This window comes from Rhododendron vialii, chromosome 3a (assembly GCF_030253575.1).
Source record: "Rhododendron vialii isolate Sample 1 chromosome 3a, ASM3025357v1".
NCBI lineage: Eukaryota > Viridiplantae > Streptophyta > Magnoliopsida > Ericales > Ericaceae > Rhododendron > Rhododendron vialii.
Window position 1 is genome coordinate 27124929 of NC_080559.1, and position 141684 is coordinate 27266612.

The following is a 141684-nucleotide window of genomic DNA, read 5'->3' on the forward strand; positions in this document are numbered from 1 at the left end:
TTGAACGCCACCGGAAATCCAAATCACAAAAAATCCAATTGATTCCTTTCGAAAACTCCTCGACATATTTTCTCCGCCCAAATACACCGCTGGCAACAGGGTGGCGATACCGTATTTGCATGCAACTCGACGAGCGAAGAGGATGAGGGATAAAATAGATATAACGGGAGATCATACTCGTCGGCCAAGAGGGTGGTCATACTCGTCGGCCAAGAGGGTGGGGAATAGATCGGAGGACTGAATGAGAAAAATATTGTTTTGAAGCAAGAAAGACGAGTAACAGGAGGAAATGTTAAAGAGAGGAGGGGACGAAAGTACAGTAGTCAGTAGTATGTCCGTTTGACTTAATTGATGGGTAAACTCGTCATGTCCATCAAACGTTCGTGGCACTAGTAAATTTTGTCGTGGCATTATCAGTTACCCATACGGAATAGCCTCCATGGAAGAAATCGTTTTTGTTTGGATTCGCAACTTGCAAGTTGCATCCTCTGTATGGAGTACTTTTTTCCCGAAGGACTTCCAACCTACTCCTACCAAAAAAAGAGTCAAATTAAAAGAGATGACGGACAAAATATAGGTAAATGATTTTCTCTCTTTTTTTTTTTATTATTATTATTAATTGCCCTCCTTGTTTTGTCATCTTTTGATGTGCATTTACATTTTTACCCTTCCAAGTGTAAGAAAATCCAATCATGAAAGGCTAATCATGTAAATTTACATCTAAAAAACAAAAAAAATAACGTGGTTATGGAAAAAAAGGTAAATGATTTTTGCACTCTCATTTTTTTTTTTGATAATTGCTCTCGTTGTTTTTGTCATCTTTTGATGTGCATTTACATTTTTACCCTTTTAAGTGTAAGAAAATTCATTCATGAAAGGGTAATCACGTAAATTTACATCTAATAAACAAAAAAAAAAAACGTGATTATGAAAAAAAAGGAGTGTGAAAATCATTTCACAAAATATATTCTAGCATAATTATCACCTTTAGTCAAGATTGCCACAAGTGCTAAAGTGCTCAGAGGATCTTACGTCTTGGACAACAAAATCGGAGGTTTTGAGGAGAGTTTGTAAAATTCACTCAAAGGGTTGGTCAAGTGTAAGCATAAGGCTTAGTTTTACGAATGATCCTCAAAGTATTAGCGAATTGTTAATTTGGTCTCCAATATATCAATGGCGTCTACTGCATTGATAATCACTCAATAATGTAGATTCTTGGTGTTTGTCCTTTAGTATGTTACTTTTATATAAATAAATTATCATTTTTATGCGATATTGCACGTAAGGTAGTTTTACAAGTGTTTCGGGTAAAACCACAAGAATAAGGCATGTTTTGACACCAATCATAACCCTCGAGGGTGTCCAAGTACCCGAGGCCATGTGAAACACTACCACCGAGGCTCAAGAGCAAAGAAATGAAGCATCGGAGGGTGTCCGGGGCCGTTGGATGCCAAGACGATGAATAAGCTGAAGATTGAGTTTAAGCATCTCGGTATCGATACAACCATTTTGGTCCGATACCATAAACTTAACTTTTGTCTATAGAACAGCGTGTCGATACAACAAAATGGTTGTATCGATACAAGAGCTTTACATTCAGAACCAGTTTTTAGCTTAGCTGCTCGGTATTGATACATCATTTCCTCTGTATCGATACCAAGTGCCTTCGTCTAGTTTTTTAGTTTGTTTTTGGGATATTTGTGAAAAGAAAGGTTGAGAGTATAAATAGCCTTCTGTCTCCCCTTAATCTTATCTTATCTTATCTTTTTGCTTTAGTCTTTCTTCTTGCTTAAGTTTCCTCCATTGTTGCTTCAAGCTTTCTTAGTGTAATTCCTTCAAGAACACCTTTAGTTAAATTCTCGTTTGTTGTTTTCTCCTTTATTAAAGTTATTTGTACAAATTATATTTTACTTAATATTAATCTATTTCCGTTTTTATCGCTTAAATCTTATGTCTCGTAACTCTCGTTTTATCCTTATGCTTAGTTCTTTAGCTATGAGTGAGTAGTCTTTTAGACTTGGTCAAGAGGTGATTCCTTCATCGAGACTTGGTTGGTTTAATGGTTTTTCTTGCCTTAAAGCTTATAATCAGTTTGTAAAATGGATTAAACCTCTTATTTTCATTCAAAGCATGTAGTTGCTAACTTTTTGATCGTGCGTCGACAAGTTTAACTTGGTACGCACGATGCTTGGAACCCTGGCACTTCAAGTGTTTGATAAAATGACTAAATAAGTTTTGGTCCATTTTCGGACTCCATCTTTATATGTTATTTTCATTGTTAAACCTTCCGAGTGAGAGCACACTGTTGTGACTCTCGCTTGAGTTATCAAAGAGAACCATTAGCTGGCTAAGTCACAGGTGAGTTGATCCCCGACTCTCACTTGAGTTATCAAAGAGAACCATTAGCTGGCTAAATTGCGGGTGGGTTGATCCCCGAGACCTTGCCGCTCGTTAATCTAGTTAAAAACTCTTTTCTAGTCTTTTACTTTGAGAGGAACTTCCACCTTTCAAAGCAAAACCAAAAATTGATCGCCTAAACGCTGAAAATCCTTACAAACCTACAATCTGAACAAACTACATTTGAATCTCTCTATGGGTACGATCCCAAACTTTCCGGTTATTATGCTAACAACGACCTAACCCTACGCTTGAGGTTTCTACTTTTTCAATGGATAGGTTCGTGGCTAAGCATGCATCGCCAACGATTACAATGCACGTTTAAATGGTCCTTTAGACTAACTCCATCTGTGTTCAACGTTAAGTGCATAGGGTATTTTTGAAACTTTGTCTTTAAAATTCGGATAATTTTTAACAATGGTCCCCAAAATATTCGTGAGATGTCAAAATTGGTCCCAAAAAAATTGGTATTGGTGGCCGAGATTGGGTTAAAGTTTTGATTTGGATCCCAGGGGTTTTGCAGATGGAGAAGATAAGAGGTGTTTGGTAGTTTGTTTGATAAAAGACGCGATTTGTAGCATTGTGCTCGTTAGATGCACTGGACAATACAAAAAAAAAAGGGATTTTATTTGTTTTCCATGCATCGAACAAGTACAAATGCTAGTATCAGAAACGTATGCGTATGTCTCTGTCTTGGTGTTTTTTGGGAAATTAATGGTGGAAGGTTGGTAGCATGTTAAACGTGGAACAAACTGAAGGCTCATCCAACTTTTGTCTTTTTCATCGTATCTAGACACAATTGGACCGCTCTATTCACCGTCACAGATTCACAAATTATAGGTCCTACAGTGATATATTTATGAGGTTTGAATCCAAAACCACTTTTTGGGTTACAACTTAGAAAGGTAATGCCAGTGCCAAAAATACATGCCTTTCTTCGGTTTTGGGCTAGAATGATCAAAGTGAACTGTCATCAAGAAGTTCGAATAGCCCATAATATTGTGTCTGAAAAGCCCATGAAACTTTGTGTCTTAAAGCCTTTGACACCACTAAACTTGGGCTGGCTGAAGGGATAATGGATTTTGGATAAATTACAAATGGGTTTAGAAAATCAAGACTTAATTTCCATTAAGAATAAGCTCATTTTTTATTTACCTCCAAGTGCAAGCTCGTGATAAAGATTACCTTTTTACCTTTACTAAATACAACCATTCCCTCTCACCTTCACCCCAAACTACCACCACCTCCGTCCGGCGACCACAAATTCGCAGTTCTTTTTCCGGCGATCACAAAATTAATGATTATTAGTGTGTACAAAAATAGTCAAGCACCTCCTTTGTAAGAATTCGAACTCAAAACCGCTTATTTACAAGCAAGAGTTGTGAAATTATGAACCAAACACTCGTTCAAGTCAAGTGGTAATAGCTGAAGTCGATAGAATTTGACCGAATTCTTATTCGCAAAATAATAATTTTTCTTTGTTAATTTTAACTGCCAAACAGATTTTCGTGCTTTAATAAGGCGAAAAGTCTGTCTATATAAACTTTTTTTCCCACAGATCATGCACATATTGTAATACTAGCGAATGCCCATGCCTGAAGGCACGGTTCGAAATCGATATTCAATTCATATCAAATTTTGAAGGCTAAGGCCCCATTCACAAAATTCTAACTACACAAAAAACAAAAAACAATAGCTCAAGTATATCCACCAGTTAACTTGAATCAGCACATAAACAAACTACTAAACTAATAGTTGTAGCACCCACACCCGAAGGAACTCATTGCCAGCCATTTAAATTTACAGCCAATTCAACCACAATACAAACTACAATTCATAACTGGCAAAACCCAACTGTAAATCATATTGAACGGCTTGAGCAATCAGCAAATGCAAATCATTATGTGCTCGCATATGCAATATCTCAACTTCAGTCCAACAATTTCAACTCTACGAAAAATAATGACCCTGCCATATTCTTCAGTATTTAAGCTCAATAATAAGACAGGAAATAATAATCAGCAAATCTCAATTGTTAATTGATGAAAACTAACTTAATCAGCTAATGGTTGCAGAGGCATTAGCTGTTCGAATGGGGGTCCAACTGGGACAAAATCTGGGTCTGAGGAATGTGCTTATAGAAGGTGACTCACAGCCGGTTATCAATATGATTAACGGTCTAGTAGTGGTGAACCAACAAGTGAAGATTATTATTGACGATATCAAGGTGTTGAGTAGTTGTTTTGCGTCTTGTATTTTCTCTTATAGCCATCGGTCCTCTAACTCAGTTGCGCATTTGTTGGCTAGTAAGGGTTTAATTGGGTTGGGGTATAGTCATTGGACTGAGTCCCCACCCGTTTGGCTTCTTGATCCCTTGTCAAGGGATGAAGTGTCCTCTTGATGTATTGGTTTTGAAGTTATAATATCATTAGTTATCGTTTTGACAAAAAAAAAAAAAGAAAGAGTAGGAAACCTTTGTTTTGGAGATGAAATACCAACAAAATAGACAACTCCAAATTAAAGTTTCAAAACAAAGAAAGTAGAAATCATCATTCATGGAATAAGAAACCATTGGTTTACATCTATAATACAAATCAAACACGACAACTCCCAATTAAAGTTTTAGAAAATCTAGAGACCAATGTCCAATTAACAGAGCACACCCAAAAAAGTAAGAAGAAAGTTAATGATTAAAATTATGTTTCAATATTTTTTACTCAATCTGCACAACTTAAAGTATTGTTTCACAACAAAATGGACAGAAGCAAAGTAAATTTATATAAAGTAAAATAAGCAAAGCACAGGTACTACTTGTTGGAAATTCATAAATCACGCAACACACGTACTAAAAATCCAATAAAGTTAAAAATCCAATGCTTTAACAACGATGTTTTCACGATGATCTCATTGGTTCTTTGCCAGTCCTTGACATTCCTGCATAAAGAATATCGAGAATTATAAGATTTATAACAATTTATAAACCAGTTTATCTAGAATCTAGGTATGACAATGGAAAGAGAAGGACAACTTATTAGTACCTTTGGAAATGTGCAAACATTCTTCTGACCAATCAACTTTTAACACGAAGGTTACCACAGAGGCACAATGTTAATGGTACATAGGTTGTGGAGCAGGAATAATAAACACATATGCGCATCCATAAAATTGAGAAAGATACTCTTTGAGTATCTGCATTTCATTTTCCTGACACAATATCTATATTATAAAGTAATGCTATATTTTATAGACAGAACATTACATTAATTTTTTATCTCGTCTGTACCTTTAACATTAACTTCTTCAAATCAGATGGTACACATCGCAAGATAAATTCCGCATTCGCGTCCTTCACCAAGAGCTTCATTGAGCCAGTGGAGTCTTTCACAACCATCTTTACATTATACCTAAAACATATTACAAATATATTGTAGATATAAGTTGACTTCAAAAAAAGCCCATAAAATGCATGACTGAGTTGAAATACTGTTATTTAAATAAAAAAAATCTGGCTGCTGTTTCCACATCTTCTTCTCTGCATTGACTACGAAGATGGGTTACTACGTTAGTAAAAAAAAAAAGATTGACATAACTGTGTTCCTCCTTCTAAGTTAAAAATTTATGATCAAAATTTTTTAAAAGTACATTGATAAAAGGAATATGGATGCCTTTAACTTGCGCGCACCAATTTGCTAGTATTTCAATATGAGGTCTATATGAACCTTAAAAACATAAATGCAAAATGAAGAATCGAAAATGCAAAAAAGCCAAGGCCTTATTATTCCTAAATAACTATCATGATTTAAAAAATAAGCTAGTTTATTTTTCCTTAAAAACAGTTTGTTATTTAAAAAAAAATTCAAATATTTGTCTTTTATTTCTACGTGTGAAGATGCCCCATAAAGAATAGATTCGAACCCACCCTATCTTTGAACAAAAAATATGGATGGTAGGGGGATCAAAAAAATTGTTAGACAGGAAATTTAAATGGAGGAAAATTTGAACCAAAAGAAAATGCGTAACATAGAAGGACCCCAAATCTATTTACTGAATTCTAAAATGGGAGATAGAGAGAACATCGTGGTTGGGTGTAAACCAAAAGAAAATAATTTCTATATTAAATTAAAACAATGGAGTCACTCACCTCAATTTTTGCAGTCTTGGAAGCAGAGTTCAGTGATTTTCGGTGGTATGGTTGTATTGTGTAACAACCCGAAAATTTTATTAATAATAATATCATTTAATTAATGTTATTAATAATGAAATTAATTCTTTTCCTTAATAAAATTAATTATTTCCTTAATAGGATATATATATACAAACATAATTATCTTTTTTTAATTTTTTTTAATTGCATGCATGCATAATTACGAAATTCCTTTCATCTCTCCCTCTCCTACTCAGTCTCTACTTTCTCCCTAACCCTTATTTTCGTCCATCTCAAGCCCTAGAGTTATAATCCTTTTTAAACTCAATTTTATCAACTTTTATAAAAATTCTCCTATATATATACCTCATTAATCCGACCCTAGGTTTTACCACAAAATTCTCTACACCCCACCAGTTCAGAAAAGAGAGAAAAATCGAAGAGAACGAAGCCCCAATCTATGGAGTTTTAGAGAGAGAAAGAAAGAGAGAGGAAAGTGGGTTTGCATTCCAAAGCCAATCGAAACCCAATTCGACCATTCCAATCTGTTCCTACCACTCCTAGCATCGCCAAACGTCGGTCAATTCGAGCCCAAGGTCCCCCGATCGCTAAAACCGAAATTGTCTTCTCCAAAGTTTCAAAATTCGTTTTAAAATCAATTCGGCCCGAACCAAGGTATTATAATCCCTTCCAAACACTTCTCTAAGTATATTAAGTGTTTTTAAGCCTAACCCTATGCCCTAAATGGACCCATGCATCGAAACCGTAGCAAAAAAACCAAAAAAATGAAATCTGGACCGTACCTTGCGGCCGCAACCTGCGGACCGCAAGAACCAGTCGCGAGTTTGCGGCTGGGCTTCCCACCGGAAGGTCAACCCAGTCAGACCTTGCGGTTTGACCTGTTTTGGTTCGAATCAACTTTTCGACATTCCGAACACTGTTTTTGACCCCCGAACTATTTTTCCTAGACTTTTCACACCTCAAAGATCATACCTTGTTAATATCATAATTTATTTATTTATTTAGATATTTATTAATTATTTATTTGTTATCTTTCAAGGTTTTATAAACGAAAAATATTTGCAACCTTCCAAAAAAATATTTTTAACACCCAAACTATTTTTCCTATATTCCTCACACCTCAAAGATGATAATTTGTTAAATTAATATTTTTTTATTTAATTTACTATTTATTGTTATTTCTATAGTGTTTCCAATCAAAAATTCTTTACGACCTTATAAACCTTATTATAAATGCCCGAATAATTTTATTTAGACTCTCTAGATTCTGAAGATGAAATTTTGTTAACCGCAACACATTTTAAATTATAAATTATTTATTATCTATTTACTTCACTTTTGGTCACTTTATTTAACGTCTTTATTTAAATTAATCCCGTGACCCTCCGAACCCAACTTTCGACACTCAACTGGTTGCATAAGATCTTTAGGACTCTTATTAAGGTCATGATAAATATTCTTAATATTTTTTATCTAATTAATGTATTTAATTAGTTTTTAATTAATCTATTATCTTAGAATTAATTAATAAGAGCCCATAAAATTTTTCTTTTAATTTCTTTTAAAATTCTTACTTTATTATTGATATTGTGACCATATAAGATTAAGGGCAACGGCCCGTCCATAATAAGTTGCGTGATTACATTGTTTATTAATTGTTTTAATTATTATTTATTTGTTGTATATTGCATCACTGCTTAATTGAATGCTAGATTGGACCCTAGAGACATGGGTTGGTATGCGAATAGAGTTCACTTAGACGATGCTAGGTAATGGATGAATTGGAAAGTTTTGCTTTCTTTAGAATGCCTGCAGGCGGGATTTTGAGATGTGATAAGTTGGATGTGATGGTTTGAAACTGGCAAAGTAAGTCCAGTGTTGATTGATGAATGATAATTGGCAAAGTAAGCCCAATGATGAATGATGTATTGATACTGGCAAAGTAAGCCCCAGTGATGATTGTGAAGTGGTATATAAGATAAGCGAACCCTAGTTATGATTCGGGCATGATAAGCTTTCTTTTGTTGTAATGAGAGGGATACACGCTAGGTACATAACTGAAGTGCAATCCGCGATAACAAAAGAAAGTGAGCTTATGGGACAGGGCATAGCTAGCGATTGGGGAGGAAAGATCCCGCGGAGGAGATTTTAGATTTCACGTCAAGTTAATGGATAGTAATAAATTGGTTTATATGGAACAAACTCTGTCTTACTTTTTCGCACTACTATTATCCTGCTGCTTGCTAACTGTAAAGTAAGAGGGGTAGTTGGGTTGGATTATACTACGGGGTGAACTCGTTCACTCAGGTATGGATTGCCTGGCTTCCGTGCTAGATTTTGCAGATAATCAAGAAGAGACACCAAATCCCGAAAGTGAACAGTTTATGCGGAAGAGAACCCAAAGGTGGGAGCTGAGCCAGAATATGCTTGGGATCCGTATCAAACTTAGAAGATGGCTCTGTTATTTTGTTAGTTTATTACCACAAAGACTATTTTCAGTATTTCTACGATAATTTGTAATAGACGAAACTTTAGGGTGAATTATCCAGTTTGGATTTTGAATTTTAATTCAATAAATTTTTAGAAATCAATATTTAAAACCTCCGATTTTATTTTCAAAAATCGGGGCGTTACATATTGTAACTGAGGTTGAGAGAGGAATTATGGGGGAGGAGAGTGGGAATTGAATAAAGAGAACCGGAAAGAAAACGTGTAGGGAGAAAGAGAGAGAAACGATTAAGGAGAGAGAGAGAGAGAAATTTTCCTTACACAATTTGTATTTCCATTATAGCACCGACCCAATCAATGGCAATTTCGGAAATCAAGTTCGATGAATGACATAATTGAATAATCAAGATTTGATAATACTTGAATTGCAATCCTGGTTTCGATTGTAATCAACAGCAATTTCATTTCGATTGTAATAAACTGCTTTTTATTACAGTCAAGTCTTTGTAGTCCATAACTGAATAATGTCCATCCAATCATGACCAAAAATTCAGTAATTTCATAAATCATTACCAAAAATATTTTCGTAAATCAGTCATTACAATCAATTTGGTAAATGTGGGAACATTAATTCCCGAAATCAAAGGGAACCATCCAGAGAGAGAGAATTAGGCACGGGCGTGACAAAAAAAGACCCAATGTTGTAAGGAAAAAAAAAACTAATCTCTCACACTCACATTTTTTCTTCCAATTTTCGGCAAAAGAAGCCCAATATGAGTAAAAATTGTTCAAGAAAAAAATCGAAGTTGCAAGAGAACTGAAAAAAATCATTTAAGAATCTCCCAATTTTCGGCAAAAGAAACCCAATATGAGTAAAAATTGTTCAAGAAAAAAAATCGAACTTGTATGAGAACTGAAAAAAATCCTTCGATGTTTGAATCCATTGCAATGTTCAAGAAATTGAACTTACCTCACTATCAGTAATGGTCGTTCGTGGAAAATGTATGCTTGTGACAAACAGACCGTAAAAAACGTGGGCCTTCTAAATAGAAGGTATAATCAAAATTGAAAGCTTTGAAGTAGCAATGATTCCAAATTTTCGGCTGAGAAGGTACAGTATTATAGAAAGTATAAGATAGTATGAAGAATAAAATCTAATAATAAACAAACATTTGATCTTTTTACTGATTTAAAAAAAAAAAGTTTGAAAATCACCCTAATTTTCGGCTAGCTGATTGGACTGATTTCTAAATATACCATTCAATCCTCCTGTGATTTCGGGTATACTTTCCTAATATACCATTCCAAATACACACAATCTATATACCATTCCACATATTTGATAAATGTGGTAACATTAATTCCCAAAATCACAGTGAACCAATCTTAGCCGAAATTATGGCCTTTTCGTAGTAATTTTTTTTTTCCAAATTAATCCCTCGGTTTTCTACACTGTAATCTCAGCCGTTGAAAAAATGTTTACCGATCCTAGGGTCCAAAATATAGGAGACAATTTAGGGGATTCAAAAACCACCCTATCATATTATATAGATGGAGGCCACTACAGTTCCCAAAAGAACGATCTAAGTCAATTCTTTAAATTTATAATATTTTTTTGAGAGCTTCCTTGACAAATCAGCTCAATACAATGACTGTTAGTGCTCGATCCAATCTTCCAACTTTCATTCAAATTTTAGGGGTCAAAATCTTTATCAAAACTTAGAAAATTAGATCAAGCACTTATACTTATAATGTGTTTGGATTTGGATTTGAAATTTTTTTTGAAAAATAGTAAGGATAATAAGTGAAAAGAGGTAGAGAAAGAGAATGTTGAAAGTAGAGAGAATCTAAAAGATATTTTTTAAAAAATATTTTTTGAAAAGCAAAGACATAATCCATTTGAGGTGAATTTTAGCTCAAAAAATATTTTAAATTTAATGAACAACTCAAATTATTTATATAAGATATGTAATTGATCCCACGTTGCAACTGTGTACGGTCTGTGCAGAGACTGTGCACAGAAAATCTGTTTTGTGAATAGCACTGCTGTAATAAAGCGAGGAAATGCAAGATCATTCCCAATCGAACGGTACGTATTCAACTAAAATAGGGTTAGACAATCCAACGGCTTCAAACTGCTTCACCTTCAGACCATAAAACTCAAACCCTAAACCCTTTCTCTTCCTCTTTCGCTCCTTGCTACCGCAATTCACAGCAGACATCCTTTGTAGCAGGAGCCTCCCTCTCTCTCCTCTCTCCTTCACATCCTTTCTCTCTCCACACACACACACATACCAACATAGTCATGCCTTCTCTCGCTCTCTCCGAACCTGTATCCTCCCAGTCCCCCAAAGTCAAGAAGAAGAAGATGAAGGCCGACGCGAACGTCGAAACCCTAGAACTCGACTCCTCGACCGTTAAGAAGGCCAAGAAGGAGAAGAAAGCGAAGAAGTCGAAGGCCTCCGATTCCGATTCGGAAGAATTCAACTTGAACAGCAAGAAGAAAGATAAGAAGCGGAAGGCGGCCGATATCGACGAGGAGGAGGAGGAGGAGAGGAGCGAAGCAAGCTCGGAATTGATCGAGCCGGTGAATTCGAGTAAGAAGAAGAAGGTGAAGCTGGTGGAGGCTGTCGATGACGTGGAGGAGGGGGAGGAAATGGAGAATCCGAATTCGGTGTCGAAGTTTAGGATTTCGGCGCCGCTGCGGGAGATGTTGAAGTCGAAGGGGATTGAAGCGTTGTTCCCTATACAAGCCATGACTTTTGATATCGTCCTGGACGGGTCGGACATCGTGGGCCGGGCACGCACCGGTCAGGTACGTATTGCACGTGTTGATAATTAGCTTTAATAGGGCTTGAATTGTCATCATGTTGTAGGTTTCAAGATTAGGGTCGTTTTACTTGTCAAGATTTTGATATGAAACACTTTGATGGGCAAATCTAAAATTTAAGCATAAATGTGAGTAGATGGTTCGTTAATGGCATAGTTGTAAATTTGAGAAGAAGGAATGACCTTGTAAGATTTGTGTACAAATTTGATTCAAGCCGTATAAGATTGAGTCAAGGACTTGGGTTGGTTTTAAAGATTTGCATTAATGGTGTAGTTGTAAATTTGAGAGGAAGGAAATGACCTTGTAAGATTTGTGTAAAAATTTGAGTGAAGCCGTATAAGATTGAGTCAAGGACTGGGGTCGGTTTTAGGGGTTTTACCCAGGTTTTGATTCTGAGTCAGAATAAAAAATTGGGCACGGGCTAGAGATGCTCTTATACATATGCCACTGAGGAATTTGCAACTTATTATTGGGGTACTGTTTTGAAGAGGTTGGTATTGAGATGAATTTATCTCTTTGCTTTATTCGTTTGAGCTTAGTTAGTTAGTTTGTGTCAGCTATGTAAGGTTCTGGGGGCATTTCAAACTTCGTTTAGGAAATGCTTATTTGGGAATCGAAATATACCATCGTTTCTGGGTTGGAAGTAGACCTTGCTTGTATGCACTTGATATTTGGACTAGATACTTGCACGAGCTAGTAGTGTCTTGGCTTGGCATGAGATAGCTTCATGCCTTCATCTATAGTCAAAAAAAACTCTATACGATATAAGATTTGGTTTGTCCTTGAAGAATCTGGCATGTTAACCGGTTTAGGCTTCACAATGACGATGTCGGACCCCTAACAATGATGTCTGCTAACTAGTCAAAACCTTAGCGTTAGTAATTGATAAGTCCCATGGTACAGTCATGGATGCTTTCTGATGTTGATCTAATTGGGTTTTCGGTTGCTTGATGTACCAACTATGATGCACGGACACGGACACGCCATGTGTATATTTATTTATTAACTTATTTATATAAATAAATAAATGATTTTAGTTTGACATCCAGATTTTTTTAAAATTACAGTTAGACCCCTAATTTTAGTTAAAAAATTACAGTTTGACCCTCAATTTTTTTAAAATTACAGTTTGGCCCCCAATTTTTTTTTAAAATTACAGTTTGGCCCTTTTTGTGTCCCCATCAGTGTCCCCCCGTGTCCTCAGCCATGTCCCCGTAGAAAATTTAAATTAAATTATGGGACACACCATGTGGCGTGTGTTAGACTTGTCCCACATCGCTCATCTAAGTCACCCAAGCTTGGTTAATAAATTCTAAAGGCTACTCCACTTATAGCCAATTGGTTTTAGGTTGGAACCCTCCAAGAAATCTAACATGGTATCAGAGCTAGGTCTTGGGTGGCCTCACCTCTCGTGGGAAAGTCTCTGTCATCTTTGTCGACCGAGTCAGTCAATCAGCTCCTGGTTTGTCACCTCCACGTGTGCATCCGGGCTGCACGTGAGGGGGAGTGTTAGACTTGTCTCACATCGCTCATCTAAGCCACCCAAGCTTGGTTAATAAATTCTAGAGGCTACTCCACCTATAGCCAATTGGTTTTAGGTTGGAACCCTCCAAGAAATCTAACAGCGTGTCCCATACGTGTCCCCGTGTCCCGACACTGTGATGCTTCGACCTCTAGAGGTGTCGGTGCTTCATAGTGTACCAAAGATGATGCTTTTATCAATCTTGTTCCTAGTGACTGTAAAACATAGTGAATGTAATCTTTGCTCTTGAGGCACTTAACAATCAGTCAATCATTGTGTGCCAATGCAAGGCTTTAGTTAAGTAGAGCTTGAGGCATTTAACAATCTTTTTCGTACCTATGCGAACACAGGCTTCAGTGTTGGTCCGAAGTTGACTTCCAAACTGATAGTAACGACTTTGTTTGGTTCTCCCCTCAGAAATAATCTCTCCAAAACTTGACTGTTTCGCCATTTGTGTTTTTTCGTCTTTTGTGATTTTTTGTCAAATTTTTTACTTGTTTATACTTTTTGGATGTGCATAACATACCTCTATTCAAAAAGTTAATGAGTTTGTCAAAATGTTAAAAAAATTATTAAAGACGGAAAAATACGCAAATCTATAGAACTTTTTTATCTCAAAAATACATCTCAAAATTGCAAACCAAACACATTGAACGCTTTTGGATTGAGGATGCTTTTGGTCAGTCCTGTTTTTTTGTACTGTAGACTGAATGGAAATGTGGTCTTGCACTGTCAATATTTATTAACTTATTCGTGACATGATCAGATGTTCTGTGGTAGAAGTATGTCTTGGGAGCTTCTGTTGTAGGTTATTGAGAAGACCAAAGGCTAGTCTTAGCTATCTATGATATACAAGGCGTAAAAAAATTAAGAATTTCTCATGGGGTTATATGGTAGTTTGATATGATTTGTGCTTAAGTTATGTCTGGTCTATTCGAGACGGTTTGTCCCCTTAGCTGGGAATAAGGATCTTGGTGAAGCTTGCCGCATGGCTTATAGGTGCTGTAGACATAACTAGTGTCAGTCTCTCTCTCTCTCTCTCTCTCTCTCTCTCTCTTTTCCTGTTTGTTTGGTATGGAGTGGTTGAGCGTTGAGGTCTAGTGCAGGCCTCTGTGAGGTCTTGTAGTCCTGTAGTGTTTATTTGTTTTTTGTTTTTTTTCCTGGTTTGCTGGACTGCCAGGGTCTGCACTTGCTTTTGTCATTGTCTTGTTCTGATTTGTGGTAATTACCTTACCAAAAAGGGGCTAGTCTTACTTATTGGAAAAAAGGACAGAAGCTCGTGCAGTATTTTACTGGTGTTTATTCTAATAATGCTCTTTACCAAATTTTAGCTCTATCGACATCAACTTTATTCATTGTATTTGAATTTGCCGTTGAAGGAACTCGCCTTGCTTGAAGAAGTTTATTTGTTTAACTTTCATTTGCTTCACAGTTCTGTGCGTTGGTTGCCAGTTTCATTTCTTGTTGACTGAATTTTGACTCCTATGTTGCACCGTACAGGGTAAAACACTAGCCTTTGTGTTGCCATTATTGGAATCTTTAACAAATGGGCCTACAAAAGCAGCAAGAAAAACTGGATATGGGAAGGCACCAAGTGTTCTTGTGCTTTTACCTACAAGGGAATTGGCCAAACAGGTATTAGACAACAACCCTAGTGTTATATACCCTCTCTCTCTCTCTCTCTCTCTCTCTCTCTCTCTCTCCCCCCAGTTTCCTGTTTAATTTATTGTTTTCATTTGTTTTTATACAGGTGTCTGCGGACTTTGAAGTTTATGGTGGGGCCTTGGGATTGACCTCATGCTGTTTATATGGCGGAGCTCCTTACCAAAGTCAACAGATTAAACTGAAAAGAGGGGTTGATATAGTTGTGGGGACACCTGGCCGAATTAAGGTACCCTCTTTGGATGGTTAATTATATGCCTTGGTTGTGTTATGTTTGCCTCAAACCAAACCAAACCAATCCGAGCCTTATGTTTGCCACAGGAATTTAAAAATTTGTTGCCTGTGATGATACTATTTTTCTTGAATTGGTTGGTATGACCATCAGCTTCCATGAAAATATTGTTGTAGGATCACATAGAGAGGGGAAATATTGATCTGAGCTCACTGAAGTTCCGTGTGCTCGATGAAGCTGATGAAATGCTAAGGATGGGTTTTGTTGAAGATGTTGAGCTTATTCTAGGTATGTAGTTCATCGTACACAAGTTCCTTGTGTTGATAATAGGTTGATAGTGTGGTATATGTCTTGAAGCCACCATAGGTTCCACTAATGGAGTATTTATAACAGCTCACTTGTCGAATTTTGTAGGTAAGGTGGAGGACGTGAGCAAAGTTCAGACACTTCTATTCAGTGCCACTTTACCAACCTGGGTTAAGAATGTTCGTTTCTTTCTTAATATTTCTCAATTTCTTGTGGGTATTCAGATTTCAAAGTTGTGCTAAATGTGCTGTTCTCTCTCCCTGTCCAATTATTTCTGAAAACTGTTCCTTTCCTTTTCCCTCTTTCCATCCTCTTATCTGACTGAAAGCTGTGTTTCCAGATTGCTGCTAGGTTTCTCAAACCCAATAAAAAAACTGTTGATCTTGTTGGTAATGAAAAGATGAAGGCTAGTACCAATGTGAGGCATATAACTATTCCCTGCTCAAGTTCTGCCAGATCTCAACTTATTCCTGATATTATTCGCTGCTATAGCAGGTGGGTTACATATGGTGCCCAGTGATTTTCTGTTTATGATATTTAGGTGTTCCCTCTAAGTTGTGATTAATCGTCTTGATCTATTGCTCTCTGGTGTGGTTGATTCAGTGGTGGGCGTACTATCATTTTCACTGAGACGAAGGATTGTGCTTCTGAACTTGCTGACATTTTGCCTGGAGCACGTCCTTTACATGGGGACATACAACAAGCTCAGAGGGAGGTATGTCAAGCAATTCACTTTAATTTAGGGTTTTTTCCCCCTCCTGGCCCATTTAGGGTTTTTTGGCACTTGGCCTAGTATTATGCACTTTGCAATCGTTTGAGCTTTTCGTTGGAATGCCCTGATAGTTTTTAGAATATGCCTACTTCTGTGATGAGTCCGGCCAGGGTGTGCACGCGTTGGTCCAGGTTGGGTTTGGGCCTGACCCGTGAACCGACCGAGCTGTATGGGTTTAGAGAAAATCTAATCGATGCTGATTGATGAGCCTTTCGAAACCTCCTGTTGTGGGTCTCGGTTCACTTGGTTGGAGACGGTTGGTTTTGGCGGGTTAGCCTCCAGAGAGAGAGAGAGTACTGGTTCGAGCTATGCAGTTCCTAGATTCCTCCACCCGCAATCCGACCACCCTAGCTGATCTCAGCTAAGCTATTGAGGGATTCGCCTGTTGGGCTACAGTTTGAATACCTGCACTTTAGGCTGTGAGTGTGGTCTTCTGTCACTCCTAGGTTAGATGTGTTGACTAAACCCGGTCTTCTAGGTGCTTTCTTTCATTATATAAACTCACTGCACTGCTTTCTTCTTAGGTTGTCCTTGTAACAGTTTTCCCACCTTGAGTGTAATGTTTTGAGCTAGGGTTTAGCATAATCAAAATCATAATTACTTCTGTGGGTGGAGATTTTCAAGGATACATGGATACTGATTTAGCAGAAGTTTCATTTATGATGAGATTGAAGTTCTTTATAGTGCTTGGGGTATATATTAATGTGAAACTGGATCAACGTAGTTGGTTTCTGTCGACACTAGTATCTCGACCCGTTCTATTTTAGCTATTGTCCTTGTTCTGTTCTAAAATTGTGATCTGATGGTCCCAGGTTACTCTTTCTGGCTTCAGATCAGGAAAGTTCATGACATTAGTGGCAACAAATGTGGCAGCAAGGGGGTTGGACATCAACGATGTTCAGTTAATCATCCAGGTTTGTTTACAAGTTAATAGAGATACAGGCCTGGTTTCAATATATGTGTCTTCTTAAGATACTGATAATAGCTATATCTTTAGTGCGAGCCTCCACGTGATGTAGAAGCATATATTCATCGATCTGGACGGACGGGTAGAGCTGGTAAAATTACTAAATCTTGGCTCTTTTTTATGGTTATTAGCAATTTTAATATAATTATGGTGTTCACTTGTTTAGAATGGTTTGTCTTCTCTGAATTACTTAAGAGCTATTCTTTTCCAGGAAATACTGGGGTTGCAGTGATGCTTTATGACCCAAGACGTTCAAATTTTGCCAAGATAGAAAGAGAATCTGGGGTTAAGTTTGAGCACATATCTGCTCCTCAGCCAGCTGATATTGCCAAGGCTGCTGGATCAGAAGCAGCAGAAACAATCACCCAAGTAACCGATGGGTAAGTTAACATAATAACAATGCAGCTGTGTAGTTCTATTTCGGTTGGGAATACTATTTTCTGTTGCCCCATGTATTGATTATGTGCCCTACAAACTGTAGTGTCATTCCCATCTTCAAATCTGCTGCTGAGGAGCTAATAAATGCTTCTGGTCTATCACCGGTAGAACTGCTTGCAAAAGCACTTGCCTGGACTGCTGTGAGTTATTCTGGTTATTATTTTTCTGTTTTTAAATGTTGTTACGATTATATACTGGAATTTTTTTGGGGTTGATCGGGCTTAAACGTCAATGGTGTAGGGTTATACAGAGATCAAGAGTAGATCACTTCTTACTTCCATGGAGAACCATGTCACTGTACATCTTGAGGCTGGAAGACCCATATACACACCATCGTTAGTCCTTTATCAACTCAATATCTTTATTACGCATATTGTGTTTCTGCTTTTTTGGTTTATATATATAATCTAAGATGAGAAAGAACAAACAACTATGCTTTTTTTTTTTTTGGAACATAGAACAAACAACTATGCTGGCCTTGACTTTTGTTATGGTACCCACTCTAGGGTGTCTGATATGGATATTTTGTACAATGCATTTCATGGACGGTACAGGTTTCCTCAGGCACGCCTAATAATTCTTCTCCTAATGTCGTGACATTTCAGGTTTGCTTATGCTGTCTTGAGGAGGTTTTTACCTGAGGAGAAAGTGGAGCTGGTGAAGGGTTTCTCTCTAACAGCTGATGGAAAGGGGGCGGTATTCGATGTGCCTACTGAAGAGTTGGACACATTTCTTGCTGGTAAGTTTTGTTTGATTATGAAACTATTTCAAATGGGATTAAACTTCATACAAATCTTTTTGGCAGCAAAAGCGGAGCAGTTTAGCATCTATTTCGAAAACATTTGGTTCCATATGGACATATGCAACTACTATGTAATTGAGAAACATTTTTGTCCCAGAAATATTTTCCAATTATTTCTCCACTGTTTTTTCTGCTCTACTATGTTCTGAAAATATTATATTATTTTTTCAATGTGTTTTCTCCAATTTTTTTTGCTTGCGTGGTTAGATGTCTAAAACCAGGGGTTTTAATGTACTTTTCATGGATTCGTGTGACTCCATGTCTATTTGCTTCTTGTTTTTTGTCTGTGTTGTGTTCTGCAAACAGGCCAGGAAAAGGCAGGTGGTGTGAGTTTAGAGGTGGTGAAAGAGTTGCCTCAATTGCAAGAGAAAGAAGCAAGAGTGGGAAGATTTAGCAATAGTGGGCGTGGCGGCGGGGGTGGGAGGTTTTCAGGAGGAAGAGGAGGTGGTTTCTCTGATCGAAGAAGCGGTGGGTTTTCCAGAGGCTCCGGTGGCGGGAGGGGTCGCAGCAACAACAAATGGTGAGCAGCTTAGATTTTCACAAAACATTCAGCTAACTGATGCAGCATTTGGTCACCTGTTGCAGCGAAGAGTTTTTGTGATATCAAATAAAATGGAGATGTGATTCCTAAGCCAATTTGTCCTACAATTGAAAAGCTGAATACTGGAATGTAGCCCATTTGTGTTTATCCTTTTTTTTTTTAATTTTTTGGCGGGGTTTTTCCTTTGCCCCTCCAACTAAAGTTTTGCAAATGAGGAAACCACCATAGAGGAGAATGTACTCTTATTTATTAGGTAAATGTATTGCGTTCGAATTTATCAAGGGACTATATGGTTTTATATGTTGTTTTCTTGGATAAACAGTTACCACTTCATTGTAGCCTCTCTCCTTGCAAGACGTTTAATGCAAAATTGGCCCTGCCTTGTAGAATTTCTTCCAATTTTATTACTAGTATGTAAACTGCAAACACACACTTTAGACTCATGCTCACATCTTTTGATGGGTTTCACACATACTGCAGGTATAGTGTATGTGGGCCTCGATGGAAATGTGAGTGAGGTTGTATAAATATTTGTGCAAGTATTTATGGTGGTAGAATGATTGGAATTTCTCCTTACAAAATGTTTACTTCTCTTTTTACCACTCTCCCTGGTTTATCCCTTAATGCATTTATCACATTATTTCCAAAGCTTATGCTCTGTATGGAAGTTGTGAAAAAGAAGGGATAAAAGAGAAAATAATTAAAGAGGAAAATATGGGAGATTTGTAAGAGAAAATTACTAATTGCAATATTTTGTTTCGCTTTTCCTATTTTTTTTTTCCTTCTCAAACCAAACAAGAAAATGATTTTTATCCTGAACTTTCCCTTCCTTCCCTCGTTTTACAGCCAGAGTGCCAGCATTAGGTTCAACATCAGCAATTTTTGTATTCTAAAGAAAATTTTCCCAAAAATTCAATATTTTATTGTTTCATTTTTAAGGTCATTTGGTCCTGTTTTACTTTCTCAAATAAGTATTTAAAAAATAAAAATCTATTTTCAAGTTTAAAAATAATGAATTTATGAAAATACTTTTTAAATTTTTTAATCTTTTTTTTTAGAATTTGATAGATCTTACCAAGCAAGGTTCATATTGTATATTTTTTTGATTTTAGTAAATTTATATTATTTTTAAACTTAAAAATTACAAATAAATTTAAGGGGATAAGCTGGATCACACCTTTAATCCACGATTAGGCCTGTTCCCAGTTCCACCGCTCTCTCCACTTCTCTCCTCGGCCAAATTCCAGACCCACCTCCACCAAACCAGATTCAACCAACGCCGCCGTCGTTGGCCGTCCGCCGCCTATTCCACGATTGATTATCTATCTCTCATAGATTCACCAAACTCTGATTCATTAGTGTGATAAATTTCACCCCCGTCATGAGCTGGTTCAGGCGCTCCAAATTCGCCATCAATTCAATCCGAACCTTTTCCTCAAGAACTCTACCCAAAACCCCAATACCCATTTTCAAAACCCTAGCTTCTTCTCATTTCGTCCCGAAACAGCAGATACCTATTTACAATCCCTTCCTCGTAACCTCCAAACGACATTTCTCCTCCTACTACATCGATCGAAACCAGGTCCAGCATTTCCGCCCGCGCGGGCCCCGCCGCTGGTTCCAAAACCCTAGAACCGTCCTAATCGTGGTCCTGGTATCCTCGGGGGCGTTCGTCACCGTCTACTTCGGTAACCTCGAAACGGTGCCGTACACGAAGCGAAAGCACTTCATTCTCTTATCCAAAACCCTAGAGAGACAGCTGGGAGAGTCCCAGTTCCAGCAGATGAAGGCGTCTTTTAAGGGAAAAATCCTGCCCGCTATCCACCCGGACAGCGTTCGGGTCCGGCTGATCGCGAAGGACGTGATCGAGGCGTTGAAGAGGGGGTTGAGGCAGGAGGAGGTATGGAGCGATTTAGGGTACGCGGCGGTGGAGAGCGGCGGAGAAACCCTAAGTGGGAAGGAGGAGACTATAATGGCGTTGAGTGAGAGTGATGGTGATGAGGTGGGGAAGTGGGGCAGGGAGGATGAGGTTCTTGATGATAAGTGGGTTGAGGAGAGCAGGAAGAGGGGGAAGGAGAGCGGGTCCCGCTCAGCCGTTTCGCATTTGGAAGGGTTGAATTGGGAGGTTTTGGTGGTGAACGAGCCCGTCGTGAACGCGTTTTGTTTGCCCGGTGGGAAGATTGTTGTGTTCACCGGGTTGTTGGAGCATTTCAGAACTGATCCTGAGATTGCTACCATTATTGGGCATGAGGTATATTTGTATGAACAACTAGTAGGTTTGCAAATGAGCCAAGCCGAGCTTTATGGTGTTTAAGCTCGGTTCGTTTAGTAAACGAGCAAAAAACTCGAGCTTGGCTTGTTCGTAAACAAGCCGAGCCAAGTTAATTTACTTAATGAGCCTCTGAGCCTCTTTAAACAGGCTAAGCTTTTAAGTGTTTAGCTCGGCTCGTTTACTAAACGAGCCTAAAACTCGAGTTTGAGCTCGGCTTGATTACTAAATGAGTTGAGCTGAGCCGAGCCTTAACGAGCAAAGCTGCAAGTTGCTCGCGAGCAGCTCGGTTCGTTTGTAGCCCTATGAACAAGGGTTTGCATAGTTAGAAAATCTCATAAGTACCCTCAATGAAACGGGTAAAACCCGACATTAAAAATCACTTCTTTATGCAAAGATCACTTCCAGAGGTACTAATATTAGGCATTTATTATTTTTTGTGCTAATGTGGTCCAACTCTGTTTTGCTGTTTGTTTGATTTTATAGGTTGGGCATGCAGTGGCGCGGCATTCGGCTGAGGGGATAACGAAAAATCTGTGGTTTGCGATATTGCAGTTGATTCTTTATCAGTTTGTTATGCCCGATCTTGTCAACACAATGTCGACGCTTTTCCTAAGACTTCCTTTTTCGCGAAGGTGAATTTTCCTTTTTCTGAGTTTTACTTGGATCATTCTTGTTTGAGCATGCAGTTCCCTTCTTTGCATAGAAGATTAATTATTCTCCATTAATGTAGAAATCTTTGCTGCATTAAGAACAGACACTGATTAGGCCATCTCCAATAGCTTTCTTAAGGTGAGGGAGGGAGGGAGCTTGTAGATACATAGGCACGTATGCATCTTTGTATAAAAAAATTGTACACTTAAACACGTGTTAGTTGTTACCAACAGTACAGGTGAACTCTCTATTCACCAAATTAACCTACTTTTTTGTCATAAACACACAAAAGTGGGTCCTAGTGTTTGCATTTTTTGTCCTATAACACACAAAATTAACTACACTATCTGAGAGTGGTGGTTTTAGGGCAAAGCATATGTGTTGCACCGCAAGTAGCTCCATTGTGTTCTTCATCATTCAACAACTTTGTGCTATCTTTTGTTAATTCTTTCAACGAGTGTTTTTACACTCATCTTACAAGTTATAGGTTTCTGCGCTATTACTAACAGATAGTCAGATACTAGCTGAGGTTCTTTAACTGTTTGTTCAGAGAAAACATATGTTGCTAAATTTTGTTAAGTAGTTGCTCTTGCTGTTGTATCCTTGGAGTTGAGATTCAAAGACTGAAACTTGACTATAAAGTTGAGAGTCAAGCAAAGACTGGATTTTGGAACTTGATTCCAATCAGTGTTCTAAAACAAGGAATTAATCGGCGATTAATCGGCAGAGCCTATCCGATTAGGTCCGACTAACGATTAATCACCGATTTCTAATTAATATGCGCTGATTAATTGCCGATTAATCCGATTAATCGCTCGAAGGTGGCTGACCACCCGACTAGCGCCGAGCGACTTTTAGAACATTGATTCCAATAGAACTACTTTCTATTTTATCGCTTGAGATCCTAACATCTCTATACAGAGCACTTAAAGAACCTAAAGATCGCAGGCAGTTAACCGCCAATGGTAACTGCTTATGTGATAGTAATGTATTTATGAAACATGTGGCAGATTGTAAGTTTGGTGTTAAGGTGATATGTTGACCCTTGTAAAATGTCAGAGTACAAAATGGTTGGCAGTTTGTCAAGGCACGAACAGGATTTTCCTACTTATGTGAAGCCACACTATCAGTACACAATTACTAGGGATTGAAGGCTCAAGTACGGACCCTAATATTGCCTTTAGCAACTTCTCTTCATCAGTGCTCCAACGTAGTAAATGACAACAGAGACATTGTGTGTCCTAGGAAATACGGGTATACATCTCGTGTTAACAGCTGCTTAGTTCTGGGATACTCATAGTTGTCCTTTTGTTGGTCTTCGAATTATCATTCCCATCCGACAAATTGAGTAGCACGAGAATATTTTTGTTGTGCAAAGGAGAAGCAAATGGCAGTAAGGACACAACATTCAGGGATACTAGGTCGCTAGAGTGGTAACTGTAAAGTGACATATTTAGGAACCTCAGTCATGGATTTTCCATGGCTACCTTTGTTGTTTGCATATGTAAATTGCAATGGCTTGGGTTGTCCGACCAATTAGAAACCCTTGTTTTTTGCGCTCTCCCTCCATGAATCCTTGAAGTGACAAAGAAAGGTTGTTCAATGTTCCTTGAGATTATCTTTAAGAGTTCCTAAACTATTTGTTTCCTTCAAAAGATTTGGATTCAGGTTGAAGCACCCATAGTAAAATAGAGATTTACAAATGTTTGATGAACTTTATGTGTACTCGCAAGTACCAGGGTGAAGTATTGCTCTCCAGTTCAGTGACATGGGAACTTGACGAATCTGCTTTTCTGTATATGAATTATAGTTGTTAAAAACCTACATGATACGTATCCTACGATTTCGTCGATTTGTATCGTCTCCTTCGGATAATGATACCTATCCCACTTTGTATTCTTTTTGGATAGAAATCCTATGATACGACCGCATATCCTACGATTTATACGCGTATCCTAATTCGTTAGGTATCCTACGATTACTTATTGCGAAAAAGTCCGACCTTATTTCAAGAAGCGGAACCCCAAATGCATTAATCTAAGTCGTTTGATCTAATTATGACATTTTTCAAACCATTTGATAGAAATTCAACATCGATGTATGGCTTGTATAGAATAAATAACCATACTTTGATTGTGTTTTGCCTAACTTTTCTTTCCCTAGCAAAGGGAACACCTTAATGTAATAGGCCCCAATTGAGAGATTTGAAATTTTGTATCCTAAAAACTTTTTTTTTTAAATGTAAACATAGTTTGTTGATGTTATTAGGTGTGCCTACTTTTTAATTGTATTAATTATGATTAACGTTGTTGAAGCATAAACTAAATTTAGTATTTTAACACAAGAAAGTTAAGTTCAAACAAGTCCAATTGACTAAGCTCCAATTTACAAAACCCAAAGATCTATATTATTGAAGAAGATATAAATATCTAATTTTTAGAAACTCTAAAATATCTAGCTCTAGAAGCTCTAGAATATCCTTGTGAAATATCTAGAGTTTTTTTTTGTGAGAATTAGTCACATGTGTAATTCTAGAATTACCTCAAAGCTTATCTTCTATGAAAATGTCTTTGAACTAGAATCTTCCATGGAGTAGTATAAATAGGGATGGGTTCTAGCCATTTTGTACCAAGCCAAAAAAAAGTTTGAGTTCAAGTGTAATAGAAATACTCTCATTCCTCACTCTTGTCTTTACTATTCTCCCTTTTCCAAAAATCTTGTCCAACTAAACAATAGAAACTCCCACTCTTCCAACAAACGTATCTCAGGATATGCGATCGTATCTCGATATGATCTATACAATTGAAAAAACAATACTCGATATGTATCTCGATTTGAAAACACTGTTATGAACATTGTCGTCCAGATTTAGCATTGGTTTGCAAGCCCTCTACTTGTTGAGCCAAGTGATTGTATACTGATGTCCAAGTGCTTACTTACTTACCTTGTCAACCTTTTTCTGATAGGCACATTTCTTTGAAAAAGCTCGAACCATTACAAATCTAAAGAGGCATCCCAAACAAATTGCCTCTACAAAAAACAAATCCCATTGCTTGGGTACAAGAAGAAACTAACAAGAACTACAGGCTATCCACAGTATAACCACTATTTACATTAAAAAAACACTATCAGAAAGCCTCCAACTCTCTCCTAAAGCCACACAGTTGAAGACTTGACTCTTCATCTTGAACACAAAAAATCTCTGATAGAGTTTACAATGTCAAGGGAAACAATGTCTACCTGTTTAGATAGACCTTAAAACACCCTAACATTCCTTCCTATCCAAATGCCATAGATAGTAGTAGCTAGCATGCTATGCAGAACCAAACTCCTAAAATCCTTAAGACTTCACATGCTGGACAAACCAATCCACAATATTAGGAAGACAACAAACTAATCCACAATATTAGGAATACCTGATACAGAAGTTCTCGCTGCCAGATTATAGAGTAAGAACACGGGAAGAAGAGGTGGCGGTGGGTCTCTCTATCAATATTGCACTTTTCATCCACCTGCATTCCCCATCTAACCAATCTGTCTTTAGTATTCAGCTTATTTTGAATTGCCCACCATAACACAAATGCCCAACGTGGAACTACTTGTTTTGACCAAACCACTAATGCCAACCTTGTCAACTTTGTTCATTATGTTTGGCTAGGATGGAAATTGAGGCAGATTACATTGGGCTACTGTTGGTTGCTTCAGCTGGGTATGACCCTCGAGTGGCGCCCAAAGTTTATGAGAAGTTGGCCAAGGTCACAGGGGAATCAGCATTGAGAGATTACCTTTCTACTCATCCTTCTGGAAAGAAGAGATCTCAACTACTAGCTCAAGCCAAAGTTATGGAAGAAGCTATGACAATTTATCGGGAAGTGCAATCAGGACGAGGAGTTGAAGGTTTTCTTTAAGGCTGCACGCAATAGATGCCAACATGAATGTGCTGTCAATCTGAAAGGTTTCTACTAATTGTCTTAGATCAAATCCACCATTTTTCAGTGTTGTTTTCATTTAATACCTAATATTATGCAGTGGATGCCAACATGCATGCGTTGTCTGTCTATAAGGTTTCTTCTAATTGTTGTAGATTATTTTTTTTTGAAAGGCAATTGTTGTAGATTATACCACCACTTTTTGGTGGTGTCAACATTTTATACCAAATATCTACTGCGAATTGTGGTTCTTTTTTTACAAGTCTTTACTTTGGTTTCAACTGGAGTATCATGATTCATGGTGACCTTGGGACTTATTTGTTGGCAACCCCCCCTTTTTTTTGTTTGGCGATCTATTCGTGTAGAAGCTTCATCCCAATGCTGTTTCTGTTTTTGTGTGTAAGGGTTTGGCCTTAACGGCGTATTGTGTGTTTGTTGGAAAATTTGGGAAAGCAAATTGTCATTTAATTTTGTTCCACAGGCACAACTTGCTTAATAGAAGAATGCAAAATGTGAGAGCTCAAACAAATGGGCAAGGCCAAGGTCAAAACCCTCAACAGCAGAATTTTAAGGTAAAGCCCATGTCTTCCACAAACTCTCTATAGCATCACCTGACTTACAAAGCAGTAGCTCAAATATTTCTGTGAATTGTTTCATGTTGTTCATGCTTTGGCATCCTGCTCTCTCTCTCTCCCCCTCTCCACTTATCCGTTATGCTCTCCCTCTCCTCTCATCAGTATGAGCAATGGATGTACGCTAGCGTCACTGGTGACGCCATAGCTAAGCTAGTGGGGTCGGCCGACCCCATGGCAAAAAATTAATATGCTACTACTAGTATGATATAGAAATCGGTTGGCCAGTATATGAACCCATTAACAATTGATATGATCCCACTCTAGCGACAAATTCAGGGTATACGCGCATCTCGATTAATTCATGGAAATTCAATCCCATCGTCCACTAAGACGGGGTCCAATTAAAGCCAAAACAATACCCTCCCTGTATGATCAAACTCATAAGAGTTGATAGTGCTTGTGAAGTTTCGAATATGAGGCCTAACGTTTCAAAGCTAAGCCCGATTAAAGCCAGGACAATGCCCGGAGGATCTAACCCATTGATATCACATGAGAGGTTTCAAACATGAGGCTTTAGGAATGGACAATACACTGTTTTTTTTTTTTTTCAAAAAATAAGCAAGAAAATTGCATCGCCTTAGAATTGTTTGAGATAATTTAAAGTGCGATGTTTTGAAACTTTAAAGATTGAATTGGCCAATAATTAACAATGTTAGGAATTGGTTGAATGTGAGTCAAACTTGAGAAAATTTCCGACCCCATGAACTAATATTCCTGGAGTTGCCACTGGCTAGCGTATTGTGATGAATTGCTAGTGTGCATAGCGCCACATGTATCATATTGGATCTTCAACAAGGGACAACGGTCACATTCTTAAGAGCATCTTCAATGTTAAGCCATTAAAGCAAGTCAAAACCATAGTTTTGTAATTACCAAAAAACCCCCATCATTTGGTGTAAGTTAGGAAAACAATAATAACATTCAATGATCGTTCATTTTCCAAGTAAAAAACGACAGAAGAAATGCAGTTATCATATTTATGTGTTGTTACTTTTTCATTTGAGTTCCTACGAAATGATTCAAGTGATTTTAGAGTTGTGTTGAATTAAGGTAAAGGAAAATTCTAAAATCAGCCCAGTGGGCTGACAATAGTGAGAGTGTGAATGTGTATTAAAGGGTATAAAAAATACACAGAAATACGTGTTTTCCTTGTCTTATAGTGTGTTTATCGTCAGTCCATTGGGCTGACAATAGCAAGACCGTAAGGTAAAAAAACAATTTTCGTTCTATTAAGCACTTTTAACTTTGACAAAATTACTATAACGAGCTATTCAAAAAACCAAAAAAAAAAGTTCGGGAAAAATGACTAAAATGGAAATGCTCGACGAGGTTCTTTTGCACTCTTTAAAGAACGCACCAAACAACCAGGACAGGGCAGTTGGTCTAGTGATTGCGTAGCAGAATTGTTGTGAGGTTGCAGGCTCAAATTAAATAAAGAAGAGTGTGACAGCCATTGCGTTGCGGATGAGATTAGGGCTAGGCACCTTAGCTTTGAATGCCACTACTAATTAATGTCCTGATGCTTTATATGTGGAGTGGAACCACTACGATGAGAGAGAGAGAGAGAGAGAGAGAGAGAGAGAGAGAGAGAGAGAGAGAGAGAGAGAGAGAGAGAGAGAGAGAGAGAGCACCATTACTGCTACGGGGCCACTGACCAGTATCCACATCCTAGGAATTAAGAGGATGTGTACCAAACCCTAATTGATCTTGGGTTGGGTAGCATATAGCCCAGCAGCACCCAACTTTGGAGATAGGCAGCTCCGGACGTAGGACTTCCAAAGAAGGTTTCGACAAAATTGACTAAGCTTTCCCTAGCTAACAATAACAAAGCTTTGATTTGTAACAGTGTTGAAAAAGTACTCCTAAAAAAAAGAAGAGGAGACAACTTTGTTTGAATAATTTGGTGTTATTTGACACAATCATAAATGCAGATCATTGAATTAAAATTAATTGTTGATGAACATTGGTTGGCTTCGGTGATGTGATAAATTTGACAAAGTCAAAATTAATAATACTAAAAATGACTCCCATAAATCCATGGATTAATTTGTCATTTCATTGTTTGGTAGCAATTTTAGCTCGTTGTTTGATGTAAATTTCTTTAAAAAAATCTACCACACTATAACGAGTGAACTTGCTTTTAAGACTTTGCAGCTTTTAATAATGGCCACTTCATGATAAGGGGCACTTTTTTTTTTTTTTTTGGTAATGAAGAGTGGTCCTTGGGCAAGTTTGTGCGCATTACAAGACTTAATCTCTTCAGCTCCTACTAGCCTTTGCGAGCCCAAAGGGTTTTTACGCATGTGGTGGCCCCAAGAGTTTTTTCGCAATGCAAAAGAGTCGAACCTAAAACCTCAAGATGTTAAATCCTTCGGTTCTGGCTGATCAACCAATTGTACTACCTTTTGGGGTTAAAGGGGCACGTTCTTCTTGCAGCGTAAGAATTTTGAATTTATAGAGAAAGGTAGAAAAGGCAAATAAAGCACAAGCTAGTACAGGTATCTTTTGCGGATCAAAAAAAAAAGTACAGGTATCTTTTTAAACCTTTTGTTGAAATAATGGGAAAATATTATTTTATCTCATCAATTTCCCTCTTCTTCGCTTGGCATGGCTCACCCCATTTCCAGAGCTGAGACCCGAGTTCGAGTCTCACCAATGATGGAAGTGGAACTCATGCCACCTGTGTACCTAAATGGTGCTGTGGTGATAGCCTGTCCTCACGGATAGTAGCTATAGCTCGAAACGGACATTCCACAACAGGTAGGGAGCCCTTATGGTCACGCCCAATGGGAGCTGCTACGCTGGTCGTCCTCTCCCACCCTTTATTATTATAAAAAAAAAAACCCTCAAGAAACCTTAAATTCAATTCCTCTTTCATTGCCATTTGACTTGACAAAACCAAGATCCAAGCGTTGCACTGCAAATTCCATGTAGATTGCTTTAGTGGTCGGGTCAAGGCAACTCAATACAAGAAGTTATTAAACCATGCAAATACCATCTGTAGTGCCATGCAAAGTGGTAGCAGTAGATAGTTATCTTAAATTCAGTGAGGGACACCTCACACCAGAGGGTGGGCACCCTTTAATCAATTTGGTTGGTTGTTGTTAGCTAGGGTAGGGAGAGATTGTAAACTGATTTTGGGTGGGCACCTTACAGAGACGTTTCCAAATATTAGGCTTCACAGTCAATAAATCAACTGCTGCTGTTTGGGTTTTGCAATTGCAACAGTGGGAGGGAGAGTTTGTAAAGTGTGAAACTCAAGGCCATACTTGTGAAGGTCCTCCTCCACTACTACTGTCTGTCTATCAATAAAAAGGGTCTCCACTGCGAAAGTAGTATTAATCAGACAGACGGTGCTCAGATTTTTTAGTACATGCATCTTCGTGAAGACCAATGGTGCCAATTTTTTTTATTTATTTAAGGGAGGGCAAGAGGGTAATTTCACCTACCAACTCACCTAGACAATTGCTGACTAGGGAGGGGTAGAATGAATGGTGCCAATTTAGGACAGTTGTATTGGGTCTCAACTAGGCTAGTGATGCCAATGGTACCAATTTAGGACCCCACAAATTGCCGATGAGATTAGTTCTCCAAAAATAGTTGAGGTATGCGCGTAAGCTGACCGAGATATTTTAGTTATTTTTTTGACAAATTAGATCATCCTAATTATATTAATACGAAAATAAAGTACACCTGAAACAACCAAACAAAATACCACAAACATCTGAGTTATAAGTAAAAAAAAAAAAAGTACTACCAGTTACAGCAAGCACTGCCTCTGCAGAAATGAAAACCCATCTCCTCACCGCCACCGGATCCCCTGTTGGACTCACATCCGGACAAGCGCCTGTCCGAGTCTCTCTCGGTCGTTGATTTTACAAATCAACGGTTGAGATGAGCCGAGCACCTTTTGCTCCAAAACGATGTTGTTTTTGAGCAAAACGTGTTCGGTTCATTTCAGCCGTTAATTTACGAAATCAACGGTCAAAAAGAGTGAAACAAGCGGGTCAGACATGGGGAGTCGGATAGGGGATCTAGACTCCCTCATCACCGATATTTTCTACACTAGAGGGACCCAATCAACAGTGGTGTACTGTACCCCACCTAATCTCATTTACTCTTATTAGAGCAGGAGATGCCCCCAATATCAAAAAATCGAAAGTTCAACTCAATAAAGAAACCTACGTGTGATTTTTTTTTTCCTTTCTTTCCCCATAACTCAAGTATTTAGGCCAGTATACACGTACTTCAATTAATTTTGGGACTCAATCTCACCGTCTATTTGCCAGTTGCGAACTTGCGATGAGCCCAATTAAAGACGAAGCTCCGTATGGACTATGGAGAGCAAAGATTCATGTAATCTAGTACCATGTCAAACGTTAATCCTATAATTCATTTTCCCATCTCAAAATATGAACTATGGAGAGCAACCTTTAAAAATCAAAATACTTTTAAGGAGTATATAGACTGAGGTTTATAATTTTTAAGGTAACAAATTACTACATGTTTGGTTTTAAAATGTGGAGTGATTTTCGCACTCAAATTATTAACTTTGGGAGTGCAAAAATAAATATCAATTTAATTTTCGCACTTCCCTTAGAAGTGAGGTTAATAATTTGTGGAGTACGAAAATCACTCCCAGTCCAAATTTGACAAGTAGATACTGGTACCAAAGACAAATTGAAACAGTGTCTCAAAAGGACCATAGCAACAATAACTTCTCGCCACCAGCCACCTCCCCTAACTCAGAATAACTGACATTGAAGAAACAACCACCACATTTATTACCTCCTGCACCGGAAAGACAGAGGTGAAGGCCCCCCAACCCCTTTCATTGATTGTATTTCAATAGGCCAACTCTCATTTTCCTGCTTCCTCATCTTTCTTCACTCCCTTTCTTCCCCAATCCAATGTCTGGAACTCCACTCCAATGGCTGCTTCTCTTCCTATCAACCCTTCTCACCATCAATCTTGCTCTCTGTTTACCCCAAAACCCATCACCCAGGAAGACTTACATTGTCCAAATGGACAAATCTCTGATGCCAGAAACCTTCACCGAGCATTTCCAGTGGTATTCCTCAATGATCAAATCAGTAGTCACTGAGCCAGAAAAACAAGATGCCAAAGATGATGAGAAGATCATCTATACTTACCAGACTGCTTTTCATGGCCTGGCTGCACAGCTCAGTGAAGAAGAAGCAGAGAGGCTGGAGAAACTTGATGGTGTGATGGCCATATTTCCCGAGACCAAGTACGAGCTGCACACCACGAGGAGTCCCCTTTTCCTTGGGCTAGAACCACAAAAAAGCACAAATATCTGGTCAGATAGCACCGCCGATCACGACGTGATAGTCGGAGTGCTCGACACCGGGATATGGCCGGAAAGCCAAAGCTTCAACGACAGTGGGATGACACCAGTTCCAGCTCACTGGAAAGGAGCTTGTGAAACAGGACGAGCCTTCACCAAGAGCAACTGCAACAAAAAAGTCGTGGGCGCTAGAGTCTTCTACCGGGGGTACGAGGCTTCCACCGGCAAAATCAACGAGAAAGACGAGTACAAATCGCCGCGCGATCAAGACGGCCACGGTACCCACACGGCGGCGACCGTGGCCGGATCCCCTGTTCGCGGCGCAAATCTCTTGGGGTACGCTTACGGGACGGCCAGAGGGATGGCCCCGGGTGCTAGGATCGCCGCTTACAAAGTCTGCTGGACGGGTGGCTGTTTCAGCTCCGATATTCTCTCCGCTGTGGATCGAGCGGTGGCAGACGGGGTAAACGTCTTGTCCATCTCTCTTGGCGGCGGAGTGTCGCCGTATTATCGTGATAGCTTGTCCATAGCCTCCTTTGGGGCAATGGAGAGGGGGGTTTTCATTTCGTGTTCGGCGGGAAATGGGGGGCCTGATCCTATCAGTTTAACAAATGTATCGCCGTGGATTACCACGGTTGGAGCTAGCACAATGGATAGGGAGTTTCCATCTAGTGTTAAGCTTGGGACTGGGAAAATTATATCAGGAGTTTCCCTATATAAAGGGAGGAGAAACCTGTCGAAAGAAAAGCTGTACCCACTGGTTTACACTGGAAGCAATTCGAGCAGTCCCGATCCTAGTTCCTTGTGTTTAGAAGGAACTCTAGATCATAGGAAAGTAGCTGGAAAAATCGTTATCTGCGATCGAGGTATTAATCCTAGAGTTCAGAAGGGACAGGTGGTGAAAGACGCAGGTGGGATAGGTATGATACTGTCAAACACGGCAGCAAACGGAGAGGAGCTGGTGGCGGACGCCCACCTCCTTCCGGCTGTGGGGGTGGGAGAAAGGGCGGGGAAAATGATCAAGCAGTACGCGTTGACAAATCCGAAGGCGACTGCAACCCTCGCATTCATGGGGACTAAATTGGGGATACGCCCGTCTCCAGTGGTGGCGGCGTTTTCATCCAGAGGGCCTAATTTCTTGACGCTGGAGATTCTGAAGCCGGACATGGTGGCCCCCGGGGTGAACATTCTCGCGGCCTGGACCGGCGAAGTGGGCCCGTCAAGTTTGCAGACGGATCACCGTCGAGTTAAGTTCAATATACTGTCCGGAACGTCCATGTCGTGCCCGCACGTGAGCGGTGTCGCTGCATTGCTCAAGGCCAGGCATCCGGAATGGAGTCCGGCAGCCATCAAATCAGCGCTCATGACTACTGCTTATGTCCATGATAATATGTACAAGTCTCTGGTAGATGCAGCAACAGGTGCACCTTCCAACCCGTATGACCACGGTGCGGGTCACATACATCCGGCAAAAGCACTTGATCCAGGTTTGGTTTATGACAATGGGGCACAGGAATATTTTGAATTCTTGTGCACGCAAGCCTTAACCTCAGGCCAGCTGGATGTTTTTGCCAAGTTCTCCAACAGAAAGTGCCGGAAAACGCTTGCAAATCCGGGGGATTTGAACTACCCAGCTCTTTCAGCTGTGTTCCCGGAAACCCGTAATGTCACGGCTGTGACCCTTCATAGAACTGTCACTAATGTTGGGCCACCTGTTTCCACTTACCATGTGATAGTTTCGCAGTTTAAAGGAGTTTTCATCAAGGTTGAGCCAGCAGTGCTGAAGTTCAACAGCAAAGACCAGAAACTATCCTATAAGGTCACATTCACTACAAAGTCTCGACAAACTACGCCGGAGTTTGGAAGTCTGATTTGGAAAGATGCGTTGTACAGGGTGAGAAGCCCGATAGCGATTACATGGCTGTAACCGATATGATTTATGTTGCACTGTGTTAGAACATGAATCTGGATGGGTGCTACAATAACAAAGAAACCTTCAAAAAGCCCCAAGGCTAGTAGTTTTTGATTGCATGATCGAAATGCTCTCCTTCGTTTGTTTCTTGTACTCGTATTGCTAGTTTTTCTTGTACTCTGTATTACTAGTTTTCGGAGAAAATAAAACTACAAAGAACTGCTTTTCATTTTCTGTTGAATTCAGTCTCAATTCACACAAGGTTGTTTCACCACACACACACATCATATTGTTACTCCAGGGCAACTATGACACCCTACAGAGGACTCTAACCTCAATTCCATAACAAGAAGGTTACCACATTTGTGCAAACGAGAAGGTTCAATAATTCCAAACATCACCTCCAGTGGCCTCATGGAGATGTAATCTTCCTATGATGCTGGCTAAAGGAATCAAGGACAAAAAGCTAAGGATCCTACCACATATAGCATATATAGCTGGTGGAGTGGTAAGTGTTCCATGAGCCTTCTAATGTGTGTAATACCCAATGCCAGGATATTCCTATGATGGAACATTGTAACTTACAACATCTTATCTACATCAACATCCTTGCAATGGCTCATCCATCCCTTCCATTATATGAAAGATGTAGACAGAAATGCAAGTCTCTCAACTCTCTAAGTTTGGGAAAATTTCAAAATACCCCTAACCTTTACTCTAAATTTCAATTAGACTCCGAACCTTTAAAAAAAATCAATTTTACTCCCAACTTATCTTCTGTTAATCAAAACGTCCCCTTCCGTCCAAATGACTAATGGATTTCGTTAAAGGCTCTGTTAAATAGCGTCCCGATCGAATTTTGATGATCTGAGTCGCTCAATGTGATCAGAACGTGATTTTAAGGGTATCCAATAAGAAATTAGCAAAAAAAATAACAGGGAAGGGCTTGATTTGAGCAGTTTCTTATTGAACTGTTCAATAAAAAACTATTCAGATGAAGTCCTTATCGGTCATTTTTTTTGGTGATTTCTCGCAAGTACTTTTAAAATCATGTTCTGATCACATTGCACGGTTCGAATCAGCGAAATTCAATCGAAAAAAAAAAGATGCGGACGAAAGTAAAATCCGAACTTCCTCACTTGAACAAAATCCGAAAAAATGATTCCCAGTAATGCTACATACATACCCGGAAAAAAGACTCTAGAGATTGAGAGTGATAGGCTGACATCACCCAGCTGCGTGGGACCCGTCTACTATAAAACTTTGTTTCCTTTCTTCTCTGGGCGCTCCCACATTAATTTCCTCTCTCTCTCTTCTCTTTTTTATTCCCTTTTTTTTTTATCCACCTTTTTTATTTCCTTTATTATAGTAAAAATATCTCTTCTCTTCTCTTTTTGCTATCCTCTCCCTCTCTCTCGGAAGCATAACTTCAAACAATAAGTCTACACACCAGGAAATCAGCCCATGCCCTAACCCTGGATAGCCCAAAACGACGTCGTTTTGGGCGTCCTTAAATAAATAAAAAATAAAAAAAACCAAATTGCTGAAATTTTGAATCGGCCTTTCTACCATCGCGCGAAAACAGAACATGGAGATATCAGAGGAGGAGGAGGAGCAGCCCGACCACCAACCTCACCTCCACCACTTTCGTCCACCAGCCTCACCACCACCACCGGTGGCCACCAGTGTAACCTCCACTCCGACGATCATGAGCACCACCGGCGATCGACTCGTTGCGAAAACCGACACACCCGCGACATCAAATCCACCGCCAAGGTCTTTCTTTCTCCCTCTCTCATATTTATATATCTGTTGGTCCTAAATTCGATTTGGGTTCTGACTTCAGTGTTGGTGGGGGCAAATGACGGAAGTAAAGGGTGGTTAACTCCTATCATGAATTGATAACTTATTGCTTATGAGGGGTGGGGGTTTTATCCCTCTAAATAATGCAAAATGTCAGGGTAAATCTGTATTAGGGTTCTAAATTTTGCCCCAGTTTACGGATTTGGTCCTTGTTCATTAATTACTTGAAGTCTTGAACATTTGAGTTCTCAACCTAGGATGCTTTTTAGCAACGTATATGGGATGAAGGATAGCTTAAGAGGACAAATAAATTATGTTCATTCTATACTCTTTACCTAGTGGAAGGCCAATAACATGTTATCAGGGGAAAAAAAGGACTTGTGAACTGAAGACAAAAAAGAGAAAGCACAGCTTTCGTTGTTGGCCTTTTTATAGAGATCTCCTCTCTTTTTCATTCTTACTGAGCTAACTAGCACGGTAAAGTGTCAAGAAGTAAGTGGAACTGTTTGGAATTTGTCTTGGAAACGGTTTCTTGATTGACATTTGGAGCTACACTAACATGAATTGATTGTTCATATGCATATACCCACTGGATTGATATTGTGGTTTGCCAAGATAAGCTCATGTCATAATTTTGGGATAGTGGCTTTTACACTTGATATTTGGCATGCAATGATATTGCAGTTTGCCGAGATAAGCTCATGTCATAATATTTTTATTCTTGAACATGCAGGTTTCTGTTGCCATCACCAATATCTTTGATGTTGCCAGAGTTCGTTCCGTGAAAAGAGTCCACACTAAAGTTCGAATCAAGTACGATAACTCGTCATCGACAATTGAAGCACGTCGACATGACAACATGTGCAATCTCTTTAATGAGGTTGCCGATTTGACGGAAGATAGTCAAGAGAAATATGATAAGGTGATGACACGGTTATTTGAGCTAAAAAGAGAGTTGATTGAATCTTCGATTGTTTGTGAAAGTAATATGACTTCTGGTACTCCTAATAATTCCTTTTCAATAGGAGATGAAATTCTACCCTCTAAAGAGAGCATGAACATACTTGACCCGGTACAACTTCGTCGAAAAGGGAGACCGCCAACCAAAAGGAAAGAAGGCTTTGTCGAAAAAGTTGTTAAGAAGAAAAAAGAAACACAAAAGAAGACATTGTCGAAGGAAAAACCCAAGGTATAAGTTCATGTAAAATTTGAAATTATTTGTATTGCTAATTTCATGTTTTCTATTGAACTTTTTATACTTATGTTCCATGTAAACTATTTTTTAGGAGTTTGAGACACAAGAGAGGTTGGAACACAATAATTGTCAATTTCAGGAGGTTGGGATACAAGAGAGTGTGATCAATATTAATGTAATATTTTCTTTTTTTTTTTGTATAATTAATTTGTTTTTGCTCTACTTGTTTATTTTTTTATGTTATGTTTCATGTTAAATTATTGGTGATGTTGTTGGGCAGAGTTACCCAAGCTACATGGGGCAGTTAATGTGGCCAAATATGATGTCTCATAATACGCGGCCAAATATGGCACAAGGCGGCGTCCTCCCCTTAGTTGCAGGAACCTTCAACTATGCCCACGTTTCTTCGACGGAAACGTGTTTTCACGTTCCCGGCGAAGGAAACTCCAAGAAACCCGTCCCAATAACGACGGAAACTCGTTCCTTACCTATATGGAAACTTACACCCAAAAAACGGTTGAGAGACTTATGATTCAAGTTGCAATTGGTACCTTTAAAGTTGTTTTGATCTTGTTGGTAAGCACATCTGATATTAACCTTCTAGATTCATATTAATGCCCGTAACTTTTACGCCTACTTAATATGCACAAGAGCTCTATTGTGTAATCATGTGCTACAATAAAAATGTTGAAATATAAATAGTAACTTATAATTTTAATAGTAATATTTTATGTGGTAGAATAATAATTTTATATTGACATTTAACAATATAAAATTTCAAAATATATGTATAATTTTAATAATTTTTCCTAACCGCTCTCAATGGCGCTCCCACACTTCTGTGATCATCCGCTCTCCCGTCCCCGGCCCCGCCCCCGCTCCGGCTCCCGCTCCCGTCCTCGCTCCCGCTTCGTGTAACTAAGGTCCTTCCATTTTCTTCAAGTTTATGCCCAACCGGAACAAGTTTTAACCAATTTATATACAAGTTTCCAAGTTCACAAAGCACCATGCCAAGTTTTACCAGTACTCAAGTTTGGGGAAGAGGACAATCAAGTTTTTGGGGAGATCAACGTCAACGTTGGGAAGGAGCACAATCAAGTTTTATGGAAAGTCAAGAGCAAGGGTGGGGAGGAGCATAATAAAGTATTTCAAAAATGTTGAATGCGAATGATAACAGCGAATAGTAGAAGACTTGCTTATTGATATAGGGAGTTTCTTGTATTCTGTTAGAAACTAATTTATGGTAATTCTCTCATTCATGTTTTGTGGTGAAGTGAAAATTATGTGGTGTTTCTATCATTTTGTTTAATGAAAAAGGTGTCACATTCAATGTTGGTAACAGTTGTGTATGCATTTCAGTTTTGAGTTTCAATGTTGGTAACAATTACTTCAAAAGTAGGTGTTGGAAATTGAGTTTCAGTTTGGAGTTTCTGGACTGGTGGAGTTTGAGTTTCTAGAATGTCCTTGTGTCGTGTCCGTTTTCGTGTCGGACACGGTTCGTGTCCTAGTTTTTGAAAAATAATGTGAAACATTGGTGACAAGTGAAATTTGATCCTAATAATAATGGAGAGTAGTTCACTTGGTTGTTCTATGGAAATAATGAATATGTATTGTTATTTTCATTGGTCAGGACATTGATGAATCTGTAATAGTATTAGAGCATCCACAATGTAATAAGCAAATTGGTATGGATAAGCAAACTTAACAACAATGTTAAAAAAATACCTCACATTGTAATAAGCAAAGTTACAAGTCTTTTAGCAAATAACCAAATTCCACCCATCCCATAACCAAACTTAACAACTTTTACCAATAACCAAAACTTAATAACCAAACCCAATAACCAAATTCAAAACTAAAAAATTAAAAAACACCTCACATTAGAATTGTCTCATCAAGACGAATAATTTGGTGTGGTCGGGTGTATGATTGGAACTTGTTTGCAATTGGACATAGGTGCATTGCATATTGTGGGGTTTTTTTTTTATAGGGATACAAAAATAACCAATGTGGAGGTCAAGTTTGTTAAGTTTGATTATGAACTAAATGGATAATCAAATGCTGACGTGACACATTTTGATTATCGATTTTGATTATTCCCATTGCGGATGCTCTTAGCATTACGACTGCTTTGTTGAACCTGTGAATGTTGTAAGGTTGCAATGTGTTGGATTATATTGGATGAATGCAATTTATATTAGTCAAACGTATTGTATTGTATCCGTATCGTATCCATATCCGTATCGTATCTTGAAAGATGTTTTGTGTCGTATCCATATTGAGTTTCATTTTTAGTTTCTGGAGTGCTAGAAATTGAGTTTATGGAATATCCTTGTTTCGTGTCCGTTTTCGTATCGGACACGTGTCAGACGCTGCTCCTTTTTCTCCTCGTCATCAAAAAGTTAGGATTTCAAACTTAAGTATTTTTGTTACCTCTTGGCCTTCTTTTTCAACAACATACACACCAATGCAGGTGTCTAAATGTAATTAGCATATGCAGGAAAGTATAGGTCAAAGCAGTTTGGCTTGCTGTTACATTTTCAGCATAAGTTGCTCATTACCGTAGCTACAAAATATTTCATGCTGATCTTGTAGTTTCTATGAGGCTAAGTTGTTTGCCAAGTTCATGATAATGCCTAGAGCTGGCAAAAGGGGACACGACGTAGTTTCTAGTAAAATTTGGGCAGCACCTCCCCTATTTTTATCCTAACCCGACGTCTTGCGTCTCGTTTAGTACAACAACAACATGTTACGCACAAGCCCACACTGGGCATTTATCATCCTAATGACCATTCACAAAGCCAAAGTCATAAAATCATCAAGCACATTCAAGTTTAAAGTTTTGAAACAACAAAGAAAACCAAACATTGTCTTCAGAAAACCACGAAAGCAACAAAAAATAAATAGAGCAAACTCTGGCATTCACTAGAATGATGAGCGTAATACATAGTCTTCCAGATACAAAAACCATTATATGGGCATTACATTTATCCTCTCCCTTAAGCTGCGAGCAAAAAATAAAAATAAAAATAAAAATAACTACTATCACCACCCTCACTATCATCGTCCTCATGCTCCCGGCTTCCTCCTCCTCCTCACTACCCGTCTCCTCTTCGTCCTCATCCTCGTCATCGTCGGCATCGACACTGGAAGATGTTTGAAGCATCATTAGGATGTTCACAGTAATAGCTACAACATGAATGGGTTGTGGCATGATACGGGTCTTCTTGTTGTCCCTCGCCGCGTTTTTCAGCCAATTCCAGCACCTGTTAAAACACACATCAATTAGGCCATCTTCTTTGTAAACCACCTTGCTCAAATTCTGAAATAAGTTGATCAGCTTGCAAAATTAAACCTTGGGTAAATCTAATTTCCGCACACATTTAAATGAGCAGTCATCTCAATAAGACCCTTGTCAAGAAAGCGAATCAGGTGGATGCACACAGACTCGACGTTGAAATGTCTGCCATGCTGAAAGAACAATTGGTTAATGTCTTTAGTCTAATGAAGGTATGTATCACATGGCTTATTTGGTTTTTCAATTGAAGAGGTTACTGGGATAGCTACAAGGAATTCAACTTGTTTCTCTTCTTTTCCTTGGGATTAGCCAGGATTTTTATTCCAATATGAACCAGAACTGGATGTTTTTTTTGAGTTTCTCATATGGTGGTTCTCCATTTGGGTTGATAAGCCTACTCCAGGGAATGCTCTTATGTATTCTATAGCTGCAGTCTATACAATCCAATGTGCAACTATTTTTTCTACCAAATGAGAGACTATATATTCATTTGAAGCATTGTCTACAGAGGAGAATCAGATAGGCATTTCAAGTAAGTCTACCACACTTCTAATAGTCATTTAATTGCCTATTAACCTATAAAATAAAAAGCAAAGGGGTTAAATTTCACGCCCCTTGAACATCTTTCTTAATATTTAATCACTTGATCTTGCAGTTTATACAAAGGTAAATAAAAATACACAAACTCTCTGTAAATTCCCTTGGTCCTTGAAAAATCCCAAGAAAGTAGAAAACTTCAGTATATGATCGAAACTACATTATGAAATCATGTACAATTCTTATATTAGCAATACACACTGTGGTTCAATTTGGATTCAAAATCCTAACTTTCAATTGAAATCTCATCTTTCAATTCCAAGCAAAAACGAAATAAGGAAAAGCAAAGATACAAAAAACCCTAACTTTCAATTGAGAGAGAAACGAACAAAATAACGAACAGAGATAGACCTTGGCGGTGTGTGGTCGCGTTGGAAGTCGTGAAGGCAAAAATTGCCACTGGTGGCGGCGGTGGAGGGAAGGTCGCCGGTGGTGGTCGCCGTGATGGTGTTGGTCTGGTCGTCGTCCTCCTCTCCTCCTCTCTCTCCCTTTTTCTCTCTCATCGTGCGCGTAGAACCAGATGAAGTATTTTGATCTTTTTTTTTTTTTTAGGGACGCCCAAAACGACGTCGTTTTGGGCTATCCAGGGTTGGGGCATGGGCTGGTTTCTTGGTGTGTAGACTTATTGATCAAAAGCATGAGAAGGAAACGACTCGCCCCGTTCTACTGAAGCCATCCACCTCTTTATTCCTCTTCTAAAGCTAGATCAGAGAGAAAATTACTTAAGAGTGCTGCATCAATCTCGTGGGCTACCTCGTTGCTTTACAGAATTTGTAATTTTGCTACAGTTCCTTGTTATAAGGCCATCCACAGTGGTATAATCAAAAATGGATAGCCAAAAGTTGACACATCAGCTTTTGATTATCCATTTAAGAGGTTGCTAAGCTTAACAATGTTGAGGTCCACAATGGTCACTTTTAGTTCATAACCAAAATAAGGGATCCACTACAATATATATATATATATATATATATATATATATATATATATATATATATATATATATATATTTCTCTCTCTCTCTCTCTCTCTCTCTCTCTCTCTCTCTCTTTCTCTCTCCTTATGTTTTCCACTATTGATCACTTCCCTCCATTACATTTGGTGACTTTCATCCCTCATATTATGAATTTGAAAAAAAAATCATGTACTCAAAAAAAAAAAAAAAATCAGATGTGCTCTTAAATTTGGAAAAGAATGCAAGATTCTTCATGTACTCAACCAGAGGGAGAGGAACGAAAAAAGAATAAAATAAAAACGGAAAAAAAAAAGTGAAATATCTTAATCCAGCGACAATGAGTTGAATTGTAGATGATCGAAAGATACGAGCTTTACTTTTGGAGGGAAAGAAAGAGAAACAGTTTGTGGGTAAAGAGAATGAGATATAGAGTAGGCGAAGAGGAAAATACCATTTGAAACATGCGTGTAAACAATTTTGGAGCCAATTAACTTATATGGTGTTTGATCCACAAATTTTGATTATTGAAAAAGGTTGCTAGTTTTGGTTATCCAAAGCCCAAAATTTGATTATTTCTAAGAATGTTGCTAAGTTTGATTATACTATTATGAGCCATTTTTTACACCAACATTGTTAACTTTAAAAATAATTTGCTTTTGATTATACCACTGTGGATGGCCTAAGAGCAAGTTTATCAGTAGTTTGGTAAAATTACTGGTAAACAGTGTATTTTTTCCATTTTACCTACTCATATATCTTTCAACGTTACATCAATACTATCTATTTAACCTATTCTCTATTAAAATATTATTACTTTTATTTTCCTTTTTTTCTTTTTTAGGAGAGAGTGAGAGTGAGAGAGAGAGAGAAAGTAAAAAAGAAATGGGAAGCCTGTGAACAGGGCTTCGGTAGATTTACCTCACCATTTCAACAAAGCCAATTTACCTCATCTTTTACCTCTTCTGCTGCTGCTTTCTTTTATGGGTTTTCCTTCTGTAAAATAGCAAAAAAGCCAATTTATCTCATCTGATATACTTGCTCCAAGAGGAAAGGAACTATTCACAAGCTACTTAATATTTTATTATTTTATTTGTGAACTTCTCCCCTTTTGTTTCTTTATTTATTGAGAGATGCTATAACCACACCTAAAATCACACACCTAAATGCACACTTTCACAAAACACAAGGGTCCCACACACACTGCGTGTGTTTTGTGAAAGTGTGTGTATTGGGTGTGGTTTTAGAATTTTTGTTCTTTATTTTGTATTGGGTTGATTGAACGGGTGTGAACATCTTATTTTTCTGATCATATTATTGTAAAGGGTCATAATTAATTTTTCTCTCTAGGAATAATTAGGTTTTCTACGGGTCCCAGACTCCCAAATAAAAAGCAAATACTTAATTTTGAGAATTCTAGAGATAAAAATTAATTATGACCTTTTAGAATAATATGATCAGAAAAATAAATTTTTTGCACCGATTCAAACAGATTGAAAATTAGAGTACTTAATTTTTATAATAGACCGCTATAGAGTATTACATTTCAGAAAAAATAAAAAATAACATCAATATTATTTTGGAAGAAAAAAGAAATAATATATTAATCGACTACAAGTTAGAATAGAGAGTCTGATGCAGTATGCGTTTTAAAAGTGACTAGCTAAAGTAATAAAGTGGTATTTTAAGGTGTAATTTGGTCTGAAATTTAAAGAGAATGATGCGGATGCTCTAATGTTTTTAGAAAAAGTGCAAATTTTATTCTTATTCAATTTTTTTTTTGCATTTTATTAGTTTTGTGCCAAGCTTTTGTGAATTATTGACGAGACAAATTGAAAAAGTAAAATATTTTGAAAAATAACTACTTTTAAATAAAAAAAAGTTAAAAGTAAAAAAAAGTTGACAGTGGTTATTTTCTAAAATATTTGGGTTACTTGACGAGACAAAGCAAAATAATCCACAAGAATTTGACACAAAATTAATAAATACAAAAAAAAATTCAATAAAGACAAAACGTGTTTTTTTCTAAAAGTAAAATATACTAGTGTTAGTGGAACGGGTCAATAAAAACCATGTCTGTTCCTCCCGCCACTGCCAATGACGTCTGCCTCCGTTTGCTTCTTATCGCCGACCACAAGTTCAAACCAATCCCGCAAGACCTCCTCGCTTCTTTGTCCAACCAAACATCAAACAACGAACGGATCTCTATCTTATAAGATTGTGGAATCTCTATCCAAATGTGATCTTCTCCCACTCGACAACAAATCTCTCTCCGTTTACCATCTCCAATCTCAGAAGAGCGTCGTTTGAGTGATTTTTGACGGTTAACTCATATGTACATTTTTGTCGTAGAGAAAATTTGGAGATTTTAGATTTAGGGCTTTTTCAGTTTATGGGTTATCATTTGGATTTTTTTTTTTGTTGTGAAATTTGAATTGTAGTTGGAAATTATGTATTCAATTGAATTTGTTTTGCGCTACTGTTTCAAATAGACGGTGGAATGTGAATTTTTTTTTATTGAGGTGTACGGTTGAGGGAAAATGCACAACAATAATGCTAGGGACACTCTACTCAACCACTCGCTCTCACATATGTGTGGAACCCACATCTAATTAAATATGTGAGCCTCACAATTATGTGAGAGGGAGTGGTGAAATTTGTTGAATTACACAAATTGTAATAGAAAATAGCCACACACACAAAAAAACCAGTTTATTTTGTTCTAAGACTTGATCTCATATGTAACAGACAAGAGGAAAGAGGATTTTTTTTCCCTTTTTTTTTTTTCAATCGGTAGGGAGAGAAAAGAGGATGAAAGCGAAAATTTGGACTGAAGTATATTCGAGTTGCAGGGCTACTGTTGTGGACGTGTGTAATTTGGTGTAGTTTTCTATAGGGCTGTTAGCCGAGACCGGAAAATGGATCGAAACCGAAAAAATCGGACCGGACCGAATTTTTTAAACCGGTTGAATAATTTTGATCCGGTTTATGTGTTTTAAAAATCGGTCGAAACCGGACCGGTTATATATATGTGTATATTATATATATATATATATATATATATATATATATATATACACACACACACATAGGGGAGGGGTTGAATTATGGGTTTTTAGTTGATATTTTGTGGTGTATATTGGTCTAATAAATATATTTATTATATAAAATCAATCATATATATATATATATACATATGTGTGTATATATATAAAACTATATATAAAAAACTGTTTTTATGGTTTAATTATGTTTTTATGGATTTTTTTTTATGAATTGGGCTTAAAATTGATCCTTTTGTTGGGCCAAAAAAAAAAGGGGTTGAATTATGGATTTTTGGTTGATATTTTGTGGGTTGAATTGTGAATTTTTTGATGTGTTGGGCAAAAAATATGGCCCATGAATGAAAACCGGATAAACCGGTTGAGCGGGTAGAAACCGGACCGATTTATCTCAACCGGTTCCAGTTTCTAAAAATCTCAAACCGGATAACTGATTTCGACCGAAAAATACACCTAAACCGGTTGAAATAGGACCGGTATCACCCCTAGTTTTTTAGGAAGCTGTAGCCTGTAGTTGTCCACTTTTTCCCCCCATGCCACGCATTTTCATGATGCGTTACTTGCATGCGTGGATTTTGTTGCCACGCAAGCTTCATAAATTGACATCACGCATTTTGGTAATGCACGATGGACTATTTTTACAAAATTTCAAAACATGAACATTTCTCCAATTTGTTTCCAACATTTGGACAGATCGGCGAAAAACTCGATTGAACAATGGCTTCAATTCGTTGTATACATAGAGCGAGATGTTTTTAATGGGATTAGTAATGAAGTAATCATGCAGAACTTTCAAACGATAAAAACTCGTTGGGATCGGTTGTAAGAATATTTAACAACGAATATTTAGACTTATGTGATTATGTTTAGAAGCTTTTGGAATATGAGTATTATTCTACAACTTTTGTGCCTTGTAGAAAATATTTAAACTTTTGTGCTTAGTATTTTTTCACTTCCATCTTATGGTGATAATTCCTGGCTCCGCCACTGGTACAAGAAGCCCCTGCTTTTTTATTGCTAATTGGCATAACGTCTGCCATGGCAAACTAGCTTCCATGGCATAATCTTGGATAACTTTCGCAAGGAAAGGATTTATAAGTCCATTTTGTTAAGCATATATGGTTACAGAAAATCTACAGCCAACCAAAACTTACACACAAGTGGTTTCAATGTGGTAATCTATACTATGTATTTGACGACCTTTTGTGAATCCAATATTTTTTTTTCAGAATGAAGGCATTCATCAAATTTTATGAGTCCCCCACTCAGTTATTTCAGTGATTCCTCAAATTTTGCAAACATATGTGGGCATTCCAGCATCAAAGCTGCACAAAGAATGTAACGATTCACATTGAATTGCCCTGCTAGGTAATTGTGACGACCCGAATTTTTACATTGCCTCAAAATAAATACATCTCCAATAATTACAAGTCATCAAGACAAATATATATGGTGGGCCTAAAAACCTCCAAAATGATATAGATTTCTAAACAATCTCTAAAATTGAATCTTTTAATACTCCAACTCAGGTCCCCGGCCACTAACTTGCTTTGCACCTGTAAAATATTAAACGCCTGGGTACTATATGCAATACGAGGACAATAAACATGGCTAGCGTTAAGAATATGCTCAATAAACAACGATAGCAAATCTAGTAGGATCATTATGAACGTTTTCATTTGTAGCCTCCTACCCGGCTTATCTCGGTAACATGCCAAACACCACCCAGGTCAAAATCTGTATAGCCACTTGGGGCCCATAAACATTCTGAACTTCTCGTAGGATAGTCAATCATACATCTTTCATAACTTTGTGACCTGGTGGGCTTGCATATGTACCAATCTGTTCTATAGCTTTCAGTCAAATACTTTCCATGTCACGATACAAGAAGTGACAATAACTGAATCAAAAAACTTAGACATCAAAATGAGTACAAATATGAGAGAATCAAAGAATACTCTTTGCAAAGAGATTTAGCTATGAATGTATTACACACTATCCGGTACCTTAAATCACGTTCGCGGTCGTAAAAGCATGAATCCCACTTGGCTGCTTCCCCTACTCGACTTCTCTGTCTCTATAATAAGACCACAACTACAATTGTATTCTTCTTCTTTATACAAAACTTGATGACTGAATTCTAGGGTGGACACACGTCCATTAATTAAGCTATTTTATCTTCCATCTAACATGTACACACAGTACTTATCCCTCAAGAATTCCATGCATACAGTCACGTCCGCTTCCTTTTTTCCCCTTAAACTTTGTCTTCACCTCACTTAAAATATCATGTTAAAAGAAATTTGATTCTACCGAAATACAGATTAGGTTTTTAGGGGTGTTACTGTAATAAGTGGGAATAGTTGACAGCCTAAAATAAGAACTAAGACTGCTTAATAGATCGAGCCAGGACATAGTACAAAGTCGACTTACTCTTGGTAAGATTACTCCAGTATGAGGGATATTATAGTCAAGACTTCACACAACTTTCCGCAGCTAAACCATTAAGAAAAACATCTGCAGTAAAGAAAATATAATCAACAATCAAATATACAGTTCAGATTACTCACATTCTGTATCAGATGCTGAGCATCCAAAAGGCTCTTGGTTTTGTAAAGAACAAAGTGATACGGTACACCAAATAATCAGGAGGGCAAGAATCCCAATTAACATGGCCCATTCAATAAGAACATCGTCTACTTTATGAGTTTCCAAATATAGTCCGTATTGATAGATAAAATGCAGGGCCGGCCCAATCCTAAGGCCCAAGAGGCCTAGGCATTGGGCACCACAATGTTCAATTTGTGGGACGCTCCAATTTTTTTAGTATTTGGATTTGACTAGGGCTCTTTTTTAGCCCAATATCATAAAAAAATGCCCATCCAACATGCAAATAAAGGCCCAATATGCAAATAAAGGCCCAAAAACTCAGATGACCCAAAAATTCGGTGGCATTTTTGTAAATTAGAGAACTAATTGGTCCATTTTCGAAAAAAAAGTAAACCAAAGCTCTGGCACGTTTTTTCCATTACTCTCTCTCTCTCTCTCTCTCTCTCATCTGGAAACTAACCACCGACATATCATATCACAATTACCCCGACCTATTGTTCTTTCAATTCTTAATTTTAGCTACGGCTTAATTTTGACTTTAAATTTTCAATGCATAGCTAGTGCTCAATGATTTTTATTTCCCTCATAAACTCCTAGCTAGAATATATTTTCCAATTTTCTCCCCTCTCTCTCACCCCTCATCGATCCTCTTCTTCATCTTATCCGTTTGTTCAACTCTCTATATTCTCCTTCACTAATTACTACTTCCTCCGTCTCTAAATAAATGTCCGCCGCACAAACCTAGACCTTTAAAAATATGTTTTTTTTTTGTTAAAAGATTTAAATTTTTTCACAACATAAAAGAACTCATTGATATCTATTGATTTGTGAAAAAAGAGAGTCTTTTTATGAAAAAAATGCATCTTTTTAAAGGTCTAAATTTGCTGAGACTCAATGTAGTACTATTTTCATTAATTTTCTCAACAAGTTTTCTTGGTGGTCACACAGACTGTTAGGTTGTGTTTTCGTAGAAATGGATTCAAGTAAAGGAATTTGTCATGAGGAACTTTTGCTTCTAGAAATGCAAGACGAGTAATATTCAAGTGATACTCATGCATTGTTGAGATGATATGTATTTGCTTATTTGAAGACTTTGTATTTTGTGTTCGTAAGTAATAATTAGTAGAACTTTATATTGGTTTGACTTTCTCGTATTTTGATCGTTGCTGTAAAAATTGTTAAGTATTAGGGGCATAATTTTTTTAATTTGGTCTTGGGCACTCAAAACCCTTGGGGTGGCCCTGATAAAGTGATACTTTCAGAAAGAAGCATTGAGCAAGAACAAAATTAGAACGCGGCTTACTGAGTAGTACAACTCAACATTCCGAAATGCGTAGTTTGAATTCCTTCAGCTCCTTTCTCTTACGACCAAATTCATTTATGAGCCAAGAATGATTTCTACGAGCCAATCAGGCATGCAACCAGTTGTAGCTAGTTTAAGTCCTTGACAGATGAGTTCATTGACCCATGGAACCATAGCAGTAGCGCATGGACCTCTTTTGATTGTCACAACAGCCTAAGAAGAAAAAAAGAAGAAGCTATAGTTATAAGAAAAATGGAAAAAAACGAAGACGTGAAACCATAAATAAACCTAGCTATACGAAAGATGACCATAGGCTGCAGCTAAACATATTCGAAAACCATCATAAAAAGGAATGTATATATATATAGGCGCGCGAGACTAGTATACATAAACTGTGCCTCAAATAGATTAAGCATGTGTGAGAGCTAGTATGTGCAGAGTTAGACTTGCTAAGATACACCTACAAGTATAAACCAGGTAATTGAAAGTTTCAGTTCGAATAGATCCCTAATCAATCAAACATACAATCCCAAGATCAAGCATAGAGGCAGAGTTGTACAGGAGCTATGATATATATATATATATATATATATATATATATATATATATATATATATTTACTATAGAGATCTCCAAAAATCTAGTAAAACATTAAAGTTATTTTACTTTGTCATGTTGTTACTTTTAATATATCTCAAAGACGGAAAATAAACACACATGGGCATTGCAATTGTCGACCAGAATAGTATATATACTAACTTAATGTACTACAAAAGCTGCACAATGTATTGAGTACGTTTTTAAAATTAAAAGATTTCTCTTAAATAAGCCCCCCTTGCGCCAAAAGGGCGGTGCGACTGCCTGATCAGTCGCTGATAAAAGGTTGAATTAGAGAAAGAAGGCAGCCATGCCCCAGGAAGCATAGTTATACGTCGAAGCTGCATATCCTTGGTTGGGGTCGTCAATTCGATCGAGGAGAGAATTCCTTAAAGAGGGGAAGTCCTCTGCTCTTTTTCTTTCTGACTCCGTCACTGATTAAGCACGAAAAGCAGTTAAAACAAGCAATTGTTCCACCATGCACAATTTCTCACCTTCTTCACTGCATGCTCAAAAATTTCGTAGCCGTCTAAACATAACCGTGAATTGCGAAATCATCCAAAATAAACACTATAATAGTAACTCTCATGACTGATAAACGCAAAGTACGATGAGAATTGATATTAGGGCAGATCCGTGCATGCCAATAACCTCATAAACTTAACGACAAGAATTGGAGGATTTTACACACTATCGTAAACCCACGTCTGCATTTTTCGTAGAATCTACAGCGAATTGCCAAAGCGTTTGATACATACTCACACCAGTAGGTACGGGGGATTGAATCCGTCTCCGATGTTTTGAAAACAGGGATTCAAGCTGCTGGCATGCATCATGCGAAGAACACCGAGAGCTTCACCGCTGATAAGATTCTACCTCTCAATGGGAATAAAATTCCCTCCCGCCGTAAAGTTTGTCCTGAAACCAGTGTAATTTTTTAGTTTAATAATCATGTACTCACCGAAATATTTTTCTTATAATATAGATCTTGTTAGATAGATTTCCGTGAAATTTTTTTGAACGATGTAAAAAAAATTAAAAAATTATTTTAGTGAATATATTATTTTTAAGTTTGAAAATTATATGTAATTTTGTTGGAATATAATCAACCTCAAGGGACGAGGAGTAACACCCAACTAATCCACAATAATCGTACTTTTAGAATGAACTAATTAATCAGTATAGTTATACGTCCACACCACTTCAAACTCAATCAACAGTTAGTATTTAGTATTTACTCCTACTAATCAACAGTAATGATACTTTTAGAACGAACTAATCAGTAGCTGTTGGTACAGTTGTTATGGCTAAACTCATATAGTAGCTTTTTTTATCAAGATGATGAGTCATTGACCTTGTTCACAATCATTTTGGCATTTTGGATTTGGATTTAGAATTGTAGGTAATGATTGTTGAGAGAAATAGAGTAATGATTGGAGAGAGATATAGAGAAAAACGAAAGTAATGATTGGAAGTAGGAGTAATGAGTATAAAGAGAAATAGAATAATGATTATAAATCCAAAACCCTTAAACGAACAGGGTCTGAGGGTTTGGGTACTCGGCTACTCGGCATGCAAGCATTACAAAAAATCACGATCACATTCGTAGGCCATCTTTCACTCGGAGGAGCATTTGTCTGTTCAAATCCATACAAATCTCTGTTCTTAATCGTCATAAGTTCATAACACAGTTACACAAATCGCTGGGAGGAAAGTTGCGTTGGTTGCAGTCCCTTGCGTAACTTTGTTTACGATCTTTTAGCAAATTTGAAGTTACTCTTACCTTTTTCAAAAAAAAAAAAAAAAGAGTTACTCTTACCGTAAAAGATGTCTGGTATATAAGAATGCTTTAAGAGTCCGGATCTTCTCATATAGTATATATTGATCAGAATCCTCATGCCATGGAAAGGTAACTAGTAGTATTTTGAAAGCGTGATGGAGGTACTACCAAAGATTCCAGGTCTTTGTCCGTGATTTGCTTGTTAAACGAAGCCATCGACTAAACAAACAGGATAAGCATCTGTAAACAATTACAGTATTTTGTCTGGAAAATTGTACTACAAATCCGAATCAGGACAAAGAGCATTGCCGGGTCATATTTAAATGCACCAACTAGCTAGAAAAGTCAAACTTATAAAAAAAAAATGACTCCAACAATTATAGATTATACAAAAAGAAAAAGACTTTCAACGATTAGATTATAAAAAATGACTCCAGCAATTAGATTATACAAAAAGCAAAAAGACTTCAACAATTTGATCAGATGAGTCTTCGGCCGGCCTTGTCAATGTTTCCTCACCGAACACGTACCATGCAAATGCTAGCTTGACCGTTACGATTCGTTAGTTTAAATTAAAAGTAATGTATTATGAGAGAATGATCTATCTCGTAAAATTAAAATAAGAATCTTAACGAAACGGAACCATTTTTCAAATTAACGGATCCTTTAAGGGGGTCCGGTGGCACAGGCCACCCCCTGTCCTAACTTGCCATTGCCAAACACCTCCGAGTCCTAAACTCCCAAACAAAAACCGCAGCTTTGTTTTGCGACCCCACCAACTATTTTTCAACTATTGTTGATGAATGATTAACCTATAAAAACAAGAAGTTTTGGGGAACACATATACTTTTACGTATTAAATACTCTTTTCATCTTTAAAAGATTGTTCGGTCTGCAAAACGAGAACTTAAATAAATGCATTTTGGTTAAAAAAATTCAATATTTTCCTACAAGATACTACTCTATATATCAATGGATTCTTTTAATTTTTTGATTTTTTTTTTGAATTTGTTCTAATTAAAATGTATCTTTGAAAGTTTTCAGCTAGACAGATCGGATATTCTTTTGGGGACGAAGTAATTATATTGATCTTTAATTGGGTGCCACCTCCAGGTTGAAGTTCTGGATTCGCCATCAGTTGCAAAATACACCCAAATAAGATCTTAGTGATTTGATCCGGAACAGATGTGCGGGCTCGTATTTATAATCTCTTCTGACATGCACACAACCATTAACTCCGAGCGGTTTATCAAGTGGGCATGAGAATAGCTAATAAGTGTTTGTCTTCCGTGAAGTCACATGTTTGAATCTCATGAAGACCAAACATTCCAAATCTAAGGGGCCACTGGAGCGTTTGTCTGGTCGTTAATTTTACGATCCCGAAATTAGTCGAGGTACATGCCCGTAAACATGCTCGTAAACTGACCCAGCATCTCCTTATAAAAAAAACACACACACATAACCATAGGTACAGCAAATTTCAATAGATAGTAGCTTTGCTGTCTTATTGCCAATTATTTGTCAAATCAGATCTCATACAGGAAGAAAATCGTGAATGATTATGTTGATCAGTTTTTACAGATTCATATGCCAAAAAAGTCAACCTAGCCAATAGGCAAAAGGGCCAAACACTACTCGTGTCGAAAATTTTCTGATGGGAAAGTGGTCCAAAAAGTGAATATATATAGATGTACGTGTTCATTTAGAGCTACCGTCTCTATCGACTATTTTATGATCTCTTTCCAGGGGTGATTTTTTTTTTTTTTTACTACTTTAAACTTTCACAAACCTTTTAAAGTACATCTTTACACGTTGCATAAGTTCAATGTAGAACTCATTCCCTATATTAATAGCCAATCTTTAAAAGTTAACCGAGTCTCAATTTTCTTATTTTTTGGTAACCGAAGAACAACCTTGCAGCCAAGCTACTAATGGACCCGACTGCGCAATCCAAACCTCGAGAGAGACTAGAACAACAACTCACCGCCATGGCCCCCCACTTAAATTATAATTTGTCTCCAGGGGGAATCGAACTCTGTTATGTTGCAAGCGCAGATTTAACTCTTACCATGTTGACAACCCATGGGTAGGTCAATTTTTTTACTTTGTGTCATATAACACGTATATATACGTACACGTATATAGACGTACACGTCTTTAAAGAGTCTAATACAAATGCTCTTTAGTATGTCGCAAAGAATGCAAAAGATGATTTTTACATTGTATTCGTGAGACAATTAAGCTGCTTCCAAATTTCTTCTGTCGGTGTGATCAAATTTAATACTGAGAAACCAACTATTTGCAAAAATAGGTTGAGAATTGAATAACAAAATGGTGTACCTAGCCAATTGACTCAAGTTGGTTGCAAAATAATTAAAGAGAGCCAAAAAGGAGAAAAAGAAAGTAGTCACTACATGTACAAAAAACATACTATTTGGCAACATGTAAAAATGTCACCAAAATAGCATTTTTGACGCACAAGCTTTTGCTGTCATATATTGCTACTTTTTAACTACGTCGTTTGATGAGACAATTAGAAATAGAATGCAAATTAATGAATACCATTTTTCAGTATCGAAATTATATATGGTACATGTTTTCAACATTATCGCAGAAATAGACATCATTCAAACATCTACAAACACAAAAGGTAAACAATAAAAAGAGTATCGACTAGAGATATGTGGCCCTACAACTGTTAAGCATTCCGGCAATCGAAAAAGAAAAATGATAGACAGTGTCAAAGCTGGTGGTCATGACAAGGTTGCACAATACCCCCAATGGAAGAAAGCGTAAATAAGAAAGTGTCATTATATTGAAGACAACTGTGGCGACCCGCATACTTACCGGATCCCTCAGTGCATGCCGTGCTTTATATCGATTCATCTTTGTCTCGTGTTCCTAATCCTTGTTTTGCGGGTTTTGCTGATTGTGTCTTCAGCCTTGTGGGGATGCTTGTGTTTCTTTTGGCTTTTGTGAGGGTGTTATGTTCGGCTTTGTTTGTTTGTTTGTTTAGTTTTGTTGGATCTGTGTTTTGATTGTCGGGTTATTTTAGCTAGCTAGGTTTTATGTGTATAGTCTTGTTTGTATGGACAAGTATGGACGCTCTCAAACGAGAGAAATAAAAAGAGTATCATCCATAACACGAGGAGTTGCATACGTACGTAAAAGTCAAGTTACAAAACCAGATCAATGTGCGATTACGTATCGAGTTCCCTGTATTTAATTATTTAACGAAGCCTGCCTACCGCATGCCTAAGGATTTTCTGCACATTAATTCAAGTAGCCACCATCACTTTCAAGCCGTTAATCACCAACATTTTCCGAAGGAATAGGATACAAAGGAAGACTTTCAGGAGATTACATAATCATATTCGTTTTTTTCTTTTTTATATATCCGTCATCAATCGTGAACTTATCTGGATAGAAATTAATCTCAAGGTTCCACACAAAAAATCAAATTCGGCCCTCTCTCTCCAACAAATGAAAAAGGTTCCCTAGGTGAGAATTTCACCACAAAAATCTCTTCTCTTTTTCTTTGCCAGAGTTTTTATAAGAGTAGGAGTCAAATGTGACCAAAAAAATAATGCAGCAGAAGATTAGGGAATATTAAATACTTATTCATAGATTGAGAAGATCTTTAAATAAGCGTTGCGGGAGAATCCATATTTTGTTCCTGTGGCTGTAGATCGAGTAAATTTCAATAAAAATAAAAGCATCGCCCTCATGCGTACTCACCACGTGTCGTACCCAGCGCATTTTCTCTAGGTGCCGGATACGGGAGAAAAAACACTAGCCTCACGCGTCGAGCACCCCCACCACCCTCCCTGCAGAGTTTAGTGGTCCTAGATTTCTGCCAGGGGGCCCTTGAGGCCTTCGCTTCTCGCTGACATATGGCCGCAAACGGATCGAGAGCAGCTCGAGTATTGAGTTCGTTTAGTAAATGAGTTGATTTTAATATTCGAAAATTTGCTCGTTTCGAAAAAGTAGGTTTGATGCATTCACAGAGACTTTTTACGTAAATAAATCGAGCTCGGCTCATTTACGACAAAACGAGGTTCAAATTTTTGACTTATCTAATAAATGAGGCGAACTCAAACTCGCCTTGTAGCTCTAGTAGATCCTAGTATATGAGTCGAGAGTGACCCATGTGCCCTACATGAGATCTGACGGCTGTAAGAGCGTCTGTGACGGGTAACGACAAGAATCCGATCAACGTAGCATCGTTTCCCTGACAACCGTAAGTACGTGTCAAGGTGGGACCGCACACGTAAGCTTCGCGGCGCTGCTTTCCGTCTGAGGTTGCCACGATTGTACCAACGCCCAGTTCCAAGAGAGAGAAAGTAGAGAGAGTGAGAGAGAGAGAGAGGGACAGGGAGTCTATTCGCCGAGAGAATTACAGAAAGCTACATGGTGGGCCACCCGTCCCCACAAAAAGCACTGACAACGCAATCGTGGTCTTTCTCAATTGGTCCACGTGTGCGATGGAGACATGGCCTTCTCTTCATTCGGAGAAAAATAATTCAGATTTCATTCGACACGTGTCGACGTTCATGTACCCAGCGCCCCGGTATATCGCGATACGGTAAATTGACCAAGGGTAGAATTAGAAAGCAAGCAGAAGACGTTTTGCGGAAAAGGAAGCGTCAAAATAAACACGTGGCGGGCACACAGCCTGTTTTGGTCGGTAAAGGGCAATTGGGGCAATTCGGGCATTCTAACTTCAACCCCCAGAGTTGGCTACCGGAGCTGCTTCCACGAGAAATAGAGAAATTTCACCACGTTGCTTTTTCTTCTCTCTCTGTGCGCGTGTATATAAGTCGACATAGATACTTCTCTCTCTCTCAAATCTTGTTTGAAAGAGATGGTAGCGGCCGGAAACGGTGCTACGACGGGCAGTTCGCTTGTTTCAGGTCGATGCGACTGCCAATGACCGCTGTGCACTCTAGACAAGGACAAAGCAGAACGATGCAAGAGGAAGATGATGACTCGCCGGCGAAATGCCGAGAGCGCCGCCGCCGGAGGATCGAGCGGAGGCGCTTGGGCCCCCCCACCGCGGCCGGTCCTTCTTCGTCGGCGTCTCCCGCCATTGGAGAGAATCCAGCCGATGTTTCAGACGGGAAGAGAATTCGTACGGAGGGAGCCGCAGATCTGACGTCGTCGTCGTCCGGTGATGAGGTGGAGGCGTTTCCCGGTTCACCGTCGGTGGGCGGGATGGCGACTCGGGTACCCGGTCCGGCCACTGATGTAACGCCGGTTTACGGGATGATGTCTGTCGCGGGAAGGTCACGTGATATGGAGGACGCGATACATGTACAGACGAACCTTTGCCGGCCGGAGTTTAACCGGCGGCTTCCCGTGCATTACTTTGGCGTTTACGACGGACATGGGGGAACTCACGTAAAGAGCTCACCCCCAAATCCTTTTTCGATAACGAAAACCTAGATCTAAAATGACGATGTAACCCACATTTAACAACTGAAACATGCAATCAAGCAGGGGCATTGCTGTCATAAACCGGAATAAAATTCTAATACGTCTGATTGATGTGTACAGGTGGCCGCCCTGTGTAAGGACAGGATGCACCTGCTAATGGAGGAGGAACTGATGCGCGTGGGACAGGCTGGCGCCGGCAGCAGCTCGAGGCGGGAGCCGGCGGCGGAGGGGTTGTACAGGGCGGCGATGAGGAGGTGCTTCGAGAGGATGGACCAGGTGGCGCTGAGCACGTGCGCGTGCGGGAGCATCGGGTACCTGTGCGGGTGCCACCCGATGGAGGTGGCGCTGTCGGGGTCCACCGCCGTCGTGGCCCTCGTGACGGCTAACCACATTGTCGTGGCCAACTGCGGCGACTCACGCGCCATCCTCTGCCGCGGCGGCAGGGCCGTCCCTCTGTCGGAGGATCACAAGGTAATGGGTAAAATTCTCCGATTTACTGCATGTATACTCGCGGGGTGCGACGGACACGTGTCCTGAGTTTAGCATCTTTTGAGGTAACAGCTCACCATTTAATTATTACAGTGGTCAAAAAATTTCGAGGGGTTGGTGGGTACAAGGAGGGGTCCCAGACTAGTAACCGATGGTTCTATTCTGGAGCGGCGCTAGTATAGAGACACGTGTACATTTTGAACGTTTTGGATCGAGTTCACTGATTCAACCTTCAACTCGGTCAAACTCACTTCTGACAATTGCATGAGGATTTCATCATGGGGTCCCACGTGTTTGCCACGTGGGCCAGTTTTTATTTTTCATCGTCTGCATGTAAAAATGTTTTGTCATCTCTTTGTCTAATCTAATGAAAAGGAGGAGAGAAATAGGTGAGAAATGGTGGGAAAATCTCAGATCCACGATTCCTACGAATTTCACGTACCAGTTTTCCTTGTAATTCCACGCCATACATAATTTCTGTGATAGGATTTCATAATAGGGTAGGGAATTAGATTTATGTTTCTCGCGCTAAAAATGATATTTGCTGGGACTTTAACAATCATTGGAGTTGTTGGATGGAAACCATTCAAGCCATTCATACAAACTAGAAAAAAGAGAGTTAAAAGAAAAGAGTGTGTATAATGATCGCGACTGTGGTTGCAGCCCGATAGACCAGATGAATTTGCAAGAATCCTAGCTTGTGGGGGGAGGGTGATCTATGTGAATGGAGCCCGAGTCGAAGGAATCCTTGCTATGTCCAGAGCTTTAGGTAACATCTCTGGACTTCAGTTTAGTGAAATCATGCTAATGTAGAACTTAATTGAATGATTCACAAGTCATCAGCATTGTCTTATGCAAGTCATGTGTTTTAATTGTTCTACTGAAAATTTGCTCAAGTAGCCGTCCACAATATAGATTTGGTAAAAATATTTGATCGACTTTCTAAATTTGTATTTGCATTAATTTTCACATTTTAGGTTATGATGCTCCTCCTTTATTTTTCCACAATGTAAGTTGTTACCATAAAATTTGTTGTAATACTGCTAGGTGTCCTTTGAATCCTATACGCATTTTAACCTATAAGCATTTTAAGTTATATATAAAATGGATCCCTTCCCTTGCCTCAACATTGAGTAGAATTGAGTTGTACGTAGATCCGTTGTGACTTGTGAGTTTCCAAGCATGCATGCAGAGGAATGTGTCCGCTTTTTGAGATGTTGAAATGACCATATTATTTGTGTCTTAGCTTTTGAAAACATGAACAGTCTGCATGGAAATTTTAATGACTGTTCGTATACCAGTAACAGTTTGTCATTATGCGTGGCATTTTTATCTAGATTCTAGATTTGTTGGCTAATGTAACGGTTATGAAAAATTTAGTCATTTTGTCGTATAGGTACTTTTTCCAAATTGGATATCTTACTTTTGTCGTTTGTTAGATTTTGTTACTTTAGACGGTTATGTATGTTTGCATTAGTTACCCAGATACTTAATTTTGCCAAATCAGATATCTTACTTTTGTCAATAGTAAGATGTATCCTTAACGGTCAAGACAAAATGCACTTTATATGGAGGGTCTGTAACAGCATGATTAATTATTTTGGCCTTTTCACGTGGTTGTCGTGATATGTATGTGGGGGGCTAAATCAACCGAGACCTTCTTGAACCTTTCTTCCCGCTATTGAAACGTAGGGGGATAACGTGGAGATCTTCGTACCTGCAAACCGGGGGGGATGTTCCTCTGGGAAGAAGCTCCGACGAACAAGTCAGTAAGTGGAGGAGGGAGAAGAAGTTTAGTAAGAATGTATACTAGGAGAGAGGAGAGTGCAATAGTGAATTTTTTTAGACCCTTGCCCTAGAACGGACACTCTTGTATTTATAGGCAAGGCTTTGAGTGTTGGGCAAGTCGGCGGTGCTCCTTACACGCCTCGTGAAGCTCGGTTGACGTCACATGTCAGAGTCATTTAATGAACGCCGCTTCCCAGGGTTTGCAGAGCCACAATAGTCAATGTCTCAGGAATGTCACATCAGACAGAGATGTCACTTCGGCTATCAGAGAAGACACCTTGCCTATCAACGGAAGCTTCCTGAACATTCCACAACTACCACAGCTGTACATCATCCTCGAGAGGACACGTCGACGAATGGTTATCGGTCCGCTGAACTTAAGAAACGTCCGCCAAACAGAGAAAGTTGCGCAGGGCGAATATACTTCACCGGGCGACAGAAAGACTTACCGAGCTACGCGTGAACACGCCGTTAGGATAAGAAGCTAAAGCTCGGCCAGCTGCCTGAGACTCGTCTGACGTTCGGTAGACCTGTGATGAATACTGTCGGGACATGACCCGACTTACAGACGAACTGAGACAACTGAACAGTGGGTTCCCCTTGTGACCCCTTTGAACTCTTCGAACTTCTGGACATTTCGGCCCACTGCAATGTATTAAGATGGTCCATGGATACAAGATTGTCGACCGTTGGGATTTATTCTTGTAGACGGTTATGTAAGTTTTCATGCGTCAGTTTGTCAGATACATTATTTGGCCACATTAAATATCTTACGTTTACCAATTGTAGAGATATATCCTTAACTGTCATGACAACATACACTTGATTTAGGGTCATTAACAACATCAGTGATTAAGTAGGCCTTTTCACATGGTTGTCGTGATATACGTTAAAATGGTCTACTAATACAAGATTGCCAGCAGCCATAAGCCGTTGAGCAGTAATTTAACTTCTACTTGTTGCAATTTATTCCTGTCCCACCTTAGTCAAATTGGATACCGACATCCTGAATAGTTTTATCCTCTCCACGACAGGACATGAGAATTGGTTTTCTTGTTTTTGAAGCTTTTTATGTACTTTTTAAAAGTGAAACTCAAGCATGCTTTTGAAGAACAAGCGAGAGTAATGGCATTTTGTTGTATCATGTTGTTTATTAGTGATGTCATTCATTCCTTTTAGAAGTTCGTTGAACCTTCTTATTTTCCTTCCTTTTTTTGCTTGCGTGTGCCCTTCCTTTTGTAATACTATTAGATGTGATTTGAATCTTACACACATTTTTAACCAATATGCATTTTAAGTTATATAAAATGGATCCCTTCCCTTACCTTAACATTGAGCAGAGTTGAGTTGTACATAGATCTGTTATGACTTGTGAGTTTCCAAGCATGCATGCAGAGCTATAAAGCACCGACACCTCTAGAGGTCAAAGTGTCGCAGTATCCGGATACGGGGACACGCGTGGGACACGTGTCCGACACGCCACGTGGCGTGTCTAATAATTTAATTTAAAGTTTTGAGGGGGATACGGTTAAGGACATGACTGGGGATACAGGGGGACATGACGGGGTCAAACGGAAATTTTTTTTAAAAATTTAAGGGTCTATTGTAATTTCAAACTGTAATTTTTTTTTTTACAAATTTTTGGAGGTCAAACTATTACTATTAGTTAAATAAATAAATATACACGTGGCGTATCCCTTTTTTTTTTAGAATTTCCATGTCTGTGTCTGTGTCCGTACATCATACATGCAGAGGAATGTGTCTGCATTTTGAGATGTTGAAATGACCATTTTATTTGTTTCTTAGCTTTTGAGAACATGAACAGTATGCATGGAAATATTAATGACCGTTCATATACCAGTAATAGTTCATCATGATTGTGCATGACATTTTTATCTAGATTCTAGATTTGTCGGCTGATGTAACGGTTATGAAAAATTTAGTCATTTTGTCGTATAGGTACTTTTTCCAAATTGCAAATCTTACTTTTGTTGTTTGTTAGGATTTGTTACTTTAGACGGTTATGTATGTTTGCATTAGTTACCCAGATACTTAATTTTTCCAAATCAGATATCTTACTTTTGTCGATATTGAGATGCATCCTTAACGGTCAAGACAAAATACACTTTATATAGGGTCATTAACAGCATGATTGATTATTTTGGCCTTTTCATGTTGTTGTCGTGATATGTATTAAGATGGTCGATGGATACAAGATTGCTGACTGTTGGGATTTATTCCATTAGACGGTTATGTAAGTTTGCATTAGTTTGTCAGATACATTATTTTGCCACATTAAATATCTTACGTTTGCCGATTGTAGAGATATATCCGTAATGGTCAAGACAACATACACTTGATTTAGGGTCATTAACAACATCATTGATTCGCGGATCAAAAAAAAAAAAAAAAAACATCATTGATTCAGTAGGCCTTTTCACATGATTGTCGTGATATACATTAAGATGGTCTACTAATACAAGATTGCCAGCAGCCATAAGCCGTTGATCAGTAATTTAACTTCTACGTGTTGCCATTTATTCCTTTCCCACCTTAGTCAAACTGGATACTGATATGCCGAATAGTTTCATCCTCTCCACGATAGGACATGAGAACTGGTTTTCTTGTTTCTGAAGCTTTTTATGTACTTTCTAAAAGTGAAACTCAAACATGCTTTTTAAGAACAACCGAGAGTTTGTTGAAGCTTCTTATTTTCCTTCCTTTTCTTGCTTGGTTGTGTGTGCCCTTATCTGCAAGCATGGAGAGAAACCAATAAATAATTGTTGTGAAATCGGCTTTGGTTAGATGTCGTCACGTGACTTTAAGGATTCCTAGTGAATGTCGAAACTGAGACCAAATTCCATGTTATGGTACTGTTGCACCAGGTTCTTAGTACCAAATCAATGGATGATGTTGGATGGATTGGTGGTTTTGTTTTAAGGAAAAAGAGTCAGGCCGTTATTTTTGCCCCAATTCCTTAGTTTGCAATTTAAGTCCAAGTGTCTTTGTAATAGAGTATGCCATACACTCATAGTTATGCTTTGTTAAGAAGTTGGTTGTCCTATGGTCCAATCTCAGGAACAGTGAAGTTAAGCTTTTTAGACCTGAGCTTCAAAAATTCACAGATTCAGTTCGGTGTTTGAGTGCGAAGATATAGTTCCGCTCATGCTATTTAGGCATACATAAGAGATTGACTGTTTTTATTGTGGACAGTTATGTAAGTTTGCACCAGTTTTTCAGATAACTAAGTTTTCCAAATAGGATATCTTACTTTTGTTGATAGTAGGGAGTCGTTCCTTTGCGATCAAGAAAAAATAGACTTGGTTGATGATCATTCAAAGGGGAAAGAGATTAATTAAGCAGGCCTTTTGAATGTCAAACAAATGCAAAATGGCCTCCAGCCATAAGCCGATGAGTGGTCATTTATCCTTCTACTTGTTGCATTGATGTTTTTTTCCGCCAAGAGCCTAACTAGCGTGCTGACATACTCTGTCAGGATAAAAGCATTTCACCCCCTTTTCGTAGCTTTTTATGTACTACTTTCTAGAAGTGAAACTGGCATGCATTTGGTTGTTGCATAATTAATTGGCGAACGACCGCATTTTTTCTTTTTATCATTTCATTGAACTTTTTTTCCCCATCCTTCAAAGCATGATCATTGTTTAAACCAAATTCCATGTTATTTTGGGCTGTTTGCACCAGATTTTTTCCAACAGTTAATCTAATTGAAGGAACAAGCTGGTTGAGTTTTGGTTTTGCTTTCAATGTCGTTTAGCTTTTAGCTTATTGGGTTGTTTTGTTCCTTATATGGTAATTCTGTGTGTGACCAAGCAGGGTTAGGCAAATTCTTTTTCATTCTAGGATTAGGAAGTCTATGGTTTGTAAGCTACATACCCTCCTATGTGCCACAAAAAGAAAAGATATGATATTATGTGATGCACATGCTATCAGTACCTCTTATTCTTTCTTAATTTGTTTTTCAAACAGGAGACAACTATCTGAAACCGTTCGTGATATCGGAACCGGACATTACCTTCACAAAACGTCACCCGCAAGATGAGTGTTTGATTCTGGCGAGTGATGGACTGTGGGACGTCCTATCAAACGACTTGGCTTGTGAGATAGCCAGCGAGTGTCTTCGGGAAGGGAGTCCTCCCACTGCGCCTCGGATGCAAGAAGATGAAGGGGCTGCAGTGGCATTGTTCCCGTCTCGTAGCGCGTCGGCAGCCACGCTGCTCACGCGCCTCGCTCTGGGCCGGAGAAGCTCCGACAACATCAGCGTCATAGTCGTTGATCTGAAGAGGCGCTGATCGCGTAAGTATTACTAGGTTATAAATAAAACTTACTAAGAACTTTTCTGTTGATATGAGATAGGGCCTTTACAGGGTTGCATGGTGGAGAAACTGACCATGCACCTCTGAAACTGAATTGGGAGTTTGGTATAGTTTTATCTTCATTTTGGTTTTGCAAAAGTTGCATCCTTTGACATAAGAGATGTGATGTTATATATAGAACATAAGTTTCATGTATAGTAAAACTTGCTTTATTATGGAGTGCTGTTTTTATATTTTATCAGCATATATCAGTTAGTTTACTACATGATTCCTGTACTGGCTGACCATGGGGTTGTGTGGTTTTGGCCATGGATTAATGTTATGTTTGGAGTCGGGCTACTGCCATTAGCCGAACTCCAAAAGCTACACCATATAATGAGTGCATTTTTGCATGAAAAGACTCCTCTTAAGTCAGTCACGCTTGGGCTAAAATTCTGGCTCCGTCACAAGCTAATGGAGACTTTTGAGGTGAGAAGGAAAGGGTTTTTATGAGGTTGATTTTTTTCTTCCCATTTCTCTTTGCTTTTGTTCTTTATTAGAAAATCCCTGCCTAAATTCAAATCCAATTAGAAGTTAAGAAAAAAGCAGCAGCCAGGAAGCTAGGTTTGTGAAAGTCCTCACTCTAGTGGGTTGTTGTGGCCTTTTAGGCTGCTTTTGGAGGTCTTGAGTTATTAAATTGATCTTCGAAATTTGGGTTAATTTATGATCATGATCGGTTGATGATCATCAAGCCGTTAGGTTTCTGAAGCATCAAGCATGGTTAGTATTAATTATGGTATATAAGATTGTCCGGTCTACCAAACGAAAGGATGTATTTCTGTAAAAAAAAAAAAAAAATTTATTTTAAACCATATCTAGTAACTTGTGAATGAAAACTGAACATTTTTTTTTTCAATAAAAATGCACTTTGTATAAATTTTCAGGTTGTTGGCTTGATAATCTTAGGTTGTAGTATTAACAATATGTTGTTGCTATCCTTTATTGCCATCATTTTGCATCTCTTTTTACTCATTATAAAGAACATGGCGAAATTAGGTTTTCAAGCACAGACTAAGATCAATTTTGGTTGCAGATGTTAGACTTTATCTCGCATCGCTCATCTAAATCACCCAAGCTTGGTTAATATGTTCAAAAACTTCCTCAAATTATGTTTTTGTATATAGTCCTTGAGAGTGTAGATACTTACTGATATATATATATATATATATATATATATATATATATCGGAACGGTTCAATGGACACCCTAAAAAAACACCCAAAAAAACACCCATAATCTCATTCTCATAGTTCCCGATCAAATTTTTATGATCCGAACCGTTCAATGTGTGCAGAATGTAATTTTAAGGGTGCCCGCGAGAAATTAGCAAAAAAAATGACCGGGAAAGGTTTGATTTAAGCAGTTTTTATTTGAACCGTTCAATAAAAAACCGTTCGAAACTGTTCGGATCAAGCCCTTCCCAGTCATTTTTTTTGCTGATTTCTTGCGGGTACCCTTAAAATCACGTTCTGATCACATTGAGCGGCTCGGATCATCAAAATTTGATCGGGAGCTATGGGGTGTTTTTTTAGGTGTCCCCGGAACCACCCCATATATATATATATATATATATAGTCAAGTTGAGATCATTGTCGAGAAATCCATACCAACAAGTTGAGATTATAGTAACCAATTCAAATCCCCTTGATGATTTGGAAATAAGACATTTTTTTTTGAACCATGGTCGGTCAAAGCTACACATGACATCCTGAGAGGGCCTTAATTTGGACCTTCCTTCACACAACTCGATCGTCGATTGGTTCGACAGAGTTGCATGAAGGAAAATCCACCATTAATTCTTGAGGGTATTCCTTTTAATTTACTTTGATGAGCATTATAAAATTTGTTTTGATTTTTGATAATCCACCATCTACTATAAGTACTATGAAAGGTATGTACAAACAGTTGTGACAAATGTTGTTGACATATTCCCTATTTTGAGTCATTCTGGTAAATGTTATTCTTTGCGTCTACTATTAATGCTTTAAAATTATTTTGGAATGCCGCAACAAATAGTTCTAAAATATTTATAATTAAGTCTGGTAAATGACTAAAACTGACCCAAACAAAATAAGATTATTAATTTAAAAGTAGATAATAAAGGCCAGTGTTGACAACTCAATAATTTTTTTTAAGGACATTAATTTTAAGTTCTCTTCAAATTACGAAATATCCATTGTGGACTAGGAATATGGGACTGATAGATAGTGTTAGAGCATGTACCAGTTATTTGAAGTAGTCAAAAGGTTTTTTTTTTTTAAATTTAACTTGTCGCTCTTTGAAAAGACAACACCACCATCTATTTTTGTATACTCCATTAAAATATGTATTGTTGTCTTAATTTCCTTTAAAATTTCTCCTTTTTTTTATTACTTTTCTCACTTTTAAGTTTTTTTTTAAAGAAATGTAGATAGAAAAAGTACTAAAAAGAGTAATGGCTTTTGAATAGTAACTACATAATCCTATTCTGATTTTTTTTTTCTTTCTTTTTTTTTCTTTTTTTTAAGGAATGACAAGAAACTCATACAATATAAGTTAAAAAGGTTAGTAAGTTAGTAAACGCCAAGTCTTAGACTCGAGACTTTTGGTAAACTTGGAATAAGCCACCCAACCTAGTGGACCAGCTTGCAAGTTACTGTACATATTTTGAGTAAATATAAGTAAAACCATTTTACATGACCTCTGTTCATGCAGCTTCATGTCTGTAGTCTACAATACTACAACAAGAATTCAGCTGCTGTGCTCTTATGGGCAAGGCCAAGACTTCAGCCCATTCTAGCAGTCCAGGTGAGCAAAAGTGCTCTTATGGGCAAGGCCAAGACTTAGGCCCATTCTAGCAGTCCAGGCCATTATTTGGATTGACCCATTATTTTCATAGGCCGGCCCGTAACTTAGGCTCTGACCCAAATTAGTCCCCGCACAATTATTGCTACCCGATTCAGGATCGGGCCCAAATTAGTCTCCGAGCATGTTATTTACCCGGTATAGTCCCGGCCCATTATCTCAGACAAAAATACCCCTCGGGTTACATATACAATTCGCATAGTTAACATATATGTTTCTCATATATCATTCACATAGTTGACAAATATAATTCACATAGTTCACATGGGCAGAAAAATCATAATGCAATGTAACAATGCCTATCCAGGTTCAACACAACAACAATGTTTAGGGGTTGGATCAAACTGAAGACCGGCCTCTAGTTTATATTTCCTCCGTCTCAATTTTTTAGTCTTTTTGGGAATCCGATCTACTTTAACAATGCCTATCTAGGTTCAACACAACAACAATGTTTAGGGTTTAGATCAAACTGAAGACCGGCCTCTAGTTTATATTTCCTCCCTCTCAATGTTTTAGTCTTTTTGGGAATCCGATCTACTTTTCAATTAATTATATAATGTAATTTGTATATTATTTTAGGTGATTTTGAAACTTTGTTTAATAGTACTAATCAAGAACTTTCAAACAAAATTCATATTTATCCATAAAAAATATTACAAATTGAAAAATATAACCAATTTATTATGCGATTAGGATGGGACCAATTGAAAAATATAACCAATTTATTATGCGGTTAGGATGGGACGAGGAACTGAACGATGGGAACGAAGGGAATCAAATACTACGAGAACAAACGGTCGGTTCTGGAAACAAAAGTTAGTTAACATTAAAATCCGGATTATACCGGAACAGTTGGGATTCGGAACAAGCTCCGACTGTTTTCTCAACGATTAATTGAAAACAGAGAAGCAAAATGAAACAGGAGAACGAGTCGGACTCGGCCGTCCGTTGAGCTGACTTTTTTACGAATGACGTCGACTCTCATCGCGGTCGGAGAAGACGCCGCCGCCGACTGCGACGGCCTGTGGTCTCCCGCGAAGGAGAAGGCCGCCAGCAGGGGAGTCTACGGCGGCCGCTCGTCGCTCCTCTACCGCCGCTTCGGGCTGCTCGTCGGTGGCGCGAGGACCAGGCTTCTTTTCTCTCTTTGCGCTGTTAGCTTCCTGGTTATGTTCTCCTCTAGAATCGGTCCTTTCATGGGTTGGAACCCTGACTACCCTTCTTCGGTCTCTTCTCCTTCCAGGTAGGCCGCGGGTTCCTCCAGTTATATATCTATGTCTGAAAATTCTTTAAAGAATAACATATTATATGGATTCTGAATAAATTGATTTTTCCATGGACTTAAGATTATGCTGTAAAGTTTTTTGTTGTTGTTGTTGTTGTTGTTGAGAAATTGGCCAAACTAACAAACACACGACACGCAAAGAACAGCCAAGAAACGAAACCAAGAATGCAAGACACAGGGATTTTACGTGATATTTTTAACTGTGTAGTTGAGTATAGTCATGGCTCAAAAAGAAGAGTACGAGTTACATCGTTTGTGTATAACAAGTATTTATAACCTAGGGTTTACTTCATCAATTACATCGTCAAGGTCGACCCCGCGTACAAATTTGAAAACCTTGAATTTTTTGAGTCAAGTCGATTCAGATTATTGCTTATTTGTTTGTCGCGCAACAAAACTAACGGAAATTAAAGCCGTGGATGAAAGTTCGCAAATTAAACCGAATTGGGATTCACAAACCCAACAATTTTACGCGTACCATCCTTCTTGATTGTAGAGATTCTGGTTTTCTTCATTGGTCATAGAAAATTCAGTTTCGGTTTTAAATTATGCATCTGCATTGTATTATCGATTCATTGATGAGATGTTGAGCTATCTGTAGACTGTAGCACAAGTTGAGGAGTAAATTGGGTTGTAGATAATATTCTATGTTGGGCTTTCGATTACATGCATGTTATGCCATATCTTCGTAAGCGTCATAAAAGCTTTTGTGAGATAAAATCTACAGAAAAGCCCATGTTCTCTGGTTAATTCATGTAGTAGTTTTGCGATTGTGATAATACATTCGGTAAACTACCTAATCGTACTCTAAATTCTTCTTCATTTTTAAGTTTATCTGCATCTGTTATCCAGTTTGCATTCCATCATCTTCCTGTGAAAAATCTAACAGAATCCTCAGCCTATATTTCTCTTATTTCACTTATTAGAAATAATTTTCACGTTTTGCTAACTTATTTTTATATGTTTGTGGTATCGGTTGTCATCTTATGTAACACAATTATCTGGATTCTCGGTCACATTGCTGCTCATTACATAGACTAATTTTCATCTGTATATTATAGCTCTTTCTATTTCACAAATTATTATTTTTTACTTTGGAATTTCTTTATCGTATCTACATTCTAATTATCTATATTTGACGCTCGCGAGGAATGTTGTGGTCATGACCTTGATGGTGTGCATGTGCTCGAATAGGATCATTCTAGGCTTTATCTGTGTCTTTTGTGTTGTGGCTTGGTATTGTCTTCATACACAGATCCCCTGTTTGTAAGTTTATCTGGATTTTTGATCACTTCAGCCTTAGACAAATGCATTTCTTATTTATCTCCATTTTGTTATCTTCATTTCTGAACCAGGAGAAAATTTGTGTGGAATGAGTTCTCCTGCTCCCAAATTGTTTTCGCCAGTACCCTGTAACAATTTTTGCCCAGACTAGAACTTTTTAGCTGTTGCTCACTCCATTGCTTCTTTTTTTTCTTTCTATTTTTTGCTTAGATTCATGTATATGCATTTCTTATGTAGACAGGTTATGTTATTGTTGTTGTATTATTAAAATGTGCTTTTGATTTAGTTTCATAGCATTATGAATTACCTTGATTCTGATATTTTTTCAGAGGTGGCTACACAGTGCTTATCAACACGTGGAAACAGAATTCTGTTCTTAAGCAATCTGTTGCTCACTATGCATCCTGCAGTGGGACTGATGCCATACATGTCGTGTGGAGTGAAAGTGATCCGCCATCGGATAGTCTAAAAGCTTTTCTGAATATAATTGTGTCGGTAAAGTCACAGACAGCTCACAAACCCAACTTCAAGTTTGTCCTGAATGAGGAAGAAAATTTGAACGATAGATTTAAGCCAATTAAGGATCTCAGAACAGATGCAATTTTCTCAGTGGATGATGATGTAATCGTACCATGCGATACCCTAGATTTTGCCTTCACGGTATGGCAAAGCGCTCCACAGACAATGGTGGGATTCATTCCTCGCATGCATTGGCTTGCTCAGGAGGTTAGTGGTTTATTTCATAACGAGATTCTCTTCCAGATTTATTTTGGGTAATCACATCAGCTGATGAGGCTGACTGGTTAGTTCTGGCATGCGGTTGCTTTAGGTCCACGCAGGAATGGGCTAAACAACAAGCTCTTTCCGAAACCAGCTTTCTGTTGGTTTTCATGAGATTGGATCCCTCTGAACCACTTACTGAGATTCAAAACAGCCTCTTCAAGTGGCACCCGTTTCATGTTATTGCCGAGATAAACAGCCTAGGAGATCCTCTTGAACCATTTCATTATGTATGCTTTTAATTTTTTTTCCGCTAATGGGATGACCAATGAGCAGTATCTGACTTGAATTGTATTGAATGTGCATATTTATGTCAAGCTTTAAGGAAATTTCTAGAATATGCAATCCGATGGGCACTAGTTTTTATCAGAACTGTTGTTTTGCCTAAACGAGTCCTCTCCAAAGATTTTTGGCTCTTAGCTGAGTGTGAGATGCCCGAGCAACCTTTGTGCACTTGAGTTCTTCTTCAGTTTCAATCGGTACCTGAACTACACATGACTTTCAACGAACAATCAGCTCTTTCCTTCTATTTCTTCTTTTCGTTTTCGGTCGACAGAAACAATCACCTCTTTGCACTTGTAATTTGCATGGAAAACAAACTGTGATGCGGCACTACCTGAAGGCTCTAAATATTGTGCTACTCAAACCTATTTCACGCCTTTGTTCTACAGTAATTGATTTACCGTTCCTGCTTCGTTTTACCTTTTTATTTGTGCATTTAAAACTAGGTGTCTACCCAAGCCCACTTTTTATTGTCTCATAAGATAGAAATCATTTGATTGTCTTCGAGGACTACCTCAGTACCTCACGTTGGCATTATTTTCCTATTACAAGGAAAAACAATAGAAATGCAGAAGCTATTGAACGTGATATCGTAGTGTCAGTCTGACTTCATCTTTTTGGGTACGGCAGCTGCCGCTATTACATCTGTTGGTTTACTCCAGCTATCATATCAGCCAACAACCCTCCTGCTAGCATAGAATATAAATGCATATTGACCCTTATGTTTAGAAACTCCTAGGCGGATGTTATTTAGGAAAGGAAAAAACGTGACTTAAGAATTTCACCTTTCCATTTTATAGCAAGTTCATTATCTGATAATCACCACCTATCTCTTAGCATCTGTATATGTGACCCTGGAATTCTAATAGAACTTGGCTGAATTTCCCGGGATATGAAGTCTGGGATGCAAGCTCTTAGTGTGTTTCCTACAATGAAAAGTTAATCTCCGTCTTCAATGATTTTGTTTGAACTTGTTTTTCTATTTTAAATCAGAAAAGTAGCATGGCATACTATAAATATGGAGGATGGTGGTCAGTTTGGTGGACGGGCAGTTACAGTATGGTTCTCACAAAAGCAGCATTCTTTCACCGAACGTACTTGGACTTGTACACTCACGAAATGCCCTCGTCGATCCATGATTACATAATCAGAGAGAGGTATCCGTTGATTAACTACCTTCGGGTTATATGAGATTGAATGTATGGTCGGTATAAGAACTAATGCATCCACTTTTTGGCAGAAACTGTGAAGACATTACTATGTCTCTGCTTGTTGCAAATATCACTGATGCCCCTCCAATCTGGGTCAAAGGTATGGCCTCACCTCTTTCAATGGAACAGTATTTGAAGATGGCAATCAAAATTCCCCTTTTTATTTCAGCTATTTTCCCTCTTTTCTGTTACAAAATTTGCCTAACCTACTCTCAGTATCAGTTAATTGTCGGGTTCCTGTCACGATTTATATCAAAATCAATCTGATGCATTTTAGCAATTTCCCTGCAGGGGTAGGCTTTTGTAATATAAAGATTGGTATTGGTAATGATTTTGCAGGGAAGATACATGATATTGGATCATCAGGCATAAGCAGTTTAAAAGGGCACAGCAACACAAGAAACAAATGCCTGAATGATCTCATCTCCCTCTACGGGATGATGCCGCTTGTATCAACAAACGCAAAAGCAGTTGATGCGAGGCACGGATGGTTCTGGTGATGAAGCTGATTTTATTCGTTCAGTACCGGTACTCCTCTCTCGGTATCCACGGAATCAGAGTTTGTATATTGTTTTGCCTTCTCATACATCCATGCTCTATATTTAGATCTCAAACACCTGATTTTGCTTTTAGTTGACCTGTTGTGTTATATGAGTTGAGTAAATTTACTTCGTTGTTTCATTTGTGTATATATCGAAATTCAAAATACAACTAAATGAAAACGACCAAAAAAAAAAAATCATTGTCTTGGAAAATTCATTGATTTTCTTTACTCCAATCTGAAGCAATTTTTCCCCCTGCATCGTCACAACCATAGTGCTATCATTAACCCCAACTCCAAGGGATTTGCCTAAGTGAGAATGAGAAAACAAGTTAGTGTTTGATTTTTACGGAGTCGCTTGTTCGAATTTTACAAAGGCCAAACATTCAAAATCTTGATGTCACTGAAAGATTTGCCTGATCGTTAACTTCAGCGTCCTGAAATTAATCGAGGTGTATACAAGCTAGTTATCGGTTATCCAAAATTTCAAAAAACTAAACATATTGGCTAAATAGAAAAACGACGTTTATTGTGCTTTCACAGTTTCACATGTGGCCCGTTGGCTTTGAATGCGCCAAAAATTGGTTGGTCGGCCGGACCCCCGTGGCCTAACCTCCTATAAATATGTTAGGTGCAGCTGCAAGAGATTATTTATTTCCAGATAAATTTATTGAATAGGTTGAACCTTAAGCCACTTTTGGGGTTAACCAAAAACTTAAGTGATAGGAACGTTTTATCTCTTAGCCCCCGGAAAAGATTATCCAAGCAGAAGTGGTGGATCAGCTGATTGGACATTATAGTCACATGATTAAGTCACTCTTCGTGATTATTACAAAGAAGAAGTTGATGCACAAATACATGTATCTATCAACGCTCGGTTAAAATATTATCTTTTTTGTATGAATATATCTTGTCGAAATCTAAAGGGGTCCACAAGAGGGACATAGCTCCTGTAAAATTTTCCCCCAGTCCGGTTCAGTTTTGAGCGTTTGTGCCCTTTCTAGATTAACAATAATGATTGAAATTATTCATGTTGTAGAGCTTATTGAGTCTATCATTTATGTAAAAAAAATTGGATTGATCGAACATCAATAAGTATATGAGCATAAGCAGCAATATTGTACTGTACAAGGCAAGAGCAGGTTGTTACAATGGTATCAGAGCCTGCACTAACCAAAAATGTGGGAGAAATCTCGACCCCACACACGAGGATGTGTGTTCCTAAGCGGGAAAGATTGTGACGCCCCATAGCAAGGTTGGGGCTTGGCTCGGGTAGAGAGTCCCAGTAGATGTCTAGATGAGCGGTGGTTACGAGCCCTACATAGCTTGGTGAATGCAAAGTTCGTACAATGATAGAAAAGGGCAATTTCAGTTTCAGATGATTTTTTGTCTTCCCATTTCCCTTGTATATCTATCAATGTTCGATTAAACTAGTTTGTCACATGTACTTGATAAGCTCTAAAAAATTATTAGAAGAGCCCACAAAAGCCTATACCTGAACAAAAAAAATTCAAAACCTAACGGGGCGGGACGGAACCATAGAAAAACTTGGGAGGAGCTCTGTCCCCACAAGAGCTGCGTCCCAATGGAGTGATCACTTTCGAAGATACCTGTAACTTTGTAGACAAAAGAAATACTCCAGGTGGGCATGAGTCATGACATGATAGCTTTCACCCGCCCGGCCTAGGATAATACTAGTAAACTGGACTGGCCTACCGTCGATAGTTTTCTCGTGCAGAGGAAGCATGTGGAACCCATTTGGACTTTTTCGGGACTGTTTGTTTTGAGCAAAATCCCAAGCTGCTACTGCCCTGGTAAGTGATTTGACAGTTAAGACTGCTAAGATTTGGAGAAACTATCCGAAAAGGAGTGTTCCATATTCGTCTCGTCTTATTAGTTGACTATCCGAAATTAGGTAGAATTCTTTCACAAACTGTTTTTGAAATTTGAAACAATCAAATGCCCATACCAATGACTAAGGCTCCGTTCCGGAACCAAGAAAAAAATTTTATTTTTTAAAAAGGCAATTTCAAGTTAAAAAATTATGAATTTATTGAAATCTAAAAATATGCAATATGGATCTTGTTTGGAAGATCTCGATGAGATCTTTTATACGATGCAAAAAAATTTGAAAAATTATTTTTCATTTACTTTATTTTTGAGTTTAAAAATGTGAAATAAGCTACTTATTTTTTATGAAGATTTCTGGAACGGGGCCTAAAGCTTTTAAAAAAAATAGAATAAGTCAGTTGACTTATTTAGTCGAACGAAGCCTAAAAGCTTCTACAGTTCTACTCACTCTCTCTCTCTCTCTCAAACTCATGGTTATGGACGTTATACCCTCGTAGAAAATTTAGTGTTCCAATCTATTGAAATCATAAAAATAGAGGAAAAACTGAGTAACCAATTTAATGAGGATAAGAAGTTTTTATGGAATTGCAATAGTGGTTGTTGAAAACTACATTCGTGCCAGACGTTAATATCTTAATGTTTTCCGTTTCAGAACACATTTGTAAAAAATAAGTACTCATTTCACATTTTCAAACTCAAAAATAATGTAAATGAAAAATAATTTTTTGATTTTTTTGCACAGTTCAAAAGATCTCAATAAGATCTATCAAACAAGATCCATATTGTTAGAAAAATTATTTACGTAAACAAATTATTTTTTGGTTTAAAATTACCTTCTTAAAAAATAAGTACTTAAAATTGGTTCTCGAACATAAAGTAGATTTGTCTCACACTGTGTTTTTGGAATCATACTAATAACCATCCATTTTCGTATTATCTGATCAAGGGACTAATAAAAGCCGATCAATTTAAAATTTTCATGAATGATGTACTCATCCTACTCTATGTACTAAATGATATAGATCACAATGACAAAATTTCAATTGAGCAAATCGAAGCTCCTTAGACCCCATAAGGGCCTGTTTGTTGGGGGTGTTAAGAAGGGGAATATGAGAGGGAGGGGGATAAGGGGGAGAGAGAGGGATAATGGGGGGATGGTGTTTGTTAGGGGGATAAGGGAGAGGGGAAGAGCTTATGCCCTTGGAGCGGCCTTAGCTAATCCCACCACCCATCCTAGGATAAGCTTATACGGGTCTGGAGAAATACCAAATTGACCCTCAAACCTTTTTTGCATCCCCAATGTAATTATTTAATGAGGACGATTAAGTAAATTCATACATCATCCATTCTTATCCACCCATATCAAATACTCTTACTCAAACCAAGTATACGCTAATTCCCTCTCATAAGATATCCTCCTCTTATCACTCTTATTATTTATCCATCCAAAACTTTATTCGTCTGACAAACGGGCTTAGGAATCCCTTGTCCGATGGGATAGTGCTTTTTCTTACATGAGTATAAGTAATTTGTATCCCGATATCAATGATGTAACTTACCGATACGTATGAATACTTTATTTGGCCTTTCACTTATTACTAATGGAAAAATTAGTGCGTATTAATGACGAACAAATGACCCTATGTTCGGATACTCTATGAGGATTTCTCCTGTCATGATCATGTGGAGGTTTTGTCCCAAGTATGCCACCACATTAATGAAATCAACGAACGGATCAAAATAGCGTTGAGGCTGATGCCATAAAAAATAGTAAATAAATAAATAAATGTATGTCGTGAGCCGAACCGAATTGGGCCATGAGGCCAGCCCACGGAAGGAAAGCAGGTAGAGCTAGGGTTTGGTCTCTCCTGGTTGGCCTGCGTGCGTTACTTGGGCTGAAGCCCAATGTAGCAAGAGAACGGCTGAGTGGAAGAGGGCCGGACCGAAGGGTCCAACCAACCAGTTTACGGTCCAGTTTGCAGGCCCAACGACCAAGCATTCGGGTCGGGCTTGCGGGCCGGGTTTGTCGATCGGTTTGGTTTGACCCATGTGAAGGCTACGTGGAGATTCCTGTGGTTGGTTCCAGAGGAACCTGGAATGTCTAAGAAGAGAGGCGATTATATGTGAGATCACAGGCATGTGCCGTGTGTCATGGTCACTCTTAGCTTGGAGGGCAAGTATGTTCACCTATATAAATAGAGGGATAAACCCTAGAGAAAGGTACGTAAACACACGCCACTCTAAAGCACTCCTTCTCTCATGCGTTCTAACTTGCTCGTCGAAGGGGCGAGAGGCGGCCAATCGCCTCACGCCTTGGTGTAGGTTTGCAGCGGAGCGGAGGAGGGGCTATTCGAAGGAGTTTAAAGAGAAGCCACCACCCACAATGTAATAAAGTACTAGAGCTATGATAGAGATTCTGATGATGTAATGTGTATTCTGAAAGGTGACCAGCTAACATAAAAAGTACTTTATATTTAATGTGTAATTTATCGAGACTAGTATCATACTTTTAATATTGAGTTCAAGTTCACCAAGTAGAATACACAAATTCCCTCAACCAATGAAATATTTTGAAAAACAATGGAATTTTGGGGTCTCAAAAATCTCTGAACATGATTTTCAATAAATTTTTTCTGTCTATCTATCTATCTATCTTCACTCATTGCTTTTAAAAACTTCCCTCAAAACCCAAACTGAACACGGCCCGTTGGCTCGATCAATAAAAAATGCTTTGATATTTGACCTTGCCTAAATGGCTTGATCAATCACAAATTCTTTTTATCGCACAGCAAGACAATATCTATGGCAGATAATTCACAAACTTTTTCGCTACATTACGTATTTCCTGATCAAATATATAGATATGAAGCGGCAAACGCACAGTTATGATCTACCTATTCATACCTACCGCATTATGTATCGATTCCGGCCTTAATGTGTAGGGACAAACAATTTATGATATCCGATTAGTCAATGATTCCATTTCTTCTGTCTTTTTTCCCATCTTTGGTAAAGTTGTTAAAGACCTTTTCATCAACTTGAATTTCAGTGCAAGATGGAAAAAAGAAGGGTAAATTTCACTGACTTTCCCTGAAGTTTCTGACAAATGTAGAAACCTCCCCTGAGGTTTCTGAAATGTCATTGCCCTTCCTTACTTTTTGAATTATTGTGCACACTCCCCCTTCTGTCAACATAACGTCAAATCATTAACGGAAAAGTGTACCATAAGCATTGCTTCTTTGTTTACCCTTGAAAACAGACCAACTACTTCCAACAACCAGATCATTTTTTTTTTTCATTTCTCTTTTCTCCCTTCCTAGTTCCCATGTAGTATCCCATACTTGCCATAAAATTATTAGACTACCGTCTTTTTTGAAACTTTGTGAAATTGTTGTAACGACCCTGATTTTCGGTAAATAAAAATTTCGTTAAATATTTAAATTTTATTTTAATTACTTAGATTTCTTTTAAAATTCCGTTTTTGTTTCTAATAATCCGTCATAATTAGATTTGAGATTTAGAAAATTATATCTTTTTGTCCCGGACAATTTAGTCATTTTCTAAAAACAAGTATGCTTGTAGAAGCACTTGTATATTTTCTTAACAAGTTAAATAAAATTCTAAAATTATATTTATTGGCTGGAAATCCTACATGGCAAGTAGGATTAGCTTCCAACCGATTAGTTGGAGAAACCTAACTACCAATTCACCTAGTTACTTTTTTCTAACCCTAGATGAGCCCTTTCAATCCTCTTTGAGCCTTATGAATCCCTCCAACTCTAGTTGAATCTTTTAGACCTAGGGAGGTAATTATTACACTTCATGTCTAGTCTTTTCAAGCCTTACTTATCATTATTATTCCTTTACCTGTTGGATAATAATTGCCAGGGAAAAATTTATCTCTTAGATAATACAAGTTAGTCTTGCCAATGGAAGTTAAGATTTTTGATATAAATAGCACCCCTCACTTACCATTCAACTCACACTTTCCATCCATCAACTTCTCTCTCTAGAATCATTGTATTTGTTCTTTGTTCTTCTTGTTCTTAGTGTTCTTGAGTATTTCTTGAAGTTCTTCAAGAAACTCAACCTAGGCCGCCACCAAACCACCACTCGACCACCCTTTCAATCCAAAAAAATTAGTAGTTTTAGTCAAGATCTAGTTTTGAGAGAAACTTTTATCTTTCGAAGCTACCGGAAGCTCACCGTAGGAAGTTACTCCGTCCGACGTACTTACTTTTTCCATAGTCGTACCTACCGTCAAGAAGAACGGTAGATTTTTCCGTCCTCGTCATCTCTAAGTATAATATCCCTAATCGTTTACTAATGGAAGTATGAGCATGTTGAATAAACGACTTTTACTCTAATAAACATATGTTGTTTTGAATTTCTCACAAAGGAAGAAAGAACGACTTTCGAAAGATAAAACTTTACCATTTGATAGAAGTATTCGTATTTTGAACTTTAGGATGGTTGTGAGCATGTATACTTGAATTGCTTGTATTACTTGTTTTGTTGTAAAGCATAAGTAATCTTCACTCTAAAGGCGTCCGTACATGTGGCGTTATGCTTTAAGTGGTGATTTGAGTATGAGTAGTAATATAGAGTGAGATGATCTTGCTAGTTTAGTTTCAAGATTACAATGAATGATTTATGATTACGTATGTGAAAAGTCCTACCGCGGAGTCGTTGAATGAAAACAAGACACAGAAATCGAGAAAGTAGAAACATGACACCTATGGTGTGGTTAATGGAATGGTGTGATTTGCAAAAGAGAAATGTTTGAAAACTGCAATGTGGCCGGACTTGGTAGCCCATTGTGAGGAGTGTGTGTGTAAAGTATTTTCGAAAAACCAATGGGAACCCGGAGCAACAGAACCATTGTGGTATACTCGGGAACCCGGAGCGGCGGAACCGAGGGATGAATTGTGGTTTGGTTATCCGCGGAGAGGAGCCAACACAATTGGTTTAATGATTTTCGAAAACCCACATGGGAACTCGGAGTGACGGAACCATTGTGAGGATACTTGAAAATCCGAAGCGGCGGAACCGAGGGTTTTGAATTGTGGATTGGTTATCCGTGGAGAAGAGCCAATGCTAAATTCAATGTTTTTGTGTGCCAATGGGAACCCGGTGCAACGGAACCATTGTGAGGATATTCGGAAGACCGGAACGGCGGAACCGAAGTTAGGTGTTTTAAAAACGATTTTGAAAATGTTGATTTGGTATAAAAATTGTGACTCGGTCTACGAGAAGTCGCGTAAGAGAAATTCAGAAAAATCATGAACACCAACGTTAGTTTGGATATTGAATGTGGATGTGTCATTGTTAACTATTTGTTAGATATGCAAGTACTATGTGGAAATTGTCAAATTATGATCTTTTGCTTGTAAGTTAAGAGTTAGTGGGTATGAATTATTCTATTGAGCTTTTGCAGCTCACGGTGTTACCTTTGGTGACCCTAACATATTATATTGGTGGTGACGCTGGTATAATGTGTTAGACCTTATAGATGAATAAGGTGAATTCTACACCTTGTAAGCTTTTGGAGCTGAAGAGCTGGCTAAAATGGAGGAGCAGACGGAGCTGTAGTTTGGAACCCTAATTTTCCCTCCTTTTGTTGAATAAAAGTACTTTTGTGAGAGTTACGATGTAATAAAGAGTCAGACTTTATTTACGTTTTCAATGAAAATTGTCTATTTAACGTTTTCAAAATTCGGGGCGTTACAATTGTAGTACAATGATACTCACTCTACTTTGTTTTTTCATTGTATATGTCTTTCGGGTTCAGTTCATGTCTAGTTTTTTTACGGTCCAATCCAGTCCAATTTTGAGCCTTTGTGGGCCCGGGACGGACCCACAAAAATGATCAAAATCGTTCATTTTGTAGAGCTCGTCGAATATGTCATTCATGCCAAAAATTAGCTTGATCCAACATCAATAGGTACATAGACGAAACAGATTTGTACAAGAAAAAAGCGATGACAAAAATTAAGTTGAAATTAATAATTGCTCATTTTTTTCATGTACAAATATATTTCGTTCATGTACCTATTGTTGTTTGATTAAGCTAATTTTTGGCATGGATGACATATTCGACGAGCTCTACAAAATGAACGATTTCAAGCCCACAACGGCCCAAAACTGGACCAGACTAGACCGTAAAAAAACTGGACAGGAACTGAACCCATGTCTTTCTCCAGTGAATAAAGTTTCCAATGTCCGAAGACAACGTATTTTCTTATCCAAGGAGCCATCAGTTTTAGCTCGGCTTCATCAATAATTTTTTTTAAACGTACTACTGTATATACGTTAACAAAACAAATATATTGATATATCGGCATTTTAACCAGGAATTACGATAACTAAGCTAAAGGGAAAAAAAATGGTATTAGAGAGAGTTTCAATTTAGTCCTTTAGGTAACTCGACATTGCACCCGTAAATCTGTTTTTAAAGCGACTGCATGAAGTGGCATTGTGTAACCAAATCCATGAGGGCACTCCGGGCCCAAAAATCTCTCCTCCACGATGAAACTCCTGCGACTCAAACTCAATGGGTGTGGCATTGACTTTCTGGATCTGATACTACTTGTTGGACCCTTTTTTCAAATCTCTCCTAAAATCAATTGGTGTTAGAGAGTGTTTTAATTAAGCCAAGAGAGGAGGGAAGGCCGTGGCGGCTACGACGGTGTCTAAGGCTGCCGCAACTGTTAAAGATGTGGCCAACAGAGTTGACACGCTTCAGATTTCCGATCGGACTTGTACCAGTGTCCTCTGTTTGTTTTTTTGGTAAGTACCGGTGTCCTCTGTTCGCATCCTGTGTCCAGGGATATTCGGCTAATTTCATTTGAAAAGGACCTATCTTTTTTCCTTTGGATTGTTTCAGTTGGTTCCATTGTGTAGAGGTATGAAATGATGCATAGGCAGCACAATATTAATTCTAAAGTGTATATTTGTAGTTTTTGTTTTGATTTTTCAATTTGAAGTGTAAATTTGTCATATTTGTTATGAATTCATCATATTTGAAAATGAATACGTATCCCGACGGACAAGCCACTTCTTTTTGTCATGATTTTTGTGTATGTGTTTCGATTTCTCCAAATTTTGTCATCATTTCTGTTTATTGTAATTTCGTCGAGGCGATTTTACAATATGTCTTTATGATTTAAGAATCAACATGAAGAAAAAGGCCGAGGCCATTCAACCGCTAATTTGAGTTTAGGTTTCTTGAGGTTCTAGGGAAACTTTACTAAAACAAAGTGGTCCAAATGTTTTATGTTTTATGGCGATTCCACAAATTTTGACATAATTTCTGTATGAGTGTTTCGGTTTCTCTGAATTTTGTCATGATTTTGTCTTACTATAGTAGTTTACCGGCACAATTTTACGATATGTCGTCATGATTTTTTTTCTAAAATCATGGTGATTTCACAAATTTTGTCTTAATTTTAGTATGTGTTTTCGACTTCTCTAAATTTTGTCATGATTTTGGTTTAATGTAGTTTCATAGGGACGATTTTATGATACGTATTCATGACAAATTCATGGAGAATTTCAAGTAATATATCATAAAAATTAATCATGATAGTTTTACAGAAATATGCCATGATTGTTTATGGACACCGAATATACATTCTTGTTTATGAATATTCATTTTTAAATTTATGGTAGATGTTAGTTTTATTTTTAAATGTTGTTTTTAGATTTTAGGCGAGATAAAATTGGAGAGATAAGATTAGGAGAGAAAAGATAGGAGAGAGATTGAGATAAATTAGGAAAAATAAGGAGAGTGAAAGATTTCAAATATTAGGAGTATGAGAGAGAAAGGGTAGTTTTGGATTTATTTGAATTTGAGGATGAAAAGATAAGTTTTCAAACTCACTAGGATGACGACTTAAGTATTTATATAGGAAAGGACCCCTATTTAAGTTCCCCAAAGTTTTAAGTAAACTATAAAAAAAATTGTACTTAAACATCAAATAAAATCCAAAAAACTACCAATAATTTTTCATAATATTAACATACTTAAACTCCAAATATTTTATAAGACTCCAATTAGTATGTTTTTGAAATTGTGTGAGTATGTCTATCTCATTCTTAAAAGTAAAGGAATTTCTAAAGATAAAAGGAAATTGATTTTGGCACTCCCCAAATTGATAACTGCATGATTTTGGCACTTCCCTTTGGGAGTGCAGTTATCAATTTGAGGAGTGCCAAAATCACTCCTCAGATAAAAAGAGTTACTAAAATTCAAAGAAAAAAGAATTCAAAATGCCAAGTCAGAGATGGCTATTTTTTCATTGTTCATTAAATTTTTTCCATTCTTTTACTTTTCAAGTGTGGCTAAACTAGATATACCCAAAATTAAGAAAGTTTGATTAAAAAATCTAAAATTTTGACTAAAGACAAAAAAAAAAAAAAGGCCCACCTAATTAACCTTATAAGTATAACTTTTTAGTATTAAAAAGTCATTTTCAAAACAAAATCAAATATGATTTTATGATTTATTTTAATTCTCTTTCTCTCGCAAAAGTATATGGTTGGATTCCTTCCACTTTTGACATGGGGAAGAAATGAACAAGGGTTAAAGTGAATGAGAGAGATAAGGGAAAAGAATAGTAGAATAAAGGAAAGGGCATTGAAGACTTTTGCTTTCTAAATTTAACACCGTTTAAGTCAAGTTAGCTGTAAGGGAAAATCTATAGAATATTTTTAAAAGTAAGGAAGGACAATGACATTTCAGAAACCTCAGGAGAGATTTCTGCATTTGTAAGAAACCTTAAAGGAAGTCGTCGAAATTTACCAAAAAAAAAAAGCAGAACCATTAAAAAGTAAGTTGGGTCCAATCTTCAACATCAAGCCGCCCCATATAACCCTTTCTTTTTCCCCTCTCCTTTTTTCCTTCTTTATTGTTGTGCGGTGGGAAGAAGATTTGAGTTAGTTGTGGGTCATGGGAAAGGACATTGGGCTGTGCTATGTCCCTCAGTTTTGTTCCAGAGTTTGAAAATATGATTTGAACCGTTTTCGTTTGTAGGCTAAGTTATTATAATTCCGACTAATTTCTAGATTAATTTGAAGGGAAAAAAGAGAGTTTGATTGGTTTGTTTGTTTTGAGTAACTAATTAATCTAAAAAGCAATTAATTAAAAGATTTGGAAACTATGGAAGAATGATCTAGGGTTTAAAATTTACCCCAACTGCATAACCATGTATTGCATATACCGAGTTAACACTCAAATTGCAAATCATTATTACTAGGGCTTGCAATCCCTATCGACAGTGGACAAGTAGATTTTTTATAATTCGCCAACCGGCATGGGCTATTCCACGGCACGAACCGTCTCACTAGCGCGGTCTAGCCGCCTAACGGCACGGTCTGTCTCACGAGCATAACTGATCATCTCGAGTCACCCGGATTGCCTACTAACATAAGAACAAACAAAACCTTATCAAATAACAACGTAAACCGACCAGCAAAACGCGAAATAAAGGGATTAAACGGCCCCTTTCGCTATTAGAGTTCAATTCTGAATTAACTAAATTGATGAGTGCTCATAATAAATTATTGATGTTCAAACAAAGCCTGAAATAAACTTACTACAAATGAAATTAAAAAAACAAACTTCTCTAGGGTTTTCAGCTGCTCACCCATGCTTGAGTGTGCAGCCGCTACCGAATTGAGTTCAGGTAAAAACTTTCGGTGTTTGAAGTGATGTAATGAGTTCGCATGTTAGCCAAGTTGGAAGGCACAAGACCAACGGTGAAATCCCACTGACAACAAACATAGGTGTATTAAGGCTCCGTTCCAGAACTTGAATAAGTTCTTATTTTTTGTTCAATAATAAGGCTTGTTCCACAAAATAAGAATTAAGTACTTATTTTTTGGTTAAGGCAACTTTAAGCTCAAAAATCATGTGTTTACGCAAATAATTTTTCTATCAATATGGATCTTATTTGATAGATCTTATTGAGATTTTTAATACGGTGCAAAAAAAATTGAAAATTTATTTTTCATTTACGTTATTTTTGAGTTTGAAAATGTGAAATAAGCTGCTTATTTGAGTTTTCTGGAACAACCCTTCTTTTTTTTTTTTGAAAAATTCCAAAATAAGTACTTATTTTTTAAAAAGATTTCTGAAACAGAGCCTAAGCATTGTCGAGTTTAATCACAACATGGTAAATTAAGCCATCACTTGGACTGGAAAAAACTTCACTGGGTCTAAATTCTAAGATATGGCCTTGTTTGGATGGAGTAAAAATTGGAGGGCAAAAATAAGAAGGGGTATATGGGGAGGGCCCCATCCCTTTCCCCCCGTTTGGCATCCCCTTATTTCCCCCTGATTATTTTCCACCCCCTCATCGTCTTCCCCTGTTTTAGGGTTTCACCGGTGTTAAATTTGGGCTCCTCTGGAGGTCCCCAAAAATAATCCGGCTATAGAGGGCTGATTTGTGGACGAATATACCCCTCCTTATCCCCTTTTCCCATCCCCAGGCCTCGTCCTTTACCATTTCAGTTGCCGCCCATTTCTTTTCTGGTCTGTGGAAGATATAGGGTTTTGGTGGCGATTTGGTGGCGATTTGGTCGATTTCTGGTGTTGCGAACTCAGGTATGGCTTACATTCGCGATGTTTAGGGTTTCTCACGCCCTCATCTTCATCACTCGATGTAGGGTTTTTCAGATTTGTTTTTCTGTGTGATTGTACGCGATTTGGTTTGCATGGCTGAAAAATCGAACAATCTGTGTGTGTGTGTGTTTCTATGTTTGATTAGTGGTTTGATCATGGGTTTCGTTGTGGGTTTCTGTACAGAAAAGGGTTCCCATTATATAAAGCCTCAGTCTTTTGATCTGTGAGGGAAAAAAAAAAAAACTATCTAAATCTGATCCGAATGACATTGATTTATCTAAGCCTTGCCCCTAGATTATCTCATCTGTTTAGGTTGTGGGGATTTGTGGGTTTTTCCTCTGTCAAACATAATCTGAATCATTTTTTCCTTAAAAAACAACAGAACGTTAGTCACACGAATTTTCAGCAATACATATGATTCAAAGTTCATTTATCTTATAAAAAAAATATAAGGTCAAGATAGAGAGGGCTTATGTACGAAATAAGCAAACGAGAGATTGGAGCAGAAAATTTCGTGGGTAGTGCATCCAAAAAAACACACGTAATATTCTAAAGTAGCAAAAAAACCAAAAAAGAAGAAACAAACTATATTAAAATTGTTAAAGAAATTGGCGTTTTATCTTTTTTCTCGTAATCCCGATTCTTTTATAAAGAAGCAAAGGTATCGATGGATTTAAGGATAGAGAATATGTTTTTATAACTGAAATTGTGTTAGGCAAGGGTTTTCATTATTTGATTACCGAATTGTTATCATATGTTTTTATTGTTTGTCAATGTAACCTGAGTATGTAGTGTGTGTGAAAAGTGTTGGTTTTGGTTAAATTTCTACATGGAGGTTATGGTTTTGTATTGTGCCAAGTTTTGGCCTGTGTTGGGTTTATTTTGAACTGCCTTTTGTAGTTGGTTTGTGGCTTGAAAGTGCAGGGTTTGGTTTTGTTGTATATGCAGGTTAGGGCCACTGTTTTTGGTTAGCGTAGTAGTACAGGTTTTGCTTATGTTTATGCATGCACGTTATGATATTTTTTTGTGGCAAGTTGTGACCTCTGCTGGTTGGGTTTAGAACAACATTGTCTACTCTGTTTGTTGCTTGAAATGTGTAGGTTTTGGCCACTGGTTAGGCATGCAGGTTATGATTCAGTTTTGTGCATAGATTATGGGCTGAGTTTGTGGGAAAAAAGTTTAGGATTTGGTTGTGTTTGTCGTTGCATTTGTGGGTTAAAACTGGAGGTATGAACATAACAAAAATCAAAACATTTTACGAAGAAACAAAGGCCAAAACCTCCAGTTTGTATCCACAAACAACTGTTAAAAATGCAGCATAAACTTAATCAAAACCTGCATGTATAAACAAAGGCTAACACATGCAGTTATAACCCACAAACAGAGGCCAAAACTTGCATGTATAAATGAACCAAATATACAGTTTAGCATGCTAACATAAGGGTTTTGGTGATTGATGGTGCTATAGCTAACCAATATTATAGGATTTTTGTGGATTGTTGAGTTAATTACTAAAATAATAACCAATACTCTAGAGTCTTATACTTCCTTTTTTAGCTTAGTTTGAATTGCACTGAACAAGCTAAAATTCTTAGCCATAAAGTCATATGGCTATACTATGTGTATGTTCTAAAATGCATGAAGCCCTTTTTAGGTTATTTACGATGCCAAGATTAAACAGAACAGAAATTAGGAGAAGAGAAGAGGAAGAGGCATTCATCGCGTTAACCATGTACATTCGTGCTGCAATGGGTGTGTTTCGTCTTTATTGCTTCATTGTGTCTACGGCAGAGTATCCCCGTCCTGAGTTGTCTCCAAATCCAAACTACTACTAGACCCAAGTAGATGCAGTAAATAGGCTCGTCAATGGTAATGAAGTAGATTGCCATGAGCAGTTGAGGGTAAATAGGCATACATTTTTTAGGTTGTGCTGTCTACTTCGAGGTGTTGGGTTAGGAGACTCGCGCAATGTTTGTCTTGAGGAGAGGGTAGCCATTTTTTTGTTTATTCTCGGTCACCATACAAAACAAAGGCGTACGAAATTGCACTTTTGGAGATCGACTGAAACTGTGAGCAGACATTTCAATGTTGTACTCCAAGGTGTGTTGCGCCTTTTCGACATGCTCTTAGTAAGGCCCGAGCCCGTACCTCCTAACTACCACGACAGTAGATGGACTTGGTTTCAGGTAAATTTTGCTCCATTTGTTTGTAAATCTTACACTTGATTTTCTCTACTCGACCATGTCGATGTAGTATTAATTTTGTTGTATAAATTTTGTCGTATTGATTTTGTCGTAGAATTGTCTTGGGGCATTGGACGGAACGTACGTGCCAGTTAATCCCCCGGCAGTTGACAGACCACGCTATAGGTCAAGGAAGGGTGAGATTGCCACAAACGTTTTAGGTGTATGTAGTCGAGACCTAAAGTTTGTCTTCGTCTTGTCTGGTTGGGAAGGGTCGGCCACTAACTCTAGGATCCTGGCGAATGCCATTTCAAGACCCGATGGTTTAAGAGTCCCCCGTGGTATGTGTCAATTCCTTAGTTCCCCTTCATTTCACTCTATTCGTAGTATGAACCCTTCCTTTAATGTCGTAACTTCCATTTCGTACAGGACATTACTATCTTGTCGATGCCGGATACCAAAATTCCGAGGGTTTTCTAGCACCGTACCGCGGGCAACGATATCACATTAATATATGGATGCAAGGTCACATGCCAATGACGAAAGAGGAGTACTTCAACATGAAGCACTCCTCTGCTAGGAATGTGATTGAGAGAAGCTTTGGTGTGTTGAAGATGCGGTTTGCAATATTGAGGTCTCACTCATATTACCCTATTAGGACTCAAACACGTATCGTCACAGCGTGTTGTCTTCTCCATAACCTCATCAAAAGAGAGATGCCCAACGATCCCATTGAGAACGAGTACACGGCATGGGAACGTGATCACATACACGATGTCGAGGGAGATGATCACATCACTACCATAGAGACTTCCAATCAATGGACCGGGGAGAGGGATGCGTTGGCTACAGCCATGTACAACTATTGGCTAGGAAATGGTGGGGGACAAGAGGTTTTTCCACTATGAGGAAGTTAATTTACTGTATTTGTAATAAGTATTTGAAGATTTTTGATGATGTAAACATTCTAATTGCGGTTTCAATAACTTTGATGATGTAACCATTCTATTTGAAGAACATTGCAGTAAATTCATTGTAATTCCATTTCAGTTTGTAGTTTATAATAGACTTGTTAAATAATCCTTTATTGTTCATCTTAAAATCCATTTTCAGCAATGGATACCCAACAAGATGATGTGCCTACAACAAAAGTTGCAAAGACACGTAGGGTGTGGAGGAAATCCGAAGAGGATGCCCTCATAAAATGCATGGTTACGGAAATGTGTGACAAATGGAAGGCAGATAATGGGTTTAAACCCGGGTTCTTCACCCTCATTGAGAAAGAAATGGAGAAGGTGATGCCGGAAAGCAAACTTAAGGCCTCCCCCCACATTGACTCCAAAGTCAAGTATTGGAGACAAACATATGCCAAATTAACCGACATTCTAAAACTTAGTGGCTTTGGGTGGGACCATGTCAACAAAAGGATTGACGTGGATGATGAGGTGTGGAAAATTTACGAACAGGTAACTTCCGATGCTTTAAATTGATATGTTAAGGCATTGGATCATGTACTAAACTTGTAATGTTCGTGTAGGCATACCCTAGGAAGGCAAAAGAGGTTTGTGGGAAGCGTTTTCCTTACTTTGAAGATTGGGAATTCCTCTTCGGAAAGGATAGGGCAAACGGGGAAGGAGCGGAGGTTCCTTCGGAAATGGCGCGACGGACACAAAATCAAGATGATGTCCCAAATGAACAAAGTGAGGAGAATGAGGATTGCTACTATCCATTCTTCGGTGAAGAATTTCATGGTAACCCCACAAGTGGTCTCACGGGAATGTCGAATGAAATTCCTTTGGGATCGACACCTCCACTCTCCACACCTCTGGCCTCCACATCTCCGGCCTCCACACCTCCGGTCTCCACGACTCCACACTCCGCACGTCGTGCGTCACTCCCGACGTCCAGTCCCCGGACCTCCACTCCTCTGGCAAACTCTGGAACTTAAAGGGGGAAGAAAAGGACACGGATGGGTGATGTGGGATCCCTTGCTGCAAGCATGGAGGTATGGCTCGAAAAGAGTGATAGCCATATGGAGAAAATGACCGATGCGATGGGGTATTCAAACAAATTATCCGCTCGTCGCACGCAAGTGCCTCTTGAGCTTGAAAAGCTTGACCTTACCGATACCCAACAATTTAGGTTAGGTGCCATCATTTGTGCAGCTGAAGACAGGTTGGACCTATTCTATGGCATCAAAGATCATCAAAAACAAGCGTGGGTTGAGGCCGTCCTGGATGGTCTCATCTTTGGACCCGTTTAGCTGTGAAGGGGAAGAAGTAGAAGTATTAGAATGAAGTTTTTTGTAGTGGCCTGATCTTTAAGTCTTATACTTATGGCCCATTTTTTGAAGTGGCCAATCTATAACTCCTATACATGTGGTTGCTTGTAATTTTAGGAGCCTTTTGGTCTACAAACAATGGTAGATAGCTCTTATAATGTAATGTACGTATGTTGTCCAAACATTGGTAGATAGCCTTTTGTACTACTAAAACAATGTCTGTACGTATTTTGATGTTGGTGTTAAACTTGTAATGCAGGTTTTATTGTAATCATGTTGCATTGTACTTATTGGCTTGGGTATCAACTCATTGGATGGTTATGTTTCACTGCTGCAGGTTCTTGGTGGCTATGATGAAACTTTTCTGAGCCAAATGGTTCAGTTTCGTGCCTGCATATTGGTTCAGTTTCGTGCCTACATATTGGTTCATTTTTGTGCATGCATGTGTTGGCTGTAATTTGTAGGCTCTGTTTGTGTGTTAAAGCTGCAGGTTTTGGCCATTGTTGGTGGGTTAAAGCTACAGGTTTTGGCCACTGTTATTGGGTTAAAGCTGCAGGTTTTGGCCACTTGTGTGTGTGTGTGTGGCCGTGATGAAAACTACAGGGGTTGGTTCAGTTTTGTGCCTATTTGTGTGGTTTAAAACTGCAGGTTATTGGCCTATGTTTATGTGTCAAAACTGCAGGTTTATGGCCTCTGTTAATCAGTTCAAATTGGAGGGGTTTGGTCCTGTTTTTTGCCTTTGGTTGTGAGTTTAAAGTTTAAACTGTAGGTTTTGGTGAATGTGTTTGGGCGGCTATGATGAAAATTTTCTGAGCCGAAACCTCCTCCATAATCTGTGTTGGTGCTATAACTGGTGCAGATTTTGGCCTCTGTTTCTGTCTAGGTTTTGGTTCAGTTTCTGTGCAGATTTTGGTAAACTGTGCAAGTTTTGGTTCAGTTTTGTGGTTCACTTTGTGGTTTAACACTGCAGTGCTTGGTTCAGGTTTTTGCCTGCATTTGGGTTATGTTTCTGGTTTTTAAAAGTGCAAGTTTTTGGCCTATGTTTATGTGTAAACAGCAACATTTTGTGGATATGATGAAGGTTTTGGAGCAGGTTTTGGGTGGCTATGATGAAAACTTTCTGAGCCAATATTATTCCTTTTTAAACCCAGAGAATGCGTGCACAAACTGAACCAAAACCTACAGTTTTTAACAACAGAGGCCAAAACTTGCAGTTTAACCTGAACTAAAACCTGCACTATTTACCCCACAAGGACATTATGGTTTTGGTGCTTGCTGGTGATATACATGCTGCTACTGTGTGTGTGTGTGTGTGTGTGTGTGTGTGTGTGTGTGTGTGTGGCTGTGATGATAACTGTACAAGTGCAACATGAGAGGGTCAAAGCCTGTATGTGTAAGTGAGTGGCTGTGATGAAAATTGAATAAGACACAATGGGGACTTAGGCGGGGCAACATGAAAGGGTCATTTGGCAACTCATGTTGCAGCCTAGTTCCCTAAAAAAATGTGTACAACTCTGAGCCAAATGCCTTAATTATGTGTATGTGTTCAAACTGCAGCAATTTGGTTAAGCTTTTCTGAAGGTTTTGGTTATGTTTTGTGCCTCCATTGTGGTTCAGATATTGTGAGTCAAGTGTATATGTGTGTGTGTGTGGTGGTACAGGTATTGGCTGCTATTTGGTTGTGTTTGTGGATGCAGTTGCAGGTGTTTGGTTCTGTTTTTTTATGAAGGGGTAGGATCAGTTTTGTGCCTCTGTTTATGGTTTGAAAAGTGCAGGTTGTTGGCGTATGTATATGTGTACAATCTGCAGCATTAGGGTTCTGTTCTTTGCTGCAGATTTTGGCATGTGTTTCATTTGGTTAAAACTGTTAGTGCTATAATCTCTGTTCGTGAAAAAACTGCATGTTGAAACTGCAAGGCTTTGGTCTCTTTTTGTGGGTTAAATCTGTGTCGGTGCGATATTCTGTATTGGTCCTATAGCTGGTAATGATTTTAGCCTCTGTTTCTAAGTTAAACCTGCAGATTTCCAACTTTTTTTATACAGGCAGGGTTTGGTTTAGATTGTGTGCAGGTATTGGTTCAGATTGTGCAGGTTTTGGTTCAGTTTTTGTGAAGATTTTGGTTCAGTTTCTGTGTAGATTTTGATTTAGTTTTGTGTGCAGGTTTTGGTTCAGTTTCTGTGCAGGTTTTTGTTCAGTTTTGTGGTTCACTTTGTGGTTTAAAACTGTAGTGCAAGGTTCAGGTTTCTGCCTGCATTTCTAGGTTTGTTCAGCAGGTTTTGGTTTACATTTTCTGGTGTGTTTGTTGTGGTTCAATACTCTAGATTTGTGGCCTTTGTGTATGTCTTATAACTGTTGGGGTATGGTCTTGTTTTGTGGCTGAATTTCTGAGTTAACACTGGACGTTTTGGTTTAGATGTTTGGGTGGCAATGATGCAAGATTTCTGAGCCAGAAACTGAACCGAAACCTGCATACAGATACTGAACCAAAACCTGCAGTTTTAACGACCAAACAGATGGCAAAATCTGTGTGTGTGTGTGTGTGTGTGTGGCTGTGATGAAAAGTTAAGAAGACACATTGGGGACTTAGGCGAGGCAAGATGAGAGGGTCATTTGGCAACTCATGTTGCAGCCTAGTGCCTTCCAAAAGTTGTCTACAAATCTGAGCCAGATGTTGGTACTTGTTGCATTACTTGTGTCCTAGTTTGTGTCCTCATTGTGTCAATTGGCGATAATAAAATTTGAGCCACATGAGTTAACAATGCGACCATAGATAGGAGTTTTGTAGTCAAATAGTAATGAGTTCAAATGTTATTTTCGAATAGATTACGGCCATCTTTTATCCTAATGTTTGTGATGACTTATAATATTGTTTTCAAATAGATTATTCAATGATACGAGAAGAAAAAGACTATTATTGGATAGTTTTTGTTGGGCATAAGCCGGGCATCTATACAACGTGGGGAGAAGCTCAACTCCAAGTTAATGGATACTCAGGAAGCATGGTGAAAAGGTACAAGACATTCGATGCAGCCGAAGAAGCATTGCTCAAGTATTACGAGGAGAGATACGCCCTCAAAAAGTTGCAAGACAAACATTACACATCCACAAATGCGTTGAGAGTTGAACATCAAATCAATGGATGGAAGACGTTTGTTGTATTTTTTTTCTTAGGTTTCGTAGCTTGCATTTTGTTGGCACTTGTTATCGATTCCGAATGAATTTGAACGTTCTAAGATTATGTAAATTATCACTTTATGAACGGAAACAAGTTGTAACATTTTAGTTTGAAATTGAAGACGTTCCAACATTAGGTTCAACATCATGAACAGAGACGAAAAATGACAACATCCATGGATAACGCTATTTATTATTCCGCGATCTACATCTACTCCTCCGGCTCCTCGGGAGGGGGAATGAAGCAAACACGCCAATCATCAAACAGTGGAAATTGAACATCTCTTGTCACCAAAGCTTGTTGATGAACCTATGTCAAAATGAAAAAATTCAGACAAAGGAATATTTTCATCTTAAAAAATTAATACAACACTTTATTAAGGCTTACTTGGAGGATTGCAATCCAAACATCGTCTTCAGCTACCACCATGTTTTGACTTGCGTCCCATTCAAACCCGGGACGATTAATTAGGTCCACAATGACGAAGCAAGTACGGCGCCACTTCTTTACCTTCGCTTCAATATGCCATTCCTCAATAGCAGCGTTAGGAAAATCACTGTCCATGATACGTTTCAAGTACCTCAAGTAGCCTGGACGAAAGTGTCCACTGCTTGTGGTCCACAATTGGGACTCCACCATTGATTTCAGTACCGAAATCAGCAGGATCTCCTCAGCCTGGACCCAATTGTGGCGAGGAGGCGGACGACTAGCCATACAAGAATAAGTACAAGAAAAAAAAAATTTGAGACTTGTTTTGTAATTGTAATTGTAATTGATGAATGAGTTTGACAATGAATTTACTTGCTATTTATAAGCAAAATTTACCAAGTATTCTACCACATATCTACCATTCAATAACATATCCACCATTCACCATTCAACCAACTTCTACTCTCCATTCTACACAAAATCATACATTCCATTCAAACCTACCCTAATTTGTCTTTTCTTTTTCACAAAAATCACATTCCAAAAATAATTGAAAAATAAATACAAACCATTCATTAAAAAAACGTTTTTTTATATAAATTTTTAAGAATATACATTTTTTAATTCATTTAGTTTTTTATACTTTCAACTTTTTCAAAATTGATTAAATATATTGATTTTTGAATTCATATACTTATTTTCATACATAATCAAATTTAACACTGCACATGGGCAAAATAGTCATTTGACAGTTTTTCCCATCATCCATCCCTTCTTATCCCCCCATTCTTTAAACCATCCAAACAACGTCAAATTTTATCCCCCTATTTAATACCCCATCCAAACCACATACTATTTTTCCCCCCTTCCATAAACATCAAATCGATGTGGGCCAACCCATCAAATTTAATACCCCTTGTTATCTTATCCCCCTTCATATTTTTTACCCCCGATTTTTTCCCTGCATCCAAGCGGGCCTATATGTCCAAGTTAAGATAAAAGTTCAGATATGCCCACGCAAGAATAAAAAATTAGTATTGGATATTTTAGAAGTGTCAATGTGACGTTCTCATGCGCGGTTTCCGAAAAGTAGAAAAAGTCGTCAAGTATAAAATGTGAGTCTTCCTTTTATCTTCTATTTCTTCACTTAAAAAGATGCGTCGTTATGTTTGATCCATTAAATTTGTCGCTATCTATCGACGATGATAGAAATTTCGCCCATTGCTATCTGGCTTCACGGTTACATCCAAATCGCTATAATACTGTACAGTTTAGATAATGAGTGATGAATCCGGAACCAATGAAATGACCGTGAAAACTGGTTCTGTTGGGCGGCTAGCTGTTGTCTCACCCACTCCAAAACCTTAGTCCATGAAAAAAACATCATTAGTTGAATTACCAGTTACAAAATTAAAGTAAAAGTGTCTCCATCATATTGGTGTAGGATTACTAATATGAGAGTGTCAAACCCTTTTTTGATGGACATTTTGATTCTATCAATTCTTCGACAGGTGGAGTCCAGTCCAGATCCGGAGTCCTGGTCCAATTCTTGTATATTGTTGACTTTTGTTTATTTTTTTTCCCGATTAATTCGATTTTATTTTATTAGAATTGAAATGTTCTTTATTTAGCTTTTACCTTTTCAATTCAAATTTGAAACATATTCACCAAAGATAAATATATCATGTCAAATATAATTTTATTTTTGTCTTAACAATTTTTTTTCCCCAAGTTCGATTTAAAAATTGTTTACTCTTTTATTTCTATCACAATAACAATTCGAAGAAGTCAGACAATACGAAAAGTTCAAACTCAGAAGTTTATTCCTCATTTTCTCTTCTAAAATACTGCTACTACAACAAATCTGATACTCCCCGTCTCCCCACAGGTCAAAGGAAGGGGATGAAGTAATGAGGGGATGAGGAGCTGATAGGACGGATTAAATCATCCCAAGTCATTGTTGGGATTAAAAATAACACCTTATTATTTATGGACATTCTTTGAGGTGTCCATATTTTAAGAAGGGCAGAAAAGGCCCACCTTAACCCTCAATATTTCAATTACAAAACAACCTTATGATTTTGTTTGGAATTTGGGGATGGAAGGGAAAAAGGTGATTTTTTTTAAAAAAAATTTCTCTTCCTTTGTTTGGTTGTTAAGGAAAGAGAGGAGAAAATTTCAAACCTAAACTCAAATTTTCTTCCAATTTCTCTTTAACTTTCCCTCTCATTTTCTTCTTAATTATTTTCCATTATTTTCCTCTTCCATCCCCAAGTTCCAAACAAAGCCTATCTCCCGTTTTATCCGTCATCCTAATTAAGTACTATTTTATTTTATTTTTAATATTTCATTGAAATCAACTACTCTTTTTTATCCAGCCTTTATTAAAGTCACGTCAATATAATGTGGGCATACCCTCCATAACTAATTTTCCCTACAATCTTATCCCCTCCATAATTAATATTTCGAAAACTGATCCCGCATCCAATCGGGCCGTAAGGGAGAAATGCTTGTGTGAAAAGTGATTGTAAACCAATGGAAAAATGATTGTAAACAATGGGGAAATAATATTGGCACTCTAAAAATTGATGCAGGTACTCCGAAAACAAAATAAAATGGCTTTGGAATTACACTGATTTTGGAGTGTTTGCATCAATTTTTGGAGTGCTAATATCATTTTCCAAACAAAGCTACCACTCATTTAATCCAGAGGAGCTTTTTGAAAAAGAAAGTAATTTCAAGCTCAAATATTTACGTAAATAATTTTTCTATCAATATAGATATTGTTTGATAGATTTTATTGAGATATTTTAAATGGTGCAAAAAAAAATCAAATATTTATTTTTCATTTTCATAATATGTTAGTTTGAAATTATCTTTTTTTTTTTAAAGAAAAATTTAGAAAGAAAGCGAAACGGACTCAATAATCTAGATCCGTTTAGGATAATGAATCCAATCATAATTTCGTGTTGTTGACCCAACTCCAAATTATATATGCACAAAATGATCAGATTCATGCACAAGAAAAATGTTCTCCGTAGCAGGAAAAGCAAAAAAAGAAAAAGAAAAAGAAAAATAAATCAATGGCCTTATTTTTAAGAATTATTATTTGTAACAATCATCTTGATTCGCAAATTAGGACAGCAAACAGAACAGAACAGAACAGAAGTCTGCTTTCTTCTTCAACTACCGCCGCTAGTCAGCCATCTGCTTAAACGGACACTCTCGTAAGTCAAAACCTCATACGGAGGATCATTTTCTTCATCTCATCAATTTCCGATTTTCAATCTCTTATTAGTTTAGTGGAGTAGTAGATGGACTAGATCATAAAAAACAACATAAAGTCGTTTTGATTCCCTCACTTTCCCCCGCAATCATGCCCTCCCGCCACCTGCTTTCGCCGCCGGACCCGCCGCCGCAACACCAAGCCCCTAGTCTAATCCCGCCACTCGCCGGCGCTGCCGCCGCCGCCCTCACCCTCCTCATCCTCCTGACAATCTTCCTCCGCAAACTCACCCGCAAGCGAACCGTCCCGTCCGACTCAAAACCTCCCCACCGCTATTCCTACTCCGCCCTCCGCCGCGCTACGTCCTCCTTCTCCCCCTCCCACCGCATCGGCCGCGGGGGCCTCGGCTCCGTTTACCGCGGCTCCCTCCCCACCAACCAAGAAGAGATCGCCGTCAAGGTCATCGACGCCGGCTCCATACAGGCCGAGCGCGAATTCCAAAACGAACTTCTCTTCGCCGGCCGAATCGAGTCCGGCTACGTGGTCTCCGTCAGGGGCTTCTCCTCCGACCGCAAGCGCCGCGTCATGCTGCTCGTCTACGAGCTCATGAGCAACGGCAGCCTCCAAGAGTGCTTGCTCTATCGCAAGTGCGTAGAATTAAAGGAGTGGAAAAATCGGTTTAAAATCGCGATTGAGGTAGCGAAAGGGTTAGAGTATCTCCACCACTGCTGTGACCCGCCCGTGATCCACGGCGACGTGAAGCCGAGTAACGTTTTACTGGATCGTAATTTCAACGCCAAGATAGGTGATTTTGGACTTGCTAGGTTGAAAGAAACGGAGGAGGATCGTAACGTTGAGGTTGAATTAACGGAGGAGTTGGGTCAGGATAACGATACGGAGAGCGTGACGACAACGAGCGGGATCGACGAGTTTAATTTCTGTGTTAATCAGTCGCCTGAGGAGAGTTTTTTTAGGGTTGTTACGGAGGGGCAAGAAGCCTCGCCGGAGGCGGCAGCCGCAGCGGAGGGGATTTTGCTGCGGACGGGTGCGACGGCGTCCCCGGCGGCGGATGGCAATTTTGATCGGGGGAGCGTGGAGAGCGGGACGGAGATGGTTAGTGACGGCGGTGGGGAGGCTGGGAGAATGGGGAAACGGGTGAAGAAGAGTAGGTCAGTGAAGGATTGGTGGTGGAAGCAAGACAATGAAGGGGGAGAGTCTGGTGGGGTTGTGAAGGATTATGTGATGGAGTGGATTGGGAGTGAGATAAAGAAGGAGAGGCCTAAGAGTGAATGGGTTGTTGGGGGGGCTTCTACTTCGGGCCCGGTGGTTGTAAAGCCGGAGAAACCAGAGAGGAAGAAGGATCGGAGACGGTTGGATTGGTGGACAAGTTTGGACGAGGATAAGGTTGCGAAGAGAGAGAAGAGGAGGCCAGCAAGGGAGTGGTGGAAGGAGGAGTATTGTGAAGAGCTGGCTAGGAAGAAAAAGAAGAAGAAGAATAAACAAGGGCAAGGGACATCATCCCTTGAAGGTAATAGTAGGGATGATTTATGGCCGGTGGATGTGGATTTCTACGTTGATAGAAAGAAGAAGAGGAGGAGTAGTAGGAGCAGTAGTCGAAATAGTGTGGATTGGTGGTTGGATGGGCTTAGCGGAGAGCTATGGAGAGGTGGTCGTGGTGGTGACAATAGCCATGAATCTGCTGGTGGCGATATACCCAAAAGTTGCGGCGTTAGCAGCACACCGAGTATGAGGGGAACTGTTTGTTATGTAGCCCCTGAGTATGGTGGTGGTGGGGCTATTTCAGAAAAGTGTGATGTTTACAGCTATGGGGTTCTACTGCTTGTTTTAATTGCTGGGCGAAGGCCGCTTCAGGTGACTGGTTCACCCATGTCTGAATTCAAACGGGCCAACTTGATTTCCTGGGCTAAGCAGCTTGCACGTGCAGGGAAGCTGCTTGATTTAGTTGATAAGTCTATTCAGGTTTTGGATCGGGAACAAGCTCTATTGTGCATTACCATTGCGCTTCTCTGCCTTCAGAAATCACCTGCTCGCCGGCCTTCAATGAAAGAAGTGGTGGGAATGCTTTCTGGAGAGCTAGAACCTCCCCGGCTACCTGTTGAGTTCTCCCCTTCTACTCCCTCCCGTTTTCCATACAAATCACAGAGGAAGGGCCGGTGAGTGTGAAAATTTTGACGTCCCAATTTTCGTGATTAATTGTACCTTGTTGATTGGTCATCTGTTGTGAAACACCAGACTGACTTATTTAATGGATTCAACTTCTACCTTCCCCGATGTTACTTTAGCTTGGCTACTTTTATTCAAGAATAATCTATAAGTTCTTACTTTCTGTGATGTTGAACTAGTTTGGCTACTGTAATTCAAGATGATCATTCTGTAGTGCACCCTGTGGAAACGAAAATCAAAGACCGTGACCCAATTTCATTTTTGACGCTTGATTCTATGAGTTTCAGTTATCGTGGGAACACAAGTACACGTGGCAACTAGTTTCAGTGATGCAGTGTACCTTAAATTCGTATGATCACTGTACTCGAGAGGCGGAGTTACTGGGCCAGTCTATTGTTAGCTACATTATAAAAATTGAATAGATTTTGCAGATACAATTCAATTTGGTTCATTTGTAGTACCGGTCATTGACATGCCATTTGGTTTTACCACTGGGATGCGAACACCAATATTTGATTCTGAAATCTGAAACATAACGTAACAAGTTGCAGCCCCTAAATTTATAGTCAGGTAGGACTTCAAAGCTATTGCCCCGCTCCAAAAAAAGTAATATTGATTGAAGGTTCTAAACAGATATTGTATGCTTGCAAACATAGCACAAGTGTTTTGATGTCAGGCTATCGGTTTGGTTCAGTGTTAAGGTAATATTGATGTTCTGGGAACTTATGCTTTGAGCTCCTTCTGGTTCGGAGCTTACTCTTTGAAAGCCTGTTGGTCAAGGAACTGCGGATGTGCTCATGCCATGCAACCTACAATATTATTATCCCTACAGAAGCTCTAATTTTCAATTTTAGTGAATTTGATGCACGCGTGCTGAAAACTTGGAACAATGAATGCAAATTAGGTGTCTTTCCACGAGCACTTCGAGCTAGGAAAAGGTTTGAAACAAAAGAACATATGTTACCTTTATATGACGAAAGAGTTTGGAGTACAGACAGCGGAAGAGAAAATATTCAGCTTCTAAATGTTTCATTAGGTCTGAACTTCTTGTATGATGGAGAGTTATGTGACGAATCAAGCTTCTTGTGCTCTGTTGTGTAGCGACTGCTAATTAACTATGGGTTTATATCTTGCGACATGGTTACGGAAGCTATGGGAACTTCGCTTTGAGGTTAGTTTTACGTCTCTTTTACTGCACTTCATAACCATACTTCCGACTGCTTTTAAGTTTCCAGTGTGTCATGCTTATCAGAGTAAATGCTAACCAATCTGAAGCATAGTAATAAATAAGTCCTAGTAATGAACAATAGTATTGGCAGAATTAGTCTGAGTGGATAAGACCTTTATTTAAGAGTGAACGGGTTTCAGTTTGGGAAAATGACGGCCTAGGACGTGTTTTGATAATTAATACCCACCAAGGACGAGCTAAGAACATTTGTGCTCATTAAATCCTTGGTCTAGTTTCTTCAGTATCACTCTTGGCAGCAATTAGTGCTTAATCTGCTGATAGGGATTAATCCTCAATACTGTATGACTTTGTGGTCTGAAGTAACACTTGCAAGTGCAAATCAGCTTTTTCTTTTCTTCTTCTAAAGAATTCAAAAGAACATTCAAAACTTTACCACCTTTAAAGGTATATGATTTATCTAACACTATATAGATGTTAATCCCCGTAAGAGCTAATACTTTTCTCTTAAGATAGACTGAGAAGATTATTGTGTTACAAGTTGATCAGAGTTTTACATATGAGAACGGGTTGATAATTTGATAGTTTGGGTGTGGTGCCAGGTGCATAATGGAGGCAGCGGCTAGAAGAGGGAACACTCGGTGAAGTAAGCTGGGAGTATCTATTAGTGATTTGAAAAGCGGGTAATTTGGTATGTTTAGTTTCCAAGCTACGCAGACAGGTTCTACTGCATATTTTTGTGAGGTGGTGATCTGCTCGGGTACTTTATGGGTCAGATCTTGATCGAGTAGGCCTTCCTCTTCCTTAAGCAACTCTGTAAAACAAGGAACCGGTTGGCGCCGTCCGGCTGGATTCAGCCAGAGGGCACTCCGATGCCTAAGTTAGACACTGAGTGAGAGAAAAGGCAAGTACAACAGATCTCAAATCTAAAAGAGCATACCTCCTTAGGCTTTATAGAGTGTGTACTTGCTCCCTAAGTAGCCCCGTGACGTCACCCGTAACCATTTTGGGGTAGGTGACGTCATGCATGCCGCTCGGCATTCACGTGTCCGGAACATGACACCGGAAATGCCACGTAGAATTCACCTGGCTGCTGGGTTATCTCACGGGTCGGGCATGATCCTGCGTGGGACACCTCAAGGCTCCCATTGACTGGATTTGCTAAGTGGGCCTCAGGGAACGTGGGCCAACCATGCGGCTGATGTGTATTCGTCCCAAGCAAGCTCTAATGGATGGGCTGCCCCGTATTGTCACGCCCAATGGCTTGTCGGATTCGGCCCACTACAATTTTTTTGCTCCATTGGATCTACTATGCAGTAATTTTTATTGTGTTTCAGTTTCTTGTTGAGTAATTAGGCTTAAAAGATAGTAATGCTACTAGCCTTGTAACAACCTAGCACTTGGTGGCCTAATAACTTGTTACAGTAGACCTACCACATGGCCCAAAAGTTTAAGCTCATGTTATTTTTTAGCAAGTGTGTTTCATTATATATCGAATACTCCTTTCATATAGCCGATGTGGGACTAAACTACTAGGACCTCTTCCTGGGTTTCGCAATCTACTTTAACGAGTTTTAAAAAATATAGCTAATTCGTAGGTTGTATACCTAACCCCTTGCAACAGCAACTTTTTTCACGAATCCTGCAATCAGAAGCTTTTAAAGTCAGAACAATGACACGCCTTTTCTGATGTAAACACACTGTAATTCTTCTTCAACCTTGTTGAACTATAATCCGTGGTGCCTTCTGTTACAGTAGACCTCAACATCACCCGTAGTAATAGTCAGGATAATGCCCACACCTAAAAAAATGCACACACAACCGCACGTCCATTACGTGTCATTCCAAAACAATGGATATTTGGGGAAAGCTGTGATGAGCAGCCAAGCCCACTTGATTTTTGTGTGACTGATCTCATCAATTTTCAGTTGGAAATTCCAGTTTCTAAAATTGTGAACTAGCTCAGAGCCCTACAAGTAGGACCATCAAAACAAGGGGAAAAAATGAAAACCATGTAACTATGTTCCTTTGGTAGTAATTGAGAGTTCATTTCCATAGAAATTTGTTAATTTGCCTAAGAACGAGCTGGGATTCATTGTGCCCTGTATATGTAGAATTGTAGATTTCATCTGATACCACTGAGTTGTTTGACTAAATCTTTGTGTTGTCGGAAAACAGGTATAGCTATTTCTCACTGGAAAGAGTGACAGGGCACAATCATTTGGAGTTGATACTGTCTTAAAAATGGAGGTCGTCATTCATAGTTACTTTTATCTGTAGATGACACAGAGTGATGCTCCGCATGGTGCTTGAGGCATTCAAGACCAAAACCATCTGCACATGTAAGCTTCCTCAAGCTTGTTTTGAGAGAGTTTTTGGTGGATTACTTGGCTTGAAAGAAAGTTAAACGCAGCTTCTGTCTAATTTGTGTCTATCAACAAGAAAGTTCCGTACTTTTTGATGACTTCATGTCCACTTTCTTTGAGATGCACTTCAAAAGCAATACCAATTTTTTATTTTTATTTTTTTAAAAAAGAAGCTCTATTGTTGTTTCTGATGGCTTTTCTGTAAAGACTCTTATTGGGAGTTATCATCATACATATTAGGGCTGTGTATGATTTTACCTTTAAAGAATTCCTTGCATTCAAAACAACTACTATCCTAATATGATAATTGATATTACATACATACTAGTAAAACTGTGAGTAATAGTGCCTTAAGCCCTCCATAGCATGCTTCGTTTCCAAGTTATAATGAATTCTGTTGACTGAGATGAAGGTGAACGTACTTGTCGAAAAGGTTACTCTCCCCGACTGTCATCACTCTTAGATGAAGGTATTGGCTGAGTTTTACTTCTTCCAAATGGCATGCTGAGAAAGTTGGATTGATAGAGACCTTTCCTTTCATTATACTTGCCCAGTTGCACTAAGTGGCTGCTCAAAAACTCGTTCTCGTGCTCTAAATTTTGGCACTCTAGCTCTTGCTGTTTGACCTAGTGGTGGCCCCTCCACAGGTCTCTATTCAGATCAATCCATGAGTTGGGAGGGTGACCCAGTTATTAATTACAAACACAGTTTTCCTGGATTTCTTTTGCTAGCCAAAAATGGAGAACATCTATGATTAGCAATTCTGAATTGTTAATACAGTGCTTAACAAAATTACATCACCTTTGGAAGACTGAGTTTCAGTTTGTTCAAATTTTGTTGTCTAATGTTAGGTACTATGAGCCCTGACCCTGTAAGCAAGGGTGAAAACGTGCAGAATCAGGATAGAGATAGAGATAGAGAAAAAGTAAATGTATCATGAAACCTACTACTTGGATAGTGGCAAGTCTCTCTTCTGTCACAAAAGTTCTTGCCATTATCATCTGTGTATTGGTATAACTTTAGATGATTCCTACTCCAAAAGACCATTGAAGGATCATGGTGGCTCCATATGATTCTGAATGTGTTTTTTGGCATTGGAAGTCGAATGATCGACATTTGTGCCGTGTTATGAAAAAGACAAGGGGAAAAAGGGAAGCCCAAGGCCTCATCTTCCTGTACCCCCCTCCCAAGCAAGTCTGTAATAACCTTCTTGCAGACAGACAGACATAACCCATGTTGTCCCCAATCATTGGGGGTATGGGCGGAGAAGGATTGTAGACAGACCTAACCTTTGGCAATATGCACAAAGTAGCTGCTCTCAGAATACCACTGAAACAGTGGCCCCCCTATACCTATTTTGTTGTGGAACCATACCCACTATCAAAGCCGATAGCATTAGAGAGGGCAGGCCTAGAGACCCAATTTAATTTCTGTGCACATTATTATGCTTCCTTCATTGATAGTTCAGAGTATCAATATGTACAAATAGTAATTTGCACCACAGGAAACATGCTATCTCCAACACTTTTGCCGCATTTGTCCCATTTTTCTGAGTCGGTGGAGCACATGCTTTTTGGGTGTGAATGGACTCATGCTGCGTGGTTTGGGAGTGAGCTCAATTTTATCGTCAATCCTCAAAGCTGCAATCTGTTAGGCACTGGACGGTCAATAGTATTGAAGGTTCCAAGATGAAAAACACACGTGGTTGGTTTATTTGGAAGGACAGGGAATGGCAATATGTTCAATTGTCCACATTGAACCCAACTCAAGTTGTCCAGAAAGCTGCATCAGCTGGGTTGGAATTCTTGGCAGCTCTAGAAAAAGGACCTCAATCTTCCTAATCGTATTACTTCCTCAGTTCCACATATGAGCAAATATGGTCTCCACCAAATGAAGGTTCTTACAGAATCATTAGTTGTGATGCCTCTATGCGGAAGAATGACTTGCAAACTTCTCTAGCAGTTAAGCGTAATTTTAAGGTGAAACTTTGTCCATTTGTTACCCTTGCGTTATAGCTAAGCCTAGGAACTGATCAAGCGTAATTTCAAGGTGATAACAAGGCTGTTATTTTAGTATTTGTCTGAAGTGGATCCCCCGTGGGAATGTGCCGCAGTGATGTCTGATGTTTGGAACATGAGATTATAGACATCCCTCCTGTTTGAGAGGTGCCCAAGAGCGGCAAATGAAGCAGCCAATTGGATTGCCGAGGCTTCTCACACAGATGCTTTAAGCCCGAATTGGGTTTCTCATCCGAGTACGGATTTAATTTCTTTTCTTTCTGTTACTGTTTTCTTTTTTGGCATTTTACAGAGTTAAAAATAATAATAATAAATAAACATGAGACGGACACCTCTAACACTGGTAAGTTTTTAAAAGAGGTTTCACAAATTGGTAGGTGGTGTAAAAAAGATCAAATACACATCAAATTATACAGGTTTTTCTGTTGCATCCTATGCATACTGAAGCAATGATAGATGTCGATTTGTGTCCGAATCCGCAGGTAAGTGTTCTGGCTTTGGTTAGCACTTGAAGTGTTGAAACCAAGCAGTTCAAGGCCCTTCACTCGGATCAAAAAAAAAAAAAAGGCCCTTCACTTGTGTGGAAAGCCCAGTTGGACACTTAAACTGGCTCAAGTCCAAGGAATTGTTGAAGTGCAGCAACAATATTCACTGATATCCTCAATAATGGGTTGCACTTAAGCTTCCCATGAATCCCATACCATTTTCTTGAGTAAGCAGGGTGAATGAGAGCATGACAGTCTGATTCAAGGATGACATCGTTGAGTTTCCACACTTAGGCCATGGAAACTGCCACTCTAATCGCCTGTGCCTCCGCCACCAAAGCCGAAAGAACATTGACCCTTCCATGGTTGACTTCAATGATTGAACCACTGAATCTCGAACAATAACTCCAAAAGCCGCAAGCTTTGACCCAATAGGAGGACGTCGTCATTTCTGGACATTACACTCATTCGATTCAGCCGTTGGACTTCTAGAATCAGAAAATATCGCAGCAATAAAATCCCCATTACCAGAAAAAGCAAGCTTCGAATTGTTTGCTGGGTTTGGAGGGTAGTTAGAAAACACCACCTCATTTCTGGATCTCCAAATGGACCACCACACAACAGCAATAGAGAGAGTTCATCCATAGATTTCGATTAACCAATTACCATCTGATGTTTGCTCATCAAACCTTTGAATGGTTCCCTCTTCTATAAAAGGGAAAGGAAAAAAAAAAAAAACCCAGTTGGATGGGTGTAATTAATTAAATGAGGCGGATTCTCCAAAGTTGGACTGCAGAGAGTCCCTGCAGTCCAATCAAAGCCGTTCATCTTTGCATCCAACGGTTCAAACTTTAAAAAACTTTTCCGGAAACTTTTCCCCGGAAAAGTTTTTTTGTAGATCTCGACTATTAAAAATACCATCCGATGGTTGTGAACATTTCGACCGCACCTCGGCAGTCCAAATAGACTGCAGACAACCCTTATTCATAATTAAATTTCAAACCACAGTTTTCCCACCCACTAAAGCTTTAGATACGTAGGAATTTCATCAGGGATTTCTACTATGGAGATAAACAGATCAGAAGAGAGGGGTTTTTGCAATGGGGAGTGATTTTTGCACTTACCAAATTGTTAATTGTGAAAATCAAAGCATATTGATTTTTGCACTCCCCTTGGTGGTGCAGTTAACAATTTAGGGAGTGCGAAAATCACTCCCCCTTCTATTTTTTGATAGGCAAATTTTTTTTATTAAAAACTCGATAAATGATATATCGAGCAGGGAAAAGGGGAATGAGAATCCAACCAAATGTTTAATGAAAAAAGAAAAAACAGTTGAGACTTGGCCAAAACACACCCTAAGGGTCAAACCCCAAATAATACAACCCTAAACCTCATGGGCCTGGCCCAATCTAAGATACATGTGAAAACAGGTAGTATTGAATTATACTACAATGGAGGATAAACTGATTTACTATAACAATGAGCATGAATGGAATTTTAATAAATCATGATTAAGTTGCACGAAAAACTGGTTCTGCAAAGAGCTAAAAATCATCTTTCGTATTAATTACTTGAAATCTGAAATATGGTCTCAAAAGTATCACCGACTCTACTGGTTGAAAATTAAATTTTAAATTATTTTTCAGCTTTCGAGAATCTTGAAAAATTCCAAATTTGTTGGATATTTTTTTTGACAATTACTAAAAACTACTCCTGCTTTACAAGCAAAAATCCTAAAAAATGTTCTCATAAGACTTTATCGTTAACACAAACCATTCATTTACTTTCCTGAACAGAGTTTCATGTACTGTACTACCCCTCCCCAAAGTATAGTTACAGATTGTAGTGACGGCTTTAAGTTTCAACAAGAAATTTTGGTTGGATTATACTACAAGACAATTAATGCGAAAAACCTTTACTGGTTCTCTAAAATCTGAACTTTCTTTTACTGAAAACACGGTCGATCTGCTTCATTCTTAAAGGAAAAGTCTAAAGACGCAAACACTTTGAACACATGAGTGCATGTTCCTAGCAATATTATTGATTCTTAAATCCTATTTGGGACACCTTAAAGCATCTCCAGCCTTCACCCATATTTTTCCTCAAATTTGAGTCAAATTTTGGGTAAAAATCCATTTTGGGTAGACACTTCTTCAATTATCAAACCCAAATTTTACACATCTCCCTCTTTCTCTCTCTCTCTCTCTAACTAGCCATTGGAGAAATGGATCAAGGCAAAAGTTGTCTCAGATTTGGGCAAAAAAATGGGTAAAAGCCAAAATGAGGAAGGGTTTGGGTCAAAGATTGGAGAGAGATTTTTGTGGTTTTTGTCCCATTTTTAAATTTGAGTCTTAAAATGGGTCAAGGCTGGAGATGCTCGTAGGCCACCAAATCCTTGTTTGAATGTACATTTCATGTACACCTGTATGGTCTTCATGATATTTTGGCTATAATCAGGATTGTGCAATCTATTTAATTATTCCAGTAAGTTATAGTCCAATAAGATCAACAACGGATCTGGCAGTTCCATGCTTTAACTTGTTGGTTTAAATAAAAGCTAAGATCAGAGTAGTTGATCAAATTGAATGCTTTCTTTCTTTCATTCCATCCTTACCTGTTATGCACCCCTTTGTCTAATCTTCTTCAATTAATGACATCAAAGATTCCTAAATGAGGATTCTCGCATGACAAAATCTCATTTCATTAATCAAAATTATCATTATTACTATTAAAGAGTACAAAAACACTCTATAGCAAGTGGATATATAGCTAGTTTGGTTTGAATGACTCACATGGTACCAATAATGCTTGTTTCTTTTTCTTTTTCTTTTTTATAATTTAAATTCTATAATATTCCAACAGATCATGAGAGAGCTGGATAACCACTTGGTCCTAACTTTTTGGATAATGTAGGGGTTCATAAAAAAATAAATAATAATCAGGTTAAGGGCACCCTGGTTTTTTTTTTTTTGTGTCAACATTGTATATATCAACGGAGGTTAGTATGGATGTTAGAAGTTAGTATTACTACAAGGAGTTGATCTCCTATCTATAAAAATCGAATCCATGACCTCTCACTACCAAAGAGAGCTACACGACCAACTGGGCTACGCCCAAAGGTCTAAGGGCACCCCTGTTTATCAGGTTTGAAACAGGTCGGCCATTATATTGGGTTTCATCCCATATTCAATGGGTCCTAAGTGGAGGAATGCATTGCTTAATTTTCTTGATTTATGTACTCCATATTTAATTAGTGCTGCAAAACCCATTATCCTAGTATAATTAGCTTAACCACCACCATTAAGGCCCCGTTCCAGAACGGATAATAAGTACTTATTTTTTAAGAAGACAATTTCAAGCTCAAAAATAAAGGGCTTAATGAAATCTAAAAATATGCAATATGGATCTTGTTTGAAAGATCTCGATGAGATCTTTAATACGGTGCAAAAAAAATCAAAAAATTATTTTTCATTTAAATTATTTTTGAGTTTAAAAATGTGAAATAAGTACTTATTTTTTAAGAAGGTATTCTGGAACGGAGCCTAATTAGTGATGTGAAAATGCTCTAGGGATCTGATTACGTTTATCAGGCAAAAGATATGAAACTGCAATATTAGAGCCCGTTCCAGAAACACAATAAAAACTTATTTTTTGTGTAATAAGAAGGCTTGTTCCTAAAAATAAGAAGGCTGGTACTTATTTTGGAAGAATTTATATAGGTACCGACCGGCCGGGGAGGGAAATCGTACCGGCGGCCGCGCCGGGCCGTCTTCAACCACCGGACGGCCGATCCGAGCAGTCCAAAAATTCTAAAAAAAAAAAACGAGGGGGCTCATGCGGGAATCAACGGCATCTGAGGTGTGTAGGGTGCTTGATCCGAGCACTCCTTTTCCGTGTAGGGTGCTTGATCATATATACACGGAAAAAGGGTGCTCGGATCGAGCACCATTATCCTATATACTTATTTTTTAAGAAGGTTTCCGGAACGGAGCCTTGGTATTAAGCTGTTCCTTGAATTGTACTTTTCCCAGCACCGGCAATGTATATACTATCTATTGAACTTATGTATTATATGTACTTCCCTATCTGCCATGGAGATCCTGCCATTGATACTGTTTTGTGGGGTGGTTTATGCTTCTCTTTATTCTTCTCATATCAACTTGGAAGTTGGAATCATCAGTGTCAGGCGCGGTTTTTTTGAAGAGTTATAGTAATAGAAAGTTGCTAAGTAATCCTCGGAGTTTGGCCAAATAGGTATTAGAAAGCAACTGAAGGGAATGTGAGGGTTTAGCTGGGTTTGTGAGGTGTGGTCTTCACAAACCCACTGTGTCGTCTTCAACAATGCTTTCATGGAGAGTTGAGGATATTGAGGAGTTGTTAAAAACCAACGTAGCAATGTGGATGGCTTGGATTATCCTTGCAGAATTTGGAGTGGGCCCCACACGCGTGCCGTGGCTGGTCACCGCTTTTGGGTTCGGTGGCTGTAGTGTTTTTTATCATTAATATGCTTGTCTCGCTGATGACCAATTGGCCTAGCGACCAATTGGGTAGACTCTCCAATGTTGCTGTGGAGTATATTTTTCTTGAATGTAAAAGTTGGCCGATTTTCCCTACACTCTACCTAGGAAGTGGGGGATCTAATGTCTGGTGTTTTGTTCTGTTTTGGTTGATTTCTTATCAACCGCAGTGGTCTCTCGAGCAAATGATTGGCGCTGGGATGGGTGCCAACCTCATTAGGATGTATTTTTTGTGCTTGTGATGCTCGTTTTGTTTGGTTTGTCGGTGATTTTCCCTTTTGTACTCTCCTCTCTCTTTTCTAATAAAATCTTCTTCCTTGTTCAAAAAACATAAAAATTAACGAATGGAAAAAAGAAAAAAAAACTCTCTCAATTCTACAAATACCAAAAATCCAAATTGTAAGAATTTAGGCCAGAGGGTTTGGAAGCTTTCGAGTCTATCTACATTTGTATATAGTATAGATTGATCGATTGATGTTTTCCGACGTCAATTTCTGATTTCATATTCGAATTAAAGATCTTCAAGATTTGATGGGTGGTCCACCAGACCGTGTGAATATTTAAAAGTGGGTTGCAGTTGTACACAAGCAGAGTAGTATGTCCAAATCTCTTCTTAAATAATTCCTCGTTAGGTCGTTTCTCCAACTCCTCGTATGACTTTCTCCATCAGTTTCTCGAGAGAAACCGAAGGGAATCTTTGCAGTACTCTCACAAACCCTAATCTACACTTCTCCTTCCCTCCATAAAGGAAAGCTTTAAATTGAAGCTTTGAACGTACTCTCTTTCCAAAATAACTCAAAAGATGTTTCAGGTCAATTTCACTACTACTCCCTCCAAAGAAGAGGAAATCGAGCAAGATCTAATCATGGGTAATGCCATACTGGAGAGCGGTAATCTTGCCCCCAACAGCTTCGGAAAAAGGGGGAAACGGCAGCAAGATTCGCGGGCTGTACGCTCCGGCGACAACGATGGGAGGAATGGTGAGGGAGATAAGGAGAGGAAAGCTGTACATAGAGATGTCGAACGGCAAAGAAGGCGAGAAATGGCTAATCTCTTTGCATCCATGCGATCTATACTCCCTCTTGAGTACATCAAGGTGATGATGAAACTTTCATTTTTCCCATTTTCTTAATTAGTTAGTAGTAGAACAATTTCGGTGGCTTATCTATATCCATGATTATGCCATGAAATTTGACTAGTTTAGGAAGTCTCAAATTTGGATCTTCGGCCCTGGAAATTTCCTGAAAAAAAAAAAAAAAAGAGTAGATAGTGGAATTCAGGTTTAGGGGATCCATGGGTATAACGTGTATCTGGGACTGAGACACAACCAAACTCTTGCGGGATGTAGAAATAGAAAGAAAAGAAATAAAAAAAACTTATTGTCTGTACATGAAAAGACACGAGCCAAACTCCTACGAGAGATAGCAGTGGAAGAAATCAAAGGTTCTTCTTGGTCTTGTAAACTTTTCATGTATGTGACTATGAGTTAGATATGACTCTTAGTCTGTCCGGTTATACTCTTGGCTTCCGAGAAGAAGGTCAGGGGTTCGAGCCTATGAATGGCTAATTCTCTATTCTCTGATAAGTATTACCCTAACGGTACGCAGTAACTTACTTCTCCCTCTTAAATGGGAAAAGAAAATATCGATTTAACAAGTTTTGCAAAAGTTCATATACGTACTGATGATATATGGGGGTTTGAATTTCTTGATGGGAATTTCAATTTACAGGGAAAGCGGTCGGCATCTGATCAAATGCATGAGGCTTTGAATTATATAAGTCACCTGAAAAACAATGTCAAAGAACTGGAAATCAAGAGAGACAACCTAAAGCAGTTGTCCGCGGGTTCTAGCACTACTACAGCCACTGGAACTGGATCAATAAGAAGCTCCGCCGATAATCGCCACCAAAGTAGTAGTGTCACGGTCAGCCAATGCCGCGGTGGTGTGGAGGTATTGATCAACAGTTGTGGCTTTGGAGAGGAAGGAGGGTTGCCCCTATCAAAAGTATTTGCAGTTCTAACGGAACGAGGGCTTAATGTTGTTAGCTATGTTTCTAGTGAAGTAAATGGAAGGCTATTTCACACAATTAGATCTGTGGTACTCTTTCCATCTCAATTTAATAGTCTCTCGTTTTATTATAACCGGATAAAAAACTAATTATATTTTTAAATTGATAATGAATTTTATATCAAACATGAATCTTATCTGATAGATCTCGGTTAGTTTTATAATATAATATTTTTAAAATCACATAAAACATTATAAATTACAAGTTATAATCAATTGAAAAATAACACGAATTCCCGAAAGAGTATATTAAATTGGAACGAAGGGAGTAATAATTAGTGCAAAAAATGATACAAAACGCACTTCTATTTGGGTGTTTAAGGTATACACCATCTTGGATCGTGCACAAGATCCATAAGGTTGTTCGTAACATTTGTCTGTTGTGGGTTTTTGTCTTAATGTTATGAATTTTTAAGCAAGCGCTATAAATCTTTATGAAATGATACATATATACAGTGGGAGAGTCAGGATTTTAACTTCGGGAGGCCGGCTTAGTAGACATATATTTTTTATCGGAACGTATATTTATTATATCATAAGGTTTTTGTTTTTCAATTCATTACATTTGTACATTGAATGATTCTTTAGACTATATGAATTATCACGTGCTTATTTTTTATTTATGAAAGAAATTAAAAAATGAGAATGTAAAATAACTGATTTTTTATCAAATCGAACAAAAATTATTAAAATTATAAGTAGTTATATACGAATAATTAGCAATAATATTCAAAATCAGGTACATACAAAATAAAAAAATTTAAATTCAGACTCTCGGGGAGACACCGGCCCTCCGGACCCTAACATAGCTCCGCCCCCGGGTATATATGAACTTCTACAGACATATGTTATGAGTTTCTATGGGAAATATCATGAATTTAATGCGCTTTAATACACGCCCGAACAAGGGTGTCTACTGAAGTGTTATATACGTCAGTGAAATACTCCTATCTATCTAGGTTTAGCAGTTTAGGGTTTTTGTTTAAAATTCCGAAGTGTTTTTTTCCTTTGTAAGTGCAGGTAAGTGACCTGATGTATATTGATCTATTTGAGCTGGAACAGAAATTATCTGGCGTGATTAATGGTGAGCTAAAACTCTAGTAATTAATGACGTGCATGTCTAGCTATCTTCACAGTTTTTTTTTTTTTTTTGAACGACAAATTTTTTTTTATTAATTTTTAAAAACAAATTACAAAGATTAAAATTTAAAAGGACCCTGAAAATGAAGAATCAAACCGGAGCAAGAGCATACCTTTCTCCGACAATATATAATATGCTATCTTCATAGTTGACCGAAGAAATTTTATCTGTCGTCTTAAACGTCGAAGGGATAAAATAATTTGGTGGAAATTTAATTTATTAAGGGATAAAATAATTTGGTGGAAATTTTATTATGTAAAACCAAGCATGCAATGTTGATTTGATTTTTTTGTAGGTTCAATCTCTGAGCAACTGCAATAGGAAATGAAAGTCTTTGACGTGCTTGGAAAATTCACTCTTTATTTGGCAGTAATAAACATTTCAGGTTACTTTATATTGTTTCATCCAAATTTCACCTTTGCTTCATTCTTTCAGGGAGTTATTTTTGGCTTCATTCTTTCAGGGAGATTTTTTTTTTTTTTTCTTTTCATTGAGTTATTGTTATTGTCATTGTTACAACAATGGTAAAGTTCATTCCCATTACCTATCTCGATATATATATATGCTTTCGTTCTCTCTAGAATGGTAATCTCAGTTAATTAATCTTATGGCTGCAAAAGTGCAAATGAACCAAGCAGATCACGAGCAGTTCAAGGCTTGGATCATGCATGAGCAACTCAAGGCTTAGATTGGTAAGGGTTCATTCGGACTTGGCTTGTTAAGTTAATAAATGAGCTCATTGACTCAAGTCAAAATTTCAGGCCAGTTCCATAAACAAGCTAGGCTCGAGTAGGCTCACAAACGGGAAAATAGAGGAGTATTAATTTGTAAATTCTATTTACTAAATACTAATATATCTAGTATTTTTCACTGTATTATTAAGTCTTTCTTAGAAAACTCAACCACTTCAAAGTTCGGCAAGCCCAGCTCGTTTGCAACCATACTTAATTTTGAAGGAAATGCATCAAGTTTGTAGAGAGTTCTAAGTGTCAAATTGTTTTTTGTTTTTTGACTGGCAACAAAATTAATTTATTACAATTCGACAAAGGGTACATCGAGGGGAAGCCCCAAAACCAAACCAATGAGAAGCAAGAGGACCAATTGGTCCAGTTAGTTTCGGTTATGATTAGTTTCGGCTTTAGGTATTGTGGGCTACCACAGCCCTGGGTGGATCGGGGCGGCCCAGAAAAATAATGTTTTGAATTTGAAAAATTGAAGAGTCGTCACCCAGATTTATGGTTCGCCACCTGAGATACTGTTTTGATTGAAAATGATTGTTTAAGTTGAAAACCAAAGATTCGTTTGAGGATTTGGAAGCCATGTTACCAGGGGGGAAGGATTTTACGGCACCCCCCTCGCCCGATTCGAAATCGGTCTCTATTAAACATTTGCGGAATTTTTCAAAAAATACTTTATTTCATTGAACAATTAGCAGGTATCCATAGGTATATCAAGTAAGAAGGTGCATGCATGTGCTGGTGTACAGTACATATTGATGAAATAATGCAAGATGTAAAATGACATAAAAAGAAAATTTGTTACTGAGAACACTCCCGAGCGCTCGGGACTACACTCCTGAGCGCTCAGGAGTTCTGCTGCCTCGTCCTGCAAACTTTGGTTAGACAGGTATCTTGAAATCTTTGACATAACAACATACTAATACTATCATACAGCAATGCTCATCAAGTAATTTAGATAGCCAAGAACTGGTCCTGACCATCCAATCCTTGCTTCCTTACATCTGAAAATGACCTTAAAAAAGATATCCTCATTATATTTTCTGAAGATGCAGTACCCACTATGAATAGTTGGAAATCTTTGCTTCGAGGGAGGGGAGTATACTTCTATCTTAAAAAAAAAAGAGTCATCCATGACAATATGTTAAAATATAGCCGTTGAGTCTATGAAAGACCTTCATTTTCTTTGAATATCCACTGGAAAAATAACGAGCATGGGCAAAATCACTCTTGAGCGCTCGGAGTACCACAGAGCTTATTTGAAAAATTCGTCTGCAACTCTTTTGCCCTTGTTTTTATACTAAGGCCACTCAACCACACATCCAGTATAAAAGACTGGAGTGGGCTGAGTGACCTCCCTCAGAAGGATAATATAACCTTTTTGGTTTGAAAAGTAGAAGAATTCTGCCTTTTTAAGTGGAATTTTGCTTCTTGGCTAGATTTTGAAGATGGAAAGGAGAGAGAAAATTCCAGAAGTCAGGACTGAGTATAATTCCTAAGCTTCCTGAATTTTTCTTAGAGTGTTTGAAATTGTTTTGATTTTTTAACAAAGTTTGAAGAGTGATTTTCCTTGTAAAGAGGAGTTTTCTTTTGAAAATGAGAGGGTCAAGGTGTGATATTTCGTGGGTGCCTAAAATGCAGCATTGGGGTGCTATTTATAGGGCATGAGAGAACATTTTTGAATTTTGCAAAATAAAATAAAATAAAATAAATTTGGGAAGGAAGAAAACATGATCATTTGGTCTCCTGCCTCTTCTGTTGAGAAGTATTGTAGCAAGACCGAATAGTTTGAATAAACATTGCCATGTGCTCTTGAAAAAGTTGAAAGCTCCAACATCCATTGGGCAATACAGTGGTCCTGAGCGCTTGGGACAATCACTTCCGAGCGCTCGGGAGTGAGCAAAATATGATTTTTTAGAAATAAGTCCTAAGCGCTTGAGAATGGTTCTGAGCGCTTGGGACTCAATTTATCAAATTGTTTTTTATTTCTCAAAGTCCAAGAAGCAAGGTCCAAACATAATTGAGGTTTGCATTGATCCAAATTCATCATTGGGGGCGATAAAGCCACAAATTAAAGAATTTCAAGAGGTTCAAATTGGGGTGTCTACAAGTATGAATTTCGGCTTTGGTTATACCAAAAAACGAACCTCACCATTGCATTCGTAGATTGGAATATATATATATATATATAGTTAGGTTCCGGTGAGGGATCCCTCATTTTATTAAAATGCGGGACTCTCCTTCCCGATTGAATTTCGATGATCCGAGCCTTTCAAAGTGACCAAAACGTGATTTTAAGGGTCCTTGAAAGAAATCAGCAAAAAAAATGACCGGGAAGGGCTTCATCCGAACAATTTTCATTGAACGGTTCAAAAAAAACTGCTCGGATGACGCCCTTCCCGGTCGTTTTTTTTGCTGATTTCTTGAGGGGACCCTTAAAATTACGTTCTGCACACATTGAACGGTTCGGATTTTCAAAATTTGATCGAAAAATGAAAGTCCCTCGATCCCTCACTTGAAAATTTCTCTCTCTCTCTCTCTCTCTCTCTCTCTCTCTCTCTCTCTCATATATATATATATAGCTAAAATATATATTAGTCTATTTTACATGAGAGGGTCCTCATTTAAGTTAAAATGCAGACCTCAGCATTTCTTTCCTTTTCCGATCAAATTTTGATGATCCGAGCCGCTCAATATGATCAAAACGTGATTTTAAGGATACCGCAAGAAATCGGCAAAAAAAAATGACTGAGAAGGGCTTAATTTGAGCAGTTTTTATTTGAACCGTTCAATAAAAAACCGTTTGGAACTGTTCGGACGTAGCCCTTTCCGGTCTTTTTTTTTTCCGATTTCTAGCGTGTACCATTCAAATCACATTCTGAACACATTGAGCGGCTCGGATCATCAGAAAAGGGGGGTCCGCATTTTAACTAAAATAAAGACTCCCTCATTTAAAACAAATCGTATATATATACACACACCACAGTACGTTGTGATCTTTCAAGTTTTTAGCTATTGAGGATGTGGAAGAGCCATTTTGACAGTGGACCACTAAGTTGCATCAGGTATACCAAAATTTTCCAAGGGAAACTTTTATCAAAATTGTACTCTATTTGGTAGGGACTATCGGCTATTTTACTTGCTTTTAGTATCTTGATACCAGAGAAAAGGATCTTGACTGGTGAGACATCATCATGCTTCCTGGACCATTTTGCTAAGTATACTTTCTTTGATTGACTTCGATTAGTGGAAGATATTTGTTAGAGAGACTATCGATTAAGAGGCATAATCGACTTTATTCTCTAATTTGTTCTATTTTTGATGATGACAATGACGTTGCATGCATGAGTAATCCTATGACAACAAAAATGATGTAGGGAAGCGTATAGAGAACAAAAGAACGAATAGAAGATCGAGAAAACGCAAGATACGAATTCTCTGTGTTTCGTATCTTTCAATACTCAATCAAGTTTCTAAAAGATTACAATCCTATTTGTCATAAAAAAAAATAACTCGAACGCATTAAAAACCAACCAAGAAGCTAGTAAGAAAAAGACAATTGGACGTTGCAAATCAAGCATGTAATAGAGAAATTATGAAATGGAAAATGATTAACACTCCTTTTTTTTTAACTAGCGGCACTCCCCTTGGTGTGTGAATTTACAAAATAGTCCATGCATTTTGTAAAAAATTATTGCATTGAGGGGTAATTTAGTAAATTCACCTAGCTAAAAGACAAACAGAAGAGTGTCATTGATAAAAAAAGGGAGTGTCAAAATCATTTTCCTTATGAAATATGTCAAAAAGGAAAATAATTGAAATCAAATGAAGTCTGAAAATTGGAAAGAAAAACAAGACTAGGAAATAAATTCTAGACGATAGTGAAATTAAATTAAAGTTAGTAAAAAAATGAGAAAAAGAAAAAAAAAATTAAAGCGGCAAACTAAGATCACCGACATTCGTTTTGTGACATCTACTCATCGAACCCTGTAAGTTGTGATAGTTCGAATCACATCATCGGGCTTTGGATAGATCCATTTGATAGTAAAGCAGACACCTAGATCCCTATTGTTGACTATAAAGACCTCAAATTTGGACTTAACATTTAATACGTAGAATCCATGAGGATAGTATTCAATGAAAAAAGTCAAAAACCGAGAATCCATATATCAAGGATAGTCTTCAACGAGAAGAGCAAAAAACCGAGACTATTTTTGATGGATTCTACATCGTAAATGTTAAGTCTAAATCTCGATTTTGAGCTCATCTCATTGAAGACTATTCCTCAAGGATTCTACATTATTAAGTCTAAATTTCGATTTTGGGCTCTTCTCATTGAAGACTATTCCTCAAGAATTCTACATCATTAATGTTACTAAGTCTAAATTAAGGTTTGTATAGTCAACTATGACCTTTAATTAAAAAACTATACTTGTGCAGTTTCATTTTTATCTATACTTGTGATGAATAAAAAATTTCTTCCATCGTTTAAAAAAAAAAAAAAACGAAACATCGGTGATTACGGAAGCCAATTGCCCAAAAAAAAAAAAAAGTATAAAGAATTACCAAATGTATTAGTAGAAGATATTTAAGGGGGGAAATTAACCAGCTGCTGCGACATAGCTAGTGGGTTATGATAGCTCGAGAAGATTAGAGACATTATAAGTACAATTAAAAAATCAATTTAGGTGTCATCTTCAACGTGCTTGTAACGTGTTGGGCGCTTGATGATTAAACTCAATTATTGGGATATGCCAAAGGTAAAACTATTGATTAGTGATGATTAGACCTTGGGAGAAAAGCTATCTCTTTTCCTCATTTCGATTTACAAACGTGCTCCGCATTTAACCCAAGGACTTATAAATTATAATTAGGAAAGTAAAATGCGCCGTTAAATGAATAGTTGCATTAATTAGAAACTGGTTCACATGTGTTAAAGCTGTAAAAGTCATGCTTATAGGTGAGGTGTGTTTCTTCCGATGTTCTGTTGGAGGGCACTGTACGGTGTTTTCTTTTATTTCCTGTCTTTTGCTTGATCACGTAAGTATTGTGTGCTTATCGTGGTCGAGTCCCCTCGATGTATCCCTTTGAGTTTGATATAAAAATTTCGTTTGCCGAGAAAAAAAAAAAAAACTGTATAAATTGGGTCCTCGCAAAGCCAGTCAACTTGGGCTTCCCTTGTTTGTTTTACAAACTTTTAGAGTGAGTGATGGAAATTCGAGCCCATGCTCTTCTAGAAAATCAAACAGAGAGGGAGAGAGAGATCTAGAGAGAGAGGGCGAGAGGGAGAGAGGAGGTCATGAATGATGGAGTATAGTTCTTGAACCAGATTATAAAATAAAAAAAACATTAAAAAATTCCTATCTTGAGTAAAAGAAATTCTTAGCTTCGATCTCACGTGCTTAATTCAATAGAAAAGCGTCAATTAACACAGCTTTCACAAAATCTGAAAACTGTAACTTTGGAGGCTACTTGTAATTTCTGTGTTGGGAAATTGTTTGTTTGTGTGTGAAGGTACATGTTTACATTTGGTAGAATAGATGAATCAAAGTCGCATATAAAAAAAGGTCGGTGGTCACGGTATGTTTTTTCTTTTCTTTTTTTCTCGGCAAACGAAAATTTTATATCACTCGAAGGGATACATCGAGCAGGTTCGAACACAGTAAAATTACATACTTACTAGTTCAAACAAGAAAAAAGAACAACTAAAACAAAACCCTCCAACAGAAAGTTGGATCTCACCACCCAAATAAATGGTATGTTTTTTCTTGTCAAGGTAGATCATGTTATAGGAGTATATCTGTACAAATGTTAGAATTCTATATGATCATGTTATATATCATATAGATTAATGTTCGATGCAAGTGGGACTCACATCATACATTGAAGTTTTTCCAATCATTATTGGAATTGTGAACCACACTTAATTTTGTTTAATTTGTGTTTCGCTGACTATTAAGGTTCAACCTTTCTTGTAACACCCTATGTAGACCACTAACCCAATAACTTGTAGGAGTTTAACCACATAGCCCAAAATGCTTCGGCTCAAGTTACTATTGTAGTTTACATGCATGGTTCCTCCTGTATACCTATGTAGACTTCTGATGTAGGATGCGGTATGCCGGTATTATAGTCTCCCACTTTTATGGCATCATGCCCTTGCAAGGGGTAGAACAATAGAGTCACCATGATAGTGGTCACATGCGCCCTGAGTTCAGAGTTACTACGCTATTTCACAAGTCATTTCCCTGGTTCGAGCCCATTTGGTCATGTATACCGATTGCTTTGATACCACTTGTAATGCTCTATGTAGACCACTAACTTGTTGGAGTCTAACTATGTGACCCAAAATGTTGAGCCAAATTACTAACTAATAGTACCTTAGTGGTTCCTTAAATACCTGGATCATCCATACGACATTCTTGATCATGTCGCGGGAGTCTAGAAGGCGAAGCCCCCGAAACCTAGACAAACGTGTTATAGTAATTTGTGTTGTAAACACAAAGTCATCATTCTTGTTATACCTAGATGTAACTCTGCTATTCACTGCGTTCGATACGTAGTGAAAACTGGTGTAACTCATGAATGCACTAGCTACATAATACGTTGGGGAATTGTGTAGAAATCTCGTGTAAATTTTTTTTTTTGTGTCTTCATTTAATTGTTCTTTCCACGTTATGTGGGTATTTGGCCAATTCTCAACAGCAACATCTCTTTTCAAACATCCGTGTCTGTATCATTAATTGTACAGTACAAATGATAATTTGAAAAAAAACTGATGTTATGACTTATGAGATAAACTGTAGCTATCTATGTAGTGTGAGCATTTTTGTACTATATCTTTCAGGAGACCATCCCAGTAGCATGCTGGTCCACAAGTGTGAATGTAGTAGGCGAGTGGGGATACAATTATAATACGATAAGTTTTTGGGTGCCGAGCGGATACCACTAGCGGCATCTGTCGGCGATTTGAACAGCCCAAATTTATTTTCTCTCTCATCTCTCACACAACCACTGTCTCTCCTCTTTTTACTATCGCTAAAATCCAGACCGTCCAAAATACATTTGAACGGTCCGAATCGCCGATGATGTACCACGTATGTGGTACCTACCGGCACCCGAAAATTTCTCCAATAATAGAGCTAATAACTACAGTACCCACAAATAAAACCTTCTTTTTTGAGGGGAAAAAAAAAAGGGTTGGTGAGTCACTTGTTTGAAATATCATCACATTGTTAATTTTATAAAGGAGGGATTTCAGGGAATCTTGGAATCAAATCTCAGAGAAAATCAAAGATCTCAAACCCTAACAGCCGTATCTCCTTCTTTACTACCATTACTACACTACCCTCTCCATTAATCGATTCAATAATTAAGAAATTAGCTTTTCATTAATCTGAAGAAGAAGAAGAAGGCGGCTCGATCGAACATGTTTTCTTTACAACAAGGCGATGATCTGGCGTTCCAGATCTCCTCGATCGAACAAGATCTGATCTCGTCCCACGCTTCTCTGGAAACCACTGGTATTCTTACCCCACCAAAAAGGAAGAGAAAGAAATCACTCCTGTACAGTAATCATGATCATCAAAAAGAAGATAAGTATGGGGGGAGTAGTACTTGTACAACTACTGGTAGTAATGGTAATAAAGAGAAGATCAAAATGACCGCACACAGAGACGTGGAGAGGCTAAGAAGGAAGGAAATGGCCGAGCTTTACGCATCGCTGAGGTCTTTACTCCCTCTCGAATATGTCAAGGTCAGAAAACTCGTTCCATCTTTCTCTTCTCTTCTTTCCTTGAGTTTGTCTGAGAAAATTCGTCCCTCTCCCACCCCAGCTCGGGATCTTGTATTGCCTGGAAATCGTCCTCGATTTATTCAAAGGAAGTTCCGACGGTACCCGATGTTGTAGTGAAAATCTGAAGAACATATAATATCGAGACATGATCTTGGAGTTGGGGATAGGAGGAATTTTTTTTTGGATTTACTAAAAGTAATTTTGATCAGATCTAATAAAAGTTTAAGCCTCTTGAATATGTGGTGGTTGTGTTTTTGGTTTTGTTTTTTTGTTTTTTTTTGGATCAGGGAAAGCGTTCCATAAGCGATCACACGAACGAGTCTGTGAATTACATCAAGAAATTGCAGAAGAATATCAACGAACTGAGTATCAAGAGAGATAGGTTGAAGAACATGGCTAATTCCACTGCGGATACCGAGGGAAGCACAGAAAGTTGTTCATCCGGTAGGGTTACGGCGAGCTTGTGCTGGGGTGGTGTGGAGATTCTGATCAATAGTGGGTCCGAAGAGGTAGGGTTCCCCATGTCAAGAGTGCTTGAAATTCTGGTTGAAGAAGGGCTTGATGTTGTTAGCTGTGTTTCCACTCGGATGGAAAGGAAGTTACTTCACGTGATTAAATCTGAGGTATATTGTCCCTCAAAATCAATTATTTCTAGCTCTCACTTACGGTTTCATTTAAGGCTTGGTTTGAAAATTCTTGGATAAAACTCACCCTTTTTTTTTTCTTTGGCGAAGGAAGATTTTTATCAAGCTTGATGGGGTATATTAGGAAAAAAGATAACACAAGTTCCATCTCAAAAAGACAGAAAGAAAAAACAAACACCATAGCATTCAACAAAAAGTTGGATGAAATCACCTCAAATGTAAGTTAAAATTTCAGTTTGCGAATCCCGTTGAAATACCCCTTAAAGTCCTCAACCGTATACTACGTATATCTTAATGTCATGTTTGGTCTTCATTCACATGGCTACCATTGTTTTAATTAGATCCGCCATATGCCACACCAGCGTAGAAGCATTATTAAAGATATAATCATTCCGCACTAGCCATAACGACCAAAGTGTTGCATAGAAACAAGTTTCCCAAATTTCTTTCTCTAAGTTTCGAAACCTGTTTCCAAACCACCAGTTAGCCAAAGCCTCGATCGATGAAGGGCACATCCATTTAACATGCCACCAATCCAAAATCAAGGACCAAATATCCCATGATAAAACTCACCCTTAAGACTAGGTTCCATGAAAAAGGCCGTTACATAACAAGATTTTGGACTGCACATAACGTTGTTTACCAATGGTAGTAAGACCGATACAGGCCATATACTGATACCATTACGTTTTCCGTTACCATGGCTTAAAACCCTGCCTTAAAGATGATCTTGCAAAGGGAGGGCATCCAAAAGTTTACTTTTACGTTTCCCATCACCGTTACGTTTACCGTTACTGTGGCTTAAAACCTTGCCTTAAGATGATCTTGCTAAGAAGCCAATACTTGACGTTTCTATTGTTTTTTTTTTTCCTTTTCTGATAGTTTTTGTTCAGCACATAGGTCACCACTTCCGCAAATTGGATGGTACGTAAGGATGGCTAGCGGCTTGAAACCGTTTGAAATGCACATGGTGCACGCAAGACCAACAACAAAATGAAAGGGGATGAAAAATATCCAGAAAATTGCCCTCTGCTTGTTCAATTTGAAGTTAACTAACCAAGACATTAGAACTCACCCTTAAATAAGTGAGCGGGTGCAAAAATCCGTTTTATCCACATGACCAAGCTCAAGACGAGAGACGTGGTGATCCATGTCACCCAAGACGAGAGATGTGGTGATCCATGTCACCCAAAATACGAGGCTGTTTTGGTTAATACGGGGTGTACCGGCACGTATCGGGCAATTTCGTTCATATTTTGGAAATCTCCGAAGTTTTTGTTTAATTTGAAAAGAATCAACAAGTCCAGTACCAAAATACTTGGGGGGATTTTTTTTAATCACAAAAAAGGCTTCGACTTTAAGATAATTTATTGAAACTTTGAGTCAATGTGTAATTAGTTATATCCCTTCACAAGAACATTTGTCTTGCCGTAGCCTCAGTAATCTCAAGGGTGCAAAGAGAGAACAAACTCTTAAAAATCTCAAGCTTTTAACGACCTGGTCAACTCCTTCTGGTTTGATGTGTTTAGTACGTCAGGTAATCTGTTCTATATTAATCCTTGCAGGTCAGTCCGACATGCTTTGATCTATCCACGTTGGAAGAAAAGTTGGCTGAGGTTATTACTGGAAATGGATGGTAGGATTGAATATTTCAAGTAACAAAAGTTGGCGTTTGATCAGCTGTTGTTGGAACCATCAATGATCTGAAAGAACTGAATCTGAATCTTCTTAATTTAATGTACAAGTATCTAATCTTAAACACGTTCAATAATTTAGGAATTATGGTTTATTAATATTTATGTCATTTAGCACGTTTAATAATTTAATGTTTTATACTGATAATAGTTTGATCAGAGAGAAGCAAAAAATTGTTGAGGTGATGAGTTGGAAGAAACAAGCTGACAGGGCAGTATTTTCTGGGCAGTAATATTTATGTCATTTTCTGGGTAGAAATTGTTGAGGTGACAGGGCAGTATTTTCTGGGCAGTAATATAATATTTATGTCATTTTCTGGGTAGAAATTGTTGAGGTTATGTTTTTATCTACATGAATTTACAATGTTGCCCTTTGATGTGTTAAAAAGTATATTGAGGAAAGGTTCACATAGTAAATTTATGTGAATAAGGACAAAATAATAATAATAATAATAATAATGGAGCCCGAAATTACAGAAAGGTCTGAATCCGCGATAATTGGTGTTTCCATGTTGGTTAACACATGAACAGTTGAAACCATGATCGTTCGGTTCCGTTTGATTTGCCAAAAATGTGGCTAATTCTTTTCCTCTCCTGTCCTCTTGGCTTTTCTCCCCGCGTTTTTTCTCCTTGTGATGAGATTAACAAATACTATTTTGGCTCTGTTTCAGAAAAAGTAATTCAAAGCCGTTCACTCGTGTGGAAAGCCCATTGTCCATCATCAGTACTTATATAGTAATTGGGTCAAAGCGGGATTAATGAAAACAGACAACAAAGATACTCAAAAGGGGTTTCGTTATCCAGCTCGGTTGACACGAATTTGATGATTCATTCTATCTGAAGTAAATTATGGGAAATGATTTTCACTCCCTTTTTTGTTAACGTCACTCCCCTGCAAGTGTATTTTTGCACCAAAAATACACTTGAAAGGGAGTGGTGTTAATAAAAAAGGGAGTGGCAAAATCAGCAGCCTAAATTATATATATATATATGCTCAACGAGAAAGGAAATCGTAATACGATCGAGATTCACGGATTGGATATTACGCTGTTGTTTCTTTTCATTAATTAGTTAAATAAGCAATAGCGTAATAAAAGGTTTCTAAAGTTAGCAATGTTTGCTCAAAAAAGAACTCACATTGGAATAACCGAACTTAACAACTTCTTAGTAAGTCATCAAATTTTAGCTTTTGAATAATCAAAACTAGCAACTTTTTGCCAATAACCAAATTTAGTGATCCCTACATTTTCTTAATCAAGTATACTCATCATTACACAAATTTTTTCTCTCTCAACAATGTTTTCAAAAAAAAATTATAAATAACTATTCTTACTATTCTTTTCAGAAACTTTTCTAAAAAAAAAAAAAAACCGTCTTTATATTAATTTTTTAATTTTTTTTTATAAAAACTGTTTCTTCAATTTTTTTAAAACTTTTTTTTTAAAAAAATTTGTATTTACACAAAACTGTATTTTTACACTTTTTTTTTTCATAAACTATTTTTTTATCCAACTCTTTTTAACTTAAATTGTTTAATAAACTGTTTTTTTTCAAGAACAAATATTTTTTTTATAAAAACTGTTTTTAACATTAACTAATTTATCAAATACTAATTTTTCAAAAGATTTACGTGAAATGAAGGGGAAACGTTTGGAGAAAACTCAGGGAAGAAAGCAATGGTCCCATTGGTTTTGATTATGAGCAAAAAATAACTAATGTGAGACTTGACATTGCTAACTTTAGCAACCTCTAAATGGATAATCAAAATCTGATGTGGCATATTTTGATTATTCATTTTTGCTTATTCCATTGCGGATGCTCTAAGGATGTCTTCTTCTTCTTGTTTTTTGGCGGTTGAACATGATATGTGAATGACTCCGACAATAATCGTTTGCCGAGAAAAAAAAAATGACTCTGACTATAAGGATTCTGAAGTTGCCAAATATGTACGCGCACATTTATATTATGTATGTAAATTTTGTTTTGAATTCCCAATTAAATTTGAGTATTTCTGAGAACATTTGAATCATGAATGCATGATTGCACTTAATTAATTAGCTATAGGAGCAGAATTGGTACCGGGATTTGAAACCCAGCTTTCCACCAAGAAACTTTTGGAGTGTGCATTAAATTCAAAGTGGCTTCCCTGAGTTGCTTTCTGTTTCCGTAAGCAATCAATCCCCTAACTTTCTTGCAAAGTAAGCAAACAGGGTTCTCGTTTGATTAACGAGAAAAATATAATGAAAAGTGAAAATGATAAAAAGTGAAGTGAAAGAAAAGAAAAAGAAAATGTAATTTTTTTTCTTACATCCGTTTGATTAGGATGAAAGTTTTGCAAGAAAATAATAAAGAAAATAAAATATCATTGTTTGAAAAGAAGGAAAGTTACCCAAATTAGAATAGAAAAGGAGGAGGGAAGAATGTAAAGAGGAAAGTTAGAGTAATTATTGTTGATTTTCTCAAGAAAATAAAATTTTCCTCCACATTTTGTGAGAAAAAATGAGACAAGAATACATCCATGGTAGGTCACATGCCCACAAGGTTACTGGCCGGGATTCGAACACGAGCTCCAAGATACCATCAATTCTCATGACGACTTTAAAATTCAACGTGAAATTAACACAAAAGAAAATCTCATGATTTAACAAATTAAAATTACTGAAACATGGTCTGCATCCGATTATTCTTAAAGGGAAAGTCAAGGAAACACTTTGTCGAGTATTAAGAAAATTTTGTTGTCAATCAAAAAATAATAATTTGTTGCGTATACTTGGCATGGACTTTTACCTCGATGTACCATTTGTCGAGTATTAATAAAATTTTATTGCCAATAAAAAAAACACACTTTGCACACAAGTATATATGTCCCTAGCGGATTGGGGGTTGGTGTTGTGCAACTGCTATACACAACACCATGCTGCGCTGCTCGGTAGCTTAAATCCTATTTGGGGCACCTTAGGTCACCAAATGTTAAATGTACATTAAATATTTCAGTTGTATAATCCAATAAGATCAACATGAATCTGGCAGTTCCATGCTTAATTCATTTAGATTTAAATAAAAGCTAGTGATCAAAGTAGGTGATCAAAGTGATGCTTTCTTCATTCCTTCCTTCCTTTAATTTTTTCTTATGCTTCCCTTCAAATCTTCTTCCGGTGCAAATGATGTCAAAGATTCCTAATTGAGGATCCTCCGCATGACAAAATCTCATTTGATTAATCAAAATTATTTAGTAATTACAACAGTACTATATATATATATATATATATATATATATATATATATATATATATATATATTGGTTTGAATGACGCACATGGCCATCAATAATGATAGTTCTTAATTTATTAATTTCTTTAATATATCCCACCGAGAGAGCTGGAAAACTAGGTCCTAACTTTTTGGATAATGAGGGGAAGTTGTATCTGGTTTGGGGCACCCCTGTCTGTTAGGTTTGAAACAAATCCTTTCTTTTGGGTTTCAACCCATATTCAGTGGGGGACCTTAGTGCAGGAAAACGTTTATTTATTTATACCTATTTAAGTGCTTCAGCAAGCCCATTATCCTAGTAACCTTTAATTAAGGTCCTAAACCACCACAAGTACTGATATAAAAATGCTCTGGGGATTGCATTTGTCAGGCAAAAGATGTGAAACTGCGGTATTAAGCTATTCCTAAAGTTGTTCTTTTTCCCAGCGAGGGCAATGTATGTCGGGGCCGTTCGGGATGCCAATCTCGTTGGGATGTCGGATTTTTTTCGTTGTGATGCCTAGCTCGAGTTTCTTTTAATCATTGTAACCCGTTTCAATGATTAATAAAATTCTTTTTTGCCGATAAAAAAAATGTGTATGTATATAAACTTACTTCCTATCTCCTGGAGATCCTCCTGCCTTTGATACTGTTTTTGGTGCTTTAATTATGCTTTTCTTTATTCTTTTTCATATCAACTTGTGCTTAATACTGATCTCACCACACAATGATATGAATGGAATTATCAGTGTCAGCCTGTGAGGTGCAGTTTTTGAAAAGTAACAGAAATGGAAGTTGCTTAGATCTTTTTGAAGTAAGTAGATATCCTCTCCTAAGCAATAATGATTTGAAAAGTTACAGTAATGGAAGTTGCTCAGATCTTTTTGAAGTAAGTAGATATCCTTTCCTGGGCAATAATGATATATTAATACCGGGAAGCAACATACACAAGAAGCAATGCATAACAACAGCTAAGACACCCAAAAAAGACACCTAACAAACACTCAAAAAGACATCTAAGAGTCAATTATTATGATGGATACCATGCGTCTTAGCCCTTTCCTCATCTTCGGCTTCCATAATCGCTAATTGATGAGTAAAATTCTTTTCGTCACCCAAATAATAGAGGTCCATAATCTTGTTAACAGTCTAAACAGCCTGAGCCTCATCTAGATGAATCCTGTTGATGCCTATAGAAGAAGGAGGCAAAGCAGCAGCGGCAACTGCTGATCTCAACAGATCACTTTGCTTCTTTTTTCCACCTTTCTTCTTGGGCTTAGGAAAACCCAACATATTCTCTACCGACTTCTGCTTCCATTTTCCTTTCCCCAAATCCTTGGTCTCCTCGATTGGGTTAAGTTCCACAACTAACTAGTTGGGTGTGCCCTTTTGGTTTATTTGCTTTGGGTCTTAGGTGTTCTCTTGTTGATTTCTTGCCAACTCAGTTGGTTATCTTTCCCTTAGGGTTCATGTTGGCTTATGATTGTTGGAGCAGTTGTTTTTCCTTGTGGGTTTTCTCTCCTTCAGTTTGAAGCTGTCTTGATTCCTTTTAATCTTTGTAATTTGTTTTTAAAGATTAATAGTAAATTTTTCGCTTTCAAAAAACCAAGAAGCAATGCATAAGATTTTTTTTATTAACAGAAAATAAAGTAATATTTCATTAATTACAACAAAATATTACTACAAGAAAATGCAGTTTTTATTTCCGCTTTACCAAAAAATATATATATAATCGAGTTGGGGTCGGTTTAGTTGTTATGAAGCTCAGCCGACCTTCTAATACTTCTAATTGGTTTTCAGAGACTGTTATTTTTTTTGTCTTTTCAAAAACAAAAAGAATAAAAAAATAAAGCTTGTTTGGAAGTAGCTCGTTGTTTATAAGAACTTGTGCATTGGATTGCATACAAACTGAGTTATTCGTGAGTAGCTCAAGGCTCTGCTCGAATATAGCTCGATCACATTCTCTAGATCTTAATTAGTTACGTGGCTAAATTTTTATCCCACGGAAACTTATAATAATAAACTCAAGTGGTTGTGATCGAAGCTTATGTATATGCTAGGTATGTTCTCGATGTACCTTTTATTGAGCTTAATAATATATCTTTTTGTCGATAAGAAAAATAAGCTCAGTGGTCCTTCTATTAGTATTCCCCGCTGTCCCGCTATGGAAGTCACACACAAATTTACGGAAAATTTTTCAGTGCCGGGCTCGGCTCATCCAAACCGTCTATTGCGTTTTTGAACGGCTCGAATTTGGAGAGAGAATGTGTTGGAGAGAGAGGAGATAGAGGGTCCCAATCCGAGCCGTCCAAAAGTGTATTGGACAGCCCGGATGTGTCGAACGAGTACCACGTGAGATATACCCACCCACCCAGCACCAAAAAATTTCTCCAAATTTACAGTAGTTATCAGGGGGGGGGGGGGGGGGGAAAATTAGCTATGCTAGAGACTGTTGGAATTTGGGGCCGGTGTTGGAATTTGGGGCCGGTCCGAGATCAAATCGGGTCGCCCATGTGGGCATGACCCGGTGACCCAAATATTAGAGAGTCCTTAGAGATAAGATAGGAGAAATTAAAGTAATTCTAATCTCTTAGGATTAAAAGACTTCTAAAGCTTCTAAAGCATCTAAGATGTTCTCTCTTTATTTATTTCCTGCAGGATGTTCATAGAGATATATACAATATGATACACACAATAATATACACCTGAGGTATACAAAAGAATAGAGTTCTGAAAAACTCTCTCTCCGATAGTTCTCTCTACCATTAAAGAGCAATCCGAGCTTTTGCACCGTGAAATAGAAGGTGATACGCGTTCCTCGTAGTATCATTCCATCCACTACAAGAAAAATTCAAGTGGGTGACGAATGAAAATCGTCACAAATTGCATGTTTTTCGTCACAAATAATATAGGTGACGAAAAAAAATTTGTCGACTAAAGGTTGTCGAGGATTCCTACCTAGTGACGAAATCTATTTTTCGTCACCTATAGTGCCTTTTGATGACGAAATATTTTGTCACCAAAAAGTGAATAATTGGTGACGAAATTTTTTTCCTCGCTTATTGTGCTTTTTGATGACGAAATTTTTTGTCATCAATTATTCCTTTTAGCGACGAAAAAATTTGTCACCAATGTGACACATCGGTGACGAAATTTTTCGTTGCAAAAAATGTTTTCACATGGGAAAAAAAAATCATTCTTTCTTGCTCCTGCTGGGTTTCGAACCCGAGTCCATTGAGTTTTTCGCGCAAGTTCCGACCAACTGCACCACACACACTTTTCAGTAAACATTTGAAATATCTAATATATAACACATATGTTTAACATGAAAATATATTTCGAATGCAATTTTGAACCTTTAAACATTAAAATTAGCAAATTTGATAAACATGAAAGTTGTAGGCAATTGAGTTATTGTTCAAACCCAATTTGAATTATCTCAATCGGAGTTTTTAGTAAAGTGTTACGTCTGAAATACATTTAGTGACAAAGAGCAATTCATAAATTTCGTCACGAAAGGTGCCCATTTGACGACGAAATATATTTTTCGTCGCTGAAAGCGTTAAAATGGTGACGAAAAATAATTTCGTCACCAAAGTTAAGCATTTGGTGACGAAATATATTTTTTGTCACCAAATGATTATCTTTGGTGACGAAAAATAATTTCGTCACCTTTTTTATGCTTTCGGCAACAAAAAATGTATTTCGTCACCAAATGGGTACCTTTGGTGACGAAAATATTTTTTTCGTCGCTAAACAAATATAATTGGTGACGAAATTATTTCGTCACGGAAGTTATCAAAATAGTGACGAATTTATTTTTTCGTCGCCAAATATACTCATTTAGTGACGAAATTAAATTCCGTCGCCACTTTTTCGTCACCAATTTTAATTTTTCTTGTAGTGATCGTAGGAATTTGTCGCTAATTCGGTTCGTGATCAAGAGTTCATAATCCATCCACACCAAAGTCCGGTTCGGTTAAAGTTCGCAACGTAACACGAACCACCCACTTCCACACTATAGTTATATTTTTCTAACAGAGACACATACACAATTTAGATAGACATGTGCATGTCTTTATTAATCTTTGATAACAAATTTAGACAGTCGTCAGTGCATTTTCGGGTGGTTTTGGAATGGATAGATGGAATCTGTATTTTAGTAGAGAGTTGTGCAATTGGGAATCTCTTCAGTGGAGGAATTAAAGCAAAAGTTACAATCAATTTTTCTGGACTCGTCCAGTCGTGATTTTTTGAATTGGAGATGGTCCTCTGATAATCGGTTCTCGGTGAAATCGATGTACAATCAGTGGGATAGCAATGAGCACTCAAGAACTCCGATGTTGAGAGCTCTTTGGAAGAACCTTAGCCCCCCCCAAGGTGTAAATTTTCGCTTGGATGGCTTTGCAATCCAAGGTGGCTACGAGATCTGTGCTTTTGGGCAGAAATTTGATTTTAGAGGGACAATCTACTCTATGCCCTTTTTATTCTTTGCATTTGGAATCGCCGCAACACCTGTTTTTGCATTGTCAATTTTTGTGGGTTGTTTGGTCGCAGATTCTAGATTGGTGGCATTTGAAATGGGTGTGTCTCGCATCTTTGGAAGCTCATTTCGAGTAGTGGGTGGACAGTAGATTCAAAAATTTGGAGAAAAACTTGTGGGAAGCTACTTTCTTTGCGACGTTGTGGTCTTGTGGTTGGCGAGAAATGAGTATGTGTTTAACAACGCTGGCCACATCGGGAGCTGGGGTTGTAGGTGAGCAAGTTAAAGCTAGAACCGCTATGTGGATAAAAACAAAGTTCAACATTAAGGTGTACACAGTAGAGGAATTTAAGGTTTTTTTGGATGGAATTAGAATGTTGAGAACTGTAAAGAGTGAGTGCTGTGCTGGTTGAGGTGTGTTTCTTCCAACTTTTTGTTGGAGGGCAGTGTAAGGTGTCTTGTTTTTTTATTTTCTGTTTGCTGCTTAAACGAGTAAATTTGTTAGCTTACGGCGTTCGAGCCTCCTCAATGTATCCTTTCGAGTTGGTATAAAAGTTTCGTTTGCCGAGCAAAAAAAAAAAGAACTCAAGCATGAAGCATCACAACAAGGTAAGAATCAAACCAAAAAATTGGCAAACTCTTGCGACGAAGATCATATGCTCTATTCCCTAAGACCCGAAGAGGAAATAACAACCTTGATTTGCAAGGTGCCAATATAAAAAGATACTCCAGAAACATCAACAATAAAACTCCACCCAACTGCAAAGATAACAGATCCAAAAACCTCAAAAAACCACAACATATCCAAAAACCTCAAAAAACCACAACCACCCCCCGCCCGCCCCCCCCCCCCCCCCCCAACTTATTGTACATGTGTTAAGGAAATAGAATCTTATATTACTTGAAAGTGGAATGAGTGATCATTTAATATAATATTGAGGCATTTTCACTCATTGTCAATTGATTTTGAGATGGATATAAAATTTTCATGTGGTATCAGAGTGGGACCTATTCCACCCTACATTTTAACAAATTCACAATTCGTACACGCGATGAGAGAAGTGTCAATACTGCACGTGACAGACCTCAAACGCGACTACACGTGAGGGGGCATGTTAAGGAGATAGAGTACCCATTGCTTGAGAGTAGAATGAGTGATCAATTAATAACATTTGGGATCTCTTCACTTATTGTCAATTGAAAATGAGATGGGTATAAAATTTTCACATGGTATCAGAGCGAGGTCCATTCTATACCACATTTTACAATTTTACAATCCACACACTGACAGACCAACAAAAAGACTACACGATGATAGGATCAATACGTAAAGCTATAGATTTGACAAGCCCCATGAGTTGCTCCAACAAGAACATCATATGGGGGTAGTAGAGCATTGTTGACACAGATACTGTTACCCAAATTATGCAACCTAGAGGGGGGGTGAATAGGATTGCTAGTAATAATCACCGATAAAAATTTATCTCTAACAATATATGCAAACAATAAGTATGCAATCAAATAGAGAGATAGAGAGATAGAACCCGTTTATAGTGGTTCGGTCCGGATTTGTCCACGGTCCGGCCCTACTCCACTTCTCCTCAAGCAATTACTTGAAGGTTCCACTAATCTTTAAAAGATTACAACTTGTAAGTCTTGCGGGTGCTTACAAAAACCGAATGCCTCTAGCTTTCCCGAGGAGCTAGCACAACCGCAAGAGTTTTCTCCGAAAAGTCTCTCAAAAACAAACACCCAAAATCTGTCAGATTTTGGTCTTCTAAGGTTTACAAGTGATCTCTCTCAATCACTCACTTAGGAATACAAATTGTGAATGATGATGAGAAGATGAAAGCTCACAACAACAATAAAATTTTCTCACAACAATAAATATGACAATGAAAGAGAATAAGTGTGTTGTTCTTGGATCTAGGAGAGAAGAGCAATATCTTTTTGCTTGGAAAGTGTAAGAGCTCTTTGTTGTGATGAATCAATAATAAAAGACAAGTGCTTTAAGACCCCATGTTCTGCTCTTTAGCCGCTGTGCTCAAATCCTGTCGTTGGAGTTTAATTTGAGCCGTTGGATTTAGATCTGGATCGGCACAGCTGGGCGAGATTTGCTTTGACCGGTCGTTCGGGTGGTCGTCCGGTGCCCTCCTGCAGACACACTCCTGTGGTCTGACAGCCGGCCTGTCAGCCGGTTCGTCAACCGGTAGCTCATAAAATTATCTAAATAAATCCATTAAGGCATGTATTGAGCTCAATAAAGTCTTTGTAAATATAAATCATGAATCCAAGAGACTTTATGCTATATTTCAAGGTCACGAGAATATTTAGTTCGTGAAAGGACTTTTCGATAATTTTGTATTTGCCGAATAAAAATATCATTGAATTAATCATCAAAATAATTAATAGAGATGCATATAATTTTTCACAAAATATAATGTATACATTTTTCAACAGATACCATTGTGAAGAACATTATCTGAAAGATTCTGATATGTAGATGTAATATTCGTCCAAAGACGAAACTAAAAACTCTTAGAGAAAAGAGAGACAAAACTCTCCCATATTAGATGACAAGTAATTGATCTAAAGAGACACAAGATAAAGAAAGAGTGATCGAGAACTAGTTAGTATCATGGCCTTCCCCTCCCACTGTCATATTAGGGTTGTGAAACCCTAAAGGGGGGGGGGGGGGGGGGGAGAGGGAGGGAGAAAAAAGGTAAATGTTGCAGATAGGATTTCAAGAGAGCGAGAGAGAGAGAGAGAGTTAATAATGTAAGGACCTTTCCATTCATTATCAATTAATTTTGAGATTGATATAAAGTTTTCACATTGTGACAAAGGATCAAGCATCATGCTGAGGAGTTTTAAAGTTGGCCCTTTCCTTGTCTTCAACTTTCATTGCCATAATAGTGCTTATAACTTCCTTATCAACTTCCATATAATGTACGCCCACGATCTAATTATTAAATGACCAAATTAACCACCTCAAATATTTGAACCGAGTATATCTTTCCATCGACATCCAAATTTATCTCCTCTTCTATCTTTGATTTTGCCTTTGATGCAATAAGGATTTTGGCTTTAGTGAAAGAATTTTCTTTCAGGGTGTTCTCGTCAACTACAATAAAATCTCCCCACAAGCCTCTCCAATCTTTCTTAAAGGTACCCAAGCATGAGATCCAGACAAGTTTCTCCATACTAGCTAGCTAGATGCTTCCCCATTCCAAGCTTTAAAAACTCACAAACCAACGCTTATGTCAATCCTTGTTGATCAGCACTAGCAAAGATTATGAGAATATTTCTATGGCCACCGACTAGCTATACACACCGATCTTGAACCGACGGTCTCATAGGGATCACTCCGCGGGTCCGTCGGTTCAAGATTGGTGTGTGGTCAGTCGGTGACTTCAGCATTTGCGTACGTTCATACACATATCGGACGACTCTAAATATATTCAAAGTTTTTTTTGACATGGAAATATATTTGAAGTTGGATCTAGACTTTTTTCGGTAAACACTTCCATGTGATTTTCGTTTCAAACATCTTCCTGATTTGATGGGTGGTCCAGCAGCACGTGTGAATACTTATAAGTGGGTTGCAGTTGGACAGAAGCACGATAGGCAAAATCCTTTCATATTAATAATGCCTCGTTAGGTGATCATTTTTCTAACTCCCCATACGACTTAATTACTCGTTTTAGTGTCTCAAGAAACTTAAAAGGGAATCTCTTCATCCTCATAAACCCTAATCAACTCTTCTCCTTCCTCCATAAAAGAAAGCTTCAGCCTGAAGCTTGAACTCTTTTCATCTCTCGAAAAGACAATGTTTCAGATCAATTTTGCTCCCATCAGAGAAGATGAAATCGAGCAAGATCTAGCCATGGGTAATGCTGTAGTGGAGAGCAGTAATTTAGCCCCCAATAACGTCGGGAAAAGGGGGAAAAGGCAGCAGAATCCGCCGGCCACACAACCGGCCAGCGACAACGATGGCAGTGGTAAGGGAAATAAAGAGACGAGAGTGATGCCTAGAGATATCGAAAGGCAAAGAAGGCAAGGAATGGCTAATCTTTTTGCATCCATGCGATCTCTACTGCCTCTTGAATATATCAAGGTGATGAATCTGTATTTTCCCATTTCCTTTTTTTTCCCCCCTCAACAAACAAGAAAATATAGAATATATTCAAAGCTAGAAAAGATACAGCTATAGGGGGTTGAGAAATGCATCTCCCTTAGGCCAATCATCCCATTTTCTTAATTATTAGTGCAATTTCGGGGGGGCCATAGATACAAGATTATTCCAAGAACTTTGCCCAAAAAGAGATTAACCAAACCAAAAAGAGATTATACCAAGAAAATTGAACAGATATTGCTCCTAGTATATAAAGTCTCAAAATTTAGGACTTCGGCACTGCAAATTTCTAAGAAACGAACTTATAGCTATAAGAATTTAGGTATAGAGGTTTTACTAATATTATGTGTATTTAGGTATAGGGCGGGCCTGGCGTAACGGTAAAGTTGCTCCATTGTGACTTGAAGGTCACGGGTTTGAGTCGCGAAAACAGCATCTCTGCTTGTAGAGATAAGACTGCGTACATCAACTATTTTTCAGACCAGCAATGGCGAGAGCCTCGTGCACTGGATTTGCCCTTTAGGATTGAGACATGGCCCAGACTCCTACTCCTACGAAAGACAGCAGTGGAAAGAAATTACATATTCTTCTTGATACTAGATACTCCCTCTGTCCCAAATTGTTTGTCCGGTCCGCAAAACGATAACTTAAAAATAATGCAATTTTTTCAAGAAAAAATTCAAACTTTTTTCATAAATTAAAAATACTCATTGATATCTAGTAAGTTGTTGAAGTTTTTTTTATTTTTTCTTGCAAAAATTGTATTATTTTTTACACTCCATTTTGCGGACCGGACAATCATTTTGGGACGAAGGGAGTAATTTTTATGTACGTGAATACAAATTTTTATTGCTGCAGTAACTTTTCCCTCTTGAATGGTAGTACAAGAAAACGCTCCATATCTCCCTCTTCTCTCTTGTGTGTGTTTTTTCAAAATTTTGGTAGGGTTCATACTTATACTTTTATGATCGGCGAAAAAAATTCCACTCATCACAAAGATTAAAAATTGAAATCGGTAAAATAAGAAAAGAAAAGCATCGAGAGAGTCTCGGAAAGTGCAACAGTACCCTCCTACTACTGTTGCTCTCAAATTCTCATCCTATTGACATATGGGGTTTAATTCTTTGATGGGTATTTCAATTTACAGGGAAGGCGGTCGGCATCAGATCAAATGCATGAGGCTGTGAATTACATAAATCACCTGAAAGACAATGTCAAAGAACTGGAAATCAAGAGAGACAACCTAAAGAAGTTGTCCGATTCCGCGAGTGGATTAAGAAGCTCCGCCAATAATATTAATGGCATGCAAAGTAGTAGTGCCACCGTCACGGTCAACCAATGCCGCGGTGGTGGTGTGGAGGTATTGATCGGCAGTTGTGGCTTTGCAGAGGAAGGAGGGTTGCCCCTATCAAAAGTACTGGGAGTGCTAGTTGAACAAGGGCTTGATGTTGTTAGCTATATTTCCAGTGACGTTGAGGGAGGGCTATTTCACACAATTAGATGCGAGGTACTACTGATTAGTGCCGGGAGATGCTGCAATACACACATTTTTTCTGAGTGTGTACGGCATGTGCGCTTTTGAATCGCCTTGATTTGATTACAGTTAGTTGTTATGAATTTTCTTTTCTTAATAGCTTTTGTAAATTATACTATGATTTTTGTCCAATTATGTTATGGGTTTCTCTGGAAAATGCTACGAACTAAATGCGATTCAAGGGTTGCATACCGGAAACACCCAAACAAGGGTGTTTTAAAGCACTCCCCCAATTTACGTCAACGAAATAGTCCTAGCTAGGTTTAAGGTTTTGGTTAGGGCTGTAAATGAACAGAGTCGAGTTTGGCCATTTACTAAACGAGCCTCTTTAATCGAACTGAACCTTTCTTAACGAGCCGAGTTTTTCACCCAACGAGCTTTCCACTCGGCTCGGTTCATTTGCAGCCCTAGTTTTGGTTTAAATTCTTGAAGTTCCTTTTTATGATTTTTCTTCGTGAGTGCAGGTGAGTGATCTGATGTATATAGACCTATTTGAGCTGCAACAGAAAATGTCTGGCGTGATTAATGGCGGGCAGAATCTCCAGTAATGAATCTTCACAGCTAGCAAAGTTGCTCTAAATGGTATTAAATTTTAGCTACTAGCTGCCTCAATGATCGTTAATTTCCCGTCATCTTAAACATCGAAGGGATGAAAATCATGTGGTTGAAATTTTATTTTTATGCAACCAAGCTTCATGCAATGTTGATTTGATTTTTTGTGGTTCCAATATCGATCGGTCTCTGAGCAACTGCATGCAATGGAAAATGAAAGTCTTTGTATGCTTGGAAAATCCTCTCTTTAATTTGGCAGTAATAAGTATTTCTGGGGCACTTAGTAGACCACACAAAAAAATATATATATATATATATATTACGTTTCTGGTTAAGTTACTTTGTTTCATGCAAATTTTACTTCAGCTTTATTTCAGGGAGTTGACTAACGTGCTTGTGTCCCAGGTGAGAAAAAAATCCATCAAACCAAGAATCTAGTCCAAATCAATTCAAATTGAATGACTTGGTTCGGTATTTGAGTAGTGTGGGTTTGTCCTGGATTCAAAAAATTGCAATCCGTGTTCAATGGTCTAGTTTGTGAATTTATGTTGTTGATTCTGGTTCCAATCTGTCATCATTTTAATTAAAATGCGGATTTTTCCATTTCTCTTATTTTCCGATCGAATTTCCAATGATCTGAGCCGTTCAATGCGATAAGAACGTGTTCTTAAGGATATCTGCGAGAAATCAGCAAAAAAAAAAAAAGACCGGGAATTGCTTAATCGGATCAACAATTTTTTATTCATTCATTCAATAAAAAATTGCTCAAATCAAGACATTTCCAGTCATTTTGTTAGCTGATTTTTTGTGGATACCCTTAAAATTACGTTCTGAACACATTGAGCGGCTCGGATCATCGAAATTTGTTCGAAAAAGTGGAGTCCGCTTTTAAGAGGTCCTCATTTAAAACTTTTCATATATATATATGGGGAGCTTTTACTAAGGAATCCCTCAACTTAGTTAAATGCAGACCTCTCATTTTTCGATTAAATTTTGATAATTTGAACCGTGCAATATAATCAGAACGTGATTTTATGGGTCTCCACGAGAAATTAACAAAAAATATAACCGAAAAGTGCTTCAACCGAGCAGTTTTTTAGAAGTTCTGCGTGACGTCTATTGTCTCGATTTATATCGACGGCAGAACAGTTCAAAGCGGGACCGCACACAGTTTGCCAGTAAACCTGATATGCTGTCACAACTTCACAAGGGAAGGATCCAAGCCAAAAGCCACCTATCCTATCCAGAAATTATCTGTTGTCTATCTCTCCAGGTTAGCTTTGTACTTTGCTTAAGCATGCTTGCCCATTTCATTGGGGGGGGGGGGGGGGGGGGGGGGGGGTTGGGGGGGATTAGTTGGAAAATTTTCAAATTTTGTGAATGGAAATTAGAGCTTTCAGAGGGTCTCTTTTGGCAACCGAAAAGCCTTCCATTGATTCATTGTATTTGGACGAGGCTTATGAATTTCCAGCCGTTTTCAGCAGCTTATTACCCCCCATAATGTATGGTTTATGGCAGATTTGAAACACCCATCCATTATATCAGTTTTTCCAATTCATCGAGGTGAATTTAAGCCCCGTTTGATAAATGGATTGGAGGTTGGGATTGAATTGCTAAGGTGATGGTATTAGTAATACATTGTTTGGTTTCCAAAATTGGTTCGGATTGGTAGTCTCATGGGATGAACAATCCGGCCCATAGGGGGTATTAGCAATACCTCTTGAGACTTGGGTATTCGTAATCCAATCCCAACCCCTTCTCATTACCAATTTCTCATATCAATCCAATCTCATCTCAAACAAACATGATATTAATAATTTCATCATTTAATTTCATCCCAAACAAACATACTCATTATCAATATCTTCTCATTAACAATCCCTTCTCATTACTAATCCCAATCCTAATCTCATATCCTTACGAATCTCATCCATCTATCACTATTATCAAACGGTTAATACCCCGTATTCATTTCCTGGTTGTTACAAAGGCCACCAAAGTTGTATATATTGGGCAGTCCATTGTTCATTCTGCACCAGAAATTCACGAATTCACAAATCACTCTGAAATTCCATCTTTGTGTGAGAGAGAGGCAGGCATTAATCGGTTCGCCAAGGCAGTCGATGGAGGTGTTTCGGAGGCTTGTGGTTTGGCTGAGCCAACCTAGGAAGGAAGACGCGAAGCATCCTACAACACCTTCGGTAGGCGGTGGATATTTTTTAAGAAGATTGTGGTATCACATAGGACTCGGTTTAAAGTTACAAAAATTCTGTTTGTATCTTGCTCTTTATAATCTATTTTTCGTTTATGTATTTTGTAATTGCAAATTGTCAATAGAATTGTTATTTGGAATTCTGTTTCTGCCGTATTTTTCCCAACACATTCTACTCAGCAAACATTTCGAATCACAAGCCGATGAAAAGAAAAACATTTCGAATCACATCAGCTGGCTCGGGATGGACATCATTTTCAAAGCTAGGTGTGGGGCTCCATTTTGGGTGGTTCGTCCTCTTTGAATGGTGGTTTGGGGTTAGCTTTTATCTCCTTTGCTCAGTCCTGCAAAACGAAGCACGACTAAGAGACCACACCGGAGGCTCTCCGGGATGGCCCTCCGGTGCGAGAGTCAGTTTTCTTGTAAGGAAGAATTAGAGATTGGGAGCTAGGGTTTTGTTTGAGCGTACCTCTTCCCAGAAGGCATAATGGGATATTTATAGGAAATCCTTCGCTTGGTCTCCAAGATTGCACCAACGCTCGACACGCGTCGGCTGATGTCACTGTTGCATCACGTTTAGGGTTTTGTAACCGTTTTCATGATGAGCTGGCACCTTCACGTGCCACCATTATTGTTCTCATAACCGTTCGGATGACATCACGACCATCATCATAGCCACGGTCGCTGTTCTGATGCGGATGAGCTGGACCGTCAGCCAAGCCACGCTCGGCACCGAGCGTATTGTGGGACCTTCGGCAGCTATTGAAACGATCGTATCCTCCTTCCCGAGCAGGTGTAGGGAATGGAGCATTAAAGGAAATGTAATTAGAGGAACCCTCGGCAACAGGGACCCTCGACCACGGTTACTGGATCACGCTCGAAATGGAACGAGCCATTCTGCTCGGACCGCTACACTAGGCCAGCTCCCAAATCTGTATTGTTGACCACTAGAGGCCGGGCACACAAAATGCGTGTGCAAATCGGATTTTGACTAAATTAGTGAAAATTCAATCAAACAATAGACGGAGAGTTATTGTGGCATGCATACATATTTTTAAAATTCGACTTACACACAAATCATGTGTGCCCCCCGCCTCTAGTTGCTTTAATTCATGAGTAGTAAACTATCATTCTTTTTTTTCTTAGGAAAAATCAAGGGATATAACAAAATTCTCTAATCGGAAAACAATTGACTAAACTTAATTTTTTGAACTGAACAGTTTGCCCCTACGAATATCTCTCTTGTCGAGCTATCATATCTACTATAGGAGATATCTCCTAGTAGATATGATAGCTCGACAAGAGAGACATTTGTACAATTTAAAATCAATTAGGTGTCATCTTCAATGACAAAACGTGTCTGTTTTTATTGAGATATGCCAAAGACAAAACCTTTTTGATTAGTCTCGTCCACTCTCTTTCCTCATTTCAATTTACAAACGTGCTCTGCATTGAACTAAATTAGGAAAGTAAAAGGTGCCGTTAAATGAATAGTTTAATTAATTAATATTATTAGAAACTTGTTCACACATGCAAAAAAAAAAAGAAACAGAAACTTGTTCACATAGACAAAGAAAAATTGTAAATGAATTATCTTTGACCACTCTTTGTTTGTTTGGGATTTGGATCCTCTGCCCATCTTTTCTCTCGCCATATCGTGTGGAACTTTGTACTCCCTTAGTCCCAAAATATTTAATCTAACGGTTGAGAACAAGCCAACACATTAATGAACATCTCATCCCATTGGAACGAACCCCCCTTTGTGTTCACCTGGAAACCAGACAAGCTTTTAACATTGATGCAGTTTTCACGTCGTTTTCTTTTTGTGTAATTTGATGGGCCCTCAAGTCTTAACACCAGGAGATTTTAGCCTCCCAAGTCAAAACACCAAAACCTCGCACACCGAAACATTCTATATAACTCATGCGCAACCACATTAGCCGATTACCGAATGAAATGATAACCGTAGTATTGAATTGAGTTTCTAATTATATTTCTTTGCCTATATATATATACAGGGCAATTCCGGGGACACTCAAAAAAATACCTAATAGTTTTCGATCAAATTTTGATGATCCGAGCCGCTCAATGTGATCAGAACGTGATTTTAAGAGTACCCGTGAGAAATTAGCAAAACAAATGACCGGGAAGGGCTTGATCCGAACAGTTTTGAACAGTTTTTTATTAAACGATTCAAATAAAAACTGCTCAAATCAAGCATTTTCCGGTCATTTTTTTTGTTAATTTCTAGTGGGCACATTTAAAACACATTCTGCACACATTGAACGGTTCGGATCATATATATATATAGAGTTAGGTTCCGGTGAGGGATCCCTCATTTTATTAAAATGAGGGACTCTCCTTCCCGATTGAATTTCGATGATCCGAGCCGCTCAAAGTGATCAGAACGTGATTTTAAGGATCCCCGTGAGAAATCAGCAAAAAAAATGACTGGAAAGGGCTTCATTCGAGCAGTTTTTATTGAACGGTTCAAAAAAAACTGCTCGGATGACGCCCTTCCCGGTCATTTTTTTTGCTGATTTCTCGCGGGGACCCTTAAAATTACGTTCTGCACACATTGAACTGTTCGGATTTTCAAAATTTGATCGGAAAATGAAAGTTTCTCATTTTAACAAAATGAGGGATCTCTCACTTGAAAATTCCTCTATATATATATATATATATATATATATATCGGGAAGGTTCAAGGGACACTCAAAAAAATACCTAAAAAAATATCCCAAATTTCAAACTCATAGTTTCCGATCAAATTTTTATGATCCGAACCGTTCAATGCGTGCAGAATGTAATTTTAAATGTGCCCACGAGAAATTAACAAAAAAAATTGACAGGAAAATGCTTGATTTGAGCAGTTTTTATTTGAACCGTTCAATAAAAAACTGTTCAAAACTATTCGGATCAAGCCCTTCCCGGTCATTTTTTTTGCTAATTTCTCACAGGTACCCTTAAAACCACGTTCTGATCACATTGAGCGGCTCGGATCATCAAAATTTGATCGGGAACTATTAAGTGTTTTTTTGGGTGTCCCCGGAACCGCCCCGTATATATATATATATAGAGTCCGGTTCCCTTGAGGGATCCCGCACGGGCTTACCGTGCGGGACTCCCATTTTCCGATCGAATTGCGACGATCCGAGCCGCTCAATGTGTTCAGAACGTGATTTTAAGGGTATCCGCAAGAAATCAGCAAAAAAAATGATCGGAAAGGGCTTGATCCGAGCAGTTTTTTACTGAACCGCGGCTCGGATCGTCGCAATTCAATCGGGAAAGGGGAGGTCCGCACGGTAGACTGGTAAGGGATCCCTCACTGGATCCGTAGTGTATATATATATATATATATCTTCAACAATGACTTCAACATCCACCGGCCATACCATTTCATTGCCCAGATTGCTTAGCTGATGCGCTCCCCCATTGACCGTGAACAAATCCATTCTCAGCTTCCACTGCAAACTCCAAAGCAGCCCATGCCAATTGAGGCACTGGGTTTTCGCAATAATAGATCTTGTTCGTTTTGGGGTCTCAAAAGTACCCCTGCACACGGTCTCCAATAATTTTTTCTATCTATCTCTCTCAATTTATTACTCTAAAAAATC

At 38.1% G+C, this 141684-nt stretch overlaps 12 protein-coding genes, 1 long non-coding RNA gene and 1 other non-coding gene across 19 annotated transcripts; 10 read left to right on the plus strand and 4 right to left on the minus strand.

Moving 5' to 3' along the window:
• Positions 1-4462: 4462 nt before the first annotated feature.
• Positions 4463-4798, plus strand: LOC131321293 (uncharacterized). Its single transcript, XM_058352290.1, has one exon. It carries the CDS (start codon positions 4463-4465, stop codon positions 4796-4798), a length of 336 nt encoding a protein of 111 aa, XP_058208273.1.
• Positions 4799-11184: 6386 nt separating this feature from the next.
• Positions 11185-19471, plus strand: LOC131319337 (DEAD-box ATP-dependent RNA helicase 7-like). The gene is made up of 14 exons (XM_058349543.1): positions 11185-11825; positions 14863-14997; positions 15113-15253; positions 15433-15544; positions 15671-15741; positions 15903-16057; positions 16166-16277; positions 17147-17248; positions 17332-17392; positions 17513-17681; positions 17783-17879; positions 17980-18074; positions 18345-18478; positions 18848-19471. The coding sequence occupies exons 1-14, from the start codon at positions 11316-11318 to the stop codon at positions 19063-19065; spliced, it is 2112 nt and encodes a 703-aa protein (XP_058205526.1). The 5' UTR covers positions 11185-11315; the 3' UTR covers positions 19066-19471.
• A 65-nt stretch (positions 19472-19536) lies between these two features.
• On the plus strand, positions 19537-28132 carry LOC131319340 (mitochondrial metalloendopeptidase OMA1). 2 transcript variants are annotated; one of them, XM_058349548.1, is made up of 4 exons: positions 19537-21333; positions 21838-21986; positions 25664-25960; positions 26416-28132. In XM_058349548.1, exons 1-3 carry the CDS (start codon positions 20464-20466, stop codon positions 25911-25913), a joined length of 1269 nt encoding a protein of 422 aa, XP_058205531.1. In that variant the 5' UTR covers positions 19537-20463; the 3' UTR covers positions 25914-25960; positions 26416-28132. The 2 variants fall into 2 exon arrangements, with proteins under 2 accessions (XP_058205531.1, XP_058205530.1); XM_058349547.1 differs by lacking the exon at positions 26416-28132 and having other exon boundaries at positions 25664-26196.
• LOC131319345 (uncharacterized) lies at positions 22482-23008 on the minus strand. Its single transcript, XR_009197948.1, has 3 exons — positions 22867-23008; positions 22641-22678; positions 22482-22607 (listed from the first exon to the last, which is right to left on the minus strand). It is a non-coding gene; the product is annotated as an uncharacterized LOC131319345 (long non-coding RNA).
• Positions 28133-31256: 3124 nt separating the features above from the next.
• On the plus strand, positions 31257-34030 carry LOC131319336 (subtilisin-like protease SBT1.3). The gene has a single exon (XM_058349542.1). It carries the CDS (start codon positions 31480-31482, stop codon positions 33802-33804), a length of 2325 nt encoding a protein of 774 aa, XP_058205525.1. The 5' UTR covers positions 31257-31479; the 3' UTR covers positions 33805-34030.
• Positions 34031-39602: 5572 nt separating this feature from the next.
• On the minus strand, positions 39603-41185 carry LOC131321294 (uncharacterized). The gene is made up of 2 exons (XM_058352291.1): positions 41034-41185; positions 39603-40053 (listed from the first exon to the last, which is right to left on the minus strand). Exons 1-2 carry the CDS (start codon positions 41183-41185, stop codon positions 39606-39608), a joined length of 600 nt encoding a protein of 199 aa, XP_058208274.1. The 3' UTR covers positions 39603-39605.
• A 14210-nt stretch (positions 41186-55395) lies between these two features.
• LOC131319338 (probable protein phosphatase 2C 75) lies at positions 55396-63248 on the plus strand. Of its 2 annotated transcripts, XM_058349544.1 has the most exons (4): positions 55396-56386; positions 56543-56893; positions 57575-57680; positions 62687-63248. In XM_058349544.1, the coding sequence occupies exons 1-4, from the start codon at positions 55397-55399 to the stop codon at positions 63007-63009; spliced, it is 1770 nt and encodes a 589-aa protein (XP_058205527.1). In that variant the 5' UTR covers position 55396; the 3' UTR covers positions 63010-63248. The 2 variants fall into 2 exon arrangements, with proteins under 2 accessions (XP_058205527.1, XP_058205528.1); XM_058349545.1 differs by lacking the exons at positions 57575-57680; positions 62687-63248 and adding an exon at positions 57005-57552.
• A 3450-nt stretch (positions 63249-66698) lies between these two features.
• On the plus strand, positions 66699-71512 carry LOC131319341 (glycosylinositol phosphorylceramide mannosyl transferase 1-like). Its single transcript, XM_058349549.1, has 5 exons — positions 66699-67156; positions 68812-69208; positions 70538-70701; positions 70785-70855; positions 71095-71512. Exons 1-5 carry the CDS (start codon positions 66885-66887, stop codon positions 71253-71255), a joined length of 1065 nt encoding a protein of 354 aa, XP_058205532.1. The 5' UTR covers positions 66699-66884; the 3' UTR covers positions 71256-71512.
• A 20054-nt stretch (positions 71513-91566) lies between these two features.
• LOC131319446 (uncharacterized) lies at positions 91567-92758 on the minus strand. Its single transcript, XM_058349680.1, has 2 exons — positions 91799-92758; positions 91567-91720 (listed from the first exon to the last, which is right to left on the minus strand). The coding sequence occupies exons 1-2, from the start codon at positions 92123-92125 to the stop codon at positions 91622-91624; spliced, it is 426 nt and encodes a 141-aa protein (XP_058205663.1). The 5' UTR covers positions 92126-92758; the 3' UTR covers positions 91567-91621.
• A 2208-nt stretch (positions 92759-94966) lies between these two features.
• LOC131319238 (receptor-like serine/threonine-protein kinase At2g45590) lies at positions 94967-102753 on the plus strand. Of its 4 annotated transcripts, XR_009197931.1 has the most exons (4): positions 94967-97240; positions 98352-98421; positions 99039-99127; positions 100615-100989. XR_009197931.1 is itself a non-coding variant. In XM_058349403.1 (3 exons), the coding sequence occupies exons 1-2, from the start codon at positions 95217-95219 to the stop codon at positions 99079-99081; spliced, it is 2067 nt and encodes a 688-aa protein (XP_058205386.1). In that variant the 5' UTR covers positions 94967-95216; the 3' UTR covers positions 99082-99127; positions 100615-100989. The 4 variants fall into 4 exon arrangements, 2 of the variants coding, with proteins under 2 accessions (XP_058205386.1, XP_058205385.1); XR_009197930.1 differs by lacking the exon at positions 98352-98421 and adding an exon at positions 101654-102753 and having other exon boundaries at positions 99039-100778; XM_058349403.1 differs by lacking the exon at positions 98352-98421.
• LOC131321484 (small nucleolar RNA snoR100) lies at positions 102156-102261 on the minus strand. The gene has a single exon (XR_009198529.1). It is a non-coding gene; the product is annotated as a small nucleolar RNA snoR100 (small nucleolar RNA).
• Positions 102754-108332: 5579 nt separating the features above from the next.
• Positions 108333-111579, plus strand: LOC131319322 (transcription factor bHLH36-like). The gene is made up of 4 exons (XM_058349525.1): positions 108333-108918; positions 109553-109921; positions 110912-110975; positions 111328-111579. Exons 1-4 carry the CDS (start codon positions 108625-108627, stop codon positions 111351-111353), a joined length of 753 nt encoding a protein of 250 aa, XP_058205508.1. The 5' UTR covers positions 108333-108624; the 3' UTR covers positions 111354-111579.
• Positions 111580-118955: 7376 nt separating this feature from the next.
• On the plus strand, positions 118956-122229 carry LOC131319465 (transcription factor bHLH36-like). Its single transcript, XM_058349708.1, has 3 exons — positions 118956-119525; positions 119852-120187; positions 121109-122229. The coding sequence occupies exons 1-3, from the start codon at positions 119199-119201 to the stop codon at positions 121148-121150; spliced, it is 705 nt and encodes a 234-aa protein (XP_058205691.1). The 5' UTR covers positions 118956-119198; the 3' UTR covers positions 121151-122229.
• An 11005-nt stretch (positions 122230-133234) lies between these two features.
• On the plus strand, positions 133235-136144 carry LOC131319463 (transcription factor bHLH118-like). The gene is made up of 3 exons (XM_058349706.1): positions 133235-133751; positions 134917-135276; positions 135768-136144. Exons 1-3 carry the CDS (start codon positions 133464-133466, stop codon positions 135849-135851), a joined length of 732 nt encoding a protein of 243 aa, XP_058205689.1. The 5' UTR covers positions 133235-133463; the 3' UTR covers positions 135852-136144.
• Positions 136145-141684: the final 5540 nt, after the last annotated feature.

Excerpts from the sequence above, each read along its gene's own strand:
- LOC131321293 (XM_058352290.1), top strand. The coding sequence starts at position 4,463 with ATGGTTGCAGAGGCATTAGCTGTTCGAATGGGGGTCCAACTGGGACAA.
- LOC131319337 (XM_058349543.1), top strand. The coding sequence starts at position 11,316 with ATGCCTTCTCTCGCTCTCTCCGAACCTGTATCCTCCCAGTCCCCCAAA. Across the intron at positions 15,742-15,902 it reads TACCAACCTGGGTTAAGAAT|ATTGCTGCTAGGTTTCTCAA; the intron begins GTTCGTTTCTTT and ends CTGTGTTTCCAG. Across the intron at positions 17,249-17,331 it reads ATGTTCAGTTAATCATCCAG|TGCGAGCCTCCACGTGATGT; the intron begins GTTTGTTTACAA and ends CTATATCTTTAG.
- LOC131319340 (XM_058349548.1), top strand. The coding sequence starts at position 20,464 with ATGAGCTGGTTCAGGCGCTCCAAATTCGCCATCAATTCAATCCGAACC. Across the intron at positions 21,334-21,837 it reads CTACCATTATTGGGCATGAG|GTTGGGCATGCAGTGGCGCG; the intron begins GTATATTTGTAT and ends TTGATTTTATAG. Across the intron at positions 21,987-25,663 it reads AGACTTCCTTTTTCGCGAAG|GATGGAAATTGAGGCAGATT; the intron begins GTGAATTTTCCT and ends ATGTTTGGCTAG.
- LOC131319336 (XM_058349542.1), top strand. The coding sequence starts at position 31,480 with ATGTCTGGAACTCCACTCCAATGGCTGCTTCTCTTCCTATCAACCCTT.
- LOC131321294 (XM_058352291.1), bottom strand. The coding sequence starts at position 41,185 with ATGAGAGAGAAAAAGGGAGAGAGAGGAGGAGAGGAGGACGACGACCAG. Across the intron at positions 40,054-41,033 it reads CGCGACCACACACCGCCAAG|GTGCTGGAATTGGCTGAAAA; the intron begins GTCTATCTCTGT and ends GTGTTTTAACAG.
- LOC131319338 (XM_058349544.1), top strand. The coding sequence starts at position 55,397 with ATGGTGGGCCACCCGTCCCCACAAAAAGCACTGACAACGCAATCGTGG. Across the intron at positions 56,894-57,574 it reads CTCTGTCGGAGGATCACAAG|CCCGATAGACCAGATGAATT; the intron begins GTAATGGGTAAA and ends CTGTGGTTGCAG. Across the intron at positions 57,681-62,686 it reads TGCTATGTCCAGAGCTTTAG|GAGACAACTATCTGAAACCG; the intron begins GTAACATCTCTG and ends TTTTTCAAACAG.
- LOC131319341 (XM_058349549.1), top strand. The coding sequence starts at position 66,885 with ATGACGTCGACTCTCATCGCGGTCGGAGAAGACGCCGCCGCCGACTGC. Across the intron at positions 67,157-68,811 it reads TCGGTCTCTTCTCCTTCCAG|AGGTGGCTACACAGTGCTTA; the intron begins GTAGGCCGCGGG and ends ATATTTTTTCAG. Across the intron at positions 70,856-71,094 it reads CCCTCCAATCTGGGTCAAAG|GGAAGATACATGATATTGGA; the intron begins GTATGGCCTCAC and ends ATGATTTTGCAG.
- LOC131319446 (XM_058349680.1), bottom strand. The coding sequence starts at position 92,125 with ATGGCTAGTCGTCCGCCTCCTCGCCACAATTGGGTCCAGGCTGAGGAG. Across the intron at positions 91,721-91,798 it reads TTTGGATTGCAATCCTCCAA|GTTCATCAACAAGCTTTGGT; the intron begins GTAAGCCTTAAT and ends ATTTTGACATAG.
- LOC131319238 (XM_058349402.1), top strand. The coding sequence starts at position 95,217 with ATGCCCTCCCGCCACCTGCTTTCGCCGCCGGACCCGCCGCCGCAACAC. Across the intron at positions 97,241-99,038 it reads AAATCACAGAGGAAGGGCCG|GTGCATAATGGAGGCAGCGG; the intron begins GTGAGTGTGAAA and ends GTGTGGTGCCAG.
- LOC131319322 (XM_058349525.1), top strand. The coding sequence starts at position 108,625 with ATGTTTCAGGTCAATTTCACTACTACTCCCTCCAAAGAAGAGGAAATC. Across the intron at positions 109,922-110,911 it reads TTCACACAATTAGATCTGTG|GTAAGTGACCTGATGTATAT; the intron begins GTACTCTTTCCA and ends TTGTAAGTGCAG. Across the intron at positions 110,976-111,327 it reads ATTATCTGGCGTGATTAATG|GTTCAATCTCTGAGCAACTG; the intron begins GTGAGCTAAAAC and ends ATTTTTTTGTAG.
- LOC131319465 (XM_058349708.1), top strand. The coding sequence starts at position 119,199 with ATGTTTTCTTTACAACAAGGCGATGATCTGGCGTTCCAGATCTCCTCG. Across the intron at positions 119,526-119,851 it reads TCCCTCTCGAATATGTCAAG|GGAAAGCGTTCCATAAGCGA; the intron begins GTCAGAAAACTC and ends TTTTTGGATCAG. Across the intron at positions 120,188-121,108 it reads TTCACGTGATTAAATCTGAG|GTCACCACTTCCGCAAATTG; the intron begins GTATATTGTCCC and ends TTCAGCACATAG.
- LOC131319463 (XM_058349706.1), top strand. The coding sequence starts at position 133,464 with ATGTTTCAGATCAATTTTGCTCCCATCAGAGAAGATGAAATCGAGCAA. Across the intron at positions 133,752-134,916 it reads TGCCTCTTGAATATATCAAG|GGAAGGCGGTCGGCATCAGA; the intron begins GTGATGAATCTG and ends TTCAATTTACAG. Across the intron at positions 135,277-135,767 it reads TTCACACAATTAGATGCGAG|GTGAGTGATCTGATGTATAT; the intron begins GTACTACTGATT and ends TCGTGAGTGCAG.